The sequence below is a fragment of the Eutrema salsugineum genome, unplaced genomic scaffold, assembly GCF_000478725.1.
Source record: "Eutrema salsugineum unplaced genomic scaffold, Eutsalg1_0 scaffold_3, whole genome shotgun sequence".
In the NCBI taxonomy this organism is placed as follows: domain Eukaryota; kingdom Viridiplantae; phylum Streptophyta; class Magnoliopsida; order Brassicales; family Brassicaceae; genus Eutrema; species Eutrema salsugineum.
The window spans coordinates 837,668-971,224 of NW_006256756.1; the positions used below are offsets into that span (position 1 = coordinate 837,668).

The following is a 133,557-nucleotide window of genomic DNA, read 5'->3' on the forward strand; positions in this document are numbered from 1 at the left end:
TGTTAATTCACTTGTTGTCTCACCCCATCATCAAAAGGTTATTGATATTCTTCTTCGTTCTTTTTCCCATGACATTTTCTCTCTGCGACATATTCTTCATTTCTGAAATAAAATCGTTAGTATAAATTGTTATGATAGAAGTTTATATATCATATATGTACTTACTTACACATGCATATAACTGGAATAATATGATATGGTGACATAACTAGCATAAAACATTATCTGAGTTCAACTTTTTGTCTCTGGGCTCCTTCTGATCAAATGTGGTTGAACTGAAATTTGGTTTGCCTTGAAGTGTCATGAAAGAGAATACCTGTCAATCATATGTTACATAGGGTTTTCCAAGTTGGATGCATTAGATTTTTGTTTCGTAAGCTACCATTACTTCGACGTAGAGTTCTTCTATTTCTCTTGTGGTTTGAATTTGCTTTTGATCTTTTTTGGAGTCTTTGTATTTGAACTAAAATCATTTATAATGAAATTTATACGCAAAAGTAATGATTAAAGTTTAAAAGTTTTCCAATCTGCTTGATAGTTTTATTTCATACTTTTCTAAACAACATTCACATTTAGATCGTAAATTAACATTCAAAGCATCGTAAATTAGAGACCGTAAATTAACTTACAAAGCAAGAAAAAGTATTTTCTTCGGTCACTCTTGATAGAGCAAAGGATAGTAACCGATAAGATTTGTGATTTCGATTGTTTAGTCTGCGAATGCCCAAACGAAATATACGATCTTGAGTTCGTTGAGAACCGATGTTCTAGCCGAAAGCAAGAGGTTTAAGAGAGCAAGGTGCTTCTTAGATTAATAATTCAATAAGTCGTATTCTCACAAGTTGAGATATTGACTATACTTATAGTAAGAGTAAAACCCTAAAGCGATTAAGAAAAGGAATAAATCAAAGTTTATCTAAAGAAAGGAAAAGATTTAAAGAAAATGAATGTAATTAAAAACCAAAGCCAAAACAGAAAAGGAATGACGTAGATACGCTGCATCAGGTCACCCGGGGTAGAGAAAGATTCGTCCCTGAATCTTGAGGGTCATCTTGCGCGACAAATGGAACCAAATGTTTGACATTAAAGACATCAGACGAACGAATATCAGAAGGAAGGCGAAGACGATATGCATTTGCATTAATCCTTTCCAAGACTTCAAGAGGACCAATCTTTCTCGCTTTAAGTTTGTTGTATTCACCGGATGAAAAACGATCTTTTGTTAAAACAGCCCACACAAGATCTCCGACATGAAACTGAACATCACGACGATGGCGATCAGCATCCATTTTGTACTTCGCAGAAGAGACTTGGAGATTATCATGCACCTGCTGATGAACAAAAGAGATGTCTGATACAAAGTCAATGGCGTGACCATGATCTCGTGTACCATCTGGTGCGACACCAAGATCAAGTGGGCCTCGAGGCACAAGACCATAAACCACCCTAAATGGACTGAATTTTGTACTCCGATTAACTGCATGATTGTGAGCAAACTCAGCTTTACACAAAATCGAATCCCATGACTTGATGTTGTTACCAACCAAGCATCGCAACATATCACCCAAAGAACGATTAGTCACCTCTGTCTGGCCATCAGATTGAGGATGGTATGCAGAGCTCATATCCAAACTTGTGCGGAGAAAACGCTACAAAGAGCGCCAAAAATGACTCAAAAACCGAGAATCACGATCGGAGACAATGGACAAAGGAAGCCCATGAATGCGATAGATCTCACGGAAGAAGAGCGTAGCCACCTGAACCGCATCTGTAGTCTTCTTACAAGGAATAAAATGAGCCATCTTGGAGAAACGATCTACGACCACAAATATAGTATCATTACCACGTTGAGTACGAGGCAATCCCAAGACAAAATCCATGCTGACGTCTGTCCACGGCTGCGTAGGAATAGGCAGAGGCATATACAAACCGCTGTTAGACGCATGACCCTTTAACGTTGACAAGTCACACAACGTTCTACATGGTGAGCAACATCTCGACGTAATGTCGGCCAGAAGTAAGAATCCGCCACCAGCTTCAAAGTTCTATCACGCCCCACGTGTCCTTCTTCATGAAGTTCCTTAATAATTTGTAAACGCCAACTACACTCAGGAACGCAGAGACGATTATGGAGAAAAATAAAGCCATCTTGCAAAACATACTCAGACTTGTTCCCGGACGTCAAGTCCAACCAAATACGCCCAAAAAAGGATCCTTAGGATACAGCTCAGTAAATGCCGCAAACCCCACAACAGAGACATGAAGTGTCGCTAATAGGGAATGGCGTCGACTTAAAGCATCGGCAACTTTGTTAGTACAACCCAATTGATGCTTGATGACAAAGGTGAATTGTTGGAGAAAGGCAATCCATGAAGCATGCCTTGCTGAAATCTTTTCTTGACTTCCTAAGTGTTTTAAAGCATCATGGTCTGTATAGAGGATAAACTCTTGATGAAAAAGATAATGACGCCAATGTCGAATGGCCTGAACAATGGCATAAAACTCCACATCATAGGAACTATACCGAGCTCGAGCACCTGCAATTTTCTCACTATAAAAAGCTACAGGTCGACCTTGTTGACTTAAGACAGCGCCGATCCCAAACTTGCAGGCATCGCAGTGTAACTCGAAAACCAAGGAAAAATCGGGTAAAGCAAGAACCTGAGCGGACGTAAGCTTTGCTTTGATCGTCTCAAAGGCTGTATTTGCCTCGGCAGTCCAGACAAACGAAGAACCTTTGATGCAATCAGTAAGCGGTGCAGTGATGTTGCTAAAGTGATGTACGAAGCATCGATAAAAGGAAGCAAGTCCATGAAAACTCTTAACCTCGCTAATTGTCTGAGGAGTTGGCCAAGATTTAATTGCTTCCACCTTGCTTGGATCAACCTCAAGACCTCGAGCAGAGACGATATAGCCCAGAAAAAGGACATGTGACACCCCAAAAACACACTTCTGTCGAGCTGCAAAAAGTTTCTCCTTGCGCAAAACAAGCAGCACAGCTTCAAGATGTTCCAAATGGCTAGAGAGATCATGGCTAAATATCAGAATATCGTCAAAATAAACCACCACGAATTTGCCAATGAAAGGTCGAAGGGCTTGGTTCATCACACGCATGAACGTACTTGGAGCGTTGGACAATCCAAACGGCATAACCATCCACTCAAAGAGACTCTCGCGAGTTTTAAAAGTTGTCTTCCATTCGTCACCAGGCCGTATACGAATTTGATGGTAACCGCTCTTTAAATCCAGTTTGGTAAAGATAGATGCACGCCCAATCTGATCAAGGAGATCATCTAGACGCGGAATCGGAAACCTATACCGAACTGTGATTTTGTTGATAGCTTGACTATCAACACACATACGCCAGCTTCCATCCTTCTTGGGAATGAGCAGGGCAGGAACAGTTGTAGGACTCAGACTTTCGCGAACATGACCCTTGTGGAGAAGCTCCTCAACTTGACGACGCAGCTCGTCATGTTCTTGTGGAACAATGCGGTAATGTGGTCTGTTTGGGAGCACTGCATTAGGCATAAGATCAATATGGTGTTGAATGTCACGTAACGGAGGCAAACTCGAAGGTAACTCCGCAAGAAAAACATCAGCAAATGCTTGTAACAAGTCCGAGAAAGCTGATGGTATCTGAGAGGACGAAGAACACACAGCCGGAGAACTGACAAGCGCAAGCACCATATCAGATCCTACGAGTGCTTCTTCAAAAGCAGCTTTCGGTAAAATCAACAAGGATTTAGAAGAATGTGAGGTGTCTTCTGTGGTTGCTGTGAAGAAGGAACAACAGACTCCGGAAGCTCGCGAGTAGGTACCAACGTAATTGTACGGTCGTTAAAAGCAAAAGTATAGGTGTTACTCTTGCCACGGTGCACCACATCTCGGTCGTATTCCCACGGACGACCCAAAAGGAGGTGACAGGCATCCATGGGGACAATATCACAGCTCACAGAATCTTTGTATAGACCGATGGAAAAAGGAACAAGTTCCTGTTGCGAAACCAAAATTTCCGAACCCGTATTAAGCCACGCGAGTTGATATGGAGCAGGATGTGCTAATGTTTGGATCCCCAATTTTCTTACAGCGTCTTCAGAAATTGCGTTTGTACAACTACCATAATCGATAATGAGCTTACAAATCTTCCCATTAATGGTGCAGGTTGATCGATATAAGGTAGTACGTAGCCAAGATTCTGTTACGACGCGAGGAGCAAAACAATTACGGCGAAGCACGAGAGTTTGCGAGGCATGTCCAGTGTCACATGAAATAACGTCACCGTCTTGATCTTGATCAGAATGATATTCATCATAACGAGGTTCATCGGACTGGTCGTGCTCAAGAGTAACTAAACCGCGGCGAGTTTGATTAGGGCAGGCGGTCTGGCGGTGACCCTGTTCCCCACAAGTGAAACAACGTAAAGCACCAGTTTGCTGAGGACGTGACGCTGCGATCGAATCAGGAGGAACAGCAGATTTGGTGAAGTTTCCGCGAGAAGACGCGGTCTCAAGCTGTGAGGAAGTCGTTGCATCAGACGCTGTCTGCGACTGAAAACGAGGACGCGAATTAGTTGAACCCCAATTCGACGTCCATCGTTTAGAGCCGTCAGATTTGGCGACTTTGATGCCACCGTTGACGTCGAAATCGGAATTCAACGCGATCAGATCACCGTCAGGAGATGATGATGGAAACGATCCGTTTAATCTGAGCAAGCGGAGGGTTTTGATCGGTGACACGATCGATTCCAGGTTCGGAACGGTGGACTCGCCCTGAGTCGACTCGCCTCGGAATCGGTGGTAGCCGAGGAACTCGGAATCAGAAGACACGAAGGGGCTGTAATGGTGGAAACTCGGATTGAGTGGCTCGGTAACCGCCTGAAACGTTTTGCGTTCAATGTCGAAAATCTCGATGTGGCGGTGTTTGACTCCGCGACGACGAGTTGCGACGGCGATTCGTTTCCCGTCGTGGAAAGCTGCAGGAGTGAAGCAATGGAGACCAGGAGGAGTGACTCTGATCGGTTCGATCGGAAAACCGGAATTCACCTCAAAATTTTCTGGTATATCTAACCGGAAAATGCTCCACCAACCATCATCTGCTTTGTGGTGAAAGAAAACGGTGGAATCGCCGGACCAAGTCGGCCATCCGCCGTGTTCGCAAATCACCACTCTCGTCTCCGGCTCAGATGCTTTGAAAACGACGATATCAGTGTTGATCTCGTGAAACTCACCGCCCCAAGAGCGAGATCCGTACGACGCGACGGTCAAAAGCTCTCCCGATTGAGAAACCGCCGGGCTAAAATCGGCGGTGTCTAGTGGAGTGACACGTGTTACTTCTCTCTCTTCGCCGTCGAGCTTCACGGAGTAAAGCGCGGACCAATTCTTGAAATGACGATCAGGCTGCTCGTGAGCGGAGATGAAATAAAGTCTGTTGTTTTGAGTAATGACTGGACGGTCGTGGAAGAAGCTTTGCGGAGCTCCGGGGAGCTGCTCGGGCTTTGAATCTCCGGGTCGGGTTCTAAAAATCCGGGCAGACCCGGCTCGTTCCGAGACGAAGACCACATCGCCGTTATCGTTGGCGAACTGAGCGTTGAAGTTAACGGAAACGCCGTCTGTTAAACGGCGCTCAACGGCGGAGTTGATGTGGAGAGAGAAGACGTCGAAGCCGTAGTGAGTTCGACCAACGGTGGTGAAGATGATGGTGCCACTTGGAGTCTCCATTGCCGTAGATTTTATTGAATCGGTGGTGGTAACCGACTGGAGTATTTATAGAGTGTTGATGACGTGGCGAAAAAGTTTGACTATTTTAAGTATTTGACCGTGTGTGAACGGAACAAAATGATCCGTGCGTGCGTGTGTGATGACGTTGCAGTCTCCATAGGATCTTTTTAACCTTATTGTGAACTGATTTTTGTTTTCTTAAGATTCTTTTTAGATAAGAAGCAAGCACATAAAGTTGTAACAATTTTATGAAATAAATATATAAAAAAGCTGATAAAGTTTATGAATCAAAAGTGATGACTTGCACCATAATTTCTACTGGTCTTCACCTACAAAGTATTGAATTACTAACGACAATACAACATCAAGCAGAGGAAGGAGTGGATTTTCCGGCGATTAGTAAAGTATTTTCCGGTGAGACGCTCGCCGGTATATATTTCACTAGCTTAGAATCTAACCCATGTTTCTTAACCCACCACATCCTCCCCGTATCGATGATCTGTTTACACTTGAACCCTAAAACAGCTCTTTCCATGGGTTTCATTTTCTTCACAACTTCGTCAACGCTCCTCAAAGAATCATCTTCCACTCCTTTTACTTGTTCTTCCTCCTTTGTACTGCTGCATCAGACGACAAACAATCAAGATGAAATAACTTATTTCAAGTAACACCTTTATCATCTTTGAATCCAAGAAATGTTTACTCTGAAGCCTGAAGGTCAATGTCGTCAACACCGGGAATTTTGGAACCGTGATCATCATCTACAGCCCAGCTAGTGAACCAAGTCATGGTATGGAACTCGTCTTTGGACATCCCAAGGCTAATGATATATTCTTTATCTGTGAAACAAAAAAAGAAAAATGACATTTCTTCATTGATGGAGAATTCTATACTACTCTGGTAGACCAAAGAGGAAGTGACTGAGTTTACTTATGTAGCTTTTCCATTGGCAAAGATGATGGCAACAAGTCGCGATGGCGAGACCTCTCAGAACCGGGCTTTCATCATCTTGTCTAGAAAAACAACATCTTAGGCTCAAATCTATGATCACATACAAATGATCATTGATTAGCAACATAGACACTCATATTAAAGTGAAAATCTGAACTGTGTAAGAGTGAAGACATAAACATGTAGTGACCTGTTGCAGGACCACAGAGATGTTTCCCAACAGCCACATAAGGAACACCGTGCAAAGATTCGACCGCGTTAAGGTTCAAATCCTCAACTGAAAACACAAAGAGGTTTTATTTTTCAATCCATTAATACAGGTAAAACAAGAAAATGTATTAGACTCAAAGGAACCTTACTATCGATTCTCATACGCTCTAATACCAAGTTCTCCTTTTGCCTCAGTGACCGATCAGCCTAGAAGTAGCAAAACAACTGCAGCTTGAGAAATAATCTACTGAAAGGAAACGGGATGAACACAAACGAGCAAGCTTAACCAACCTTAAGCTTGTAAGATTTCCTCTCAACTAAATACACTTTTTTGACCCCATAGCAATCTGCTAGCATCTGTGTTAAGTACCCTCTCCCAGCTCCAAATTCAACAACCGCAGACACATTCTCATCTTTATTATCCAGATTGCTTTCGCAACATTCCACATTTTTGTTGCACCTTTTCAATGCACCAATCTTTTCCAAGTTACCAAGAATCGAACCTTGCTGCAAAACATGTTTCTCTTGAAACGGTAGTTTCCTGCCCAATAATCAGAACATATCAGTAATAAAAAGGAACTTCTCCTCTGATTCACCAAACCCCAAGAACAAAAGCTACAAACTTTTGAACCCTTACCTATCTATCTCCTTAGTAAACCATATGTTACAAGCTTCAGGTGACAGATACGAATCTTCGATATCTTTACAAATACCGCCATGAACCGACTCAATTTTCTTAATTAGCTGATGAAACTTAGAAACACTCATACTATAAAGTAGATTCCTCTTCATTTCTGAAGTAACAACAGAATCTGGACAACAAGAGGAGCCCATCTTTTCTTTATCTTCTTCTTCTTCGTTTCCGGCATTAATACCCTTGTGGTAAAATTGTTGACCAGACAATGCTACCGTTTGTTTTAGTAAAGGGCATCTTTTGACATGCCCTTCGAGATTCTCCTGCAACACAGAGCTAGAAAAATTCGAATCAAACCGTTGCTACCAAGAGCAGAGAATGGCAAAATTAACATCTTCGAAAAAAACATAATCTTTTACTTACTGAGAAGGATCAATAGGGCATGGAATCCACTGACCATCTAATCGCTGGCTATGGTTTCCACAAAACCTGTTTGATTACTTAAGAAAATTAGCTCCTGACTAATTTGAAAATAAAATAAAATCGAAAATTTTCACTTCCAAGTATATAGAACTTACAACGAACTCTCGATTCGAGTATTGGCGCATGATCTTTTCTTCTTCGGAAGCCAGAAATTACATCGATTGCTACTTCTCGCCGACATTCTCACCGAGCTTGTTCAGGGAGAGAACGAGCGAGAGAGAAGGGAGGAAGACGGAGGTCTTCAACACTCTCAAATGGGCTTCGTTTTTGGCCCATTAAGCTTTTTCCGGGCCCATTTAAGAATTTTGAATTGAAGAATTTGCAACCTCTTGAAGCAGGACACGTGACATCACCAAAACAAGAAGCAACCTTCTCCTTCTCCTCCTCCTCCTTTCATACTCTTTTAACGCCACGCTCTTTCCATTTCTTTCGCCGGCAAAACAGAAAGTCACACAGAAAACACGACGACGAAGAAAGAAAATGTCTGCGACGGCGATTGTTTCTCTTCCGAACCCAAATGCCTTCGCCGCCGGGTTTGTTAATCGGAAATTCCGATGCCGAAACGCCGTAGCTAAACCCAGTTCGAGATATTTACCTCCTCCTTCTTCTTCTTCTTCTTCTTCTTCTTCTTCTTCTTCTTCTTCTTCTCTGATGAAGCCTTCGCCTCTTGCTTCTAGATTTTCCCCGTTGATTTTACCGAATAGATCTTTTAATTCTTCACTATCCAGGAGATTCGACACTCTCATGGAGTGGCAAGAATGCAAGTAAGCGATTCATATTCCCCTGCTCTTGTCTTGACTCTCTCTCTCTCTGACTTGAATGTTTTGTTGGCTCTTCGAGTAATTTAGCTAGATTTACAAAACGTACACGCATTTGTGAGTTTATTGTTTCTCTGAATCGCAGAAGAGTGAATAAAAAAGATCATTATAAAACACTGTTTCTCTCTGATTTTGATTTGCTTATGACGATCAATGGTTGCTCTGGAGAGGCATGTTGCTTCTTCAAAATGCTGCTTTACTGTACGATATTGAATTTTCCTTGTCTTAATTTGATAAAAACTGGCTTTTTCTTGTCAAGAATGTTCTATGTTAGCAAGTGTTTGAACATTTCTCTCTGAGTCTAAAAATGCTGTGGAGAATTTCAGAGTAAAGATGAAGGTTGAAGTGCCTGTATCAGTTGCTTATGGGCTCTACTCGGATCGAGAATCGATTCCTAGTTGGATGTCATTCATTTCATCCGTGAAGGTAAATGAGTATTTTGTTCGTTTGTCTATTGAACATGGAAACGCCATGGATTTTCTTTTTCTTTTTTTAGGAGGTGTTTGATGTTGTGGCTTAGCTCTGCAGGTACTGAAGGACAAACCCGATTTATCTCGATGGACCTTGAAGTATAAAGCATTTGGTCAGAATCTAGAGTACTCTTGGCTCGCTAAGAATTTGCAGGCAAGTATCGTCAACTGTTTAAAAGTAGATATCTTAAGAAAAATTATTTTGTGACTTTGAATGGTTTTTGATCTCGAGAACGTTTTAAACGGCTTATTTGGATTCTTACATAATAATGTTTTCTAGATTCTGTTTCCTGCAGCCTCTCCTGAACCAGAAAATACACTGGATTTCTCTAGAAGGCCTTCCTAACAGGTAAACAAAATTGAAATGAATCAATGAGTCTGAAACTTCATCTCTTGAATCAAGCTTCATGTGAAGGTCTTGCTTTTTTTTTTGTTTACAGGGGAACTGTTCGGTTTTTCCCACTAGGACCTTCATCATGTGATGTAGAAGTGAGGTTCCATTGTTGATATACATTCATTTTTCTCAACCATAGTTCATTGGTTTACGAGTTCCTGATGATCTACAATATTACCCATTTAGTTTGTTTATACGCGATTTGTTACATAAACAATGGATAAAATTCTACCAATCTTCATTGCTTTGTTTGCAGCTAACCTTTGCATACGAGGTTCCGCTGCTACTTATACCATTTGCAACAGTAAGCATTTTTTATTCAACCTGTAAATTTCATCAATATCTCGATATTTTGAGAGTTAATCAACAAAAATGAATGTTTCAAATCATATCTACTGGTAACATTTAAACCCTTGCACGTCTTGTAATCATTCGTTTTTTGTTTTCTTCAGGCGCTTCAACCGCTAATGCAAGGATTGATCAAGAATAGTTTGGAGCAATTTGCAGAGATAGCAAAAAGCACAAATTCCACTTAGTTAAACAACACAACAGCAAAACTTTAATTATCCACAGCACACATATCATCCTATTCTTCTTACAGGAATTTGCACAGAGAATCATTGTTGTGACGGTTACAATATTGTTTTTTTTTAATACAGTGTTCATGTCAAGAAAGGATTGTTTATATATAATCACAACATTTTAATCTTGGACTACAGACTCTTGAGTTTATCTGATCATATGAATAGTATTGTTGACCAATAAAGGACGTTTAGTTGGCCATTTGGGATTTGGTGGAGATTGAAGAAGATGGCTAAAATGTTTTATAAAACCTCTAACTCTTTTAAGTTGCAAAACGGTATTGTAATGTCTAAATACGAGCATTATTATTCAATAATATCAATATTATACAATTTACTTTATAGCAAATGATTTTCCAACAAATAAGGGGTTTGTCATGAACATGAGATAACACTTATGAGCTTTGAGCTGTCTTATATATACAGATAAGCTTATCAGCATCATGTCAATTAAGGGTAAATCAAAAAAGGAAAAAAAAAACTTTGTCAACTAATAAATTCAAATATCAATAGGTACAAATGGTTGACATGTTAAAGAAAATAAAAATTGAGTATGGAATTGATTATTCCTTTGGATTTCTTAAAAATCAACAATTTATGGTAAATTTGCGTATCTCCAAATTATAATGGACTTCACTTAACAAGTGGAAAATAAGCTTCATTCCACTATAAAATTGTTACTCTAGAAAATAACATTAGAGAAAAAAAAAGTCTAATTCCACTCTTTTTTTTCACTTATCATAATTTTTTATTTCATTCACTCCTCTCACTCACCACCACTAGCACCCTATATTTGTGAAACCAAACATCTCCATTCTGCTGCAATATTATTTCCAAAGAGCCAAAAATAAAGAGAGAAGAATCATCACATTAAAGAAGCTACCAAACTAAACCCTACATCCAAAAAAAAAAAAAAAAAAAAAAAACCCTACATCCAAAAAATTGGCTCGTGATCCGATCCTACGTTTCACTACACTAATAATTTTCATCACAATCTCTAATGAAACCGAAGCAAGGCTATATCATCACAACGACAAACATAATCCCAACCCAAAACCAGAGCCACCTTCTTCGTCCATATCTCAATCTCAGCCTCCTTCTCTCTCTCAAAACCCTAACGACTCGTGGCAGTCTCCATCGCCGTCCCAAGATCCCGACCACGAAGTAGTCTACGACGTGAGAAACTACGGTGCGGTCGGTGACGGTTTAACAGACGACACTGAGTCGTTCAAGAAAGCTTGGGATTCAGCTTGTACCAACGACAACGACAACAACACTGTCTCCGTCTTGCTTGTGCCTTACGGTTTCACTTTCATGATCCATTCCACCATTTTCACCGGTCCTTGTCGCTCTTACCAACACTTCCAAGTATATATATACCAATTTTTATTTTTAATCTCAAAGTTTTTTTCTTAATGTCTACATGATTATATATCAAACGTTAATTAGCTGATATATTCTTTGAATAAATAAGGTCGATGGGACCATCGTGCCACGGGATGGACCAGAGTCGTGGCCAAGGGGTGTTAACAAAAGACAATGGCTCGTCTTTTATAGAATCAATGGAATGGCTCTAGTAGGCGTTGGAGTTATCGATGGTCGTGGACAAAAATGGTGGGATCTTCCCTGCAAACCTCACCGGGTAAACATTTTCAATCTAATTTAGCAAAAAAAAAAAAAAAACATTTTCAATCTAGTTACTACCAACAAAAAAAATTTGATTACAAACATTGATATATAACTGTATCAAATTTTGTATTTTATATCATGTTGATGCAAATTCACTATTTTTATACAACAGCAAAAACACGATCATTAGAATTCGATTGTAAAACACTTAGAAAATGTTAGTGTAAATATGAATAATCTATGAATCTTATAGTATATGTTATGTTCAAACAGAATGTCAACAAAACGACTGCAATTGCTGGTCCATGCGAAAGCCCCGCCGTAAGTAACACATCAAAATATGTAGAAGATATGTTTTTCTAATTAATTTTATAAAATGTTTATGTAATGATTTTGGTGAAGACAGGCTTTGAGGTTCTTCATGAGCTCGAATCTTATTGTGAAAGGTGTGAGTATAAAAAACAGTCCGCAGTTTCATCTTAAATTCGACGGATGTCATGAAGTTCACGTCAACTCCCTTCGAATCACATCTCCGCAGTTAAGTCCCAACACTGACGGCATCCACCTTGAGAACTCCAACTCCGTTGAGATTTACAACTCAGTTATTTCCAACGGTATACATTCAAACATACACATACATGAGAAAAGTGTAAAAAAAAAAAACACTATTTATAGCAACAAACCTAAGTAGACCTGAAAAGTTTGAGATGCTATATAGAACATAAAATATCTTAATACGGTGCATATAAGAAATTCCATTATAAGCTAACGGTTTTAAATCGCAGACAGAAAATAAAATAGTCGTTTTAGCACTTATTTAAAAGACTATGTTGTTTTCATTTTTAGACGGATCATATACACACAAAAACCTATAGAAAGAAAAACATTTAATATTGGCTACAAACTTCATATGTACCTTTTTATCATAGTGTAAACACACTTAAGATTCTTAAAATTCTTCCTCAGGAGATGATTGTGTCTCAATAGGATCCGGATCACACAATATTGATATAAGGAATCTTACTTGTGGACCAGGCGGGCATGGGATTAGGTAAAAGTTAATTGTGATATATTTTAATTCAAGTTTTTAACATTAATACATAATATCGTATTTTGATTTAACGGCATAATTTGTAGCATTGGAAGTCTAGGCAACCAAAACTCACGTGCGTGCGTCTCAAACGTTACGGTTAGAGAGTCAGTTATAAAATTTTCTGACAATGGCGTACGTATCAAGACATGGCAAGGTGGGTCTGGGTCAGTATCTGGTGTAATGTTCGACAATATCCAACTGGATACTGTCCGAAATCCGATAATCATCGATCAATACTATTGCACAGCTAAGAGTTGTGCTAACAAAACATCAGCGGTTTTTGTGTATGATATAAAATATCAAAGTATAAAAGGTACATATGATATTCGTAGTCCTCCTATCCATTTTGGATGCAGCAATAATGTCCCGTGTACAAATTTAACACTTTCGGGTATTGAATTGCTGCCCTCGAAAGGCGAAATCATTGTGGATCCATTCTGTTGGAATGCGTATGGGATGACAGATGAGTTCTCTGTTCCTTCGATCTCATGTCTCAAATCAGATCCTTCGACGTTATTGTTAGGTGGTCTTATAGGAAAATGTGGGATACCGTGATTTGTTTCGCTTGAGAGAGTGATTATTAATTTGGTGTAATAATATAGAGTAGAAAGTGAAACAGACTATTTCAACTTAGATGTTGTTTTGCTCGGTTGAAATTGCAATAATTAATTTTGTTCTATATATGTTGTTTGATAACCACACAAAAAAGGTTCCAAATGAAGACATTCAAATTTGAACAAAAAATGAAGACATTCAAATAGATAGAGCAAAACAACGGATGATGTAGAACAAACATAACAAGAGTGGTTATGTAATTATGTTAATTCACTTGTTGTCTCACCCCATCATCAAAAGGTTATTGATATTCTTCTTCGTTCTTTTTCCCATGATATTTTCTCTCTGCGACATATTCTTCATTTCTGAAATAAAATCGTTAGTATAAATTGTTATGATAGAAGTTTATATATCATATATGTACTTACTTACACATGCATATAACTGGAATAATATGATATGGTGACATAACTAGCATAAAACATTATCTGAGTTCAACTTTTTGTCTCTGGGCTCCTTCTGATCAAATGTGGTTGAAGTGAAATTTGGTTTGCCTTGAAGTGTCATGAAAGAGAATACCTGTCAATCATATGTTACATAGGGTTTTCCAAGTTGGATGCATTAGATTTTTGTTTCGTAAGCTACCATTACTTCGACGTAGAGTTCTTCTATTTCTCTTGTGGTTTGAATTTGCTTTTGATCTTTTTTGGAGTCTTTGTATTTGAACTAAAATCATTTATAATGAAATTTATACGCAAAAGTAATGATTAAAGTTTAAAAGTTTTCCAATCTGCTTGATAGTTTTATTTCATACTTTTCTAAACAACATTCACATTTAGATCGTAAATTAACATTCAAAGCATCGTAAATTAGAGACCGTAAATTAACTTACAAAGCAAGAACAAGTATTTTCTTCGGTCACTCTTGATAGAGCAAAAGATAGTAACCGATAGGATTTGTGATTTCGATTGTTTAGTCTGCGAATGCCCAAACGAAATATACGATCTTGAGTTCGTTGAGAACCGATGTTCTAGCCGAAAGCAAGAGGTTTAAGAGAGCAAGGTGCTTCTTAGATTAATAATTCAATAAGTCGTATTCTCACAAGTTGAGATATCGACTATACTTATAGTAAGAGTAAAACCCTAAAGCGATTAAGAAAAAGAATAAATCAAAGTTTATCTAAAGAAAGGAAAAGATTTAAAGAAAAGGAATGTAATTAAAAACCAAAGCCAAAACAGAAAATGAATGACGTAGATACGCTGCATCAGGTCACCCGGGGTAGAGAAAGATTCGTCCCTGAATCTTGAGGGTCATCTTGCGCGACAAATGGAACCAAATGTTTGACATTGAAGACATCAGACGAACGAATATCAGAAGGAAGGCGAAGACGATATGCATTTGCATTAATCCTTTCCAAGACTTCAAGAGGACCAATCTTTCTCGCTTTAAGTTTGTTGTATTCACCGGATGAAAAACGATCTTTTGTTAAAACAGCCCACACAAGATCTCCGACATGAAACTGAACATCACGACGATGGCGATCAGCATCCATTTTGTACTTCGCAGAAGAGACTTGGAGATTATCATGCACCTGCTGATGAACAAAAGAGATGTCTGATACAAAGTCAATGGCGTGACCATGATCTCGTGTACCATCTGGTGTGACACCAAGATCAAGTGGGCCTCGAGGCACAAGACCATAAACCACCCTAAATGGACTGAATTTTGTACTCCGATTAACTGCATGATTGTGAGCAAACTCAGCTTTACACAAAATTGAATCCCATGACTTGATGTTGTTACCAACCAAGCATCGCAACATATCACCCAAAGAACGATTAGTCACCTCTGTCTGGCCATCAGATAGAGGATGATATGCAGAGCTCATATCCAAACTTGTGCGGAGAAAACGCCACAAAGAGGGCCAAAAATGACTCAAAAACCGAGAATCACGATCGGAGACAATGGACAAAGGAAGCCCATGAATGCGATAGATCTCACGGAAGAAGAGCGTAGCCACCTGAACCCCATCTGTAGTCTTCTTACAAGGAATAAAATGAGCCATCTTGGAGAAACGATCTACGACCACAAATATAGAATCATTACCACGTTGAGTACGAGGCAATCCCAAGACAAAATCCATGCTGACGTCTGTCCACGGCTGCGTAGGAATAGGCAGAGGCATATACAAACCGCTGTTAGACGCATGACCCTTTGAACGTTGACAAGTCACACAACGTTCTACATGGCGAGCAACATCTCGACGTAATTTCGGCCAGAAGTAAGAATCCACCACCAGCTTCAAAGTTCTATCACGCCCCACGTGTCCTTCTTCATGAAGTTCCTTAATAATTTGTAAACGCCAACTACACTCAGGAACGCAGAGACGATTATGGAGAAAAATAAAGCCATCTTGCAAAACATACTCAGACTTGTTCCCGGACGTCAAGTCCAACCAAATACGCCCAAAAAAGGATCCTTAGGATACAGCTCAGTAAATGCCGCAAACCCCACAACAGAGACATGAAGTGTCGCTAACAGGGAATGGCGTCGACTTAAAGCATCGGCAACTTTGTTAGTACGACCCAATTGATGCTTGATGACAAAGGTGAACTGTTGGAGAAAGGCAATCCATGAAGCATGCCTTGCTGAAATCTTTTCTTGACTTCCTAAGTGTTTTAAAGCATCATGGTCTGTATAGAGGATAAACTCTTGATGAAAAAGATAATGACGCCAATGTCGAATGGCCTGAACAATGGCATAAAACTCCACATCATAGGTACTATACCGAGCTCGAGCACCTGCAATTTTCTCACTATAAAAAGCTACAGGTCGACCTTGTTGACTTAAGACAGCGCCGATCCCAAACTTGCAGGCATCGCAGTGTAACTCGAAAACCAAGGAAAAATCGGGTAAAGCAAGAACCTGAGCGGACGTAAGCTTTGCTTTGATCGTCTCAAAGGCTGTATTTGCCTCGACAGTCCAGACAAACGAAGAACCTTTGATGCAATCAGTAAGCGGTGCAGTGATGTTGCTAAAGTGATGTACGAAGCATCGATAAAAGGAAGCAAGTCCATGAAAACTCCTAACCTCGCTAATTGTCTGAGGAGTTGGCCAAGATTTAATTGCTTCCACCTTGCTTGGATCAACCTCAAGACCTCGAGCAGAGACGATATAGCCCAGAAAAAGGACATGTGACACCCCAAAAACACACTTCTGTCGAGCTGCAAAAAGTTTCTCCTTGCGCAAAACAAGCAGCACAGCTTCAAGATGTTCCAAATGGCTAGAGAGATCATGGCTAAATATCAGAATATCGTCAAAATAAACCACCACGAATTTGCCAATGAAAGGTCGAAGGGCTTGGTTCATCACACGCATGAACGTACTTGGAGCATTGGACAATCCAAACGGCATAACCATCCACTTAAAGAGACTCTCGCGAGTTTTAAAAGCCGTCTTCCATTCGTCACCAAGCCGTATACGAATTTGATGGTAACCGCTCTTTAAATCCAGTTTGGTAAAGATAGATGCACGCACAATCTGATCAAGGAGATCATCTAGACGCGGAATCGGAAACCTATACCGAACTGTGGTTTTGTTGATAGCTCGACTATCAACACACATACGCCAGCTTCCATCCTTCTTGGGAATGAGCAGGGCAGGAACAGTTGTAGGACTCAGACTTTCGCGAACATGACCCTTGTGGAGAAGCTCCTCAACTTGACGACGCAGCTCGTCATGTTCTTGTGGACTCATGCGGTAATGTGGTCTGTTTGGGAGCACTGCATTAGGCACAAGATCAATATGGTGTTGAATGTCACGTAACGGAGGCAAACTCGAAGGTAACTCTGCAAGAAAAACATCAGCAAATGCTTGTAACAAGTCCGAGAAAGCTGATGGTATCTGAGAGGACGAAGAACACACAGTCGGAGAACTGACAAGCGCAAGCACCATATCAGATCCTACGAGTGCTTCTTCAAAAGCAGCTTTCGGTAAAATCAACAAGGATTTAGAAGAATGTGGAGGTGTCTTCTGTGGTCGCTGTGAAGAAGGAACAACAGACTCGGGAAGCTCGCGAGTAGGTACCAACGTAATTGTACGGTCGTTAAAAGCAAAAGTATAGGTGTTACTCTTGCCACGGTGCACCACATCTCGGTCGTATTCCCACGGACGACCCAAAAGGAGGTGACAGGCATCCATGGGGTCAACATCACAGCTCACAGAATCTTTGTATACACCGATGGAAAAAGGAACAAGTGCCTGTTGCGAAACCAAAATTTCCGAACCCGTATTAAGCCACGCGAGTTGATATGGAGCAGGATGTGCTAATGTTTGGATCCCCAATTTTCGTACAGCGTCTTCAGAAATTGCGTTTGTACAACTACCAGAATCGATAATGAGCTTACAAATCTTCCCATTAATGGTGCAGGTTGATCGAAATAAGGTAGTACGTAGCCAAGATTCTGTTGCGACGCGAGGAGCAAGACAATTACGGCGAAGCACGAGAGTTTGCGAGGCATGTCCAATGTCACCTGAAATAACGTCACCGTCTTGATCTTGATCAGAATGATATTCATCATAACGAGGTTCATCGGACTGGTCGTGCTCAAGAGTAACTAAACTGCGGCGAGTTTGATTAGGGCAGGCGGTCTGGCGGTGACCCTGTTCCCCACAAGTGAAACAACGTAAAGCACCAGTTCGCTGAGGACGTGACGCTGCGATCGAATCAGGAGGAACAGCAGATTTGGTGAAGTTTCCGCGAGAAGACGAGGTCTCAAGCTGTGAGGAAGTCGTTGCATCAGACGCTGTCTGCGACTGAAAACGAGGACGCGAATTAGCTGAACCCCAATTCGACTTGTACTGAAGTTCCATACCAAGAGCTCTTTGATGTGCTTCAGACACAGAGGCGGGATTAAATTGCTGCAACGGGAGCTGAAGTTGGGAACGCAGACCACCTATAAACCGCGAAACCAGTTGATCCTCTGTCTCAGCTAGAGTAATGCGAGCAGTCATGCTGAAAAAGTTCGTAGCGTATTCATCAACCGAACGAGACCCTTGTCGAAGATTTTGGAGTTTGTTGTACAATGTCCTCTCGTAGTTATAAGGCAGAAAACTTCGTCTCATGTGCTTCTTCAATCGTTCCCAAGAGTCAATGCGATCTTTACCAGCGCGACGACGAGACTCTTTTAATTGAGTCCACCATGCCATAGCACGGATTTTGAAACGAGTTGCTACCAACGGCACACGCATCTCATCAGGAACACTTTTAAACTCCAAAACTTCCTCCACCATGTTTAGCCAGTCGAGAAAGTCTTCTGGGTTTAAAGTACCTGCAAACTCAGGGATTTCTACCTTGAACCCTGTTTCCCAGCGCGAAGGATTAGCACGCGCAAGCTCGAGCCGAGCATCATGTCTCTCATCACGTCGCTCCTCACGGTGGTCATCGTGACGGTTGACGTTGTTCTGACGAGGGTGATTATCACGCATCGGCGAACAAATTTTCCGGTAAGCCGTCATCATCAGAGTCTTCATGCGCCACATCTTGAGGAGGATGACGACGGTCACGAAAACGCTCTTGTTGGTCTTGTAAAACTGTTGTTAAAGCGTTTTCCACCGCTGCTCTGAAAGCATCATGAAGTCCAATAGTGAAGTTCTCCAACGTTTGACGGAACTCGTCTTGTTGTTCTTCAATTGTTGGTTTGCGAGGTGCCATGATATCGAAAAGGACCGAGCTTTAATTGAGAGCAAAGGATAGTAACCGATAGGATATGTGATTTCGATTGTTTAGTCTGCGAATGCCCAAACGAAATACACGATTTTGAGTTTGTTGAGAACCGTGTTCTAGCTGAAAGCAAGAGGTTTAAGAGAGCAAGGTGCTTCTTAGATTAATAATTCAACTATAGTTATTGTAAGAGTAAAACCTTAAAGCGATTAAAAAAAGGAATAAATCAAAGTTTATCTAAAGAAATAAAAAAATTTAAAGAAAAGGAATGTAATTAAAAACCAAAGCCAAAACAGAAAAGGAATGACGTAGATACGCTGCATCAACTCTCTAATCTCTTTCATTAGATTCAAGATTATTTTAAGACTTGGGGTTTGGCCCACATCCAACGGCCAGCAATAGCATATAATTTGATCCATTGGAGCACTCCTACTAGACAAGCTTTGCGAGTTGCGACCCAACGAATAGTAAACACGCATAGGCAGTAATCAAGTTCGATAGTCTTTCTTTAAACCAATAAACAAAAAGACCTGAATATACAGTAAGTATGACGTCAGCGTGACTACTTCAGATATTATATAGTTATATTTTTAGAGGTAAGAAGAATAATATTTTACTTTCCTGTCCCTGGTCACGTTTTCCATGATTAGTCAAAATGAAATAATTACTAATAAGATTTTTTTTTTTTTAAAAAATGAGAAACCATTATTGAATAGTTGATTACCTGTTCTTTAATACAAATGCCAAACTCATGTTTTCAACTTCTTTAATCCATTGACATTATTATCTTTCGTTGATAATGCAATCGCATTGATAATTGATATCATAAAATTATATATAATTGGGTAGATAGAATCCAATTATCTAAATTAAAGATTAGAATATACAAATTTTCGTAATATTATATTGTTGGAGTACAACATTAAAAGTTAGTGATACCGATATTGATCTCGCTATCATGATTTACTATTTTTTATACATACAGTGTAACTAAATTTATTATTTAAAAAAAAAAGGATGTCAGATTTTTTAAAAATCAAAATCTAATAAATTAGAGAGGTAAGAAGGGGCACTTTCGTCTTTTGAATAAAAAAGCTCCATCACCTAATATTATCCTCTCTCACTCACCATAAATGATCTCCTCGAAACCCTAAAAAGACCAAAAAACTTTCTAATTCCCTTTCGTATGGCTATAATGAACAAAGAGAAAAAGACAGAGAGCAACAGAATCAACGAGATCGATGACCCTGAAGAAGACGAAGAATTGGAGGATAAGAAGATGGAGATGTTCTTTAATCTCATAAGAAACTATCAAGAGGCGAGGAAACGAAGACGTCAAGAGTTAACTGAAGATTCCGGCGACGCAGCTTCGAATCCGACGAAGAGATCGGACGGCGGTGAGAAATCCGGCATTGTTCCCGTGCTTCGTGCCGAAGATTTCTCTCACTCTATAGACTTAAACTTAATGCCATCGAATTCGATTATCCCGACCAAGAATCAAGAGGAAGACAAGGAAGAAGAAGAAGAAGAAGAAGAAACAGAGAAGGAGACAAGAGAAGAGAGTGGTTTAGATCTTAATCTTGCATTGTAATAATAGTTCTCTCTGTTTTTGTTTCGTGAATAGACAAAAAAAGAAGCTTTTTTTTTATTACTTGCTCGATTACGAAAAGTAACATTGCAATACATAAACGGGGAATCTATATAATGGAGATTAAGGGATCATCAAGTCAAGAAGCTGCATTTGAAATTGCCATTGATGAATGTTAGCTTCTCAGCTTTGACGACAGAATCTAGAGGAAGAGGAAGAAAAGTTTTGTCTGGACCATAGAAGTGAGGAAAGCTATTCACATCATCCACAGCTTCATAGATCAATCCATCTCCAAGCTGCAATTACACATGAACAAACCATGTTAATCTCTTTTGTTGCTGGCGATTCCATGGACTTAAGAATCTGTATATACTATTGTCTTCTCAGCCCTTAATCTGCTTAAGTACATACAAGGCAACACATACAAGGCTTGTACATATGAATAATTCCGAAACATCATCAAAGCATCATCAAAACATCATCAACACATACAAGGCTTCAGAATTTTCCAACAAAAATTATAAGAAATTTACAACAATGTTCATCCTACGATCATGGTTCTGTTACTTGGATTGTCTTACTCCCTAATGCAGCTAGTAAAGAAAAAGGTTTCATACTCATTTTCTGTGTGTATAGGTTTCAAAGTCTACCCACAAAATAGCACACATAATTAACTCTGGGATCAATCAACATCATAGAGTACACTCACAAGATGACTAGGCAGCCTTAGGAAGTTTTCTTGCTTTGATTTCATATTCCCTTTAGTTAATTTCTCAAATCCTTGAAAACGTGGAGTTAACCACACCAGAAACTAACGTTTTCCAGATCAACCACTCACCAAACTAGACCGATCCTTAATACCAAAAGATCATATTGAATCCACGTTTATGTTTCCATATCAAAGGATAGAGTCAACATCAATGAACAAACCTTCTTAGAGTCGACTTGAAGAAGGTAAAGATCCTCCTTAGCATTCAAGAAAAAGTTCTGCAATGTCATTTGTACCTGAAAATCGGAAAAGCAATTTCATCAAAAGTATTGATTTTTTTCGCAAGCTAACAAGCAAATTGGTCAAAATTTCGAGATTTAGTAAAAACCCAGAAGGAAAAGTCGAGATTTTTCTGAGGAAATCGTAGAAAGATGAAGAGAGACCTGATCGAGTTTGCTGAGATGATAACAACCCGTTGATTTATCGAGCTCTCCACCAGAAGAAGATCCATTCTTCTGAAACTCTTCCCATTCTTGATCCGTACTGATTCTGTAAATGAAATCTTCATTGACCATTTTTTTTTCAACTCACCGGAGAAACTGTATCTTGCTTGCTGCGAATTTGCGAAGAGAGCGAAGGCTTGTAAAAGATGAAACGACAAAAGGGATTCGATCAAAACCAGTTCAATAAACCGGGAATTTTTCTATACCAAACCGAAATCAGCTAAACCGTAATCGTCGTCAACTTCGAAGTTCCATAATTCCTCCGCTTATTTCAGTTTCGATGGACGAAATCAGTTGGTAAGGAGAAAACTCTCAAAGTCTGTAAACTATTACTCTCAACCAACAACCATGGCGGCTTCAATGGCGAAACCCATCTCAATAACCTCTCTCCGTTTCCATTCAGATCGAAAGAACGTTTCTTTCTCTGATTGCATTTCGATTTGCTCTGGATTCCGACATTCCCGACCGTCTTGCATCGATTTGGTCACAAAATCACCGACCAACACTCGTTTTTCCCATCTCGTTAGAGCACAAAGCTCTTTTGGTAAGAACAACAGTTGATGGGTGTCTCTGAGCTTTCTTCGATCAAATTGCTTCTATTTTGGGTGTGTTCTTAGCATTTCCTTTTCGTTTTGTAGATTACACTCCAGACTCAAAATTCTACAAGGTGGAAGCAATTGTCAGGTTAGCTTTTAAATCTTCTGGTTCCATTTTTTCTTTTCTAAACATGAATTTCAAAAGTCTCTGAGAAAGCTCAAAATTGTGTCAATGTTGCTTGTTTTTCTAAGTAAACCTAACTCATTTCTACATTGTCATGTATGAATGTAAAAGGCCATGGAGAATCCAGCATGTTTCTTCGGTAAGAATTTTCCATGTTCTCAACTTTGATATGTGAAAAGTTCTGTACTTTGCTTTAATCACTTGAGGAGGTTTTCATTATTAGTTTGTATCAAAAAAGTGTCAAACTTTGGCATGAGATTGAAGTTTTGTGGTGTTTGCAAAGCTTGAAGAACTCGTAATAACAGAAGTTTGAGGCGATATTTTGGGAAATAAGTAGGAGTAGAAAGTTCTTATCGATGCATGCGAAGATCAAATCATATATGTAACTGAACTCGATAGGACTGGTCAACTCTTATATTTCTAGTGTTTGCTGTGTGAATTTGAATTGAACGTTTTACTAATTGTAGATTCTGGTTACTTGTTTTAACATACAGACGAGTAGTACCAACTTGTGAGAAACTACTACGAAATCTTGACTTTCTCTGTTTCATAAAATTCTAGGCTTTATTGAAAATCGGGATTCGAGGTGTTACTGTATCGGATGTACGAGGGTTTGGTGCACAAGGTGGATCCACCGAGAGACATGGTGGTAAGTTATCGAATTCAAGAACAGGTTCACTGATTCTTCTTACTGTCAAAAATGTCTTCATGGATTTACTTACACACGTTGTTGAATTTTGCAGGGTCTGAGTTCTCCGAAGACAAGTTTGTTGCTAAAGTTAAGATGGAAATCGTTGTTAAGAAAGACCAGGTACGTACATGATTATAGAAACCAAAACTTTTTTTAAGTGAAATGCGACTCCAACCATTAATTACTTTTTTGACTTGTTGCAGGTGGAATCTGTAATCAACACCATAATCGATGGAGCAAGGACAGGAGAGATTGGTGATGGCAAAATTTTCGGTAACCATACTCTTTGCTACTATCAGATTAGATTCATACATCAACATGTAGGATGAAAATTACTCAGATTGTGATTGTTTCTTGTTTGGTTATATAAAGTTTTGCCGGTGTCAGATGTCATAAGGGTTCGGACAGGTAAAAACTTCAGAAACCTTTCCTTTTAGTACAAAAGAAAGACTCGATCTTTGGCTTGCCTTAATTAATATGTTCGATAAAAACCTTTCAGGTGAGCGTGGAGAAAAAGCAGAGAAGATGACTGGTGATATGCTTTCACCATCTTAGGAACAAACAGAGCTCGAGAATAGCATTATCATTTTCGGTCTCAAGATCGAGAATTTATGCTACTAATAATGAATGGAGTCTGTGTTTAGTTTCCTGTTGAATCTATCAAGATGTGTTTTAATTGTACATGAATTATGCAGAAACATATGTCGTGGTTCTCACTCTGTTCCTAATAAAAACATGAAGTCTCTGTTTTTTTTATCCTTTTGCTTCTTCCGTATTTTGAAACCATAATGCTTTGTTGATCTTCAGCTAATTTCTGAGTCACATGGTTTGAATTTGATCTGCAAAACGTGTTCATATTATGATACTATCTTATTCTAACGATATGTAACAAGTACCAAATTCAAGGCAAATTAAGATTAGCCATGTCTAATTTAAATCCCGACATATAAAAACATGTAAATATATTACTCTGTGAATCTTTTGTTTTCTTTACGCAGCCTGAAATTTCAAGGAACAAAAAGAACAAAAGAGAGAGAAAAAGAGAGACGAACAATCATCTCTTCTTTCACGCATTCGAACTTACTCTAATTTTCCCAATGGTGACTCAAGAGCATAGTCATCGACTAGCCATAGACCAAAGTCGTGAAAGCGTTTCATCTTATTGTCGTAACCGATAATGTAGTTGTTGTGGATTATGGCATGTTTCCCCTTTGTCTCTTTAACCCATGTTTCGTTCTTGAAGTACAATCCTCCTGTTGGGAATGCTGCCTGAGAAAGCAAGTAGAGATCCACCTGCAGAAATGAAAGATCACAAAGTATGAGGTTGAAAATGGATTCAAACAAGTGAATAAACAAAAAAGGTTGTTGAGTCTATTTTTAGACATTTTGTTGAAGCCAACAATACCTGATGAGCTGTTTTGTTAAGAGCCCAGTTAAAGGCAGGCTGATCATTTCCTTCATATGCTTTAGACCCAGCTTGAAGCTCATCAATCCATGTCTTCATGAGAAGCTTTGCGCCATTAGTGGGTCGCAAGAAAATGGTGCAGCTACATATATAAGTCACTCCGTTTCGATCTGGAGGTGGTAAATCATGCGAGTGATTCCAAGGCTTAATCTGGAGTCAAGAAAATCAAATTCGATTTAGTATAAGATTTGATATCTAGCAAGTAGCAACCATTCAAAAATGTGAAGGGAATGTGTGAATTCCACATACTGTAGTCCTGTCATCGGTGAAGTATGCATCATGGCTTCCTTCCAAATACTGGAACGGATCTTGCAACCAGACCATGTCAACATCGTTGTACATAACATTGTAACCTAGCTCCAAAATTTGCAAGAGATGTTGCGGCCTCCGAGACGTAAAATTGAAGAAACCCTAAATTGGATAAATGATGACTTAAGTAACAAGGTACGTTTTCATTGAAAATTGAACAACATCTTTGCGATGATCATCATCAAATAAAGAGACATTTTTTTTTTAAACAGATCAAATAAAGAAACATGGGATACAGAATCATTCAAAACTCTATCAAAAAGCAGAAAATATAAATTGGCTGCTACTACCTCCACTAGTTCATAATTTTTTTTGTTTTTATTAATTACTAATAGGATCAGCTCAAAATAAATAAAAGAACCTAAACCTCAGGGACTAGACAGAACTATAATCCGAGTTATTAAAAGTGATATATTAGGAAACAGGTAGAGAATCCAAGATCTAAGTATGATGAAAACTAAGTATACCTTGGAACCGAAATTTTGTGCGGTCTTAGAATCGAGCGCTGGAGGAATGAGAACGGAGTGGCCAGGCCATTTCTCGTTAACCTTGTAGAGAGTAGCGTAATCCTCGGCGATCACGAGCACTTTGTCTTGATGCTTCTGTCTAGAAACACTAATCAACCAGTTGTTGAGAAAAGGCAAGAAGGGATAGCTAACGGCGCAGACGATCACTGTCCCGTCCTTAGCGACGAACTTGGCCGCTTGAGCCAGGGAGTAGTCGTGCCAGTTGGAGGGCAAAGAAGAAGAAGAAGAAGAAGGAGAAGAAGAGCTTCTGTTTGGAAACGGGAATAAGGGAGATCCTGTCCAGGGTATGATGAACACACCAAGGAGAACGAAGAAGGCGAGGAGGAGAAGGAGAACATTGCGGCTGAGTAGAGAGATGGTACGGTTTGAGATTGAAGAATAAGAAGTAGGATTGGGAGAGAAAGAGCCATTGTTCCATTGCGCCATTGCTTTACAAGAAGAGGAACACAAATCGGCGAGAAGATGTTGTGCTAAGTTAACAAGTTCGGATCGGTTTTGAATGTGGGAAAATATACCATAATATTAAGAGTCAACGCACTATTCACTTGATATATATTCTTTGCAAAAGCGGCATTTTTGCGTATCTGAATCAAGAAAATACCATGTGCTGCTTACTAAGATAGATTAATATAACAATAATAAAGTAATACATCTTTCACCTTTGTGTCTTTAACACGTTTTATCAAATTCGCATTTCGATTTCCGTTTTCAAAGGACAAAGGATAACTACGTAAGGGAACTGATAACGGCCACATGATTTGTTGTTTTTATAAAGATTTGGTTTTCTTTTTGTTTTGACATCATCTAATTTGTACACCATAAAGATTTGGTTTTCAAATGATTTTTTTTAAACCATAAAGATTTGGTTTAATAATCTAATTTTTACATATATCATTTGAAAACCAACTCATGTTTTCTAAAATTTTTTATTAAATCATAAGTCAATAATATCTTTATAAAAAGAATTTAAAAATTTTACATTTAAAAAAAAATAATTCTGTTGAAACACTTCTAGAGGTCTCTTTTTTTGGTTATTGAATTAAATATAATTTTTTGTTGATTATATAATGCAATTTCCCTTAGTACCAATATAACTCATTAATTTGAAAACGAGGGTATAATTTCCATGCCATACCAATTAACCTCATCTATAACTCTTCTAATAAAATTATGTAGAAATTCCATGCAGTCAATACCTTTGAATAGTAGTATACCGCAATAGCTTTGAATATTAGTATACCGCAATAGCTTTGAATGGTAGTCTACTGATGAATAGTTTCCCCAATTAACAGTTTGATCAATAAAGTAATTTCGTATGGGGTCCTTAGAGAATTGAAAGGTATATTTCTTTCTCTTTTTTCGTTATACCTTTGGAAAATTATATTTGACCGCTGCGTCAGTCTTGAGTCTCTTGACATATTCACTTACTTAAGTTTTTTCGATATGATTTACCTTGATTGATATTAAAGAATCAACATACCTTTCAATTTCTCTCTTTGGAAATTAGAATCTATTCTGTATTCAAATATTTCAATCGTTTTATTGAAATGAATTCTTGTTTCTATGATTTGCAGAGATATTATTTTGTAGTTGACAATATCAAAATGGTAAGACTAGTTATTTATTTATTTCTTAACCTTTATAAGGCTTCTTGCTGTCTGGAGTTTTAAGCTAAATACATTTTTGTAAACTTGCAGGTGAAGTTCACAGCCAATGAGCTTCGTAGGATTATGGACTACAAAAAAAAGATCCGCGATATGTCCCACGTTGACCATGGTACTATCTTGAGCTCTCTTTCATTATTCTCATCACTTTTTGCATGTAACCAAAAGAATTATCCCCTTATATATTGTAGTTATTTTTTCTTTTGTCTAATGAGTTAATTGGAATTATACTAATGTATATTTATTTCTTGATCAACAGTGAAATCAACCCTCACTGACTACCTGGTGGCTGCTCCTGGTATTATTTACCTGACTGATATCATGGCACAAGAATGTGCTGGTGCTGTGCGGGATGACTGATATCCGTGTTGATGAGGCTGAGCGTGGTTTCACAATCAAAGAAGAAACTAAGATTGAAAACAAAATTTAATATGTAATTTAATATTAGAATAAGGAGCTTTAACTAGTTAATTGTCCAATTGATTTATACTGTTTAATTTGACTCTCTATTCTTTCTTTAGCAGTATGTTGTGTAATTCATTCTCCCCATTTATATTGTTCAAACTATTCTTGTCGAACAGGACCGGTATCTAGCTATTGATTTGTGGGATTTCAGAATTTTCGGTTGTGTAAAAAGTATGTTTGACCATTACCGAAATTATTTAGGTTTGGTTCGGTTTGGCTCTATTAAAAAATTACTGATTTTTTTTTAATGTTCTTTGTAATTTCAATGATCAACTCTGTTAATTTTTGGTTAATTTCAGTTTTTTTAATTAATTAATTATACTCATCTATGTAAATGATGACTATCTGTACTTTTAAGACCATCTCCAACCCTACTCCATTTCCACCTCCAAACTCCATTTTGGAGTAAAATCCTCTTCAACCCTACTCCATTTCCATCTCCAAAATGGAGATATGAACAGTGCGCCTCTATATATGGAGTGACACTATTCATCACCTCCATTTTTAAGTGGATCCTTTTTTATTTATAATTTGATCCCTCTCCTATTATATGTTATCAGATAAGTCTTAAACAAAAACTTTGTTATTTTTTACATATAAATTTTATTATAAATGATAAAACTAATTATTTTAGAATATGAAAACTTTTAAAAAACAACCATAACAAATATATAATAAAAATACAATAACACACAAATTTTAAAATTTAAAATACATAAAAAAAGAAAAATACAATAACAAATTAACTTTAAAATTACAAAAACATTAAAATAGATAAAACACAACAACAAATTAACTTTAAAATTACAAATACATAAAAATAGATAAAACATAACAACATATAATATTCGATTCCAAGAGTTTCTTGCTCGATTTAGAGAAATCAAAGATAAAGAAACTCATTTTTCACTTCAAAATGCATTAATTGATCATTTGTGGGAAAAATATACTAATGATGATAATTAAATTAAATTATGTTATCTTCTTAAGTTATTACTAGATTCTAACCCTGTGCATCCGCACAGGTATATTTTTTATTGTTTAACAAATTTTGTAATATAATTTGTGTTTTTGAGTTTAGATATAATTATTTTTATAAATATATTGTTTAATAAGTGAAAATGTTGATTTTTGTGTTTAGATATATTTTTATAGTATTAAAATTAATTATGATTATAAAAATATAATTTTAACCCGTCCGCTAATATTAATTCAAAATAAACTATTATAAAAACATAATTCTAAATTTTCCGTTCATATTACCGTATAATATAAATATTTGTTAAAAGTTAGAGATGTATTAACAGTTTTATTTAGCATTATAGTTTTCTAAAATTTAATCAACGAAAGAAGTGTACAACTGGTTTTTCAAACCACATTTTAGTGTATGCAATAATTTTTAATTTTTTATGTTTTTATTTTGTATGAAAAATATATTTTCGATATACATGTATAATTCAAAATTAATGATTTTAGTTACCAAAATATTTTCGATATTTTTAGTTCTATGAATTTTTAAAAAATTTATTTTTAATATGTAAATTATACATTTGAATTTTACCTATTATTTTATTATTAATTTGTAAATAAATCATAATCATAAATATATTATATAAACAACATAAATATCATATCATTTACATCATTATAAATATTTTATATTTCAAATATGACCATTATTTTTCATATGTGAATTTTTTATTCAAAAATTCTACACATTTTTGATAAAAATGTTTAATAGTATAAAAATTATTTAAATTAGAATCTTTAAATCAAATCTAAATTAATATTTGATTTATTATTTTTAATCAAATCAAATCAAATCTAAATTACCTATATTTAAGGAACTCTAAAAATATTTAAATTAATAACTAATTTTCGAAATTAAATATAAATAATTATTAAAATTATTTTTAAACACTTAAAAAAATTAGAAGTGTTTGGAAGCAAGTACTAAATGTGCTTTTGTTTTAATAGAATAGATTGTTTTTATTATGTTGTGTAATGTAATATATTTATTTATAAAATTATTCTTAAATTAAAATAACAGTTTTCATTTTATTGAAAATAAATTACTAAAATAAAGTTATTGGGTTCGATTCATAAGTTTGATAAATAAAATGATATATCTGTAAATAATTTATAAATTTAGTGGAAAGAAAATATATTTAAAATATTCTTTATGGAGTAAAAAATGGAGTAGGGTTGGAGAGTAACCAAGTCCATTATCGAGTTAAAAAATGGAGTAATGGGTTGGAGATGCTAGAATACTAGTTTTTTTTTTTGTTTATTCGAGTGCATTTATTTCTGTTTCTTCCTCAAAGTGTTCCTTCAATACTTTGTGTGGACGAGAGTGGAAGATGTTTGTCTTAGCGATATCTTCTCCTTCAACGACTCTCACCAGACTATTAAAACCAAAAGGACCAAACCGGTCACTGGTTCGAAAGTTCCTGTGCGTGAGTCAGAGGCCACAGAGCAAAACCGGTACCGGAAAATCTTGGATCGTCCCAACAAGTCTCTCGCTTTTTGGTTCAGGCTTCTTCTTGGGTCCTCTCCTCGATGGTCTCCACTCACGCGTGGATCTCGTGGTTTACAAAACCGGAGCTTTTCAAATCGGTCCTCTTCATACCAACATCTGGGTAAAATGAAAACTTCTCAAAACCAAGATTTTAAAGATCGTTTGACAAGCATTGCAATCGTGTAATGTGTATTTTCAGGTCCCGTTCTTGCTTGGCTTATTTTACTGCACAGTAGGTCTACTGCAACTACTATTGGATGAAAAAACCTCCATCGAACCTCCACGTGGCCAAATGGGCAAAACCGTAGTTTCCTTGTTGTAAGTAGTACTCTTGTGTTGTATGGTTTACGTATGACAAGTATGGATACTGCCATACTGGATGTGAAAAACTGAAAACTAAAACCTGTGTGTTTGGTGAGTAAAACAGAGCACTTGTGATGTTCTTAGAGCTAAGTGCTGAAATGTACAAAGCTGGAGTTTCAGCCAATATAGAAGCTTACATTCTATTTGCCTTAGCAGAATTTCTTTGGTTCTCTTTGGATAGAACCTGGCTTGGCTTCACCATTGCCTCTCTCCTCGGTATCGCCTGCCCCTTAGCCGAAATCCCCATTATGCAGTAAGTATAACCCCGCGCTTCAATTCCTTAGCCATCTCTTTGTTTCTGAGTAAGAAGTCTAAAGATTGACATAACATGACTTTTAACAGATTCTTTCATCTGTGGTACTATCCAGAAGCAAACATAGAGATCTTTGGCCAGGTAAATACTCTTTATTCACGAATCTTCTTCAGGCAAAAACAACATAAAAGAGTGTTTTTTTTTCTTTTGTTTTCTGGAAAAGGGATTGGTCACTTGGACAACAACTTGCTACTTTGTCTACACACCGTTCTTGATAAACCTTGCAAGATGGCTCAAGACAGTTGCGGAGACTATGACTGAAGTGGACATTAGCCAAAACAAAGAGCTATAGTTTCTTTTTTACATATGTATAAAATATTGGCTTTCTTCATGCTTTCTAGCTTGTAAAGGTTACATTAGAAATGTCCTTGAACTTTTCTTTAATCGCTGCTCGTATTCCCATTCCAATAGATTCTGGTCCAATGTACTTTACAACACAGTCCTCGCCTTCGACTGATAAAACTTCCACACTTCCGCCATAGTTCTTGATCGCTGGTCTCAGTATATCGAGATGAGCATTCACTGACTGCAAAAACCAAAACCAATCCATCAAGAGATTATCAAAGCATAACACTCGAATTTCCTTAGTAGTAGCGTCACTCACCTCCACAGTTATCTGCTTAACTTCATCATCAAAAACTTGTCGAATATCTTTCAAAGCATCTCCAAACTTCTCTTTGAGTACCCTTTCTATTCCCATCGTCATGGTCGTTGAAGAACTCGGACAGCTATTACAAGCTCCTACAATATACAAAAAAAAAACTCAACATAAGCACAATCACATAACATGTGAACATGATTGCTCCTGCAGATGTTCTCTTTGGAATCTAAAAGGGCAAAGCGATTCTAACACGAGGAACTAACCGAATCTACCAATACTGTAACTCTCCTGAAGTATCATACATGTAAACTCACTGACTACACATAATTTGTAACTCTCCTGTAAGTGAAAGTGAACTTTTTTAGCAAGATCTCATTTCAATCATAAGTGAGCATAATCAAAGACCAATAAGCCAAATGTTTCATAGAGTAGTCCTGTCTCAAGCTCGAATCTAGGGTTCTAAAGAGAATTACAAAAATCCAGAAAACCTAAACGCCAATAGATGTACCCAACTCTGATCAGTGATAGATTTCAACAACTCAAATCCAAAAAAAGTTTCAATCTTGTCAAACGAAATCAATAAACTCAAAGGAATAATAAAGAAAAAACTAACCTTGGAGTTTGAGAGAAACCACGCCATCTTCAACGGAAACAACGTCGACGTTCCCACCGTCGGCGATGAGGAACGGCCTAACATCTTCTAGGACCAAATCGACATTCTGAGGAGTCAAATCGAAAGTCTGAGCTGAGTACAGACCCGGTGATGCAACCGAGGCGAAAGGTGAAGCCGTTGTTTCTCCTTGGTTCGAAGCATTTATCGCCAATCGGCGCAAGATCGCCGTTCTAAGGATCGGACGGTGACTGTTAGCAGCAAAGAAGAGGAATCTCGAATTTTCATCGGAGATTACAGGAACCCCAATTCTCGTTGAACATGTTGAAACCAGAAATTTGGAGCTTCCATTTCCGGCGATGGAAGTCGCGAGAGAAGCCATCGTTTTTGTGATTTTTAGAGCGAGTTTATGTTTCTGTGGCCATACAAACTAAAAAAAAAAAAAAAGACAAATCGATAATTTACAGATTGGTCCTTACTCTTTTACGATTTTTAACTAAAGGACCAGATCAGAAAATGAAAACGGTGGACCCAATTGATGGGCCTATCGACTTAAATGACGCTTTTCTTACGACCCAGTCCATTAACGAGAGAGGACACGTGTGAATTGCGTTACCTTTTGTTTAGTTTGACTTTTAGTCGACCAATCAATGTTTTGTTCGACTTTTTTTTTTTGTTTTCCCACTTTCCTCTTACAACACATTTGTGTCACATTTGTGTTAGAAAATGCGACAGTGATGGCCACCACAGACACATCTAAATCTGTAAATTCCATATGGGCTAAGGACAAATGATTTCTGCTGTACAACAGTACAAATTATTGTTTTCTTTAGAGAAAATGAAATATTATAACATATCATTGCCTATCAAGTGGAATTGACTCAGAAGTCGATATATATATATTTTTTTTTGCCTATCAAGTGGAATTGATTCTGAAGTCTATATACTTGTGCAAAACCGGAACTAATAATTTTTTTAACAAATCTGAGTTATATAAAGTTTTAATAATACAACTGTCGATTGACTAGCTTTTTTTTTATCTTTTCACTTCACATGCTCTTGATGCTCACATGGTTTCTAGACCCGTAGGTCCTAGTGAACGTAAAACAATAACTTTACGCTTTAATATGTCGAATATATGCCATAATTATTAAAGGTTTGATTAAATTAATTTTTTTTGGGTTTTAATGTAACCAAGAAACGAAAAAATGGTTTACATTACATCCTTTTTGCTGCGACTTCGCTCTTCTATGAAAACAGAGAAAAGATTGAAAATGCATAAGCTGAAAGTGGGCATGACTTTTTTGAAACGGATTACCTATCTAATTTCGTTCCCATCCTAAATTTTCCAAACTTTTGAAAATGAAAAACTGTGTTACATGTTTACCTAGTAAGAAGTAAAAGACAGCATCAAAGGTTCCGGAACTATATAGTAAAAGACAAGATTAAGACGATCAAACTTTGACTCATATATGCGAAATCAATATCCAAAGTATCCCTGGAAAGAATTTTAATAGTAATTTAGTTTCACGGACTATCGATTCTTATCAGTAAATTTTGTTTTATAATCGAAAAGGACATGCTTATCTGAAATGAAAAAAAAACAAAAAAAGAATAGCATTTAACACAGTACGTCCAGAGGTTGGAACCAAAAAACGAGCATGTCGTTGTAGCTCTAGATGGAAATTAGCTTATCCGAAATCATTTTGTCGATGGAACTGATTATTCCAGTTGACAAAGAAACAATAAACGCTATAGTTACAGTTATACCAACCCTGCATATCTTATATACAAGGCTGTTTATGCCTGTATATGATTGCTATTGCTAACATTATTTGGGCTAGACCGTTATAACATTTATGACGCATGTGCGGACCAATACAACCCACGAATTAAATAACAACTTTTGACGTGTCCCAATTAAATATAAATGATTGCTAAATAATAAAATCATTTGTATAGTTTCTATTTTTTCCTGTTATTTTCGTTGTGGACCATTGTTTTATAAATGTGATAGAATGGCAGAGGCGAAATTATCTAAATAAGATTTTGGATTATATAAACCATAAAGATATATTGTACATTACAAATAAAAATATAGTAACATGTAAGTACATATTATTAATAACTAAAGAAAAATGAATGAAGCATTGGCTATTTAGTACTTACACACAAAAACGAAATATATATAATTAATTATCACTCAATAATCCTAAAAAGAAATTTAGTTTTTCTTAACGACGCCATTATTACCAGCCAAGATCAAATACTTGTCTTTTCTAGTGAGGTTGGTGCACTCGAAATCCAACGCCTTGCCAATCTTGCCCTGAACAAGATTAGCCACTTCAAACTTCAACTTCCCGTCAGGATCTTGACACGTGACACCGGAGACAGAGTCGAGAAATTGGACGGTGTAGGTAGGATTAGGATCCATGAGGAAGAAAAGCGGGTCAAATGCTTTGAGGCCACTTGCCGTAGTACCGTGGAAGAAGGTCACGTGTGTCGTCACAGCCACGGGAATGATGACGTCACTAACCTCTGCGAACAAAGGACTAAATCTAAGCAAGTGAGGTTCTCTACAAGTGGTTCCTTCAGGACAAACCACGAGATCTCCTTCCGTCAACAATTTTTCCATGGCTTGACCATCGCTGACCCTATCACGGGTCAGTCTAACGGTCTTGATCGGGGCCAAGATCTCTGATACTCTACTCAAACTGTACGTTACAGTTGAGATGTTTTTCTTTTTCAGAGCGAATCCAACATAGAGAGGGTCCAATAAAGTTCTGTGGTTACATGCAAAGAGACAACCTTTGCGTGTGCTTGAGTATAACTTTTGAGATGAAACGTCGTCGATATTGACGGTTAGTTTACAACCGGAGAAACTGAGGATCGGGATTGAGAAGGAGTAAGGGATGCAAAGAGAGACAAAGAGTCTGGCTGCTGCGGCTACAACTGCGAATGGACCCCACATGAACAAGACCAGAGTGTTCATTAGTGTTGGTTTGATTGCGAGACGGCTATCGTGGAAAATCAATGGTTTAGAGTATTGGTTTTGTGGTAGGGTTTGCCAGCTTCTCTTGTCGGATTTCTTCACGAAATAAATCTCCTGTTTTTATATAAAAGAGAAAAAGATGTATATATGTTAAGACAGAAAATGACAAGAAATCTATAGCATGAAAACAATGAATGAAAAACACCTAACAAGATCAGTTTTTTTAAAGTGTTAAAAATTCAAAACCACAAGTTGTATATCACTGTCATGCTAATAACTATGCATACAGATTATGTCGTCGTTTCTTTATTCGTATTTAATGTGATATATGCCTTGATCTGTTTTTGTTGCTCTTTCATATTTTATAAATCTCGTGATCGCAAGTTAAAAGGAATATTATATTAATGCAACTAGGTGTGTCTCACCGTCACCACTTTAACTATTCATATATGCTATGTCGCTTTTGCTAATCAGGAGTCGGGACAAGTCATATCATTCGCTTCAAGCACCCAAAAAAGGATATTCTATACGATTACATTTTTTATCTATTAATAGAAATTTTTGTTAATAAATGTTTCTATTCTATCAAATATTCCCTCCTTTTAAAAGATTATGTCACGGTTACATTTGTACTTCTTAGCAAGTGTCATTTTAACATTTTAAAATACCTAATTTAATTTGTATTCAAAACTAACAATTAAACAATATACATATAACATAATAGAATGAAGATCAGTCAACTTATTTGCACACAAAAAAAAAGAGTCAACTTATAATCGAATTTTAGCATGCCTTTTGAAGTTGTGTGAGAAATATCTAAAACGACGCTAATATAAATTAGATAGAATTTCATTTAAATGTAAACGTAATTCCAAACAAAAGAAGATAACCGAAATTACGGACCTGGCAAAACTGAGAGTATAGATATCGGTGAAGAGATGTGTTGAAGGAAGTGATGCCAATAACACGACCAGTGTTTAGTCTCTCTTTACGAACCATCTCATCAAAGACAAGATCGTGTTTGGTCTTATCCTCCATGATTCCTAAGTAATAACCACCAACGACCTTCATTTCTCTCCCGACCACAACTTCAATCTCCAAGTAATCTCTCAAGAATCCTTCGATCATAACTTGAGGAAGATGGTCACTCACACCAATCCTCTTCCCTCCTTTCCTCAACACTTTGAACATATCGAGCCCGACATCTTCTAGAAAGTACTTAGGCAAAACTCCTCTTCCCGCTCTAAAACCATCTTTCTTGACCCCAAAGAAGCTCACCATCACCATCACTTTAACACCCATCTCGCGGCTCATGATCAAACTTATCAATGGATAGAGAATGAAGAGTAGAAATGACCTTATTACCCCTCCGGCCTCGAACGCTACTAGCATGAAGTAAGGGAAGAGAGAGTCGGACTTGAGAAGAGCTCCTTCTACGTTGAAGATCAATGTGTCGCGTGATAGGTCGGATTGGAGGAGAGAAGAAGGGCATTTTTGGTATTTTGGTTTAGGATTCCGGTATCGCCTGAGGATAAACCGGTTAAAAAGAAATGCAAGAGACTGGAAAATTGAAATCTTAACGGGCATTTTTGTGCGAAGCTTTTCTTCTTATCTTTTTTTTTTCTGTGTGTGTGTTTGGTTTTAGACACTTTGCATGTCGGAGAACAGCTGAGGGGGTATTTATATAGCTAGACCATGACGAAGTTACCCATAAACGTGTTGAGTATTTACGAAAAATTGCCATTGATCGTTATCGTTAACGTACAGCTTGCATAATTATACATTCAATGAGATTATCAATCAAGTGTACAAAATGAATAGTATATTTGAAAAGTATACGTACGCGTGTCCGCGTCAACAAAAAATTTAGTCACAAAAGAGTATGAGTCAAAGCTTTTGATTGTTTTCAATTAATTTTTAAGAAGAAGTATTTTTGGGGTTAAATCATATAACACAAGTCAAAGTTTGTGTGTAATCGGAGATTAACACACACAGACATAGGTACGTGATTACATGTCTTGTTCCACTTGTGTGTATTTAAATGTTATCATCAATTTTTTTTACCAAACGAAACCGAAACGTCATTACATATACGTACTTTTACATTTACCGAACAATAAACTATGTGATGGAGATCCGTTTAATATTGCGTATTATACTCTCTTGGAATGGTTATCTATTATTTTTATTTCCAACTACTATAATATCTCCAAGTTGGAATGTTTCATTAAATGATTAGAAGTTCCAAAAAATTAATTTTAGTAAACTAAAACTAATGATGGAGAACTCACACGACGAGTAAGAGTATATACAGATTTTGATTGATGTTTAGTTCGATACTTTATCGGTTGTCTTCGAGAGGAAAATTATAGGGTCCACTTACATACAAACTACTAAAAGTCTAAAACAATGAAATTATCGTCGTCTTTTTTTTTTTAATTATAAACTAGATTATTTTGAAACCAAAATAAGAGAGGAAAAAAACTGTCCTACAAATATTAGCATATCTAAAAAATTAATAGTTGGTCCAAAAATAATTGCTAATCAAACGAATGTGGTCCAAAAAAGTTAAGATCGAATTAATTTTGCACAACTAATTACAAACCAATATACGCACTTCCCAAACTAGCCATCAATATCATATAGTGTATGTTTTTAATCTTGGAAATGACAAGTCTTTTGCGCAATTTCTATGGGGACAAAATACAAATATGAAAGAAAAAAAATAACGGGTAAAAATCGGAAATGGAAGAAACTGTGGGGATGATGATAATAAAGACAGTTAAAACGCATTGAATGCTAATGAGTCGCCGACCACGTTTATAGGGTGTGTGGTGGTGTGTGCGTGGGCGTGGAATGGGGATCCCCTCTTTTTAAAGTAAGTTTATTTTATTCACTATTTTAACTTTGGTCAACTGGTAAAATATTCATATCATTTTTTTGTTGTCGAAATATAATAAAGGTAACTGTCGGTTCTATATTACTAAATTAATTATTATGCACAGCTCGAAGAATATACATATACATTGCGTGTGTTATTATAGCTATTGTATGTTATTGTAGTTTGTGAAGGAAAAGTTGGAAAATCTCCAAATTTCAGTTATAAGCTATATAAAAATTTTAATTCTATATATATATTGTATGAAATATGCCAAGTTACCCACATAGTTGTGGTCTAGTGGTAAGAAGGACTGTCTAGGGGTGTTATACCACTTGAAGATCGGATTTTTCCTAAAAGAATTTTAAAAAAATAATTATGTGGGAAATTTGAGTTTGGGCCAAAAACTTAAACAGTTTATATGGTAATCTAGTATTAGGTGATCTGACTATAACATTTCGATGTGTACAAAAAAACTGATCGGAATAATCAATAAAATTTGCACATATGTATATATATATATATACAAGTTTGGTTCGAAATTCGAAATACGGCATAATAATAAGAAAAAATGTGTGCGTCATATAGTTGTACTACAACTTTACATGCACCTTTACGTTCCTTGCTATATATTGAGCTATCAATAAGATCTTATTAAGTAAATTAGATGTACGACTAATTAAGCTTCATGAACTTGGGCCAAAGCCGGCTCTGCAACTAACTTTTATAAAGAAGCATATATCTACTAACTTATATATAAACCAATCTAATTTTTAATTTTCTGCATAACTCGGAACTTAAACGTACGTTTGTTTTTTTTTTTTGTTAAAGTACATAATTATTTTTTAAAATTTTTTTTAGGAAAAATCCAATCTTGAAGTGGTGTAACGTTAACACCCCTAGACAGTCCTTCTTAACGTACGTTTGTTAGTGTAATTCAAATGCTATGCTATCAAATTGGTTTCACCATTCATTAGCTAACCACATCTACTCTCACAGTCTCACGGTCTTACTTACCTAAGCACCTTCACTTCTTCTTGTCTCGGTAATACTTTTGCAAACAATAAATTTGTTTTTCGAAAACTAAAAATTATTACGAGAAAAAGAAACACTAAAACAGTATAGAAAGAAAATGCAAAAGATGATCACCGATTTTTAGGATCCAAGATTAAAGGGTCAATGCATATAAGTTTTTCAACAGCGCATCACTTGCAATCTTATCTCCTAACGATTAAGACCAATACAAATTACGTACAAAGATCTAAACTTTAGAATTTATTAGGACAGTTTTGTTTGTTTGTGAAACCAATTTAGTAGGACATTAAATTCAAGTATCTTCTGCTTGTTGTAATTGTAAACACACATATACCTACACAAATATTTAGTCTGTACGTAAGTCATCATGAGATGATATTTATTTTTTGTGATGGTCAAAACCCGAACACAGCCATATAGCGGAAGAAAGAAAAACTTAGAATATAAAACAAATAGACGGTTGAACCAAAAACAAAATGGAAAATAAAACGAGAATACAGGAGGAAGAACAAAATAAATAAAATAATAAAAGAGAAATGAAGAAAGAGTTGACTAGAGCAGCATGGACCATGAATAGTGCATGGGATAGCTTGAAGTTGAAGATGAATTTGGCTTAAATTAAGCTTCGACGAGAGTTGATATTTTAATGCATGATCCGCGTAAAGGGGATGTAACATGCAATGTACGTACGATGCCCTTTTCATATAAAATTAAGGTTGTACGTACCTCGAAAAAAGTATGAAAGTTCTCTTATTCAAGTTGTCTTTCTTTCTTTCATGTGTCTTTAGGTCTAATCCATCATCAAACCCAAAAGAGGAACACACTTTTTATGTTGTCAAAAGACAGAAAAATCGAAAAGGACCGATCAATAGGTGATAATTTAAGAGATATAAACGAAGTATCCAATGCGAGGGAGTGATTCGATTTGAGCAAAAACGAATTTTAGTTCGATTTATACTATATAGTTTATTTATCTTTTTCAACCGAAACACTTAATTTTCAATACAAAACAAGTTTGAGTAGGTAGATGAGTTGTCTAGTGGATCAAGATTAAGGATGAAGTTCTACCATATATGAAAAATGCTTGTGCTTTTTATCTTAATATATACGTCTTAAATGGTAAAAGTATCCAGCTTCTATAGGTTCCGAAATTATTTGTGCTTCGGTAAGATATATACTCTGATTATTATTTTTTAAAAAGATAAACAAAAATTTTAAAGGAAAAATATATTTATTTAAAATCAAAATAAAAGAATTTATTCGAATTGCCAGAATAAATTTATTTACTTCTTCTTAACTGAGTTATCCAACCAGAATTCGGATGAAAAACTGAAAAAGTTATGATATACTCCATTATTATTATATTCTTAATCATGTTCGATTGGTAACACAAAGTAGGAAGGGCAATGGGAAAAGAGAACCAATAAGCGATATTAAAATAGTTAGAACTTAAGAGAGATAGCGTTCGTAGAACGTTTTCTATATTATATTTATAAATAAATATTAAATATATGTATTTTTTAAAATGATATTTTTGGAATACTATTTTTTTTTAGAATTTTTAGAAATTAAATGTATATATAAATATATATTTCAAAAAATAAAAATATTTGTTTAAAATTGCCAAATCTTATAAAAATATTAAGAGGACAAGTACTTTAATTTTTGTGTGTTATATTTTCAATTTTCTCTACAATGGATAATTATTAAAGTGGTATATATCTATTACTGCAGCGGTACGAGATGAGTTACTGTATCCCAATCAAACAAAACTATATCATCATATATATTATAAGCGAAGTAAAAATTTCATTTAAAGTTCTCTCAATCATTTTCAGGGTGGCTAATTACCCTTTACCCCTTCTTAAATTTGTTTTAATTTTTTTTAAAAAAAATAGAAAAACAACAAAAAATTGTTTAAATCTAAAATATAAATCAATTAAAATATAAGTTGTAATATTAAAAAAAATCTAAATTCACGATTTTATCTGAATATTTCGTTTAAAGCTCTTTCATTCAATTTCAGGGTGGTTAATTACCTTTTATCCCTTCTTAAATTTGTTTTAATTTTTTCTAGAAAAAAAAATGTTTAAATCAAAAATATAAATCAATTAAAATATAAGTTGTAATATTAAAAAAAAACTAAATTCACGATTTTATCTGAATAATAAAACATAAATAAAATATGTTGTTAATATTTAATATTATTCACGATTTTATTTCTAAACAATATTCTATAACAGAAAATATGTATCTTATCTAACAGAAAATATGTTAGTTTTAATATTTAATATTAATATTTAATATTATTCACGATTTTATTTCTAAACAATATTCTATAACAAAAAATATGTATCTTATCTAATAGAAAAATATGTTGGTTTTAATATTTAATATTATTTGTTACAAAGAAAATTATTTTGTTTCATGGAGTTTTTTACCAACACTGCGAAAGTTAATACTTATTATACAGTCTAATGTACAATTATTAGAATAAGATGAAGACAAATAAGAAAACGAAGATAAACCAGAAGACTTCTTTACAACCTAATGTTTATTTATTCAATAATATAATGTGAAAATAAAGAAATAAAAAGATGAAGATAAGCGAAAGAAAAACTGGAAGAGTAATATAACTAAAAGATGGATACAATGAATAATGAGAGGGAAGAAAATCTGGAAGAAAAAATAAAAAAGAAGTCGGAGGAGACGAACACGATGAAGAAGTACAAGAAAAAACGGAAGAAAGAAAGAAAAATTAAAAAAAAGAAGTAGAAAGAATAAGAGGAAAAAAATCAAAACATAAAGAAAAATACAAAGTTAATGACAAAGAAGTTAAAAAACGAGAAAAAAAACAAACAAAAAGTTGTGATTAAGAAGAAGAAAAGAGACAGTGTTGAAGAAGACAAGAATAAGGTGAATAGGAAAAGAGATGAAGAAAAAAGAGTAGAAGAAGAAGAATGTGGATAAAGAAGTCTAATAAAAACTAAAAGAAGTACAAGAAAAAAAAACTCAAAGAATACAAAATGATGATGAAGAATTCAAAGATGATGAAATAGAAGTAGGAAAGTATGTGGAAGAAAACAAAACAAAAAAAATAAAGAAGAAGAAGAAGAAGACATAAGAGAAGAGGAAAAAGATGTAGAAGTCAAACGCGATGATGACGATGAAAGAAAAATATGGAAGAATAAAAAATAGAAATATAGATTTAAGAAGAGAAATAACACAAAGAAGTAGAAGTCGAAGATGATGAAGAAGAAGAAAGAAAAGATGGGGAAGAAGAAAATCCAAAAGGTGAATAAGAAGAAGAATCAAAAGCTGAAATTCATGAAGAAAGGGAAGAAGGAAATGATAAAGAACAATAAGAAAAAAATTATAAAAAAGTAAAATATATAGGACAATACAGAGATGTTAAAGGATTTTGACAAGAAAAACCGTAAGAAGAAGAACAAGAAGACAAATGACTTAAAATGGGAGAAGAAGAAGAAGAAGAAGAAAACCATAAATAGAAGGCAAAGTGGAAAAAGAAAAATATAGGAAAAAAAAACTAGATGAATACCTTATTGAGGATAATGTAAATGAGGAAACATTTGGAGATTTATGATTTTGGAGGCACTGAAAAAGAAGATGAAAAATTTATAAAAAAAGAAGAATAGTCGAAAGAAAAAGAAAAAAAGAAGTCAAAGAAAAAGAAAAAAACCTATAATATTTATGTATTATTCATGCATATGTGATAATATATTTTTTTATAGTTCATTGCATATATAAACTATAACAGACATATATAATCTGTTTTTTTTTTTAAAAAAAGATAAAAAATACATTTAGTAAAAATAAATATTTTCGAATGATACCGTTTATTCTGTTTTAATTTCAAATATTTCAATAACACAAATGATGCAAGATGACAGTTTGATATTTTCAACACATTCTCGAAATTTACCAAAATATAGTGACAGATTCCATCAATTGGTTATGTTTTAATTAGTAAGACTTTCCACCCGCGCAAGGCGCGGACAAACTACCTAGTTTATATTTATTTCAGTTTTTAGAAACAAAACTTATAAATAAAGTTTTGAATTTAACTCTTAAGCACCGCACATGGAGGAGCCGCCTAGTTTTAGACACTGATTTTAAGGCAAATTTTCATAATAATAACGTCAGTAAAAGTGTAATGGCCGTTAAACGCTGTAGAATCTAATTGGTGGTGATACTGTCTCTTTCAGCATATATGAAGACATTTTGTTGTTGTTGTTAGAGCATGTCCAATGGGGGGATGAGGGGAGTCTCTAATGGCTTTTTTAATTAAAAAGAAAATTTTTAATCATGTTTTTAAGCAGGATCGATCCTAATTTAGTAGTTTTTGGAGACCCATTAATTACTCCGACGTGTCGCATTGTGGTTGGTTAGATGATTTTATTTTATTTTTGATTTTATTTATTCAAACACTCTGTTTTGATTAGAGGGTTTGAAGTTGGGTTGGTTTTTATTTTTTGTCTAACCTTCTTCGTCTTCTTCTTCGGAGGAGACTTCGGTGATATCAGAGAGAGGCGAGAGAGAGGCGATTAAACGGACAACTGATCAGCGATGCTTATTTGATCGGTGGATGGATCAAATAAGATCGGTGGATGCAGATGCGAAGATCGGCGCTGCAGATGCGAAGATCGGTGGATGGATGGATGATGATCGGCGATGCTTATTTGATCGGTCGAGGTACAGACAACTGATCGGCGATGGCTTATTTGATGTAAATCAAAGCACAGTCAAAGCAAATTCAGAGATGGGTATATTACAAGTAAGATTTTTACTCAGTTTATTGATTTCCCGAAAATGTAGTGAGTTAATGAATTAGGAAGGCTTTGATGTGGTTGATGATTGATGGTTTGGATGGATTGGATTACTGATTGAATCAATGCTCTGTAGTGGTTAGGTTTGCATTAGATATTGTAGTCAATGCTTTGTTGAATTAGGATGTGATTTGTAGTTGCTCTATGTCACGGTTGATAAATGTGAGAGTGGAATCAATGCATTTGTGTCACAATGAATGCTTCGGTTAAAACTCTAATAACTAGTTTCTTTTGCTCATGTCTTCAGAAACTACAAACTCTTAACTACAAACTCTAACTTAACTCTAACTTAACTTGAACTTTAAATCTATCTTCAATGCTAACTCCATCTTGAATAAGCTTCTATATATTGAAGCTCACTTTGTTTTTTTTAAAAGACACACACCCAAACTTCTTTCCACACTTTTTAAAAGACACACCGAAATCACACACCCAAACACACACCCTAAACACATTCACTAAACCTTCCAATGGATTCAACTAATCCTTTTTCTGACACATCAGGCTTCATGGACCTGCTAACTAGCCAACAAAGAACCCAAACCCATAGCCTTGAACCCATGGAAACAACCATAGCACTCGGTGATTCACAAGTTCCAGTGTTTGGAACACAATGGAGTGATGCTCCAAGTCCAACTGATGCACAAGAGAAGGAGCGTAAGACCAGGAAGCCATGGACTCCTGCTGAAGATCTTGCGCTTATAAGCGCCTGGCTTAATACCAGCAAGGATCCAATCATCAACAATGGGCAAAGGGCAGATGCATTCTGGAAAAGAATAGCCATCTACTATGCGGCGAGTCCTGACGTGTCTGCTGAAGATAAGAGAGGGCCAACTAACTGTAAGCAGAGATGGGCCAAGATAAATGAGTTTGTCTGCAAGTTTGTTGGGTCGTATGAGGCAGCTTCATCTCAAAAAACATCAGGTCAAAATGAAAATGATGTAATGAAGCTGGCTTTGGAGATATTCCACAATGATTACAAACACAAATTCACCATGGAGCACTGCTGGAGAGAACTGCGTCATGATCAGAAGTGGGCAGGAAATGGAAGCTCAAAAAAAAGAAGAACCGATGGTGCTAGAGTTGAAGGAACCGATGCTCCTTTGAGGCATGGAGATGATGAAGGAATTCCTCGGCCTGCTGGTGTAAAAGCTTCCAAGGGCAAAAAAAAAACAACAAAGACCAATGGTGGTCGTTTGGAAGAAGATGGTAAGGATTTAGTGGACTTTAGAAGCATCTTTGAGCTAAGGGAAAGGGAGTTAGCATTGAAAGATAAGACTAACAAGCAAAAGATACTCGAAAATCTGCTTGCAAAAACCGAACCTCTTACTGAGGTAGAATTCGAGCTTAAGAACAAGCTCATTAAGGAAATGTTGTCAAATATGTGAGAGTTTGTATGAGTGAGTTAAGGATGAGGTCTGTTTTTCTTTGGTATGAGTTAGTTTTTGGGTATGTCATATTGTTAAGTCTTTTGGGTATGTCATATTGTTAAGTCTTTTTGGGTATGTCATATTGTTAAGTCTCGGGTATAACTTCTATGTCTTGTAATGTTTGTTCTATGTATTTTTATAAAGCCTTTCAGTTGTTTGTCTTTTGGTTTAGGTTCTATGTATTGTATTCAAGACTCCATATATATATATGATTCTGTTTCCTTTATCATTTGTATGACTTATATTCACTTGTTCATGATCTCTTTTTTCTTATTGCAGGCAACAAAGTCATGGACAAACGGCTACAAAGGAGGCTTTGAAGAAATGGCTACAATTTGTATATTCATATAGGTTTGGGCCACCATTATTATTTTGGCCGATGTTTTGTGCAATATAAGGTTTGGAACTGGTACTTAGCTATATTTTGGGCCTGCTATTTTGTATTGGCCGTTAAAAACTTTTAGCCGATGTTTTTATGTCCCACTTCTTTTTCTGTCCCAATTTGTTATGTCCCACTTCTTTTTATCCGATGTTTTTGGCCAAGTCTTTAGCAAGTGGTGGTTTTGTATTCATATGTACACACCACACAATTTATTACACAATTTATGGCACAATTTATTACACACCATACAACTCATCCCACCACATATTCAATGAATGGTGTAAACTCAAGCGTATTGTCTATATATTAGAAGATTGCAAATGCTCACAAACAAATCATCTTATTCAACATCATCTTTATTTTTTACAACTCTCTTCTTCCTACATCGTTTTCTAACTCTCTTCATCATCTTTCTTTCTCATAACAAAAAACCATCTTCTATGGCATCTTCATCCAATAATAATTTTGAGAAAATTATTGAAGACAAATTCGAGGAAGCTTTTGAAAATGCATATGAAAATGCATTTGAAAATCTACTTGTTAATCAGAGCAATCGTCAAAGATCAACCAAAAAAAAAAAGAGCATATATTGAGAGAGATCGAGAACAAGGCCATATCCGTTTATGGAACGACTATTTCCGGGAAGATTCAACATATCCACCCTATATGTTTCGTCGTCGTTTCAGAATGAACAAACCTTTGTTCATGCGTATTGTTGATGGCCTCTCTACTCATCTTCCATTCTTTCAACAAAGACGAGATGCTACCGAAAGATCCGGTCTCTCTGCACTACAAAAATCTACGGCAGCCATTCGTATGATGGCATATGGTTGTGCGGCTGATGCGGTTGATGAATACCTCCGGCTTGGTGAAAGCACCGCCCTTTCTTGCTTGGAAAATTTTGTAGAAGGAATCATATATCTTTTTGGAGATGAGTATCTACGAAGACCCACACCAGAAGATCTTCAACGCCTACTAGATAGTGGAGAATCTCGCGGATTTCCCGGGATGATAGGAAGCATCGATTGTATGCATTGGGAGTGGAAAAATTGTCCCACTGCTTGGGCCGGACAATTCACACGAGGATCTGGCAAACCGACAATCGTTTTAGAGGCTGTAGCTTCAGAAGATCTTTGGATATGGCACGCATTTTTTGGCCCGCCAGGTACTTTAAATGATATTAATGTGCTCGATCGTTCTCCGGTATTTGATGATATATTACAAGGTAAAGCTCCGAAAGTGAATTATTTTGTCAACGAACGACAGTATCACTTAGCTTACTATCTCACCGATGGAATTTATCCAAAATGGGCTACATTTATCCAATCTATAAGCCGACCACAAGGTGACAAAGCATGTTTTTTTGCAAAACGTCAAGAAGCTACCCGTAAAGATGTCGAGCGTGCTTTTGGAGTCTTGCAAGCTCGGTTTGCCATTGTCAAAAATCCAGCTCTGATGTGGGATAAGGTGAAGATAGGAAAAATTATGCAAGCTTGTATAATACTTCATAACATGATTGTAGAAGACGAACGAGATGGGTACAGTTTGTCTAATGTTGAAGAATTCACACAAGGAGAATCAAACAGAACTTCACATGTGGATATGACGTATTCTACCAATATGCCTTTAAATCTCACTAATATTATGGCCATCCGGAATTCACTGCATTCTCGAACTACGCATGAACAATTAAAAGAAGATTTAGTTGAGCATTTGTGGAATAACTTTGGTTCAATTCAAGATTACAACTAATCTTATTATTTCCGGTTTATGATTTGCATCTCTCTTTTGTTTTGTTTTTCTGTATTCTATGTCTAAGTTTGTATTAATTAAATATTTGTATTAATAAAATGTGTGTATTAATAAAATATTTGTATTAATATAATGTTTGTATTCATAAAAATGTTTGTATTTGAAAAATTGTAAAAAAAAAAAAAACAATTAGAGCCTCTCTTTAAGAGACTACCATTGAACACTAATCTAATGAAAAAATTATAATGGAGTTCTAGTGCATTAAAAAGAATAAAAAACTATTAAAATTAGGATTAGATCCCCTTCTTTGTATACTATGGATGGAGGTGGTCTTAGAAATTTATGAGGAAAGATGAGTCTGAATCTGATTGGTGATACTGTCTCTTTCAGTATATGTAAAGACATTTTGTTGTTGTTGTTAGAAATTTATGAGGAAAGATAAGTCTTTTGCAATAACTAAAAAACAAAATTTCCATGGGAAAATTTTTCAACTCATCTCGTCACGAGGAAATTCTTCATTTTTTGTTGGGTCATTAATTATCAATTTTCTTTATAAACTTGGTGAAACAGACACCATGAAAAAAAGAAAAAAAAACTAAAAAGATTGATGTTAGTACTTGGCATCATCAATCATCATCATCTATTGCGTAAATTTCTTCAGAGATAATGATGCCTATAAAGCACCGAGATAAACAATGAAAAGCCTAATCATCATCAATCATCATCAGCATCATTGCTTTAGGTCATAACACTCAGGTCGCTGTACAAAGCCTAACCTCAAAAAAAAAGGAACAGATTCATCCACAGGAATATATACAAGCAGAGCAACACAGAGACAAACATGTGAGCACAAGAACAGAGCAAAAGGAACAATAGAGTGATGTCAAGAATTTACGAACAAAACAAAAACATAAGTACTGTTTTTGGTTTACGTTACAAGAATCCGAAGAGAACTCATCTGGTGATTTCTTCATTGTCTGCACCCGAAACTCTCTTATACCTGAAATTTACACAGAGCATCACCAATTGGAAATTAACTCAGTTAAATCTGTATAGAGACTGTTCTCTCTGGTCTGTGTGGCTAAAGAAAAGAGCAAGGAATCTCACCTGAAAGAAGTAGTTGGGCTGGGATCGATTCTCTCGCGAGGAGCAAACTCATTGTAGAACTGAACAGAGACCATACGGTTATTGGCTGAAACAGTTGGTGCAGGAGAATTGTCTGAATTCAAACTTGCATTGCTTGTGAAGAACCCTGCAATAGAGAATTTTATGAGATAACAGAAGCTTTGGTCATTTCACAAGAAGACACACACACACACAGACCCAAAAGATATACCTAACAGAACATTTGACCAAAGATCTCCTAAGCTACAACAAGAAAGATAACACGTGTGTGATTGGTGAAGAACCAACATTACACAAAGATAAGACATAAATAAAAAAGAAGCAACAGAAACCATGCGGAACCAAACCAACATAGCAATTTTGTGTTCTTCAAAACTTGATCAAGGAAACTTAAAAACGGTGTTTTCACCTTGAAAAATTAGGAAGACGAAGAATATAACCGTGACTATCATTGCGAAAACGCTACTGCAGGGAGACGATGACTTTGCTGCTTTCATTCTTCTCAATGTCTTCATACGTTCAATCCTAGCACGCTTTCTCATAGCGAGCTCCGCGATTTCCCTCATCAACTTCTGGTCATTTGCAGTCAGTGACGGACCTTTTGGAGGTCTCGGCGGCTTTGAAGGCTTCCTCGTCTTCTTAAGCTTAACACTATCGAATTTTCTGCCCGAAAGGTCCAAACTTTGACTGCTTCTTTCTCTCCGCTTTCCGTCTCCCATTAACGGGTTTATCAGATCATCAGCAACCTTTTCAGACCCATCATAGCTCAAACGTCCACTCCAAACCTGTTCCAAAACATCATCCTCTGATTTTTCTTCTGATAAAACAAGATCCGAGGTGATCTCTTGTGTCTCGTCGAATCTACCACCTTCAATATCAACATCAAGATCTTCTTCTCCTGAAACAATTTGATCCATCCCGCACAAACACTGATCAAACCCTTACAAAATTAATCTTCTTTAGAGGCTTCCTCAGCTCAAAAGACTTGCTCTTTAAGTCCCTTCGTCCTCCTAATATAGCAAATGACGCAATTCATCAACAAAACTGCAATAGAGCATAATCAAAATGTTAATATGGTTTAGTCAAAACCCTAACATCACCACCCAATCACCTCCGCTTTTGAATCTACCGAAACAACCACTGATACATGTGAATCATAATTTGCAAATCCTTTCATTTCTGGAGCAAACCAAACGACAAAAAAGTTTTGATATTTATTGGAACTTACAGCTTATTAGATTAACCCATTTCTCAAGCACATATTCTAGAGAAAAAACCTCTGATTTTATTTAAGATTTCAATTTGATAAAGAAAAAAACAGAAAAATTCCTTCAGACAACAAAATTAAGAACTCACGGATTCAAGCATAATCGCTGGGAATGTCGAGACCCCTCGATGCTGCGAGGTACGAGGAGAGACAAAAAGGAAGAACTTTGAATCCAATTTTGGGAAAGGAAAGAGAGAGTATTCCAACCCCAAATTAGGGTTCATATGGGTAGAATTTTTTTTTCTTTTTCGATTATATCCGTTTGGTTTTTTTTTTTATATATATATAAATAGAGAAACACAACACACTCGGATGTCTTTTGGATTTTAATGTCGCCGAACAAATTTTAAATTTGGAAAAAACTTTCAAGACGTGCCAGCTTTCTTCAGAATCTTACGGACTTTCGGGTCTTCTTTTTATTGTTTTCTTTTCAATATTATAATTTAAAAATTAGGAAATCAAAATACACAGAAAAATCAAAAGTTGACAAGAAAAAGTTTAGGAAATCAAAACACAAAACTGTATAGAAAAGTCGACAAAAATTTAGTTTTTTTTAAAAAAAATGTCGACTTATTTTTCTGAAAAGTATAAACTGTTGTGAAAACTTAGAAACTTTATTAATCACTAGAATGTATATATAGAGTACATAGGGAATCTAGATTAAGTACAATGTCCTGATGGGCCTAATGGGCCGGTATAAGAGTCCATATATGATATGTGTTATAACACTCCCCCTTGGACGAGTGAACCGGGTCAGCTACTCAATCGGGATCTCGATAATGCGCTGGGGAATGTTGCCTCATTAAAACCTTACCAGGAAAAACCCAGTGGGACAAAACCATGGTGAAGGAAAAAGAGTACAACACGCATTACTCCCCCTGATTGTAGCATCACTGCAGATCTCTAAGTCTATACATTCCTATCTATTTGACGAGCTTCCGGTGTGTTGAAGTAGGCAATGATTTGGTGAAGAGGTCAGCTGAATTCTCACTGGATCGGACCTGCTGAACGCTGAGAGTGCCGTCCTTCTGCCAGTCTGAGGTTGAGAAGAACTTCGGTAGAATGTGCTTCGTCCGATCTCCTTTGATATATCCTTCCTTGAGCTGAGCTATGCATGCCGCGTTGTCTTCATACATCACCGTGGGCTGTGTGTCTTCGTCCATACCACAATCTCTGCGGATGTGCTGAGTCATGGAGCGCAGCCAGACGCATTCCCTACTAGCCTCATGAATGGCTAGGATTTCAGCATGGTTTGATGAAGTGGCAGTGAGTGTCTGCTTTATTAATCTCCAAGAGATGGCTGTTCCTCCATGCGTAAAAACGTAGCCAGTTTGAGACTTGGCAGTGTGCGGATCTGATAGATATCCTGCATCGACGAAGCCGACTAACCCATCTTTATTTTGGTTAGTATAGAAGAGTCCTAAGTCTTGAGTACCTCGAAGGTATCTTAGGAGATGTTTTATACCGTTCCAGTGCCTCTGAGTTGGAGATGAACTATATCGAGCGAGGAGGTTCACGGCAAAACATATGTATGGTCTAGTGTGACTAGCCAGGTACATTAACGCTCCTACAGCACTGAGGTATGGCTTTTCAGGACCAAGGATTTCTTCATCATCCTTTTTGGGACCAAGAGGGTCATCACTTAAGCTTCTAACTACCATTGGGCTGGTCAATGGGTGAGCTTGGTCCATATTAAATCGCTTGAGTACCTTTTCGATATAAGCCGATTGATGCACAAGGATTCCTCCTTTGATGTACTCAAGTTGTAATCCCAAACAGTACTTTGTTTTGCCTAGGTCTTTCATTTCGAATTCTGCTTTTAAGCAGTCGACTGTTTGGGAGATCTCACCAGATGTTCCGAGGATGTTTAGATCATCCACGTATACTGCTATGATTACAAATCCTTTGTTTGAGTACTTCTTGATGAAGATGCATGGACTGATGGGGTCATTTTTGTAGCCTTCTTTGATGAGGTAATCGCTGAGGCGGTTGTACCACATACGCCCACTTTGTTTCAGTCCATACAAGGATTTGTTCAGCCTGATGCAGTATTGATCTCGAGATGCATTTTTGTCTTTTAGTTCAATGCCATCTGGGAGTCTCATATATATTTCGTTGTCCAGGGGCCCATAGAGATATGCGGTTACAACATCCATTAACCGCAGATCAAGATTTTCTCTTATGGCCAGACTTATGAGGAATCGGAATGTTGTTGCATCCACCACTGGAGAATAAGTCTCCTCATAATCGATTCCAGGTCTCTGTGAGAATCCTTGTGCTACAAGCCGTGCTTTGTATCGAACGACTTCACCGAGTTCGTTCCTTTTGCACACAAAGACCCATTTGTGGCCTACTGGCTTGATGTGTGATGGGGTCCGGATGATCAGACCGAACACGTTTCTGAGTTTGAGACTCTTTAACTCCACGTTTATGGCTTCTTTCCATTTTAGCCAATCTGTTCGATGTGTACACTGTGTTATTGACGTGGGTTCTAGATCCTCTTGCGTGAGCGCAACATCAAGTGCTACTTTGTATGCAAAGAGTGCATTTAAGTCGACTTCTTTTCGATTCCATTGTATTCCGGACATATTGTAATTGATGGAGATCTCATTGTTATCTTCTGAACCTGGAGATTCGGCGTCCCGAACTTCCATTGAGGGTTCATTAGATTGAGTCTCAGCCGCGGCTATGTCTGATATTGCAGGAATCCCGGTTTCGGTTATTGCACCTTTCTTTGATTTCCGGGGATTCTTATCTTTGGAACCGAGAGGTCTGCCCCGTTTGAGACGTGGTGCAGACTCTGTAGCAACTTGAGTCTGTCCCGTTGGGACAGCTATTCGTACTGGTGCATTACAAGCTGGGATGTACGATTTGGTTACTTTGGTCGGGTCAGCAAAGGAATCTGGCAATTGATTAGCTAGCTTTTGATAATGAATAATCTTTTGGATCTCTGAATCACATTCTAGAGTCCGAGGATCTTGCCAATTTAATGATGTTTGATTCCATGAAAGATCTTTGACCAGCTTGTTTGTCTCACCACCTAAAGAGGGATATACCGATTCATCGAATTGGCAATCCGCATATCTGGCCTTGAAGAGATCTCCAGTGGTTGGCTCGAGATATCTTATGATGGTGGGAGAGTCAAAACCAACATATATTCCCATCCTTCTTTGAGGTCCCATTTTGGTTCGATGTGGTGGAGCAATGGGTACATATACTGAACACCCAAATGTTTTGAGATGGGAGATGTCTGGCTCATGACCCGAGAGTAGTTGGGATGGGGAATATTTGTATTCACTAGATGGCCGGATGCGTATGAGTTCAGCAGCATGTAATACTGCATGTCCCCATGCTGAGGCCGGGAGCTTTGATCTCATGAGTAATGGTCGGGCTATCCATTGAATGCGTTTAATGAATGATTCAGCCAATCCATTTTGAGTATGGACATGTGCTACAGGATGTTCCACGGTTACCCCCATGGCCATACAGTAGTCATTAAACGCTTGTGAGGTAAATTCACCAGCATTGTCAAGGCGGATAGTCTTTAGTGGGAAGTCAGGGAAATGGGCCCGCAATTTTATGATTTGGGCCAAGAACCTAGCGAAGGCTTGGTTCCGAGAGGACAAGAGACAAACATATGACCAACGGGTCGATGCGTCTATAAGGACCATGAAGTACCGGAATGGTCCGGAAGATGGATGTATAGGTCCACAGATATCGCCCTGGATTCTTTCTAGGAAATGAAGTGTTTGTTTAGAGATTTTAACTGGTGAAGGCCGAGTGATCAATTTGCCTTGAGAACAAGCTGTGCACATGAGGTGTGTTGAGGATAAGCTCGGTTTTCTTTGAGGGTATGCCTTTGAGAGTTTTGAATTAGTTTACGCATCATATTTGCACCGGGATGACCGAGCCGGTCGTGCCAAATAGTATAATCAGTAAACCGGGCTTTGAGAGTGGTATTAGCTTCAATCATACTGACTTTAGCATGGTAAAGTCCAGTAGAGAGCGCGGGTATGGTTTCGAGGATTTGTTTATGGCCGTCTACGGTTTTAGTGACTAGGAGGGATTCTTTGTTCCCTTGACCTTGGGTTTCTATGTGGAAACCATTCTGTCTTATATCCTTGAAGCTCAGAAGATTTCTCTTCGAACTAGGAGAATATAGAGCATCTGGTATTTCAAGTTGTGTGCCATTTGATAGCAACACATAGGCATGGCCATATCCTTCGATAAGGTTTGAGGGACCCGCGATGGTGCTAATATTTGCGGTTTGATAGGTTAGGTTTATGAAGTAACTTTTGTTTCTTAAGATAGTGTGGCTGGATCCACTATCTACGACTATGGTTTCCATTTGCTGGTGTGCTTCATTATGAATAGAAGATAGAATTCAGTATTGAGGAATTCAGAAAATGTGATAAATCATAAAGTAAAGCAGTGTCTGAGAATAAAGGCAAATGAAACAAATCCCAAAATGAAAAAAAAAATAAAGAACAAAATCAAATTGTATCAGAGTTTCAGATGATTGAATTAATCGAGGAGATCAGCTGTTTCATAGTCCATGGGGTCGGTCTGCTCGTTTGTGGTGTTCTCATCATCAAGGAGGTCGTCACCTTCCAGGTTAGCAGCATCGACTGGCTGAGTCATGTTGGCTTCAGCAGGAGCTTTTCCGTACTTCTGGTATAGATCGCAGTGGATCTTGGGGGTGCGACATTGCTTTGTTGGGTGGTTGAACATCCCACATCTGGTACAAGCAGAGTGATCAGGGTTGGTGTGGCGGGTCGGCTTGGTGATGCCTCGACCACGACCAGGACCATAACTGAGGTTAGGTCGGTTGCCACGACCATAACTGAGGTTAGGTCGGTTGCCACGACCATGTCTGCGTCCACGTCTTCCACGTCCATGTCCTCGGCCATTACCACGTCCATTACCACGTCCACGGCGGTGATCTGAGGATCTATCGGGTTGAACATGGTAGGACTCTTGACGAGAAGCTGGGATAGGAGCCGATCCCGGGGGCCTCATAGCGCTGTTCCTCATAAGCAGCTGGTTATTCTTCTCAGCGAGGAGAAGACAGGACAACAAGTCTTCGTACAATGTGTGTTTCATTGCACGGTATTGTTGTTGGAGCACAACATTCTCTGTGCTGAATGTGGATAATGTTTTCTCGAGGAGATCATTATCTGTCACATCCTCGCCACAGAGTTTCCGGATGGCAACAATACGAAAGAGTTCGTTGTTGTAATCATCTACGGATTTGTAGTCCTGGAACCGAAGGTTCTTCCAGTCGAAATCTGCCTGAGGCAACTGGACCATTTTCTGATGGTCATATCGCTTTTTCAGCGCTTGCCACAATTCAAGTGGATTCTCAAGAGTGAGATATTGCTGCTTAAGGCTCGGGGCCAAATGATGGCGTATGTGACATATCGCCTGAGACTGTCCCTTACGGGATGCGGTGTTACCGTCGGTAATACACGCATCGAGTTCTTTCGATGCAAGGAACAAGCGCATGTCTAGGGCCCACTCGAGGTAGTTATCCCCGGAGACGTGAAGGGCCTCGAATTCACATTTCTGAATGTTTGACATCTGAAAACATGAGATTGATTTTGTTAGGGATTGTTTTGAGAAAATTTTGAATGCTGATGATGAAACTTTCTATTTTGAGAATATTTCTATTTTAGGAAAGTTTCTAAATTTGGAAAGTTTCTAATTTGGGTAATTTTCTAAATGAGGAAAGTTTCTATGTCGGGAAAATTTCTATATGAGGAAAGTTTTTATATGAGGAAACTTTCTATTAGAGGGAACTTTCTCGGAAATAGTAAATTTTAAAGGGTATGGTTTTAGTTACCCCGAACATGATGTCGGTTTAATAGCTGTGATTTAATCGGTTAAAGCCGAATATAATTTCGGTTAATGAGAACCAGGTTTAGCCGGTTTTAGGCGGTTTAGGAGGAACCCTAGGGGAGCCGAATATGATTAGGGTTTTATCTAGGGTTTTAACGGTTTGGAAAGCATATTTTGGATGTGATTTCGAGATCTATAGGATCTGTGGTCGATGGTTTTAATAATTTCACAAGGACAACAAAGAAATCACGTGAAAAGGACTAGGGTTTAAGCATTATGACTTACGATTTTGAAGATTACAAAATCGTGAATCAAGCTTAGGATTTAGGGTTGATTTTCTTAGTTTATTCAATCAAGTGTTTCAAGCAAGAGAATCAACAATCAAATAAGCTGCAACAAGCTTATTAAACATGAAGAAAATCGAATAGGTTTATGCCATAAACATGGCCAAAAACGGTTGTTAGGTTTTTGTAGATTAGGGTTTTATAAAACGAGTTTAAAACCTTTGAACATGCATAAACTTGTAATTTAAACAATCAATCAACAAGTTATCAATCAATCATCAGAGTATCAAACACTTTCAATCAATTAGAGATCGATTTTTTTTTTTTTTATAGGGTTTTGAAGTGTTTAAACAACAGGTTCTATGGCTCTCAGTTTTAGAAGATACCTTTTCCACCTTTGGATTTCTGTACTGTAAGTGTGCGTGAGGGCGCGTCCGACGTTGGATCGACAAACGGTTTTCACCAGTAGATTCGTCTCGTCGAGGGCTTCGATTTGATATGTAGATCGTCTTCTGGTTCCTCACGGTTTGGAAGATATGCGTCTTTTAAGTTTCGATTTGCTTTTAGGGTTTTGGTGGTGGCCGGATTTATTAGGGTTTTTCGCTCAGAGAGTCTTATCGTGCTGATAACGTATTGTGAAAACTTAGAAACTTTATTAATCACTGGAATGTATATATAGAGTACATAGGAAATCTAGATTAAGTACAATGCCCTGATGGGCCTAATGGGCCGATATAAGAGTCCATATATGATATGTGTTATAACATAAACCACTAAAAGTGGATAAGCTTCTTTTATTTTTCTAACCTAATTGCTGACATGAATCCATGTTTAATATAACTTCTAAAAGCTAAGTTAATGTTTTATATCTTTCACTGAGCATAGTCCTTTAACAAAAAAAAAAAAAATCTTTTCACTGAGCATTAAAAGCAATATTGGTTAAAAGTCAAGCAATTTGACGACATAAAAAGTCAAGTAATTTTGAATATCTTTACAAAAAAAAGGAGGTCATTCTCAACTTTTTTCATGTAACGTAAGGCAAATTTCTAAAATATATATCATACAATATATGTACTGGTAATACACCGTTTAACATATAAATACATATAGCTGTTTATGTAGATAATATATAATATTTTTTAAAAGAAAATCTATAGAACCATAAAATTTTGTTAGTATATGTATACCTAATATGCTAATATATAAACCGTTTATACGACTGTACACCGTACACACAGTAGTTTTAGCACACTAATGTTACGTAAACCGAATCAGTATCATGATGGGGTTTACGATTCCAACCACATTTGAATTTAATTGTTCTACTATTTCTAAAGAACCATATTTTCAATTTGAATTCGACACCGGATTAGAGAGACCTGGTTCAGAATTTTTTTCAATTTGAATTCGACACCGGATTAGAGAGACATGGTTCAGAGTTTGACACAACCAGGTAGCAACAAAGACAATCTCAATCTACATGTTTCCTAAAATGCATAGGATTTTTTGTTCCTAATAAGATTGAAACTTGAATTTACGCTTTATGCCAAATCCAACTATCAGTAAACTACAAAGCACTAAGGGGTTCTTCTTAATTCTAGACTTGAAATTCTTGACTTTGACTTATAACCTCTTCTTACCCCCTCCCCAAAAAAAAAAAAAACTCACGGGTTATAGCCATTTTTATTAGATAACAAAAAGATATAATCAATCCCAAATTAACTAGTTTCGAACTCAAATTTTACCATATTCCTATTATTTGACATCCATGTGTCTTTTCGATTTAAGGACACACGTATTCATCATTCATGTATGTGTAGACAAAAAATAGCCGTTACGGTCCCATTGTCTTATGACACAGTTGTCTAAAGGTCAACCATCATCGGTCCACCTAATTAAAGGCAGTAATATGGGAGTAATATTGCCAAAATACAAACACAAACGAACACTTCTTTTTTATTTTTTGCAATATATAGTGTGAGTCTCCGATAAACAAAAACATATTACTCTTTCCAGAGGAAATTTTAAAATGTAAAATCACAACAACAACACTGAATCAACTAAGGTCAAAGCGAAAGTGCAAAAAAGGAGGTAAAAGCGGATAAATCGACACAATGTGATATGAAACAGAACCGGAACTCCAAACCAATTCATAAACTCATACAAATTTTGGTTTAATTTTCTTTTTCTAATATCCAGAAATTTTGAACTGAAAAAAGAAAAAACTCAGATCAATTTTTTTTGTTGGGAAAATCAATGATATATTTAATTACAACTGAATTGAATCAATATTGATAGCATGCAAAATCAGACCAAAACGGAAAAAAGGCATACCAAATTCAATAGATATTAAAGTTGCTTAATAACTCTCTAAATTAAAGGATAAATAAAAACCAGCACAAAGAGAAAATTCGGATTTTAACACCCAATTTCTGATAAGACAATGCAAAAAAAAAAAATGCAACCAAATTCTTAGAAGGTGAAAGAGAGACGAGAAATGCCACCAGAATCTTCAACCCAAGGAACATAAAAACCGAGTTTACCAGTTTCTTCTTCCCACTTAAACTCAGCTTCCCTGTCGTTCAAGTGACACATCACTGGAGCTAAACTCGAATACGCCATGAAACTTCCTTCGCCTTTCAAGTCAATCCTAATGCTGTTATCACCAGTAACCTCCATCTCTTGAACTGTTCCAACACAGTTGAACATGTTGATCAACCCGAGAGGTGCAAATCTAACCCCTAAACGTCCTAGTTCCGTGACTGGCACGAAACTGAACAGATCAAACGAAGATGGCTCTAAGGTTATTTCAATCGCGTCTGATTTCGAGTTCATGAAAAGGATTTCTTCCGACTGCTTCTTGTAGACCAAGTAATCTCCGGCGTAGCTCACCTGAGAGCTTGCAGCTTCTGGATTTTGATCCCATTCGATGTCTGAGACATGAACCGTTCCTGAAACTGTCTTGTAACAATCTTTGTATCCTTTGAACCTATGCTCCTTTGGGCTCCACCCAGCTCCTTGACAGTTAAATGCTCCAATCACTCCTCCAAACTGCAACAAATCTTCTGGGTTTTAATAAAGTCTCGATCTTTAAACATTTTGATTGTGGTTCTAAACTGATTTACCTTGTTGAAGTTGAAGATCTTGAGGATTGACTCTTTGTCAAACAAAGGGTTCTTGAAGAGAGAGTCTCTAGTGGGAAGAGCGTAGTGGAGACACCTTGGGATGGTACCATCAAAGAAAGCAAGTTTCTTGATGAGATCAAAGTCATGTGAATCTTTGCCAAGATGGTCACTGAGGTAGATGGGTCCACCAGAGATGGCTCGAGACGCGGCGTGGTACTCGGCACAGACATGATCTGATTGGAACATGTCCCAATCTGGTTGAATCATTTGACCCATCCAAAAACTGTTGTAAGAACAATGAATCATGTGTAGTCCTTGTAGCCAATACACTCCTTGAGGGTCACCATGTGGGTCTTGCCACCAAAAGTCATCACCTGATCAAATATTATTCGCTAGACTATTATTATTCTTAGAAAGTTAGTAGACGTAAAACGCAAAATCATTATATAGATTTTGCTTTTGCATATTCTTACCAACTCTGCCAATAGAGATTTGCTTTGTGGCAAGGAAGAAGAACTCATTGCACTGTTGCATACTAGCAATGATTTCAGTTCCATTGAAATTCTTAATCATGGATTTGGTCAAGCCATCGTAGTAAGCTTTAGCAAGCTCTACTCTTCCTCCATGTTCTTCTGATACTGACTCTAAGGTCTGAAACCAAACACACACACAAAACCAACAGATTGTAAATGTAAAGAAGAAACAGAGAATAGTAAGTAACATAAACTAGAGTACTAATGTAACAACTTACTTGAAAAACATCAATCTTGGCTCCGGTAACCCCAACACTAGCAAGATAAGAGTGCATTGAATCATAGAATTCATGAGCTTTAGAAGGGTGAACGAGACCAATCCCGGCTTCCACAATCCTATCGACAGCGAGATCAGTCATTGTAGCATCTAGACCAGGTGAAAGCTCAAAAGGAACAATCTTGGATTTCAAATGTGTTAACGTTTCAGGCCTAACACCATTCCAAGCACCACACAGAGCGTGCCACACATATATACCATCTAAACCCTTAAACCTTAACCTCAAATCCCTCGTGAAAGCTCCCATACCTGAGCCTGAAACATCCTCAGAACCCGAATGATCTTGTTTCCCATCTTCATCAAACATTGCGTTGAGTTCTTCGCTAAACTTCTTGATCTTTTCATCAACTTGGGGTAGATCTTGTTCCCCAAATTCACGGATCAACTTCTGTTTCTCTATAATCGCTTGAATCCGCTCCGTGGCTTTGTATATGATCATCTTCGGTTTGTGAGGATTGAAGTGAGATGCATCAGATGATAAAAAGGATCCACCTTTATAGTTTCGAAACTTTTTACATTCCTTGAAGCTGTGAAGCCTCGCAGTCATTTGCTCACCACCAAGAACAAGATTCTCTGCGTCTTTTCCTGGCTCATCACCATCAAAGCTTATACTTTGCCACCCATCATCAATGATGATAAACTTGGGACACACCCCTCCTTCTTCAAACTCTTTAACACCGGTCCAAATCGTCGCAGGGTCAACAGTCAAGTAGCAAGCATCCCAAGTGCACCATCCAAACTTATCGACGATTTTAGGAAGCTTCTTCTCCTCCAGAAGCTTGAAAGTGTTCATATGGACACGGATTGCGCTAAAAGCCTCTCTCATGAGGTTATAAGGACTGTCACAGATGTGAATGTAGGCAATGGAATTGAAAGTTGACTCTTTTACTTGTGTAGAGCCACTCTCTGCAGAAATCAAGACATTACCTTTTTCACCAGGGTTTAGTGCAGCTCTGAAGGATCCTTCTATGATTGGTATAATGGCCACATAGGAATCGATCTCAGGAATCTTTAGCATCACCCACTGCGTCTCGGCTTGAAGACCCGACCCGGATTTTCCGATCCAAGCAGTTGACCACCACATTTTGAACCGGAAAACGCTGAGGAAGTCTCTGTTTTCGAATCTCCCCAAGGAGTTTGTGAGAAGATGGGAAGGTGATTCTTTTGAGAATCCGAGAAACACTCCTTTGTGAGCGTTGGCTTGAACGCGTTGGAGGATTGGAAGAGGAGCATCAGTGGATATGGAGTGAGATGAAAATGGTGTGAAAGTTAGGTTTTGAGGGACATCGAAGAGGATCGGAGAGGAATCTTTGGCACGAAGAGTCCCTTGGGAGAGGCTAAAACAGTTTGATTGTTGTGTTATTGGTTTAGTCGGTGAAACACCAAGAGGTTTGGATTCGATGACATTGATGTTTGATGCTAGAGAATCGTTAAGTGGAGCCATGAGAAAACAGAGGAACTTGCAAAAAAGCAGAGAACGAAGAAACAGAGGAAGCTTGAAGATGAAAATGCGATCTTCTGCTCAATATATACACAACACAAATAAAGAAAATGGCTAAGATAGCAAGGAAGATCCTACGAGTTTCCTTATTTATCTAATTCCATGATATTTGTCTATCTACCAGATTTTTACTTGAACAAGGAGAGGATTTGAATGTATTAAAAACGGAGAAATATTTGATTGCTTTATGATTAGGAAAACTGATATTATACGAAATAGAGCGAAGGATCTTCCGTTTTTCTTCTGTGTCGGCTTTCTTTTTGTTTTTTGTCGGCAGCGAAAGATCTTCCGTAATACAAACTTTATATGATAAGTTTTTCAGTCAAGAATTTAAAGGGGGCAATGAAGAAAATTTTCGAGTAAAGGTTATTACAATATTTGTTTTATTTGTTTGTCATATACACACGTGTTTTCTTCATGTCCGCGTGCATGTATGCTACTTGGCAAATTCTGATGTTACAAATAGACAAACCCATGGTACATAATAATAAAATAATAAGAAAAGAATAATATAAAAAAGATATTTATCAGCAGTGATCTTATTAAGTTATTATGATCTATGATTCTTTGGGTATTATTATAGGTTACGGTATATCTTATTACATGTGTAATTAAATAAAGGGTATACTAAAGCTTAAATTGGATAGCATGGATTCATCAAAAATATCATCAACAAAGATAGCGGACTTCTGGTCTTGTATAAGTTTGTAGTGAAAGTGATGATATAAAATAGACAAAGAGTACAATATGTATATGGAAGTATTGATTACATGAATTAGGAAACTAAGATACATGATAATCAAATTAAATCTTCATTAATGTAAATCACTAATATTTTTAATTGGGTCAGTCACATACTTGGACCTTGAATCATATTCTTGGTGCTAAAGTAAAAGATAGGAAGGCAGTATAATAAACTTTTAAAAGATATAAGCCAAACATAAGAAATAGAAGAGAAAGACAACAAGATAAATCCATTTCATCTGTTCCCATATCATCATCATATCTAGAAAACACATTTGATACTTTTGTGCTCTTAAAGGCTTAAAAAAACACAATCAACTTACTATATCACTTGTCAGAAATCCACAAACCAAATCGATCACATGAAAGTTGTATCTAAATACACCACATCTTGATCCTTATCTGCCCGTAAGCCATAACCAAGAAACAGAGTTGAGATAAATCCTAAAAAACCTAAACAGTAACTCTCTAACAATGGTGCCTTTAAAATCCACAACGTGTCCTTTAAGTTGTGGATTTTGAGTTTTCACAAAGCAAGATAGATCAAACGCAAACTATAAAGAGAACATGTGTCTGAAATATTGCTTCAAATTACAGAAGATTGATTGATTTATCAGTACACAGAGTCATTCTTCAAGGGCAAATCTTGCTAAGAAAACCTTCCATCTCTTCATCTATTTCGATCTCTTGTTCCTCCAACCTCTTTCGCATACCGGGACAAGCTTTCTCTGCAGCTATGTAAGTCTTTATAAGAAGAGTGTAAGTATCCGAATCTAGAGGACTCCATATCGTCAAGGTTTTGCAGAATTCTTCTGCTCCATCAACGTCTTTGGATTCCTCGAAGTGGAGAGAGAATGAACGGATCAGCTCTGAGCTCCAAGTCCAATTCTTGTCTTGATTCGAAACAGCTGCTTCGAAATGCTTTAGAGCCAAATCCGCCTGATCATTCTTCAACAAATGCATCATCAGAAGCTGCCTCGCCTTTGAGAATTGACCTTTACACTTCTTCATGGCACCATTGAAAACAGCCTCAGCTTCTTCGTACATGTTCTCTTTCAAGTAGCTGCTAATCATCACATTGGCCATCCTCATATCGTAAGTGTAGCATGTTGATTCCCACTCTGTAAAGATTTTCTTCATTCCATCAATGTCATCGAGTTTACTCAGTGCTTGGAGCATAGTAAGACAGCTTGAATTGTTGACTTTGGGGTGACCCTTCTTTAGCAAGTCCCAAACTCGATAAACCTCGGGAGCATTTGAAATTCCAGCATACAAGCTAATGAGGAAATGATATGAACTACGCTCGTGAGGATTCATCTTCTCCTCCAGAGATTTCAATGCTGCTTCTGCTTTACTGTAGAGACCGGCTTTACTGTAGATTGCTGCCAGATTAGCAAATGTATCCCATGAGGAACGACATTCACCACCGTCTGCTTTCATTTCCTCTATGACTTTCTCTACTCCATCCAAGTCATTTAAGATTCCACAGCTTTGTATCCACATAGAGTAAGTGACATCACAAGGGGAGATATTCTTCTGTTTCATTGCAACAACCAAGGCGGGTACCTTCTCGGGTTGACCAAGCCGCAAGTTCATGGCCATGAGATTATTAAATGGCAAAGAGTTAGTCACAAGATTGAGATCACACATTTTATCAAAATGTGCCTTTGCCTTCTCTTCCTCGCCTTCCACGCAGTAGCAGTTCAAGAGCGAGCCATAACTCGACTGAGTCTTGGTTGAGAGATCTAGACTGTTAAAGTAACTTTCAGCTGCCTTTAAGCCGTTAGTCTTTGCAATAAGATCCAAACGAATTGCGTGATCGCTGCCAGAAAAGGCAATTTCCTTTCTTTCCATCCACTCAAAGACCTACACACACAAAACAGGATGGTGTGACAAGTTGTTGAGAATTTGAAAGGTAAACCAAAACACAACAAGCAGAGACAGAAAAACAAGATAAGAATCTTAGTAACTAAGCAACATTTGTTTTTTGTTTCCTCTATACATGCCAAGAAACTCCATTTCATGTGTCTCCTATCAACATATCCAGAAAAGCACATTTGATGCTCATGTGCTGTTAAAAAACATAATCAACTTACTATTCTTTCTTAAAAAAAACCCACAAGCCAAATTTGGAGAAACGAATCAGTCACATGAAAGTTTCTATCTAGATATAGCATTTGATCCAGAAAGCCTAAAACTTTGAAGACATTAAGCTTTTAACAATAGTGCCTTAAATCCACAAACAGTTCTTTCCATTACTCAAATCAATTTTTTTTTTCTTCTGGGTAAGCTATTTCATCAATTACGAATCCGCTAGGCTCAAGCCACTGATTCCTAACCTCGAGGGCGCGTTGAGGTTGACGATGCTTGCGAAGATCCTTGACGTAGCGAATAAGGTCGTCTTTTTTAACAGGGATACCTTCCATGGTGAACTGATTCAGCGTTTCTTCCATTTTTCCTCCCCTCTTGCCAAGGCTCGAGAGTTTCTTGTACACCGAGCGTTGATTTTTCGCCGTCTTCTTCGGAACAGAAGCAGCAGCAGCCTCGCCGCCAATCGCCGCCGGAGCAGCAGCAGCGAGCGTTGCACAGAACCTTCTCGCGAGGCGTGAAACGGAATACATCATCATCAGATATCGAATTTTCTCAGTGAATCACTGAAATGACAAATTCACACTGTCACTTAGTCGTCGTCTCTCTCAAGGATTTTGCCAGGGTTTTAAAAGGGCTTACAATATAACTATTTGTCGTTTTGGTATATCTAAAACGGCGTGTAGTGTATTTGTCTTTTCTTATTTTTTTGCATTCTCCGGCGCAAACTTCCAAGGCTAGAAAGAAATGGCTCTCCTTCTCCAAGTTCCTCCTCCGACGAATGTCGCCTTCTCCTACTCATCTTCTCCACAGTCCATCCCACGAGCGCGCCGTGTTCGTTGCCGCGTCTCTGATTCCTCAGAGGTCGTTCCGATTTTTGAGCTTCTTTCTCGAATAATTCGTTTTCGACGCGGATACATCGTCTTTATCCAGATCCTTGTGTGATTTTCGCAGGTTAAATTTGATGAAGGTGCTTCGAAATCGGAGTACAAGCCAGGAGTTCTCGACGATTTCTTCATGCATTCGTTCAGGAACAAACTGGTCGAGGTGAGCTGCAAATGCCGATGGGGTTGTTTTGGTTTTCCTCATTATTTTTAGGGTTAGGATTGAAGCCGATTTCGTCTTCTGAAAATACACATTATTAGGCTAATGTTCTTGTTCATGTTCAAGTATGCTCATAACAGGAAGTCGGGTCGGATTCAGAGAAACCCGGTTACGTTGGGCTTATTGAGTTGGTGAAGCTTCTCTTGTTAAAAGGTCGAACTAGGTCGGAGACAAATGATGCAGCGGTATATTTCTCGTCCCTCGAAGCCCTTTTTATACAAAACTTTAGCTGAGTTTTTTTTTTTTTTTTTGGGTTTTCGTTGAAGTTTTGATCGAGTGCTTACCTTTCAGTTCTTTTGGTGGATACAGGTGCGAATCCTGAAATCGTTGTTTCCTCCGCTCATATTAGAGCTTTACAAGCTTCTCATTGCTCCTATAGCACAAGGGAAATTAGCTGCATTGATGGTTGGTATGTTCTGTTTGAATCTTCAATCTCCTTAAACCACACTTCCATGTTAATTGACAAATTATCAAAATATGGGTTACAGTTACATTGTGAATCACAGATACTTATTTGCATCCAGCGAGCTAAACGTTTTTTTTTGTTTTTTTCCCTCACTGTAGCAAGAGTTACTGTACTTACCTGTCAATGGCTCATGGGACCTTGCAAAGTAAATATCATTGATCTTCCAAATGGAGAATCTTGGGATAGTGGGGTAATTATCTTACCTAAGTTTGCATCTGTTCTTATATGATTCGTTCTGTTTTCTTTGTTGCTATCTTTCTTTAACAAAGGGAAGTTGGAACCCAAGTAGGTTTTTGTGGAGAAATGTCAGTATCTAGAAGAGAGCAAATGTGTGGGAGTATGCATCCATACATGTAAACTACCAACTCAGGTATTCTTCTGCAATCCAACTAAACCAATCAACCAATACGTACCGTTCTGAGTTAGTGTCTGTCTTAAACAAGACTTGAATTTGAAGCTTTTGGTAATGTTCTTGATCAATCCCTGAAACTGTGGAATTTTGACTTTTTTCCAGACATTCTTTAAAGACTACATGGGAGTTCCTCTGTTGATGGAACCAAACTTTAAAGATCATAGTTGCCAGGTACTTCTTGCTTGCCCCTTCTCTAACAACAGATATATCAACTCTAAACTATTAGGGAATCTTATTTGACACTGGAAAAAGATGAGACCCCATTGAAGCGACCTAATCAAATATCTGTAAACTTAGTAGTCATTTTGTAATTGGTTAGGAGATGGAACCCCTTTAACCATATACCAGCGCACTATACCCAAACGAGATACTGATCCAACTATAAAGGATTGGTCCCAAATGAGCATTGAAAGTCTGGGATTTAGTTAAATATACAAGTTCGTGGATAAACTTCATGAAACTTCATATAATGTACAATGTTTCTCGTCCAGTCAATAACCCATCTTTGATGTTTCTCTCTGAGTTTTTCTTTCTTTCTTTCTTGTGTGTGTTTTATCTACCAATCACAACAGTTTAAGTTTGGGGTAGCTCCACCGGAGGACGATGGCAATGTTAGTGAACCGTGTCTTGAGACATGCTCAATCGCCGGCCGCCGGAAATTAAATCCCGGGGAATGTCCCATGGCTTAATTCTTTGTTTTTATGAAAAGTAATATGAGTAGATGCACCGACCATATGTTCTGTGGTATAAACTTTAACCATCTCGACCTACGAAATGAAAAATTATAGTTTCCATTTTATTTTGTTGTATATGCTAATCTCTTTCGTAAAGGGAGATTACATACTAGTCTAGTTTTTGTATTTGTTTAAACTCGGTAATGCGTATATGTGAGTTGTTTGATAAACAAAATATAACAAAATCGAAATAATCAATTTTTTTTTTTTGTCAACCGATTACTGATACCTAGAATAGCGAAGTCATATAATAACAAAAAAAATGTAGATAGAATGTTGTAAGAGATTTAAAATCTTAAACCCACAACTAATTGTGATTGCTTATGTGCCACAATCTAATTTAAAATTCGCAAATATGCATCTGTGGATTATAGACGAATAGTCCATGAAATAAGAGAAAAACAAATTATTATATTATTATGCCAATAAAATTTGGTTCCGGGTCTAATAATATAGGGATACTATGCGAGCTCTAACGAGGTGATTAGTTGATAATCACTTGTCTTCAACTAGTTGAAAATTGGAATTCACTGATAAGCTTAGTTTTTGGGGAAATTAAATTACGAATTTTTGGCGTTGAAATGGTCAAACATTCGAAGCATATCTGAAGATCCCCAATGTGAGGTTCGGTTTTAATTAACGGATATTAAAAAAAAAAAAAAAAAGGTTACAGAAGCGTGCCACCGGTGAATGAAGTCGGTTTGTGAATAAATACTGACAGTGACGCTTATTCTTTGATTCTACCGTTAATGTTCGTTTCCGTTAAGGCGCATTTTAGCGTGGACATATACACGCTCAAGTGCGCCGCACGCTTCTCCTCTTTTTGTCGCGCATTCAAAATCCGAAACGATCAGAAAAGAATATTAAATAAACATTTGAGAGTAAAAGAATTAAAAAAAAATTATTTCTGAAAAAAGAAAAGAGAGAGAGAGAAGCTTCTACAGTACTAAAAGCGGAGTGAAGCCGACGAAATCTCCGCCAACGGAAAATTTTCACAGAGCTGAAATCTCGTTGGCGGCGATGGCGGATTCTCTGATTTGGGTTTCGGAAGCTTCGTATATTGTGTTAAATATATCTCCGTTCTCGGATCCACCTTCGAAAACCCGTGTAGATGCTCCTCGGGTTTAAAGGTCTTTTACGTTTCGTCTTCACCCTGTGAGTTGCTGTTCTCGCGGCGAAGGTTCTGTGTAGATTATAGCAGATCTGAGTATTTTCAAGCCAAAGGGAAAGTGTCGGCGATGTCGATTTTCTCACTCGCGAGCTCTGCTGGTAAATTCGCGCCTATCAATCTATCCAACTATAGTTGTTTTCGATTTTGAAGAGTTAGTCTATGTTATAAAATCGGAGGAAAAACAAAAAAAAAAAGTTAGTGATATCTTGGATTTCTATTTTTGTCTGGTACGGGATGGGAAGAAGTTAGCCTATCCAATGGGACCTATTGATGATATCTAGTTACTTTGTTTCTTTATCTGCTTGCTAGGTTACTGATTTTGGTTAAATGTCACGATATGAATTAGGATGTAGTATGGGTCTATACGGATCGTGCTCAAGATTTAGTTTTTTAGTTTCTAAATAAGGTACACACGATATTTGCTTTAAATAAGCAAAGTGAATTCTATTTGATTTTGATCTTACACATCGCATGGACTAGCTTTTAGTTAACTTCTTCTCCTACCTCTAATCTCACCGTCTCTAATGATGCATCAATTACAGGTTCTCAAAGAGATGTCCTTAGGATAATGGTGTTGAAAGCGTTGGTTTCTGTATATTGTGTGGTTTCTCTCCTCAATGTTCACTTAGCTGATGCTCTATATGAAGGACTGCCTATATCACCATCTTTATCACCTTCAACTTCACCTGATCTGCCCTTACCAGCTGAATTTCCGCAGTTTCACAGAAAGCATTTGGCACCAGAACAAGCAGAAGCACCTCGCTATAGTCGATTGGTCGCTTCTGCTCATCCCCCTGCCAGCTCACATTTCTCCAAACCATCAATGAAAAGGAATGCACAATCTCCTGGAGCTGGCTTGGTTGATATTGCTCCAACACAGTCTAGCAATGGTGCCCTTCCTAATGACTTAACTCAGCCACCTTTGTCTCCCTCCATTTCAAGTAAGACAATAACCAATCTCATGTTTGTCTTTTACCATATTCATACTTGTTTTCCCATTTTTTCACTTTTCTTTCTTCGTTTTCCTCTGATTTGCTTTTAAATTAGTTTAATCAACATTAGCCCTTTGAAAAATAATTGAACTGTAAATTCCCTTTAATTTCCCATTTTGATTTGACATTAGACTAGCATAGTAGCAAGTAACATGCGAGTTGAATACTCATGTGTTTACTTCTCGTTCTTTCAGATTGTTGCAAACCAAACATGGTGCTGAAACGAGGAAGTACTGCTTGCCACTGCGTATATCCTATAAAGCTGGATATCCTTCTCTTGAATGTTTCAGATACTCCTAGCTGGAACATCTTCCTGACTGAATTTGCTACCCAGCTTGGTCTCCTACCTCACCAAATCGAGCTGATCAACTTCTATTTTCTAAGCTTATCAAGGATGAACATTTCAATGGATATCACACCTCATTCTGGAATTAGTTTTTCAGCAAGTCAGGCAGCGGCAATAAACTCTTCCCTTATCAGCCACAAAATTCGTTTCAGCACTACTTTGGTGGGAGATTATAAAATTCTAAATTTTACCTGGTTTGAGGCCCCTGCACCATCTCAAGGTAAACTAGTTCTCTACACTTTTATTAGGGAAAGCAATCGCCCCATTTAATTCTGTTATTTCGAGTTCACATCCGTTGTCAAAGTTTCATCACGCATGTGTGTAGCCCATATTTTTTTTTTATAATATGTGAATTTTAGTGTACCATATTTTGTTGCTGAAAGGAAGCTTTAAGCTTCTTATCTTAGACTGATCTAGTTTTCTTTTTAACAAAGTAGCCAATGATAATTTCCACTTCACTATCTTTTTGGAGTATATTTCCATAATTCCTTACATTGCATTAAGATAGGTCTTAATCTGTTGCAGCACCTCTAGTGGCTTCTTCACCTCAAAAAGTAACATCACAAGGATCCTCAGCCACTACATCAGTGAGTTCTCCCGGAAAAAGGAGGCACCCTAATCTTATTCTAATCTTTGCTGTAACCGCTGGTGTGCTTATCGTTGCCATAATCTCTGTGCTTATTATTTGTTCCTGTGCTCTCCGAGAAGAAAAATCTCCTGATCCTCACAAAGAAGCTGGTATGCGTCTCTTCTCTTTACAAGGTTTAAACCCTTTCATGTTTGGTGGATTTCAGTTCGGAATGCATGAATCATGTCAGAAATACGCCGTATGTAAAGCTCACATCTGAAAGTTAGCATGTGTAGAGAATGTATAAAGTTTCCGTAGTTCATGTTTTTTTTTTTTATATTGAGTGTTAGTTGTGTCTTTATTTATCAAGACTAGAACTATCGTTTTGCATTACGTAAAAGCCAACCGACCTTAGGCCTCAGAGGAAGGTAAATGAAGAATGACTGAGTGAGGATGCATAGATAGACAATGATTGCTGCCAACGTCACCAGTGTGATTTATAGTACTTTCTTAATTCTTCGAAATTAATCTGAAATTCTTATCCTTATGTAAACTTGATATCATCGTCCTTCTTTCAGTAAAACCGAGGAACCTGGACCCTGCTTCAGTTGGGGGGTCGCTTCCCCACCCAGCAAGTACACGATTTCTGTCATATGAAGAACTCAAGGAGGCAACTAGCAATTTTGAATCTGCCAGCATTCTAGGGGAAGGTGGGTTTGGCAAAGTGTACAGAGGCATCTTAGCCGATGGTACTGCTGTAGCAATCAAGAAGCTAACAAGTGGAGGACCACAAGGCGATAGAGAATTTCAGGTGGAGATTGATATGCTAAGCCGTCTTCATCATCGTAATCTCGTAAAACTTGTGGGTTACTATAGCAGTCGAGATTCTTCTCAGCACCTACTTTGTTATGAGCTGGTTCCAAATGGCAGCCTCGAGGCTTGGCTCCATGGTAAATATTCTTCACTTCCCTTAGGCACTAGTATCATTCACCGAAAGAAGTTATCGTCACGGAAATATATCTTGCAAGGGTGATTCATTTTCTTAATGCTTCAGGGCCTCTTGGGTTGAACTGTCCACTTGATTGGGACACCAGAATGAAGATTGCACTTGATGCTGCAAGAGGCTTAGCATACCTTCATGAAGACTCGCAACCATCGGTTATACACAGAGATTTTAAAGCCTCTAATATCCTCCTAGAGAACAACTTCAACGCCAAAGTTGCAGATTTTGGTCTAGCCAAACAAGCTCCTGAGGGCAGGGGTAATCACTTATCTACCCGTGTTATGGGCACATTTGGGTGGGTTTTCATCTCTCTGGAAAGTGAAAGTGGTTCTTACACACCAAGAAATTATGATTCGCCTACTAAATCTGGAATCCGCTTTTCTCTTTTCAGATATGTAGCGCCTGAATATGCGATGACCGGACACTTACTCGTCAAAAGTGATGTTTATAGTTACGGCGTGGTCCTTCTCGAGTTATTGACTGGGAGAAAACCTGTGGATATGTCACAACCTTCAGGCCAAGAAAACCTTGTCACTTGGGTAAAAGTTCTTGCCTTGTTTCGCCTCTTGTCTCACGGGTTTTATGCTATCTCTGTCTCAGGTCTTGAATGTAAAAATGTTTATTTTGGATGCAGACAAGGCCAGTTCTTAGAGACAAAGACCGGATAGAGGAACTAGTTGATTCAAGACTGGAAGGAAAATACCCAAAAGAAGATTTCATAAGAGTCTGCACAATAGCTGCAGCTTGTGTTGCACCTGAAGCTAGCCAAAGACCGACGATGGGTGAAGTGGTTCAGTCGCTTAAAATGGTTCAACGGGTCGTTGAGTATCAAGACCCGGTTTTAAACACTTCTAACAAAGCTCGTCCTAACCGGAGACAATCGTCGGCTACGTTCGAGTCAGAAGTAACTTCTTCTATGTTCTCTTCTGGTCCTTATTCTGGTCTAAGTGCCTTTGATCATGAAAATATTACACGAACAACTGTTTTCTCTGAAGATCTTCATGAAGGCCGGTGAAGAAAGAACCATGGCTTTTTTCTCACTTATTTTTTTTGTTTTATTTTTGTTTTCTCCAACTTAAAGGTGAGAAAATTCGAGCAGAGGAGCTTTGAGTTTAAGACATTGTTACAGCTTTTTAGAGTTTGGATATGGAGTTCTCCTTTCTGGAGAATAAAATTTTGTATATATATATATGCCACTTATTTCTTTCTTTCTTTATATTTAACAAATATTTGCCATATCTAATCATAATAAAAAATCATAAATTGAAGATAACTTTTGGTTCAGTCAAAAAAATTTGTTTTGTGATCAAATTGCTCAACTTATGTATACATATATGGGCTACTACTTTAGTAAAGGCCCATTATAAGAAACCTGGTAAAAAGAAGAGGAAAAAAAGAGTAAAATATATTTAATATCCACACGTGTAAGTACTGTTTATTCACTCGTGTGGCTTTCCTTGTATGTATCATTATCATCCCTTCTTCCCTTGTTTAGTCCACACTATTATCGATTCCTTCTTAAGTCCGATTTTGAGAAAGCAGAGAGTTCGAGTGGGAGAGAAGCGGGAAGCTCGAGGAGTCCTCAATGGTGACGGATTATTGCGACTCCTCTGGGAGAATCGGAGTCAGATTTACCTTTCAATCTCCTCGTTTTTTCTTTTTGGTTTTGAATTCATATCTAAATTTGTTCGTATTCGCGTGATCATTCGCACTTTTATTTTCATTTGATTTCATCGTGGAATCCGTTCGATTTTATTTAGCTATAAGCGCTCTCTCGTTTTTCCCTTGTAAATCGAGTAATTATTAATTGTTAGTCCTTTTGTTTAGTGTTGGAGTTGATGGAGCTTATAGGATTAGTTTCCCTTTTTTTCCGTTTTTGATCCTAATGAAATTCTTGGAGAACTTTTGAGGATATTCGAACCATTACTGCTCGGATTATAAGCTTATTGCCCCATGATCCTAAAATTCTCACGAAGGAATTGTTTTTTTTTTTCAGCTGTTTGCCCCTTTTTCACACTCGTTTTGCTAGATAGAGTCTCATATGTTCTGGTTGATAATCTACCTGGAAAAACGTTGCTGTATGAGAGCTGATATTAATCAAACTATGGATTTTTTATTTTTTTTTATTTTGGATTTTCTTCACAATTTGTGTTTTGAATGTTTAACATTTGTTGGACTTCTAAATAGAAGTCTCATGTAGATGACGATGATGCTAATAGTCTAGAGGGTTTGGAGGACAAGTTGAGTCAGCTTAAAAGGAATATTCAAGGTGAAAGAGTTAGGTCTGTTAAAGTAAGGGATTTTTTTTTCTTTCTTTCTTTGGCTTCTTTCCATGATGTTCTTTACTAGTTATATTCATTCCTCAGTGTTCAATCATTTATGGAAATGCAGGAAAAATTTGAGACTAACAGAAAGAAAGTGGATGCTCATGTTTCTCCGCTTTCATCTGCTGCATCAAGCCGTGCTGACGCAGGGAATAATGGAAATAGCAATATGTTTTCTTCGAGAATGGAAAAACCACTATGCAAGTTAAATGGTTTTTCTCATGGAGTGGGAGATAGAGACTATATTCCGACTAAGGATGTTATATCAGCAAGTATCAAGCTTCCGATTGCTGAGAGAATACCGCCATACACTACCTGGATATTTTTGGACAGGCATGCACTTTCTTTTCTCATTCTCGTCTATAACTACCACATAGTTTTGAGTGCATTTGTGGCCGTTTTGTCTGTCTGGACTGTAGGCTCTGGGAGTTTCATTTTGATATCCTCATTCGTATACGTATCTATTAGACACATTTTTGCCTTTTTCTCCACTGATTTGGATACAATAGACTATGTCACTCTTCTCTTCTTTTAGTTTCTGATTCTCTGTCTTGTGCCACAATAATTTAATAGTCCTGAAATTTTCTGCATTTAACGATAGACTAAATCACCCGATATAGTTCTCTTTCTGAAAATATCCCTTGATAATGCAGAAATCAAAGAATGGCTGAAGATCAGTCTGTGGTTGGTCGCAGACAAATCTACTATGATCAACATGGCGGGGAAACACTAATATGTAGCGATAGCGAGGAAGAGCCAGAACCTGAGGAAGAAAGACGTGAATATTCTGAGGGTGAAGACAGCGTCATATGGTTAGTTATGCAGAGAGGGTGACGCATGGACTGTTATATGTTCTAATTGGGGAAAACTGTTATATTGGCAAACTTAACTTGATATTTGAAGGAGGAAAAAAGTACCTGGGTGGAACTTATTTATCAATGAATCGCATTTGTTGATGCTAGAGAGAGATGGCATCTAGCGTGTCGACGTGTTCATATCAAATTTCATTCTGTAAAGACTCTGCATTAGCAGTAGGTTTGAAAATGATCTCACAATATATGAATGTCTTAATTACCGTTTGAGTTGAATTGGCAGGTTGATTGGGCAGGAGTATGGCATGGGTGAGGAAGTGCAGGATGCTCTCTGCCAGATCCTCAGCTTAGATGCTTCAGATATTCTGGTGCAGTTTTAGCCACCTTGCTCTTTTGGTTTATCTAATTATGTGTTTCTGGTCTTCCTATTCTATTTCACGAATGGTTTTAACAGACCTTTCTGCTGCAGGAAAGATTCAATGAGCTCAAGTTGAAGAATGAACAGAATGTTGAGAACTTCTCTGATTCCAGATTCAAGCTGGGAATATTTCTGGAAAAGGGCCTTAGTGCTGCTCTAGATTCTTTTGATAATCTTTTTTGCCGTCGTTGCTTGGTACTTGGATCTTTCTTTTGTGACCGAGAGATTATGTATTACTAATCCGTTGTTAATCATGTTTATCCTTCTTTTGTCATTTTTAACAGGTATTTGACTGTCGTTTGCATGGATGTTCTCAGCCTTTGATTAGTGCTGTAAGCTTGAACCAGTCTTTACTCTGTTTAGTTTTATTGCTCAAGTTTCAGTGAACAACATAACCAGAGAACTTTTGGTTGACAGACTGAAAAACAGCCTTATTGGTCTGATTATGAAGGTGATAGGAACCCCTGCAGCAAAAATTGTTACCTCCAGGTCTATCTCTCAATGTCTCTTTACACGCTCACTGACACTAGCAAAGCATGACATGTTTCGAGTTTAGTGTATCCCCTCAATAAACTATATATATATATATATATATATATTATTTTTTTTGAAGAATACTCAATAAATTATATTTAAACAGTGAGTAAACAGTGAGATCATGGGATTGATGTCATATATATATATATATATATATATATATCCTGAAATAGGTTGTTGTTTGGCATGTATGCGTCTGCTAGAGGAGTGATCTTTCATCATAGTTGTACGAGTGCATAGTCTTGTTTATGTATGAGTTCCTCTTGGAACAAAGTTTAAATTACCATCGTTCTAATGTCAATGGTTATAACTTAAGGCGGTCAGAGAAGTACTCGGAGCAAGCAGTGATGTTGCATCTAAAACAGAAGAGAAAGCTTCAGAAGAGGAATGCAGCAAAGCTGTCTCCTCTGATGACCATCATGATGCTAGTGGTGGTGTCAGTCTGCAAGTTGAAAACACTAGTATTGGTTCCAAGTATTTAGATTTATCCTCTGGTGTAGAACAAGACCACGAAAGTAGGGGAAAGCGTGAGATCCGGAATCTCGAAGACTCCAGTGATCTGCCTAATTTGTCAAACAAGAAACAGAAGACTGCAGCCTCAGATGCAAAAGTGTCATGTGTCAGTCCTATCCCTAGCTTAGATCAGGCATTAGGTAGCACAAAGGGGGATCAAGGTGGAACATCCGATACTAATGAAGTAAATGGAGACTCAGGAGCTGATTTAAAAGAAGTAGCTGAGCCTATTCCAGACAAGTCGGTCAATGATGGTGGTTCATCAGTTTGTCAGCCAGAGCATGGTAGTGGAAACGGAACAATAAATATCGGAGAAATGTCTGAGACAAATCATCCATCTACAGAGTGGAAGCCAGTTGAGAAGGATCTTTACTTGAAGGGAGTAGAAATCTTTGGGAGAAACAGGTAATGGATCTTGGTAAATTATTGTCTTCAAAACACAAACCACGTATTTACGTCTAGTTTCTTTTTCTCCATGCAATTTCAGCTGTCTTATTGCAAGAAACCTGCTTTCTGGCTTAAAGACATGCCTAGATGTGTCCAGTTACATGCGTGAAAACGAAGTTTCAGTTATTCGAAGATCTAGCACCCCAAACTTGCTGTTGGATGATGGCAGGACTGACCCTGGGAATGAGGTAAGCTCTTTGTCTTCTAGGTTATTTTTTCTTTTCAATTTTCAGTAGTATCTACCACTATGGGCATTGGTGTCTAGAAATGTTTTTTTGCCAGACTGATAGGGTTAGAGATCTAATCCACCAAAAAGCTCTAATCTGGAAAAGCCATTTTTCCTTAGTTTTCTCTGAAACAACATTTGGAAAGACAAAACGATAGTTGACTATATAACTTGGCTTAGACACGTGGTTATTTTGTTCACAATGTTCTCGATATTATCATGATACTGCTCTCTTATTAATTATTTACTTGACAGGATGATGAGGTGCCTCCGAGGACAAGATTGTTCCGTAGAAAAGGCAAAACCCGGAAGCTAAAATACTCTACAAAGTCTGCTGGTCATCCATCTGTCTGGAAAAGAATCGCCGGTGGCAAGAACCAGTCCTGTAAGCAGTACACACCATGTGGATGCCAGTCAATGTGCGGAAAGGAATGCCCTTGTCAAACTAATGAAACTTGCTGCGAGAAATATTGCGGGTATATGCAACAAAAAAAAACAAAACATTTACGTGAATGAAGTAATTCAGTACCTTCTTTAACCCATCGGTTGATTTAATTCAGGTGCTCAAAAAGTTGCAAAAATCGTTTCCGAGGATGTCATTGTGCAAAGAGTCAATGCAGAAGCAGGCAGTGTCCCTGCTTTGCTGCTGGCCGAGAATGCGATCCAGATGTTTGCAGAAACTGCTGGGTTAGGTAATCCATTTAAATCTAAATATCTTGATGTGCTCAAAGTCTATTGTTTGATTACTAATTTACAAAGACTTGCTCATATACTCAGTTGTGGAGATGGTTCTCTTGGCGAAGCACCAAGACGCGGAGAAGGCCAATGCGGAAACATGAGACTTCTCCTGAGGCAACAACAGAGGGTATAATGTCGTCATCAAATCGCATATATATACAAACGAATTGCTTTCGTTGCTGAAAGATTTGTTTTCTTGTGTGTTATTTACCAGATTCTTTTGGGGAAGTCCGATATTGCTGGATGGGGTGCTTTTCTAAAGGTAAGCATGTGAATGTCTTCCTATTTAACTGTTGTTTCCATAGGCCCTTCTCTCTATCTGTAAGTAATCTTATCATCATCTGATCATCAGAACTCGGTTAGCAAAAATGAGTATCTCGGAGAATACACTGGCGAATTGATCTCACACCGTGAGGCGGATAAGCGTGGGAAAATATATGACCGGGCAAATTCGTCCTTCCTCTTTGACTTGAATGATCAGGTGACTAGTCTCTCTCTCACCTTCCTCCTGAAGGTTTGCCTGTTGAACTTTGTATGTACAAGTAAGTTTTTTTTTGTAATATTTTGCAGTACGTCCTCGATGCTCAACGTAAAGGAGACAAGCTGAAATTTGCCAATCACTCAGCAAAACCCAATTGCTACGCTAAGGTACTAGAAGCTTCTTTCTCATATCAGTTTTTGTATGACAAAACCACATGATTGTTTTAGTAGTTCTTACCTTCTCTCTCGCCTCTAGTCGCTCAAAATACTCGTTGATGTGCTATGTAGACCCCAAGAAAACTGTGTTTGTGTGTTGTGTAGGTGATGTTTGTGGCAGGAGATCACAGGGTCGGAATTTTTGCAAACGAGCGAATAGAAGCGAGTGAGGAGCTTTTCTATGACTACAGATATGGACCAGACCAAGCACCGGCTTGGGCTCGTAAACCTGAAGGCTCCAAGAAAGATGATTCAGCCATTACTCATCGTAGAGCCAGAAAGCACCAATCTCACTGATGAACGGTGAGAAGAAGATCAAATGAGTTTACCAAAAGAAAAAAAAAATGAGCCTCATTTATTTTAAAATTTTAAATATAGTGAATTGGGACATCGGCTTATCCTTATTGTTTGTATAGTGGTTTAAACAATTAGGAGATAAATTATTAAGGTTAATCAATGTCAAAGTGTTGTTTTTGGTTAATAAGTGTCAAATAGTGTTGTTTTTTTTGGCTAATCAGTAGCAGTTAAACTGGATTATATCTTCAGCTATTGCATCAAATTAATCGGGGATATGATAGATTTATAACAATTACTACTAAATTAAATGCAATAATTCGATTACATCTCTGGATTGAATCCTGTAAAAAGACCAGTATCAGTCGATCTCTAAGTGATCAACTACAAGTACAGTAAGTAATCAGGCGAACGAATTAAGTAAATCCCGAACCACTTAACCGGAAACCGGTTCTCGTAGTCCCCAGGGACGGGTTTAAAACTTTTAAACACAGCTCGGACCAACCTCGACGTAGTTCGAGTCGGATACACGGCTCCGTTTCCAGTGACCCACCACTATCTCCCAAGAGACTCTCACCACAGTGAAACTAACTATGCTGATCAATTTCATCAATTGACTGATCGGATCCGATTTCTTCTTGCATTTTCGAATCTGTGTGTGGTTGAATTTTGAGAAGAAGAAGAAGAAGTAGGAAGAAAAATGGCTACGGAGGCGGCTCCGATGGATGAGAAGGCGAAGAGAATGAGAGATCTATTGTCGAGCTTTTACGCTCCGGATCCTTCCATCTCGACAGGTGGTTCTTCGATCAACGCCTCCTTCGATAACATCAACAGCACTTCATTCGATGCCGATCAGTACATGGATCTCATGGTTAGTCTTCGTTTCTTGTCCTTTTCTGGCCAAAGAATGCGTGAAACTCTTGACACAGACCTCCATAGCTTGTCCATTATTGAGTATTTCTCGACCAAGTTCCAATCGGATTATGCGTACAGGATTTCGTAGCTAGATTCGGCTCCTTTTACTCCATCCAAGCAAGGTGCTTGTAGATGGCTTTTGATTTTGGTTTTACAGAAATGGATCAATGTGGCCTGTCATGAATTTTAAATTTCTCCTAGCCGGTTTTTGTTTATTTCTGTGCTGAGAATTCTGCCAAATTAAATTGTCCCTATTAAAGATCTTCCTGCAATGGTTGATGATAGTTCCTCGCTCCATTGGGTTTATGAGGTTTCCGTTAAGTGTGGTGCGAGCGATTTGATTGACAAATTTGCCACAATCTGGTGGTTTGATTGGCTTGTGCAGATTAAAAAGTCAAATCTGGAGGTGCTTCTGCAAAGACATGTTCAAATGGCTGCTGAGATTAAGAATCTAGACACAGACTTGCAAATGCTAGTCTATGAAAACTACAACAAGTTTATCAGTGCAACAGATACCATCAAAAGGTACTTTAAATAGCTCATGGATCATTTCAGGTGTTGAGTATGTGATCCTCTTAATTATTGTAACAATTTTTCTGTATGATTTTAGTACACCGCTCGGGAATCTGTGTATACTAAGTTCAAAATGTTGCTTTTTTAACCTGGTAGGATGAAGAGTAATATTTTTGGGATGGAAGGCAATATGGACCAGCTTCTTCAGAAGGTGCTTTGGACAAATGGAATAACGTGTAGTTATAGGTTTTCGACTTAATGTTGTATGAACTTCTGATCCGTAGTATGTTCTCTCAACTGACTGCTGCAGATAATGTCGGTGCAATCAAGGAGTGATGGGGTCAACACTTCTCTTTTTGAAAAGAGAGAACATATAGAGAAACTACACCGGACACGTAATCTTCTTCGTAAAGTTCAGGTAGATTATAAACTATTGTTGCTAGCTCCTCGTTTTCTATGCTATATTATATAGTTGCCTCCTGATCATTATAACAGTGGAATGTTGCTTGCTATTGTAAATTTAATTAGAAATTATTTTTGTAAAAAAGAGCAGTTCATCTATGATTTACCTGCAAGACTCCAAAAATGCATCAAGTCAGAAGGCTATGGCGATGCTGTCAGGTTCTATACTGGAGCAATGCCAATTCTCAAGGTTTATATCTGTCCCCGGATAACTTCCCATTTCTTGTTGTATCCTTTTAGTGTTTGTGGGCCGTTTTTCTTTCTTAATATACAAATGAATTTCTAATTCTGTTCAGGTATATGGTGATACATCATTCCAAGACTGCAGACGAGCTTCCGAAGAAGCTATAGAAATCATCATAAAGAACTTGCAGGTGTACCTTTTGGTCATAGTAGTCTATAATAGTCTGAATTTTAATAGAAGTCTTACGGGTTTATTAACCTAATAAACAATTAACTGGTCTTTTCGTTTTTATTTGTTATTCCTTATACTGTAATTCTTTATGCGAGAAACTTGATTTTTCTTTTCCGACAGACGAAATTATTTTCAGATTCAGAATCCATACAGGCCAGAGCTGAAGCTGCAGTACTTCTTAAGCAGTTAGATGTCCCTGTTAGTTCCTTCTCTCAGCTCAATTATCAATTATTTGCGACCTGTTTAGTCTGTTAAAGCATTTACAATGTTCCGGATGTTCATAATCCATTATATGCAGCTGAATTTTTTTCTTTGTTGCATGGACGTATCAACTGATTGCTGTGATATATATTTCGATCGCACGTCCTGCAGGTTGATAGCTTAAAGGCCAAGCTGTTGGAAAAACTGGAACAATCTCTTGATGGTCTTCAAATAAAGCCTGAGGAGGCAAGTAAACTTGCAGAGCACAATGATTCATCCAAGGATGCGGAAAGTAATAACCAAGGTCCAGATAAAATTCATGAGGTAAACATGGACTATGCCACTTCCTTCTGTCTTGTGTTTCTGATAATTGCAAGTTGGAACACAGTAATACTGAGTGTATTTGCGAATCACCTTGGATATCAGCAACTACTTTTCAATGGATTTTTGCTCATTAGCCATCACACTGAAAATTCATTTCTTTTACTCATTTTTGTTCTGTCAGATTTTACGAGTTGTTTCTGCACTTTCGATATTTTATTGTGTGCCCCCCTTTTTCTGATAGGACGCTGTACGTGGATTTTCTGAGGCCATGCGCGCTTACAGAGAAATATTCCCTGACTCGGAAGAAAGACTTTGTAAACTCGCAAGAGCCTTAACAACGATGTAATGTACTTTTTCTTTGATACATTTATCCATAAACCGAGACTTTGTTTGCGTCTGACCCGCGGAATTTCTAACACTTACGGTTGTTAGGCACTTTGAGAACATGGAAGTATATATAAGAAAACGGGTATCTGCAGCAGATTTTCTTGGAATTTTTCGTGAGTGCAGTGGTTTTCCTCGTGCTGTTGTCTCTTACTTGTATCTCTTTCCTTACGTTACTTCCCTTTCCCTCTGAAAAGCTTTGATTTAATCAGTCTAATAATCGTATTCCTTGTCTGATTTCTGTTGGACATAGGAATTATATGGGAAGATGTGGTACTTATGGACGAGGTGCTACCTGAGGCTGCACTCTCTGATTTATCTGCGGAGGTGGCCGTTCAATTGCTCTATGTCACTCTTCTTTTCGTTATGATGAGTAGACCTGTATATGTTAACTCGAACTCATCATTTCAGGCTGCCCAGGTTACTCTTAAGCAATTTGTTGCAAGGACGTTCTCCAATCTTCAACAAGATATATCAGGTTCGCTGTTTTTGAATATCTACTCGATTTCGAATATCTTAGTTAGAGAAATAGAGAGAGAGTGTAGCTAAAATAATTCAAACTACGTCCTATGACATGGCTCCTTTGAATAATTTGATAAAGGGGGCAGCAAGTGACTAAGAGTAGATTAATTTCTTCATGAAGTTTAGTCTTTGAAGAAATCAAAACTTAAGTAAGGTCTCTATACGTGGCAGATACTCTCTTGAAATTCGATATCAACCAAAAGGAAGTTGTTGACGGGGAGATATTGAAGGTTGTCCTTGAAGATAGCAGAAAGGCAGTTCTTCAAGGCACCGCAGATTTATTTCAGGCAGATTCCTTCTTCTGTTATTTATGATAATGTTATATTTTGGAAATCATTTCCTCTGTAAAATATTCCATGCTCAAAAACGTTTTTTTTTTTTTTTTATCGTTTCAGGACTTCCTTCAGCTTCTTGATGAAGATACTGGAATATTTCTCAAGATGAAGGACTTATTCATTGGTTGGATTCAGAAAGGATTTCAAGACTTCTTCAGGTCACTTGAAGCTCACTTTCTAGCGCTCTCAGGCAAAACTAGCTCATCAAACGAGACTGAAGGTTTGATGGAAGGAAAATCGTGTGAGAAAATTCATGCGGGTCTCATCCTTGTATTGGCGCAGCTCTCTGTCTTTATCGAACAAAAGGTCATCCCGAGAATTACTGAGGTAAAAGAGTCTTACTCCTGGTTTGATGTAAGAAAGTTTAAAACACATTGGTAGCGGAATTCAGAAATTCCATATGTTGTTGATTCAGGAAATAGCTGCTTCTTTCTCTGGTGGAAACTCCCAAGCCTATGAGAATGGGCCTGCTTTTATCCCTGGAGAACTTTGCCGGGTCTTCCACGCGGCCAGCGAGAAACTTCTCCAGCATGTATGAATTAAACTCCAAATGTTGAGGTCGTTTACAAAAACTTAACATCAACTAACTGAATCATTTCCAATATTTCAGTACATAGATACAAGAACACAGAAGATATCGATTGTACTAAGAAAGAGGTTCAAGACACCAAACTGGGTTAAGGTAACTGCCTTTGTTGTGTGACTAATCCTCTTACAGAAGCATTCTACCAGTCACTGTTTACTGAAGATTCTAAAAATTCTGCAGCACAAGGAGCCACGAGAGGTTCACATGTTTGTCGATATGTTTCTTCAACAGGTTTGACAAATATTCTCCTTTCAATCTGGAAAATATAACCAAGGAAGATGCGACAGCTGACTTTCTTTTTTTGGAATTCCGCTTTGTAGTTAGAAGAAGTTGGTAAAGAAGTGAAACAAATCTTACCTCAAGGAACTTTCCGTAAGCACAAGAGATCAGACAGCAACGGAAGTAACACTACAACCTCATCACGGAGCAATACACTCCATAACGATAAGATGGCACGGTCGAATTCACAGAGAGCACGAAGCCAGCTTTTCGAGACACATCTAGCAAAACTGTTCAAGCAAAAAGTAGAAATATTCACCAAGGTTGAATTTACCCAGGTAAGAAACAACAAATAAAATAGGAGGTTCCGGCATCAAACACACACGGAGCGTCATCTCCTCGTCTTTTTTTTTATTTACTTTGTTTTAATGCTAAAATACTTGCAGGAATCAGTTGTTACGACAACAGTAAAGCTCTGCCTGAAGAGTTTGCAAGAATATGTTCGGCTCCAAACGTTTAACCGGAGCGGGTTCCAACAGATTCAGCTAGACATTCAGTTCCTAAAAGCTCCATTGAAAGAAACAGTTGAGGACGAAGCTGCAATCGACTTCTTGCTCGACGAGGTGATTGTACACACCAAAAGCTTCTTCCATGGCTTTTCTTCTCTTAACCACTTAGTATTTGGTTATTTTGGATTACTGTGTCTAGCTGCTAATTTTGGATCTGACCATTCATTCTCTGACCGTGTTGTGTGCGCTAACAGGTGATTGTTGCGGCTTCAGAGAGGTGTCTTGATGTGATTCCATTGGAGCCACCGATCTTGGACAAACTCATACAAGCTAAGCTCGCTAAGTCAAAGGAGCACAACAACAACAACAACAACAACACAGTTTCCTCCTCTTGAAAATTATATAACCAATCAACTCAAAACAAAGCGAGTGTGTGTTGTTGTGTCTCATGATTTTTGCCATATTTTTGCTTCATCCGGTAGTGTAAATCAAAACCATCAAACTGTTTACGTATTTCATAAACTATTTGAATTGTTGGCAAAAGCCGACATATTTGATTAGGAATGATGTGGAAACCCTAAACTAAACTAAATTAAAAATTAAAAGTCAAATAGTTCCAGTAAAACCCTAAATTACATTAGAGGTAAGTTTAATAGATATTCCATTATTCCCAGTCGGTCGTGTCACAGGTTGTATATAAAAAGAGTTCCCTTGAGTCCATCTTCTTCAAGTTTATCTTTTTCTAATCAAAAAAGCCTAAAGCGATGGCCACTGCGATTCTCTCTTCTCGAAACTCTTTAAAGAATCGTTTCGATCACGAAACCCTAACCCACCGTCACGCTAACGCGGCTCCTCGACGACGCAAGCGAACCCCTACGGCGTCTCAGTCGAGAAAGTTGGTTGTATCTCCGGCGGCGAATACCAATCTTGTTATGGGACAAGTCAAGATCCTCAAACGCGGCGAGACACTGAGCGCGTTCCGGAGCAAGGAGAATAGTAGTAGTAGCTGCGTCGATCGAGATGGTGATGATAAAAACCGATCTGCTTTGAGGACGACTGATGTTGATCTCGTTGTAGCATCCACTAATAGAATCGGACCCGACCCGGAGACTGTGCAGAAGCAGATCGGAGCTTTTAAAGGATTGGAGATCGTCGCCGGAAAATACGCCGGTACTGGTTGTTCAGTTTCTCCGCCTCCATGCTCTCTTCCTATTCCATGTTTTTTGGGGAAGAACAAGCTCCTTGTTTAGATTTATCGGGAAACCCTAAAATAGCTTGCAAACGCCGTCTCTTTCGAAGCCTATGTTGAAGAATCCTGAAGACAAGAGGAAACAATTGTTTGTTTCACATAAAGAAGAAAGATGGAGAGTGTTGTGATCGCCATCGCCAATTGCAACCAATCTTTGGCTGCTCAAAGTTCCAAACTCTGTATTTGGGGAGGAGAGGGAAACAGTCACCGTGACTCTATATCTATGGCTTTTTTGTTGTGTGTTTTTGGATTCTTCATGTGCTAAATTTTCCGTTTGTAGTTGTCACATGATGATCACAATCTTTGTTTTTTTAATGCTATATAATAATCTTAGTATAACACAAAAGTTTTCATTGTTTTGGATTCTCGAAAAATCAATAATAATGATGACAACAAGTTATAATCTTACAGAATCTGTTCTCTTTAGACAGAGCTATTTGTATTTGTCTCATTGTTTCTCTCAGCTTCAGCTTCATGATTTGTTTCAGGATTTGTTTCAGGTAATATTTTTTTCCAGAACCAATGTTTCTTCCACAAGAGTGTCATCTCTTCAATTGGCACTCCTTTGGTTTCAGGCAGCAAGAAATAGACAAAGATTGTCATCACTGAGACCCAACCAGCAAAGAAGAGGAAGATGCCAAACTTGAATGCACAGAGGAGAGAAAGAAAAGCTTGAGCTATGATGAAAGTGAAGAGGAGATTCACAGCAACAGTGATACTCTGCCCAGCTGAACGAGTCTCCAACGGGAAGATTTCGCTCGGTATGGTCCATCCAAGAGGTCCCCAAGACCATCCAAAAGCTATCACAAAGAGGCAAATGAAGATGACTACAACTATTGAGTACCCTTTTGATAGCTCTTGGTTGTCTCCGAATTTCACTCCCAAGATCACTGCGACTATGACTTGACAGATTATCATTTGTAATCCTCCACTGATGAGAAGAGCTCGTCGTCCAAGTCTGTCCACTAACGCTATAGAAACCAATGTTGAGAGGACAAGAACAGCTCCTGTTAATGCTGATGAGTAGAGAGAAGCGTTTCCTCCGAATCCCATTGTCTGAAACAGAACCGGCGCGTAGAAGAGAATGGAGTTTATCCCTGTTAGGATCTGAAACATTGGCATGCAAATTGCCATAACTAGCTGTGGCCTGTGTCGTTTCTGCAGAATGTTCCTGAATGGATGCTTGATTGAATTCGCAAGCTCGCTCGCATCTACCATGTCTTGTAGCTCTGCATTGACGTTTTTCGTTCCTCTTAGCTTCTCAAGAACTCGTCTTCCTCTCTCCGTTAATCCTCTCTCGACCAAACTGTTGGGAGTCTCGGGTAACAAAAACCCGCCAAGCGTCATAAGCAAAGCTGGAAAAGCAGCCAGACCAAGAGAGAGTCTCCATCCCCAAGGCTTGAGCTTTTGAGTACCGAAATTGACCATATTCGCCGTGAAGATCCCAAGAGTTGTTGCTAACTGAAACATCATGTTTAAACCACCTCGCAGATGTGTTGGTGCCACCTCTGATAAATACAAAGGAACCGCCTGAAAACAAAACCAGAAGCAAGCTACTGTCATAATGATGAGATTGGTTTATCGCCAAAGATTCATAGATTTGGTTCAACAAAGGAAAATTATGTCTACCTGATTTCCAAAGCCAATGCCAATACCGAGCAAGATCCGTCCCGCAAGAAGCATTGCTAGATTCACAGCTCCAGCGTTCAAAGCAGCTCCAAGAAAAAAGCTGATTCCACCACAGACAATACTTGCACGCCTTCCATAGTTCCTAGTGATAGGCGAAGCGACCAGGGTCGAGACCAAACCAGCCAAGTAGAGTGAAGAAGTGAAAGCAGCTAATCCTTGATCATCATATTTGCAGTAGTTACTCTCGTGAGCATGCTTCTTCTTCTCATACACTGAGTGGAAAAACTCTTCAAGGAATTCATCCATTGATGTGACTCCTCCTGTAAACATCACAAGGTTTCAGATTTTTGGATTCCAGAGAGGAGGAAGAAGAAGAAGAAGAAGATAAAGAACCTGAGATTCCAACGTCATATCCAAAGATGGATCCACCAATGGCTGCAACAAGGCAAGCGATTATGACATAGCCAGTGACTTTCCCTTGGTATTGCTCTGCTCTTTCCTTTGCCACACCGGTAGGACCAAACGACCCTCCTGCCATTTTCTTCTTCTTCTTCTTTTTCTCTTTGGTTTGCTTTGCTTCTTAAGAGTTTGCTGCAATGGTTGACTTTTTTTTTTTACTCAAATTTCCAGAATCTGAGAGAAAACGAAACAAAAGGGGTATATTCATTTCACGTGGCTCAGATTCAGTTTTTCCTCTTTGAGATTTGTGATATTTGCATGTGAATTATTAGTGTTTGGTAGATCATTGTTGGGAATTAAAAGCTTAACAATAAAGAGATGTCTTGCAAAAAAAAAAAAAAATTTAAGGGATGCCCTTTACTTGAACTTATCTAAACATTAATTCTGTCAAACAAATCTGCACAACACAAATGTTGACCTTATTTAATGCGGATTTGCATGTCTTAATATGATCTACATTTTCACAAATCTTCTTGTTCGTGGCCGTGGGAATTTAAGCAGAGTAGAAAAAGAAGGATTTTTTGTTTAAAACCTTTTTGCCAAATGTCATGTTGATAAAGTGTTTGTTCTTTATTCTTTTGATTCCTCTCTTATATCCGTTCAACACCTGGAAAAAAAAAACCAAAATTGTTTTTAATCAGTTTCTCTGATTATTGTAAGAGAGTAAAGAATCGTGACATGTGTGATTGGTCATCGTAGGTTGAAGAAAAACAGATTCGGTCCTGATTCCGGAAGAAATTCGGAGAAATTATTAAGAAGACTTACTTACAGAGTTACAGGAGAAAGAAGAGGAAGAAGAAGGAAGATGTGACGATTTTCTGTAGACTCAAATTATTCAGACTCCATTTGCTATTTATTTCATGAATTTTAATCGCCTAATATAAAGGCGATGTTAAAGATGTTTGTTGACCAAGTTTGATGAAAGCCAAAATAAAACTAGAGTCGAATAGAAGACGATTCACAAATCTAATCAAAACCTAAACACTACAAACGGATTCAAATATGGAGAAAAAAAAAGAGAGACTAGAGTCTAGAGAGAATGAATCATTAACAATGGTTTGAGTAGGGGAAAAAAAATGTAAGAAGAAATAACACATACAAAGTAGTTTTCATAATAATGGAGGAAGATGAAGATGACAAAGCCTTTTAACTAAAAATGAAGGTGACAAAGCTTGTCCACATTTGCTATAGGAAAATATCAAAAAAAAACAAAAAATATAATAAATACAAACCATTATTGGTAACGGAATTTTAAACATAGCTAGATATGTTGACAAAAAACAAAAACAAAAAACAAACGTAGCTTGATATAAATAAAACATTGGGTAAATCAACAACAAAGTGGCTGTAGTTTAGTGGTTAGAATTCCACGTTGTGGCCGTGGAGACCTGGGCTCGAATCCCAGCAGCCACACTTTTTCATTTTTTTTTTTAAAAAAAAAATTATCTTCGACATCTGCACATATCACCATATCATTAGATCTGGACCGTCCATTCATACCCCGCCCTTTCTCGTCGTCACTCTCTGTATTTTTCCCGCCTAAATCTCGTCTTAATTTACATCGCTTTGCCGCCTAAATTTTGCAGCAGTCAATCGTCATTCCTTTGTCTCTCACTCTTTCTCTCCGACTCTCTCTCTCTTCTCTCTAGCCTTAGCCTAAGTTTCAACCATGAAAGAGCATGATTACGAAGCCGACAAAGGTAAAATCTCTCCGCTTCTTCCTTTTGTGTGCCCCTCCTCGATAAACTCTTCCTCTTTTGTTCTCATGTGGTTTTGATTCTTTTTTTGCAGCGCTTGCCAAGGAATTTCTCGCGAATTTCTCCGATGTTAATGGCGGATCTAAGTACCTGGAGATTCTCGTGAGTGTCTCCTGATTTTGTTTACCAGATTTTTCTAATTCTAGGGTTTTAGCGGATCTCCCTAAGTTAGGGCTAACTCGATTAATCAACAATCTAATTGAAATTGGTGGATTCATTTATGCCCTCTAGGTCGAATCATCTCTCTATTTTGTAGATTTTTCGTTTTGGTTTCGTCTTCATATTTTATGTATGGCTTTCGCGAAAATATTCTGGGAACCTGCGTATTGTGAATTTTATATCTGGGCTACGACAATAATTCTTATATCTTCCTCCTTTTGTCTGATTTCTGTAGCAAGAAGTTGCGAATCGTAAGATTCGGGCTATTCAGATCGATCTGGAGGACCTATTCAATGTGAGTTTTTTTTGTTGTTAATCTCATGTTGCTCCTTTATGGATATTGTAAAGCTTAGTGAACTTACTCGTCTCTTTGCTGTTGCAGCACAAGAATGATGATGAGGAGTTTTTCAGACGGTTGACTGAAAACACCCGCCGATATGTTTCCATTTTCTCCGCCGCAATTGACGAGTTGCTACCTGAGCCAACGGAGGCATTTCCAGATGATGATCATGATATACTGATGACACAGAGAGCCGAGGATGTAACTGATAATGCAGATGTTCCTGATTCGCGTCAGCAAATTCCTTCGGAGATTAAAAGATTTTAGTAAGTTCTTATGAATCTGTGTAGTCTAATGTGTGTGAGAATCTTCATTTTTTGTGTGGATTGTTACTGATAGCTTAGTTGAGGGACTGTTATTACCCTTACTTGACTGGATCGTTTTGTTGATGACTCAAGTTTTCGGTTGAATATTTCTATCAAAAGTTTGCTAATGAATTCATTTTTGATTCAGCGAGGTTTATTTTAAAGCTCCTTCAAAGGGACGGCCATCTACCATTAGGGAGGTTAAGGCTTCACACATTGGGCAACTTGTCAGGATAGCTGGTATTGTGACTCGCTGTTCCGATGTCAAGCCACTGATGGCGGTTGCTGTGTACACATGCGAAGATTGTGGTCATGAAATTTACCAGGTACTCAACTATGCCTGCCAGATCGTAGTTTTTATAATTATTATTTCTCTAATACTGATTCTGATTATCTTCCTGTTACATGCCAAATCAGGAAGTCACATCAAGAGTTTTCATGCCTTTGTTTAAGTGCCCCTCCAGCCGCTGTCGCCTTAACAACAAATCCGGAAATCCTATTCTTCAGCTCAGAGCATCAAAGTTTCTAAAGTTCCAGGAGGTTCTGTTCTGTTTGGAGAGTGTCATTTATGTGAATGTTTGCACTGATATCAAATTAATGAGTAAAAGAGTTCTTACATTGCAGGCCAAGATGCAAGAGTTGGCTGAGCATGTACCTAAAGGGCATATTCCGAGGTCAATGACTGTTCATCTAAGAGGAGAGTTGACAAGAAAGGTTGTTTTTCTTGACCTTTTATTATAGTGTAGTTGTTTACCTTAAAGAATCAATAGCTAGGTTGCTTAGGAATAGTATTATTCGGCTTAAATACACTGATATGGAATACTCTAGCTTAATGGATTTAAAACAGCTCCTAACAGAACAGTGAACCCTGCCGGGAGTCTAGATATTTTCATTAGATGCGAAGCAAATAACTTTATATAATTTTTTTACTTGCTCTGCATTCAAGAGGAATTTTTTCTTTTGCTGTACCGGAACTCGATCAAAGTTTATTGTTAGTTTGTGTCACTTACCGTAGTAGGATTGTTAATTTCTTACCAGATTCCTTGAAACCCTTGTAGGTAGCACCTGGTGACGTTGTTGAATTCTCAGGGATTTTTCTTCCCATTCCTTACACTGGGTTCAAGGCACTTCGAGCTGGCCTAGTAGCAGACACATATCTGGAAGCAACAGCTGTGACTCATTTCAAGAAGAAATACGAAGAGTAAGCCAATGCTACACCTGAACTCTGAAGAAATATCTGATTTAGTAACGTTTCCATGTTTTTGGCATTTGCTAAAACATCTTGACCTTTTTCTATTAAAATCTACAGATATGAGTTTCAGAAAGATGAGGAAGAACAGATTGCACGTTTGGCCGAGGATGGTGACATTTACAATAAGCTATCACGATCTCTGGCCCCTGAGATTTATGGACATGAAGATATTAAAAAAGCTTTGCTTCTCCTTCTTGTGGGTGCTCCTCACAGGCAGTTAAAGGATGGGATGAAGGTTAAGTTTCCTGTCCTCTAGTTTTATCTTGCAATGTTCCCATGATGTTCCTACCTTTTTATAATGAAAACTATACAAAGTAGTTGTTTGCTTTAGTTCATCTCTAACTTTATCGCCTTGCCTCTTTCCATTCACTTGACGTGTCTGTCGTCGTTGTTCATTGAGTTATGGAGCTTTATGATTTATATTTTGGGTACAGGTGTGCAGCCATTCGAAAGCACATTGCAATTGATTGGAACATATATAATTTGCGTAGAATACTAAAATCAGCCATGTATGAATTATCTTGCAGATCAGAGGAGATGTGCATATATGTCTGATGGGTGATCCTGGAGTTGCCAAAAGTCAGCTTCTGAAGCACATTATAAATGTTGCTCCAAGGGGAGTCTACACAACAGGAAAAGGTAGCAGTGGAGTTGGTCTAACAGCCGCTGTTATGAGAGATCAAGTGACAAATGAGATGGTTTTAGAAGGAGGAGCACTGGTGAGATACAATGATTCTTTGCTTAGGATATTATAGAAAGTATGATGTCTTGCTAAGAGCTATGTGATTTCTAGCATTTGGTACAATTTCTATTTCAGGTCCTGGCTGACATGGGAATCTGTGCAATTGATGAGTTTGATAAGATGGATGAATCCGATCGTACTGCAATTCATGAGGTCATGGAGCAGCAAACTGTAAGCATTGCGAAAGCTGGGATTACCACGTCTTTGAACGCTCGAACAGCTGTTCTTGCTGCAGCCAATCCAGCCTGGTAACTGACCTTTCTAGTATGAATAAAAAATAAAATCTTATGAAAGGTTTGGGACCGTTGCTATAAGTTAATGTATTTTTGTGTTTATGAAGGGGAAGATACGATTTGCGAAGAACCCCCGCTGAAAATATCAATCTTCCACCAGCCCTTCTTTCAAGATTCGATCTTCTGTGGTTGATCTTAGATCGAGCTGATATGGACAGTGACCTTGAATTGGCTAAGCATGTACTTCATGTGCACCAGACAAGAGAATCTCCTGCGCTTGGCTTTGAGCCGCTGGAACCTAATATTCTCCGGTAGGTTAAATCGCTTCTATAAAATTCTTCTTGTTCAGCAGAGTCATAGACTTTAACATGAGCATCTCTGTCTGGTTTCTCTAGTGCATACATTTCAGCTGCGAGGAGATTATCACCACACGTTCCAGCAGAGTTAGAGGAATATATAGCAACAGCTTATTCCAGCATCAGGCAAGAAGAAGCGAAATCAAATACTCCTCATTCTTACACAACCGTGAGAACTCTGCTCAGCATTCTACGCATATCCGCTGTAAGTAGAATCCAAAAACCAAAAAGACTTTGAAGTAGGAAACCTGGGTTGGATTGAGTTGGGGGCACACTTTGTGGAAGTAAATGATTTTGCTTTTGTTCTATAGGCACTAGCAAGGTTGAGATTCTCAGAATCAGTGGCACAAAGTGATGTGGATGAAGCGCTTAGACTAATGCAGATGTCGAAAATATCATTGTATGCGGATGATCGACAAAAAGCAGGACTGGATGCAATATCAGACACATACTCCATCATAAGAGACGAAGCTGCAAGATCGAACAAGACACATGTGACCTACGCAAATGCACTTAACTGGATCTCTAGAAAGGTTTGTTTACTTCTTCTTTCTTTTTCTTTTTCTGATATATGAACGATCACTGAGACCTGAGTGATTTGGATGTAAACAGGGATACAGTGAGGCTCAGCTTAAGGAGTGTTTGGAGGAATATGCAGCTCTGAATGTTTGGCAGATTGATCCTAACACCTTTGACATCCGTTTTATCTAAAATCCTTTTGCTTTTTAAGAAATTCAGTAACACCATTCTCAAAAAAAAAGTGTGTTTTCTTATGTTATGTGTGCTTTCTCTGTTATCTTATTAGATTTCTTAACTTAAAGACTGTAGAAGTGGATTTTGTAGCAGTCATCATTTTTACCTGTTCAATGACTCAAAACCAAAATTTACTTTTGTATAATTCGTGGAAATTTTATAGTTTGTTGTTACTATTGCATTTATTTTCTACTTTCACGGAATTATTACTTTTGAAAAAGTTGTTTAGAAATAAGGCTAATCATGTTGAATCTAATTTACATTGGTTTAAGCTGGTTTTTTTTTTTTGAGACAAGTACAACGTTGTTTAGTTCATCACTACGAGAAAACATCACATATTCTTACCACATATTTCATCAGAAAATTAGGAAACCGGCTTTTCCAATTTTCTACCAAATATTTTTGTAGGTTCTATGCCGTCGAAAATTTTAAAAGGTAGAAAAATCGTAGGAAATTTCCTACAAAAATTTTGGTAGGAAAATTTTCGCGGTAGGATATTCGTAGGAAAGTACCTACCAAATTACTTCTATCTTCCTTCAGTTTCATTCTTTCCAATTTCAAATATTCCTACCATTTTTCTATCATTTGCCAGATTTTGTAAAAAAAAATTATATTTTTAAAATTAAAAATTAAATTAAATTTAAACTAAAAGATGAATTAATTATTAATTCAATTATTACTATATATATAGAGATACTATATATAGAGATACTATATATAGAGATATTATATATAGAAAAAAATTAATTAAAAGGAAGATGAATGTCTTATTTATAGAGCAGCTTCCTCATGCTAATGTAAAATTTTCTTACCAAATTCCTACGATATTCTTACACATAATTTTTCGTCAAAAATTGGTAAGAAATTTCCTACGAAATATTTACTAGCCATTGGCCCTACCACTTTTCTTTCAATTTTTGACCGCGTGATAGGTTATTGGTAGGAAATATCCTATGAAATTTTGACAAAATATTTGGTAGAAAATTTCCTACCAATTTCTCATCACTTTTATTTTTTGTCAAAATTGCATAGAAAATTGGTCATGAAAATTTCCTATCAAATATTTCGTCAAAATTCTGGTAGGAATACAAGATGTTTTCTTGTAGTGCATGGTTTGGGTTCTCGCACATGTATCCGCAATTAGGTGTGTAGTTTCACAATTTAACAATGTTTTATGGGAATAAATTGTTTCAAATTACACTTTGTTTACAATTTTTAAATGTAATTTTTTTAATTGTATTATAGACTTATAGTATTATACAAAGTATCTTAGTTGAATTGCCTTTACATAGTTAAGATAGAATCTTTAGTTTGGAAAAAGAAAATGATTTTAAAATCTGTGACAAAAAATCTTGAACATCTAATATGAAAAAGAGTATGTGTTAGAGATGATATAAATCAGACCCTGCTACTATTTTGGGGACGTGCCCTTTGCCCAACAGAAGAAGAACCATCAAGGAACTTATCCCCCAACACCCGAACTGATGGGCCTTATTGGACAGTTTTAGGCCTTTTACAGCTCTTCACTAAGCTAACGGCATGCTTCTTCATTCGATGATGACACTCGCAGAAACATTTTTATCTTATTACTAGGCGTTGTTTCCCGCCATTTCCCAAGTTTCGCCGGCGTCTTTCCCGGTGAAATTCCCGCGCGCTCTCTCTCTCTCTTCACTCCATTAAGCTCCCGATCTTTCACTTTCCTTCTCTCCATCTCCCTCTTTCCCTCTCCCAACTTTATCTCTTCGCTTCCTCCTCCTACTAATGGCGCCGTCTCGCCGACATATCAGTGGAAGGTCTCCGTTGGTGAATCCGCAGCGTCAGATCACAGCTTTCTTCGGCAAATCTGCCTCATCTTCTTCTCCTTCTCCATCTCCATCTCCACTCTCCAATAAGAAAACCCCCAAATCTAACCCTAACCCTAGTTCTCCGTCTCCGTCACCATCTCCACCGCTTCCCGGTAAGAAAATCCCCAAATCCAACCCTAGCCCTATCTCAGAACCTCCTGCTCGGAGTCCCAGCCCCGGTCCGGCGACTCCTTCTCCTGTACAGTCGAAGCTTAAGAAGCCCCTCCTCGTCATCGGACAGACACCTTCGCCCCCGAAATCGGCAGGAAATACGTACGGGGACGAGGTGGTGGGAAAACAAGTTAGGGTTTATTGGCCGTTGGATAAGAAATGGTATGATGGGATTGTGACATCTTACAACAAGGGCGAGGGGAAGCATGTGGTCGAGTATGACGATGGGGAAGAGGAATCTTTGGATTTGGGGAAGGAGAAGATCGAGTGGAGGGCTGAGGAAAAATCAGGACTGAGGTTTAAGCGATTGAGACGAGACGCTTCGGCTTTCCGAAGAGTTGTGACGGATGATGATGATGATGTGGATGTGGAGATGGGTAATGTGGATGAAGAGAAAGAAAGCAAAAGTGACGGTGATGATTCTAGCGATGAAGACTGGGGAAAGAACGCGGGGAAGGAGGTATTTGAGAGCGAGGAAGACGATGTGGAGTTGGATGATGAGAATGAGATGATGGATGAAGAAGAGCTGGTGGAAGAAGAAGATGAAGAAACACCTAAGGTAAAAAGAGTTTCCAAAACTGACTCTAAAAAGCGGAAGACTAGTGAAGTAGCGAAATCAGGTAGTGAGAAGAAAAGTAGGATTGATAAGGACACTACCTTGAAAGGCTTTAAGGCTTCCGTTGTGGAGCCTGCGAACAAGATTGAACAAGGTATCTTGCTGTAAAGTGCTTATTTTTGCATTTTTTGGTTGGTTCGTGACACTTCAAGGTTGCATCTTGTTAACAGATGAGAATCATGCAAAATGTCTCTTGCACTGACTTTGGCTTAAGATGCTGTTCTTTGTTGGCTGCTAAAGTTTCTCTTGTTTTACTGCAGCTGATAAGGTGGTCAATGGTTTGGATGATAACATATTGGATGGGGATGCTCTGGCTAGATTTGGTGCCCGTGAATCCGAGAAATTTCGCTTCCTGGGAGTGTAAGTCTTTCACTATTTTTTCCCATCTTAGAGGCTATTTGCTATGGTGGCTAGGAGTATAAAAATCTGGAATATATACCTACGAACTTTGAGGTTAATTAGTGTCTTAAACAATAATTGTCTCTACTTGCAGGAACATCTCTAATTTTCTTTTAACTTCATGATGTATTAGTAGGTCGCATGATCCCTATCTTAGCTGAGTTGTAATGTGTTTGTTCTTGTACATAATTCTGGTGAGCAGAGACCGAAGAGATGCAAAAAGGAGACGCCCTACCGATGAGAATTATGATCCGAGGACACTCTACCTTCCTCCTGACTTTGTGAAGAAATTAACAGGAGGCCAGGTAAGGCCACATGGAAATCTGCTTCGGTGTATTTGATGAAGCGACTCAAATTCCTTTTATTTGATTCTGTTGCCCTTTTTTCAGAGACAATGGTGGGAGTTTAAATCAAAACATATGGACAAAGTTGTTTTCTTCAAGGTAGATAATCATAACTTATTTCTTGGTAGGAGATTTGAGGATTTAATGGCTTTCTTTTGATGACAAGCAGATGGGTAAATTCTATGAGCTTTTTGAGATGGATGCGCATGTAGGAGCCAAGGAACTTGATTTACAGTACATGAGGGTAACTGATTTCTTACGACTCATAATTTGTTGATGCTTTTCGATACATCTCTTTAAAATGTCCTAAAAAACCAAAGGATTGACATCACATCGTTTTAAAATGTCCCTTTCATTGTAAAATACACTATGCATTTCTCTTGTACTCTCTTTATCTTATTTTTTTTTTCTTTAAAAGCACCTAATGTAGCTCTTCGTTGTCTAGGGAGAACAACCACATTGTGGATTTCCCGAGAAGAATTTCTCTGTAAACATCGAGAAATTAGTTAAAAAGGTTTGTTTTCAGAAACGTTGTAATTCCAGTCTAAGTATGATTTATTTCTTGTTATGTGTGGGAAAATCACATTCATGGGCAAAAGTTATGCTGTTGGGTAGCTGATTGAATTGAATGGAACAGGGCTATCGAGTTTTAGTCGTGGAGCAAACAGAAACACCTGATCAGCTGGAGCGACGCCGAAAAGAGAAAGGCTCCAAGGATAAAGTAGGTCCCACTATGAATTTAGTTATACTAGGCATCATAACTTTCTAGTCAATTAATTTGATTGCTAATGAATCTAAAACTCAATTATGATTGCTGGTGCTTTGGTTAGAAAGTAATGATAGGAAGGACTCCTAGTGACATTACTCCTGTTCTTGTTCTTGTAGGTTGTGAAGCGTGAAATATGTGCAGTTGTTACAAGAGGCACGCTGACAGATGGGGAGATGCTATTAACTAATCCGGATGCATCTTATCTGATGGCGTTGACTGAAGGAGGAGAGAGTTTAACTGACCAGAGAGCAGAGCACAATTTTGGTGTCTGTTTGGTTGATGTTGCGACAAAGAAGATCATTCTGGGGCAGGTGGGTTCATTGAATTGATCGAAAGAAAAGCGATGCATGTTTAGCATATGTAACATTTCTTGTATAATTCCTCTTAGGAACCGTCTCTGTGGATATTTTTGGCTTTTGACATCTATTCTATCTGACGGCATTGTTTTCAACTCCTAACAGTTCAAGGATGATCAAGATTGCAGTGCATTATCTTGCATGCTTTCTGAGATAAGGCCGGTGGAAATCATTAAACCAGCTAATGTGCTTAGTTCTGCAACGGAGAGAACAATAGTTAGACACACCAGAAATCCCTTGATAAATAATCTGGTTCCACTTTCTGAATTTTGGGATGCAGAGAAGACCATACATGAAGTTGAAATTTTCTACAAGCGAATCAGTTGTCAACCGTCCTCTGCGCATGCTGGTGAGGGAAAAATTCTAGGGGATGGATCCTTTTGCAATGAAAGTGGTTCAAGCTTCCTACCAAAAATGTTGTCTGAATTAGCAACTGGAGATAAGAATGGTAGCCTGGCACTCTCTGCTCTTGGTGGTGCCATTTACTACCTGAGAGAAGCTTTCTTAGATGAGAGTCTTCTTAGATTTGCCAAGTTTGAATCCCTGCCGTGCTGCGATTTCAACAACTTTACTGAGAAACAGCACATGGTTCTTGATGCTGCTGCCCTCGAAAACCTTGAGATATTTGAAAACAGCAGAAATGGAGGCTTTTCGGGGTAAGGTTTCTCTATCTTACTAAATTATCAAACGTAATTGATATGTGTTCTAAATCTAAAGTGAGTGTTGTTTTTTTTTTTTTGAAGAACGCTGTATGCACAATTAAATCAATGTGTCACTGCGTCTGGGAAACGGTTACTGAAAACATGGCTGGCAAGACCCCTATATAATCCGGAACTGATTAAGGAACGTCAAGATGCTGTAGCGATTCTGCGGGTGAGTCTTTGAAAGAATTGCTTGGCTTTATATACTGCCGACATGTGCTGTATAGGTTACAAGCAATGGGTTACATTTCTTTGTTTTTCAAATAGACGATAACCGGTCATCTTGATTTCCATTTTTTTTTTTCATTTTCAGTTTTGCACCATTTAACAGATCTCTTCAGAACTACTCTATTTTCCCATTATGGGTGTTCAAGATCTTGTTATGTCACTGTATCTCAATGACACAGATGATGTTTTTCTATGCTTTCAACTAACCATCTATTTCTGGAAATTATTTCCTTAGTATTATGAAGCTTACTCTACATGCAATGTGAAAACTCCCATATTTGCTATCTGTCTGACAACTCTTTGAATTGTGTACCTTCAGGGGGAAAATCTGCCGTACTCGCTCGAATTCCGGAAGGCATTGTCGAGACTTCCAGACATGGAGCGGTTGATTGCACGTATCTATTCTAGCACGTAAGGGATTTGCTGGATTGAGGAAATGTTATATCTTGCATCGCATGTTCATACCAGAGATCTACTAAACATTTTTATTAAAACAATCGTTGATTTACATGTTACAGTGAAGCTAGTGGAAGAAATGGAGATAAAGTGGTTCTATATGAAGATGTGGCAAAGAAGCAGCTACAAGAGTTCATATCAACTCTACGTGGTTGTGAAACAATGGTGGAAGCATGCTCTTCCCTTCGTGTTATTTTGAAGCATGATAAATCTAGGCGGCTGCTTCACTTGCTTACACCTGGTATCATCAATACTCTCCATGTTACATTCTTAGATTGGTAGATCTACAGCATCTTACATGCTTTTTATGTCAGGTCAAAGTCTTCCAAACACCTCATCCTCCATTAAGTATTTCAAGGATGCTTTTGACTGGGTAGAAGCTCACAATTCTGGACGTGTAGTACCTCATCAAGGGGCTGATGAAGAGTATGATTTTACCTGTAAAACGGTTAAAGAACTGGAATCCAATTTGACAAAACATCTGAAGGAGCAACGAAAATTACTCGGAGATGCATCAGTAAGAATTACTTCCATACATGTTTTTGTCTCTTAAATGCCTAATCAACTGAGTGTAATGATCAGAGCTTTGGGGATCTTGTCCAGATAAATTATGTGACAGTTGGCAAAGACGAATACCTCTTGGAAGTTCCTGAAAGTTTAAGTGGGAGTGTTCCTCAAGATTATGAATTATGCTCATCCAAAAAGGTAAACAATCGACCAAGTGTCGCATTTTAAAGAGAATGCCATTCTCATCTTAACAAGTCGGTCTGATGGTTTTAGTTGAGTCCTTCTGTCTCGCATCTCTGATTGTTTCCATATGGTCTTAACCTCACGGATAGGAAGATATATATTCTTCTCGAAATTGCTGATTTCCTTTCTGTTTTACACACCCATCTTTTCAGGGTGTCTTTCGATACTGGACTCCAACCATCAAGAAATTATTAAAAGAGCTATCACAAGCAAAATCTGACAAAGAGTCAGCCCTAAAGACCATCTCGCAAAGGTTAATTGGACGTTTCTGCAAGCATCAAGAAGAATGGAGACAATTGGTTTCTGTAACAGCTGGTATGATAAAGTTTATGTTTTCTAATTTTTGCTTAGATGCCAACTTTGAGTTCTCTTTTCTTTTAAAAAAATTGTCAGCTTCCTCCTCAAGAAAATGATTTTTTTTTCTAAGTCAATACCTGTTAATTACAGTACTGTCAGCCGGGTGTCGAGGCAGTTAGAATCGAGTTACTTTATAAACTGAGTTAGAAGTAAACATGCAGATGAAAAACGAATCTTAGAGCTCCCTGCAATTTGTTGTGTGAATTAAATCCTGCTGCTGCTGACGTATATTTCAGTCATATTTTAGGAAGAGATAACTTTGGTAGGAGATTGTTTAATAGACTTAGGCATGCGAACAAAGTGTGCGCTTAGATCTTTCTGTGGATGCGTTGTTGACATAAATTCATTCTATTGCAGAGCTGGACGTGTTGATCAGCCTAGCTTTTGCAAGTGATTCTTACGAAGGAGTAAGATGCCGTCCGGTAATATCAGGATCAACATCTGATGATGTTCCGCACTTGTCCGCCACTGGTCTAGGGCATCCAGTTCTGAGGGGTGATTCATTAGGCAGAGGCTCTTTTGTACCAAATAATGTAAAGACTGGTGGTTCGAAGCAGGCCAGTTTCATTCTCCTCACAGGCCCTAATATGGGTGGAAAATCAACACTTCTTCGCCAAGTTTGCTTGGCTGTAATATTGGCTCAGGTAACGCTATCATATTTTGAATTTTGAAGGCGATGGACCTTGACTGATATGTCGTCGATGAAAGAGACTCAAGCTATGATTATTCTTTTCATAGATTGGAGCAGATGTCCCAGCAGAGACCTTTGAGCTTTCGCCTGTTGACAGAATCTTTGTCCGGATGGGTGCAAAAGATCATATTATGGCAGGACAAAGCACGTTTTTAACAGAACTTTCAGAAACTGCTGTAATGTTGGTAAGTAATGTTTATCAACTTGATTACATGAAGCTTTCTAAGTTTCGTGTGATACTAACCATAGCTATTATCTTTTTGAGTTTTGTTCACATGCTTTGTTAAACTATGTGAAATGACAACAAAGATTGATAGAAGGTTATAATATCATAATATGCAGTCATCAGCAACCCGAAATTCACTGGTGGTGCTAGATGAGCTTGGACGAGGAACAGCCACATCAGATGGACAAGCCATTGCGTATGTTGAGCCATTACTGTGTATTCTGTTATTGGGACTTATAGTTGTTGTTCTGATTATCTAAAATTATCTTTAATTTCTGACAGGGAATCCGTACTTGAGCACTTCATAAATAAGGTGCAGTGTAGAGGAATGTTCTCTACTCACTATCATCGTCTCTCTATGGATTATCAAACCAATCCAAAGGTACTGTGATAGTGTCTGGTTCAGATTATGATCAATAGCACGTGATACTGCGTTAGAGAGACTTGAGACTATCAAACATCTGATTGTTTTTTGTGAAACTTATTCGAAAAACTGATGGTTGTTGATATTTTGGGATAGGTCTCGCTTTGCCATATGGCATGTCAAGTTGGAGAAGGAATTGGTGGAGTGGAAGAAGTTACATTTCTCTATAGATTGACGCCTGGTGCATGTCCTAAAAGCTATGGAGTTAACGTTGCTCGCTTAGCTGGTAAGAACATTAGATTCGCTACTCCATCGCCTTCAATCTTTTCCTTCTCTTTTCACTTAAACAAAACCTGATATTCTTCACTCTTATCATTTTTTTCAATCTCCATAGGTCTTCCGGATTATGTACTTGAGAGAGCCGTGATTAAATCCCAAGAATTCGAGGCCTTATATGGTAAAAACCGTACAAAAACCGACCGTAACATCGCAGAAATGATAAAGAAGATCTTCGGTAGTGTTGCATTAGATTCTGATTACTCAACTTCAAAGGACTCACTGTCTGAGCTACACTGCATGGCCAACACATTTCTCCGATTAATTTAGCTGCTCTATGCAAGGACGTGTATATTATGGATATTTGTAAACATTGGTCTAGTGTCAATGTAGTTAATTTTGTTAGCACAACCAATTATCTAACAAAATACAAAGATTGGTTAATACTATAGTGACAAACATACTCCTATTTAGTTTTAATTAATCTAGGTAACCAAGCAAGCAGTGTTAATAATATATCCTGGTTAAAAAAATTATAAATAGGTGTCAATTAGATGATAATCAAACGCGAATTTAAAAGAAAATTTACGTCTTTTATTTCTTTGAGTGTGTGATGAGTGACAATGAGCATCGAATGGATGCTTTTCGTTAATAAAGAAAAAAAAAAGAATTAGAAAGAAAAAAAAAAAATCGTTAATATTAAGCCAAATGATGTTGTTGCTCTTCTTCTTCCAACTCATAGTCGTCTACCTCGTCGTCAGAGCTCAACGTATCTTCTTCAGATTCCTATTCTCAAAAGTCAAACATTACTAAAAAGTCAACATATAGAGAGAGAGAGTTGAAATTTCACACTTGGCATTAAATGATATAACGTTTTGGACTTCGTGATGATATGATTCAAGGTCAAATTTCGTTTTTATGATTTTTCCCATGATCACAAAATCTTTTTCAAACGTGGTACCTACAATACAACCTATTTATCCCCACTCGCATGCGTGAATAATATTCACATCCCACATGCAAATTATTTGGAAATATATATAGTCAAACATAAATGCATATGCAAGTATTTTTTTATTAATTTATGAATATATAAGTGGCCTTTTGGAATCAATAAATTAAAAAAGTTGGGGAACTTACGGTATATTGAATACGACGGAGAGTTTTCTGAATAGCAGCGATTGTTCGAATTATAATGAACATTGGCAATAGAATTCCAATAGCTTTTAATGTTAGTACCTGCATTCATATTTATTCACCCAATTCTTATTTCAGATATATTAAAGAATACAATAACTTTTTTTTGTTCTCTGATTTAGTGATTGGTGTGGAAAAGTAAGATCAATTTATTTTACCGTAAATACAGTGAATGGATACTCTTCGGTTCCACAAATCACATCAAATGTATGTTTCATCAGCAAAAACACTGAAAGCTGCAAAAAATAATGTATCCATTAGTCTTTAACAATATTTTCATCTACTAACATTGATTTTAAGGTTGTAATATGATATAACTTTAACTAATTGGGTCCAACACTTGGCTTCAACAACTATAACATAAAACTCAAGTATAAGATACCAAGCAATCCAAATTTGGTAAAAGGGTAAGATATTTTAGTAGGAGTTGTGGTCTTACTTCTTAGGTGAGACAAATATATATTGAAATGCTATAAAAACTCAAATTTTCTTGGCCAACCAACTACTTACCCAACCTAATGTGCTTTTTTTCTTTCGCTACAAACATTCCAACCATTGAACATAAATTTTTATAATCCCCAAATTTGCAACAAACTCTAAAAATGGTAAAAGACTATGAACGAATAGTGACAAAGCTTTGTAACGGTAACATTGTACATATAATTTTTAAATATATTGAATCATGGTGGGGAAAAGAAAACATTATAAAAACCACATTTATAGGCTTTTGCCACATAGCTACGAAATAGTTTTGGCCAAAAAAGCTAAGAAACAGTAAGTAGTGGTTGCCATATCTATTTCAGAGCCTCCCTAAACTAAGGATTTTTTCCTTCCTCATCATTTGTTTTAACTAATTTATTATTACTATTGATTGATCATCTCTTATTATATTACATTATATTCACTTCCTACCCAAAAAAAAAAAAAGGTTGAGAACTATAATATAAATACTTCCAAAAAAAAAGGAGAGAACTTACAGTGAAAGTTAATGATCTGCAAAAAGTAGCTCCTCTATCAGCAACAGAGTTACACTGAGTAAAATCGGATTCAGCTAATTGTCTTCTTCTTCTTCTTCGTCCATTACTTCTGTTCCATTACAAGAAAAAAATGAAGTTTATTTTCTTGTTAAAATTATTTGTTAAATATGATAATAAAGTACTCATTTGCAAGCTATCTTCCCTACGCGTAAGCAAGGAAGGAATCAGGAAACCACGTCAACGAGTCAATTATTTCCAATTCTTATTTTCAACTTAATCAGTTAATTGTTTTTGTTTATCTATTATCAAATATAATTTACCTGATTGTGACTTCTTCTTCAATCACTTTAAATTGTTTTGAAATTGCTGTATATCCATGTCTATACACCTGCAGGATTTTAATGTTAATAGTTTTTTTTTTCATAACTTTGAAACAAAAACATTCGCACTCTTCCTGCTCCTTTTATTGGGTCTCGTATAAAAATATGAACCCAGTTATCTTTTTATTTTTAAAAATTCACTAAATTTAGAAAGAAAAAAAACGTAAGTTCACAAGTGATTCCGACGGTCAAATTAAATTTATTTTCCGTAAACTATATTATCGGTATGAAATTATTTGACGACAAAAACCAACACGGAAGAAACAGTGATGCAATAATCAATTCAAGAAAAACAGCAAAGCGCACAACACAAAATCAAGAACCCATCTTTTTTTTTTTGCAAAAAGAAAGATCGTAGAAATTGATAATTCGAGTTAATCAAGAAGCATATTAACCTGAAGACAGATTTCACAAGTCGTGTTTCCTTTCTCGTTGCACCAACGTTGTATGCAATCTCTGTGTGCGAACTGATTCGGACAACAAAAAAAAGCTCTGTTTAGTTTCAAATTTAGAAAAACGCAGAAAAGAAAAATCGAAACGATGAGAACTTAAAATTAGATATGAAGTTCTTTACCTTAACGGTTCCTGAGCAAGCACAAGGAACTTCGAAGAAACTTTCTGCCTCTTCCTCATGGCAGATTCTGCAACGCGAGATTCTCAATTTCGAATTCGTCTCATCTATGAACAATACCACATCTCCCATCTCTATAGAGATTCTTTTCTATTTTTGAAGTTTTTTGGAAAGCTCTTCGTTTCGTGGCTCTGTTTTTTTTTTTTTTGTAACTTTGCTCTGTTTTTGTTATCATCTGAAGAAGAGCTTTATGGCAGAGGGACTGCAACTTTATACACACCTTTTTTTTAAGGGGAAAAAAGTATGTGATTTCCCGGTTTTACCCTTATTCACATTAAGAATCATCATTTTCCTTGTCTATAAACAAATACAATGCAACAACTCTAAATGAGTTTTTGACAACAATCTATAAGAACCATCAATGTAACAACATTAATTTTTTTTTCTTAACTCGTTACTTGTTTAAAAAGACGGCTGTATATTCTCTTATTTAGAGTTCATAGAAATTGGATGTTCAAAAAAAAAAAAAGTTCATAGAAATTGAATAAAAATAAGAATTAATCATGTCCTTCGTGAAAACATATCCTAATTGTTTATGATGGATAACATCAAACAAACAATGAAAGATGGATATATATTGCATGGAACAAAGAAGGAAATTTTTTGGCAAAAAAACAAAAAACAAAGGAGGAAATAATTGTGGGGTTTAAATAGTAGTTTCCATAACATACTGTAATGTCCAATCATATTGTTCTGTAAGAAACTGAGAAACGGCCAATAGAAAATAATGAATTATGTAAGTTAATAAAACAAAACGCGGTTCTGTAAAAAGGACGTGTATTTTGTCAACTAATGAGATCACTCACACAAGTCAAAAGTATTTTGCTCTCAGAATTTGTCATTCGGCATATGTTGTGGGAACTCGGGAACTCTTACTTACGAAAATGTAATATGTTTTGGTTGTTCAATTTAAAGTATGTAAAAATAGTGGCAAACCTTCGAATCATTGTGGTTTTTGATACCCTAAAGTTGAATTAATACATTAGATTAGGTTACCTTTCATTTCATAAAAAAACAAATTCTTGTCATTTCTTGCCCTTCTTTTTTTTTAAAAAAATTGCAGATATACACATATATTTAGATTAAATATGTCAAACCATAGGATTGGCTGGTAGAGCAACAAACTAAACACACACATCACAATAAATGCCAAACAAAAATCAATTTCTCATTGGAATTGTCGATTTAATACATTCTGGCGGGAGGAAGTTCATGATTTTGTCAACTAGCATATTAAGAAATTGTATCCTCCAAAATCAACAGTAGGATAAACAAAGGTCGGCTTGGAAAAGTAATGTATGCAGGATGTCTTCCAAAAATATGTTAAGAAAGTAAAACTCTGAGACGATTTTGTCTTTGTGAAGCATCATGTTAGTCGTTTGACATGATGAATGTATTCGGATTTTTAGAATATGTGACAAATTGAAAATTAAAGCCGATATAACAACTAACAATAAGTTTTTCTAGGTAACCTAATAGTCTTCTAATACTCCTTATTAAGGCAGCCTGAGTCACACTGACTACTCGCTATTTATCAGAAAACCAGCGACATTAGTGAATGTAACTTATAGTTCCATTTTTTCGATTTAATTATGTAACTGGAACTCAAACGAATTTTGAAAATGAAGCCTTAAGGCTCACGAATTCTATGATTGCTTTTATCAACGGTCGCCTGGTCAGCTGCGGAGTACACCAGAAATTTAAACTTGTGAGTCCCACTTTATACATTTAGAAATACTATAATGTTTTTTATTTTACATCAATAATCTTATTTTTCTTTTGCCCCATTTGCTATGTTCTGTTAACATATTACTGAATAAATACTGTACCTGAATTTCAATTTTAATTCCTGAAATCAAAGTTAGACAAATGAAAAATTGACCATACCATTAATAGTACGATCTATTATCATTACTTTTTGGTCAAATTTCCATTTTTGATTTAACTTCGTAGATATGAATGTTTTCTATTAAAAACGACAATTGCTTATATATCATCAGCATATCAGGACAATAAACGATTATCCCATTTATTAAAGTAATTGTACTCATTTTTATTATTATTATGTAATTTTTTTGATTACATAATTATTTGCTTATTTTATTTCGGTACACTCAGACGCTGACATTTGTGCTTGTCTCATTTCTGCGATCTTATCTTTCTACGTTGGATTTTTCTTGGCTATATTCAATTCGCCGACTGATCATTTTCTGGTAGATTCTTGTAATTATCATTATGCACATAAGTGATTTGTTCAATTTAATTGGGCCGCCAAAATATATAAATATTGCCGGTACAAAAAAAAAATTAGTTAGAGTTTAGCAAAAGAAAAGAAGTAATTAGAAACATCATTATAAATCTAGTTCAAAAAGTGTCAAGAATGTTCGTCTTTTGATGCGAACAACGAATATAATATGTAGCTTAATAAATTGTGTTAATGTTGTCACATGTCACTACTCGTATTTAAATTCGCATAATGCATACATATTATTATAGAAAGAATTGAAGTAGAATAAAATATTAAATATAGGCATATAGCCATCGTAAAGGAGGTATATGTATAAGTTGATTTCTTTTTAGGATCCGTAAAATCGTTTTCGATAATTTTATGTGCGGTGTGTATTACAAAGAGCACTAAAATATCAAAAATATTTTCTAATAATGATGAACCTTTTACTTAAAAACAATTTAGTGACAGATTAAGCTCTTTGGAGATTATCTAGCATACTTTTCCATGGTGTCTTGAATCCTGAATTCACATTATTTAGATAAAAAAAAAAAAAAAAGATTAAGAACATTGGATCTTCCCTGTAATTGGGCTTAGTTATGTGGACTCAGAGACATCGTTGTGGGTTCATTTGTGATTTTGGAATCCGCACTGTTTGCCGTTTTTTCCTAAATGATTTTCTTATTGAGCCAAGGTCCGTTTGTGATTTCTGAATTCGCACTGCTTGTCGTTTTCCGTTTCTGCTTTTCTTGAGGAATTGAGCGAAACTCGCCTCTTTCGTCTTACTCGTCTTCGAAGCTAATTAGAATCCTGACGATCTCTCTCTCCCTCTCTATCTCTCACTTTGTGTTCTTTGTGTCGCGATCGGATATTTTTGAGTTGTGTGGTTTGAGGATTGAGCAGTCATGTTCTTGGTAGATTGGTTCTATGGCGTTCTCGCTTCGCTAGGGTTATGGCAGAAAGAGGCTAAGATCTTGTTTCTGGGGCTCGATAATGCCGGTAAAACCACCTTGCTTCACATGTTGAAGGACGAGGTTCGCTCTCGAGTCTCGATTCCTTCCCTTTTTTAAATTCCTCCAGTGTCTAATTATTTGCTCGTGTTTCACTTTTCGCCATCTAATCGATCCATTTCGGGTTTTCTTTTTCTTCCCTTGATTGCTCCTTGTGCTCGATAATATTTGATTCGTCTTAGATTGTTCTCGATTGAACTTCCGTGACCTTATCGATCTCCAATTTCGCAAAAACAAAAATTGAAGCTATAGTGTTGTTTCAGTTATGAGAAGTTTCTAAATTTGGAGGAGATGATGAATTCGATTTAGGAATCTTCATTTATAGTGTTGTTTTAGTGTTTTAGTGCTTTTTCTTTCTGCGTTTATGCTCCACCAATTCTTGTATATGTGATATTGTTCTACTATGACACACCAAAAGCTCATCTCTTTCAATCAAATGATCTAGACGATATAATGTGATTTCTACATTGATGCAGTTCAACATTTTTTGTTTTTGGTTTTGGTTCACTAATCGAAACTGGTGAAACAGAGATTGGTACAGCACCAGCCGACGCAGCATCCAACATCTGAAGAACTTAGCATTGGTAAAATCAAGTTCAAGGCTTTTGATTTGGGTGGTCATCAGATTGCTCGCAGGGTCTGGAAGGATTACTACGCTAAGGTGAGTAATCTTGTGTGTTCCAGCTTTTTTCCTTTTCCTGCCACTAAATACCATATAATGGACCATCTTCAAGGTTTTATCGTTGTTTACCTGTTTTCTTCTGCTCATACTTCACCTAATCACTGCCCCATATTAATCCCTATTGAAGATTTTGCTCCTCTGCATTAGATTGGTATTGCACACTTCTACCTAGTGAAAAGCCTGGTTTTTTAGTTTTTTCTCATGCGTGATTCATCATGTTAGATCATTTTCACTCTAGTGTAATTTGTCCAGTTGAGTATAAAGCTTTTTCTATAATCTTTGAAATTACGATAACCATATTATTAACCATTTAGTTTCGATGATTTACTCTGATTCTGCAGGTGGACGCCGTGGTCTACCTAGTGGATGCTTACGACAAAGAGAGATTTGCAGAATCGAAAAAGGAACTCGACGCACTTCTCTCAGACGAATCTCTAGCCACCGTTCCATTCCTGATTCTAGGAAACAAGATAGACATACCATACGCTGCATCAGAGGACGAGCTCCGTTACCACCTCGGCCTCTCCAACTTCACAACGGGAAAGGGTAAAGTGAATCTAGCTGATTCGAATGTAAGACCATTGGAGGTTTTCATGTGCAGCATCGTCAGAAAAATGGGTTATGGCGAAGGCTTCAAATGGCTCTCTCAGTACATCAAGTAACTAAGACACACAAAGAGACTCCAACAGATTGGCGTTATTATTAATACCGTAAGCTTTCTATGAATCCCAGTTTTTTTTTGTATTTTGTCTTTTTGCTTTTCTTCTTTTTTCCATGTGTTGTAAGAAATGTCCTTAAACGTAGCAGCTTCTCGTGTGTCTGATCCTCGCCTGGTTTGTTTCTTGTAGTGATTGTTTTTTCTTTTTACATTGAAAGTTTGGTAATTTATATTATTATTGAAATAAGGGAAAAGTTTGGATTATAATTTAACTTTGTGAAGTCAGTTAACTAATCCCAGTAGAGAGAGAGGTGTGGTTGAGCAGTTTTTTCACTTTGGTTTCACGCATAGTCAATAGATAAATAATACTAGCAGTAAAAGAGTTTCTCGACCGTTGGATTAAACGTTGAAATAAAATCAAACCATCCGTGAGATTACTCAACAAACCCATCAAAATTTTCTCGTTCATGATCCCACCAATATAATATTTGGTTTGTGTATATGAATAAATAATCATTAAAGTAAAGGATGGAACCGTTTAACGAACTCAATACAAACCAAACCATTTCAATTTTCATGTGTTGTGTGTACTTATATACTCGCACACACACACACACACATAGTTAATAGGATCGTTCTGATCTGAGAATGGGTAACGCAATCGGTTCTCGGAAGTTGGAATCGGCGGCAATGGCTGCCGGAAAAGTTGTATTATCCAACGGAAGAGTACAAAACTTAGAGGAAGAGACGACGGTGGCTGAGATTATGCTGGAAAACCCGCAACACGTCGTCGTCGAATTTGATCCGTCGTCGATATCATTCAACGACCGTCATCGTAAAAACAACGACCGTAAAACGGTGAAGAAAAAGCTGACACCTTTACCGGCGGACAAAACACTCGAGCCAGGAAAAATCTATTTGGTGCTCCCGTCCAAAAGAAACGGTGGCGGCGGCGGCGCCAAATCATCATCATCATCGGCGGTGATGACGTCAGAGGAGATACGAAAAATGCTGTTTAGCGCCACGGCGATGGTAAGGTCATCGTTTAGCTACTATGAAGGGATTCTTCCTTGGTTCACTACTAAAAGCTTTAATAATAATAATAATAATAATAATAATACTCTGGCGACCGATGCGGTGGTTGCTGCAACGTCGGTTGGAAGGTTGGAGGCGGAGACGGAGGAGGAAGGGAGGCCGGAGTTTTTGAGCCGGCAACTGTCGGGAAGAGGGTGGAAACCAAGCTTGGACCCAATCAAAGAGAAGAAAGCAAAGAAGAAAATGGTTCAACGGTTGTTGTTCTAAATACGACGTCGTTTTTGTTTTTATATCCTTTTCCGTTTTCTTTGTATTTTGTGCTTTGTGCTAAATTCGTTTCATTACGTGCGTGTGTGTATGTACGCCGATCACGAGAATCTCACGTGAGCCCAAAAACCTTGTGTTTATTTCGGTAATTCTTGTACATTTCTCATCTACTAGTGTACTAGCAAAAACCCTCTGTTTCTTTTAACATTTATCTTGTTTCTGCGATCAAAATATATTTGGTGACATGTAGTATCTTTGCATAAGTTTGAGTTATGGGTCTAATGCATAAATACATCAAAAAATGTTACCAATCATGAATTGATTTGAATTTTTTGAGTTTGAGTTTGAATTACAATGTATTATACTTGAGTTACAATTTTGATGTATGTCCTTTGTTAAATTGCTAACTCAAAAATTATCTCAACATCAACAAAAATCTCATGAGTTAGAAGTTGAGTTAGGATTTTTTTATTTTAAAATTTAAATTTCCTACGTTGTTGTTGTAAAATACAAAAAATCAGCAAATATTTCTCAACTAAAGTCTTAAAAAATTCAGTTAACCGAAAGTCTTAGTCAACAAATTTTCAAAATTTTCTTTTCCATTTAAATTAGTCAACAATCTGTTCCTAAAAATCTTCAATTGTTGATTTTATTTAATATTTTTCTTTTTAAAAAATACTATTTACACAGAATTATGTGTGTATATATACATGTCTTTTGTTCATTGACATATACACATTCCTCACACCTGTTAGATTGTAGCTGCATGCTACGGCACCTCCTCTTGTCTTCAATTTTGACCAGCAAAATACAGAGGTTTTACATTCTTCATTTTATTTATTTTGTTACTCTATCATTGTATATTCTCTTCTTATTTCCATCCGATAGCTAAAAATATACCTTTCAATTTGAATCTTGATTCATTAACGTTACATATTTGTGTGAAAATATTTGTTTATATTTCTTTATCATATTACTAATTTATTATGTTTTTCTTTGATAAAGATGTCTAATGATGGTGGTGTTGATGGTGCTGCTGCCGATGATGTTGGTGGAAGTATACGTCGTAAGGTAATTTTTAAGTGACATGCTAAATTTTAAACATAGGAATATATAGTATTTAATTTTGTTGAAATAAATTATAGAAACAAAAAAAAATAATGTGGAGCGATGAGCAAATTGGGATATACTTGGAGCTTCTCGATATTGAATTGGCCAAAATAAGATACAAGCAAAAGTTGCCTAAAGAAGTTGGAAGAGAACGTATTTGTAAAGAATTTTTGGGAAAACTGGTATAGATCTTCTTTGGGATTCTTTCAAAAGTAAATACGACACCTTGAGAAATATGTATGGGTCGTATAAGAGGTTGGTGAATTTTACCGGAGTGTCAGCAGACCACAACACTGGTTTGATTGATATGGATTCCGAATGGTGGGATGACCGTGAAAAGGTATTATTTTTTATTCTAAAGTTTATAATTAATTTATTGTTATTGATAGTTATTAATGTTTACATTATATATTTTGATTGAATTTTGCAGGAAATACAATATGCAAAACAAATTCGTGAAAATGGAATCCCACATATGGAGCTTATGAGTCGTATATTTGGCCGTCAAGGGAATAAACCAGAAGCTATGTACCCGACTCATATGCAAGATGCAAAGAGTGCTGAACAAGATGAGAGGGTACCAGAAACCCAAGATAAGGATGCAGATGATTCAAACATTATTCTTACAAGTGATGTGCAATTACGGCCACAAACCATCTCACTGGAATCTCCTCAAGCATCGCCTATTGGTCCATCAAAGCGGTCAGCTAGAAAACAATCACGCGTTACTCCATATGAAAGTAATCGAGGAAAAGATGTATCACAAAGTCGGGAGAAAAACTTACCACGAAGAAGAAAGTCGTTTGAAACAGAGATCAATGAGCAATTCAGAGAAATGATGGAATTTCGCCGTGTTCAAGTGGCAGAAGCGAAAGAGCGTAGAGAAAAGAATGAAGCTCTACCATATAAAGATGCTTATGAAATCTTGCAATCAATTCAAGGTCTAACAAGGTGGACAGATTTTTGGTGGTCTTGTATCAGAATATTAAAAGAGGATCCTTTTGCCCGAGAAATGATTGTCTACAATGAAAGTGATCATGATAGGATCACATTTTTGGAGGGTTATACAGGATATGATCGTCATGGAAATTTCATTGGCAATCGTTTCAAGACTTTGCAAGGTGGCAATGGTGATTCTCCAAATGTCAACTTAGAACAACACCTCAGACCAACAGAAATGGAGAGTCAGCGAGAATTTAGTGCTCCATCTCATAGAGAACTAATGTCATTATTCAAAGAATGTGGATATGAACGTGGAGCTGAAAAATATGGTGATAATGGAGAATCTAGCAAGACGAGGATTAATCTTGAAGATTAATAAATAGTTTTATATTTTCTTTTTTTTTTTGTTTAAATGCAATAACATTTTAAAGTTTATGGGTTTTGATATTTTGTTTAGGTTTAGTTCAGAACTAATAAAAAAAATTTTTGGGTAACATGTGTCATAATTTTTTTAAATATCTAATAATTTTTTTATTTTCTTATATTTACAGGCCATGCGACTAAACGAGTTATATTCCTGGGGTTTTGAAAATCTTACAGAAGATGAGTTGCTAGAATTGTACGATCTAGAAGACGAAGAGTATATGGATATGATTATGCAACCTTCAATGGAATATTATCAACGTTACTTTTCTAAGCGACCAATGGCGTTGGAGCGGGGATTGGGTTGGAGAAACCTTGAAAATCAGATTCGTAATAATCCAGCACATTGCATGACTATGCTAAGGATGCATCCAAAAGCATTTCAGAACCTATGCACAATACTGGAGCAACGTTACAACTTAAAGAGTACTGATCATATTAGTATTGATGAGATGGTGGCAATATTTCTCGTTACATGCGCCCAAAATGATACACAACGCTATGTTGGGTTGTCATTTGGTCGTTCCCAAGAGACTATATATCGAAAGTTTCACGAGGTATTGAACGCATTGGAGAGTCTTGCATGTGAGTATTTAAAAACTCCAACAACAGCGTCACTCCAGCATTATCCACGTAAGTTACAAAATAATCCCAATTATTGGCCTTTTTTTAGTGGATTTGTTGGGGCACTTGATGGGACGCATGTCAGAGTAAAAGTTGGAGGTCGCGATTCAGTTGGGTATTGGGATAGACATGGACAAACAAGTCTAAACATAATGGGCATATGTGATATAAACATGCTCTTCAAGTATGCATGGCTAGGCGCATCTGGGTCTACACACGATTCATTGGTGTTACAATATGCAATAGATGGAGACCCAATATTCCCTAAACCTCCAATAGGCAAGTACTATCTTGTTGATTCTGGATATGCAAACAAGCGAGGATTTTTGGCGCCGTATAGAGGAAATAGTAGAGAAACTATCAGATACCATCTTTCAGAATTTAATGAAGGTCCTCCCAGGAACAAAAAAGAATTGTTCAATAGGTGGCACACGTCACTTCGTTCTGTAATCGAACGTACATTTGGAGTTTGAAAGAAAAAATGGAGGATTCTAGACAATTTGCCTTGATACAACGTCAAGACTCAAAATAGAATTGTGCATGCTACTATGGTTCTTCACAATTTTATTAGACGTTACAAAATTCCAGATGCTGATTTTGAAGAAGAAGAAAAGATTACTCGAGATAGTCGTAGACGACAACTTGAAGAAGAAGAGCTTAGAAGACTCGAGGAAAAAGAGGCAACACTTAATGGCCAATATATGAATAACGTACGAGATGAGATTCCAAATATGATTTGGAATATACGTAGTTAACTTTTTAGTTATCAAATTTTTTATTTAATATATTTTTATTTATTTAATATATTTTAAGTTAGTATAACTCTATTTTTTATTAAATTTCGTAATAAATATAATTGTTATTAATAATTAGAAGTTTATTTTATTTTAAATAATGTATACTGCATTTTATACAGCAAAAAAGTTACCAGTCAACTATTTTGACAAAAACTTGATTTATATTTTTACAGCAAATTTACCACATAAATCTACAGTTTCTACTACATAATTTTTACTACAAGATAAATCGAATTACAACATCAACTTCAACTCAAATCTAACACTACATGTCACCAATCATAGCACTGAAAAATATAGTTAATATGTTGACGAAGATAGCATTTACAATGGAATAAATATAGCTAAACACATTTCTACATTTTCAAACATATATGTAGAATTTCAGATTATGTTCAAATTCATGCACTTTTTTATTGTAAAATGTTAAATTTTATATCATTTTCGTTTTTGACTGAAGATTACAAATAAACAGGTAGCAGAAAATCGAATCAAAACTACTAAAAACACAACAAGCGAATAACTAAATTCTTCTAAAACCGTCATAAAAAATAAACCAGCAAATTCATGCACTTACTACATAGGTATAATAATCATCGTTTGGTTAGTGACATGTTATATAAATTAGCCCACCCCTAAAATTCTAATATTTTGTTTGCACCAATCGTTAGATATGTCTTTGTATTTATACATCCATTGTTTGCATCCATTGTCGACCGATATTCATGAATGTTTGGATCGAAAGAGTTTTCTAACTGGATTTTTTCCCTTGAATTATGAGGGAGTATCCCGTCGGCGCAATCTGTGACTAATAGCATGTTTTTTTTCTTCTTGTAATTAACGACATCCGTTTCATGCATTTATTCATCTTCTTGATTTCTTTCTTATTTATTTGTTTTTTTTTTTTGTTTCAGAAAAGTTTTAGCATGAAAAGAATTTCTAAGGAAAAGAAGTGAGATGTTGCATGACTTCTTGTCGTAAAAATCTATAGGTTTTTTTCGAACGTGCGTGTAGATTTACTTTGCATAAGGCAATATATATGAACAGGGCAAAGTATCAGTAAAAGAAGGTTCCAAAGTATCACTTAAAGAGGAATTCTTGCATGTTAAAAAAGTCGAAAAAAGCTTAATTGACAAAAAAGGTAATAAATCGCTTCAGTTCCATCCGAAACCAAAGAAACCAACACTAAAAAAAAAAAAAAAAAAAAAAAAAAAAAAGACGATGACGGTCTCATTCTATGGTTTGCTACTCGATCGCATCCCATAATCTCCTTTCCATAATGATCGAGAACACCATTTCTCAATCTTCAAAAAATCTAAACTTGTTTCAGCTGTGATGCAACATTCATTGTAAAACAGTTTCTTTAACGAAAAAAAAATTACATTCAATATAACAAAGAGTCAGGAAAAACAAAAATAGAATAAATCAAGTGAATGCAAGTTACGTTTTTCTTTTATATGTGAGAACTCTCTTTTTCGTATGATCTGATGAAACTGTAGAAGACAAGTTTTATATAAGAAAAGAAAAACTATCATCAAATTATTTTGGTATGATTAAAATTTATATGTAATCTTTAAAGCTAATTTTCTAAATAACGTTAAGTAGTAGTGGACCAAATAATCGGTCAGTACCTTTTCTCTTAACAACAAACAGCTTGATTACTTATTAAATCTTTTACACAAGGTCGGGTGAGAAATTGCGTAAAGCCTATTTTACAATCGCATCAGCAAACATACAACCGCTATACATAACCACTAAGGCACTAACCCACTTTCATTCGATGGTAACACGATATATTTTTACATTGTTTTTATATTTTGTTTCTGATTATCTGTGTAACATACTAACATATACTGATTAGAGTCTTAAATATCTAAAAAAAGGTAAACCACTTATTGGATGATATATACATACTACATACAATTTGTTAATTTTATTTTAAACAGTAAACATTAATTATAATATCTTTTAAAAGTTGATGTAAACTAATTATCGAACCAAAAAAAATTTACCGATGGAAAGCTTAACTAATTAAATGTATAATTTAAAGATTACTTAATACTTAAGCTAAAAAAACAAATCAATCAAAAATTTGTTTTTGTTAAAGTCTGATTTTAAAAGGTATCGATCAGATATTAACTAGGTTAGTATAAAAAAGAATTCGAAATTAAATACAGCTACATTTGATTCGACGTATATGTCTGAAAAATGTTTAATCAGATAGAATCATTAAAAAGTTAACTAATTATTAATTATAAGAAAATCCTTACAAATAAAGGGTTTGTATGAAGAACAAAATGGTTTGCATGTGACACGTGATATCTCGTCTTCAGGCACGTGCATGGCACGTCGTCCTCCCTCTCGAAGATTTTTTTTTATTCTTCATATTTTGTATAATGAAAACATGACGTCACATCAGCTGATGAACACGGACATATGATTGGTCATGTTGCAAATCAATTTTTTTTTTTAAAAAAAAACTGTATTTGTTGTTAGGTGATATTGTGTCGTTTGAAAGCTGCTTCAAGGATCCAACGAATACGTCTAGAGTCTAGATGCAGTAGACAGAAGTTAACTAGTTAGCTATATATAAATTTCAAAACGGAATTTCTTACTAAGATGCATATTATCGACGAAATCGTGTTATACATTAAATTTCTGAAAATGAAATAGAATTAAATAAACTTATAATCCAACAAACGATTTGTAATCATATAGATGCAGTAGACAGAAGTTAACTAGTTAGCTATATATAAATTTCAAAACGGAATTTCTTACTAAGATGCATGTTATCGACGAAATCGTGTTATACATTAAATTTCTGAAAATGAAATAGAATTAAATAAACTTATAATCCAACAAACGATTTGTAATCATATAGATGCAGTAGACCGAAGTTAACTAGTTAGCTATATATAAATTTCAAAACGGAATTTCTTACTAAGATGCATGTTATCGACGAAATCGTGTTACGTTAAATTTCTGAAAATGAAATAGAATTAAATAAACTTATAATCCAACAAACGATTTGTAATCATATACTTAGGTCTCAACTACAAGATTAAATGTAGCCTAGTGATCAAACAGTGATTATTAAAATACATTATCATGAAAATGTGGGTGAAATTTTTGGATAAGGGAATCTTTAGCTTCACAACAAGCTTTGCCTCATTGGACACCAACACGTATTGAGAATTGAAGAGCTTATGTTAGATAACCTTTTTTTTGTTGGTTTAATTTATTTTAGATAACTAGATAGCTTAAAAAGCAAGTAATCATTAGATGCGATCTCATCGGAAGGGTAACTATCTCCATACTTTACATTTTAATTAATTACACAATCGATCGCTGATGGTCAAATCAATGTGTAGCTGTGTTCAATTAATGAATGAAATAGAAATTTGTGGCAACTAACGGACCACTCACGAGATCGCGTTCGCATTTTGTTGTAAGGAAATTAAATGTTGTTAATGACGCAATTTTATAAAAAGTACTTATACGACATATGTATATAATATTCAACTTTAAATTAAATTGAGTTCAGATTTTGTGTTCTTGATATATAAATGCACATACAGTGATCACAATTTAAACCTCTTTTCAGTTTTGAAAATTAATATAGCAGATTTTTCAGTTTGTTTTAATGAAAAACGTTATTTATTGTGTAATTAGTAAGTTCCCACCAAACAACGACTACTCGGCAGCAGTTCCTGCAGAAATATATGAAGGGATCCAATGAGGGGGTTCAATTCACTCATTTTTTTCTTTTCAATTTCATTTACCCTCGTTTTATACTTATATTGACATGTGTCGCATAACAAAAATACAAATCCAACTGCTGATTTATAATTAAAATGAATAATGCATATGGACTAGAAAACATGTAGATTTGGATTTTTCTTATTCCCTTTCCTTATTACTAATTAAACATATACTCGAATTTCTCAAAGGTCAAACCTTTAAACTAGTATACTCCACAGTTTTCCTTCAAAACGAAAAGTATTTACTTACATCTTCGTTTATGGAACAAAAAAAAAGAGAGCAAATGTTTATATTACAAAACACAACATGTGTTTGCCCACTTGAACCATTAATGACTTGCTCTCGTCTAACTCGCCAGTTTGTACCCTCATGAAAATTTTATTTGATGTAAAACTTTTTATAATAATTTTAGAAACCCACCATTATGTTTCATGTTCTTAAATTCATTTCCTTATGGATATTCTATACCTGTACATACAACACTAACTAGCAGCCTTAGCTGTATATCCATAAGACAACTATATTATGGCAGAGTTGCATATTTATAAACAAAATATTAATTAAATAACTATAAGGAGAAAATGATTACTATTAATATATATGGAGTACTACTATAAATACGAGATGCACAACACCAATATTAATTAAAGTAATAAGTTACATTTGTCTTCAAATAAAATGAATATCGGTTTTACCTCACTATGGTTAAACTCGGACTGGTAGTTAATACAATTTTTTTTTTTGGTCGAAAATGTTAAGAAAATTAATGAACCATAGTTAAAACACATCAAAGGTACAAATTTTTTTTTTTAAAAAAGGGTACAAACTAACATAACCATTTTTTTTTAACATCTACATAACCATTTTGTTATTATATAATTTCATTAATTACACAATTAGACAAAAATCACGGTTTGGACCAGCTAATTTTTCAACTTTAATGAGAACTAAAAATAATTTCACGTAGGAATTAAGTTTTTTCGTAAAATGATATAGATTATATGGTTAATTTGTTTGTCACTCATATCACAATTCCGTATATACGTTTATTCCCACTGATTATCTCAATTTCACAATATGGTTACCATTCAAATAAAACCACAAAGCATTAAACAAAAAATCACCGAATTTGCAACCACGCATATCATGTGGATGGTGTAATTGTCTAGTGTGTGCATCAAAGTATAACCAATTTCTAACCTCGAACGACTTTGAAAAGTGAAAAGCATCAGATCACAACATACGCAGATACATCAAATACAGCAAACTAAATAATAAAATACATAGTAGTAAAAACAAAGAGTTAAGAGCTGGAGACATGAGCTGTGAAGACATGTCTGTTATAGAAAGAATCCAAACCAGACTCTTTGATGCAAAGAGAACTTGTCATGTTATTTTGCAATTATGTGATTCTTTGCTGGCCCTTTTATATACTGGAGCCCAATTCAAGACTTCATTATAGAAACTCACACATAATCATTTATTATTCCTAGGATAAGACATATACATACATATATAATATGATTCTGTGAATACTACCATTATCAGCCATGGTTAATTATCTCTCCAAAGCATATCCCAAAAAGAATTGATGGTGTATATATGTAAGGGAATCGAATCATAGACCTAGAGTATTTTTTATATGGATGACCAATAATTATATGGTTAGCTCATAAGATTGTACTTTTCCAACATTATGGCACAACTAACTAGTGTATCAAAATAATAACAGTATATAATTAACAATATCTAACACTCCTACTAATTGTTTTATTTTGGAGTTTAGGAATTAGGAGCATGCATCATTTTATTGTCTCGTGGTGTCTATAATTAACATACTTTTTTCCATGGAGCACTCTACAAAAAAAGGTTTACGTCTAAAATCGTTATAATATGCAAAATAATTTTAGATTAATAAATGGGTTTCGATCACTAGGTCAAATTATTCCTTGAAGTGACTCCATATGCTTATACTAGTTTCATTTATTATTGTAGTTACACCCAACGCAGCATAAAAAGTCTTTGAAAACAAAAAGAGGGGTATAAATTTAACTATAAGCACAAATCAATATTGATAGAAATCACTAGCTAGTATGATTATAATTTATATTAAAGACTTAAGAGCAATAAGCAATGACGGATTCCATGACATTTGTCATTGTGATAGTAAATATATTACCCTCGAGTCCTTTTTCTATTTTTTTGTTCGCTTTATTCCCTTCAACTTTTTAAATGTGACATTTTTATTGATTTCATTGTGATGAAATAGTTAATTTATATTAGGCATTAATTTATCTTTATAAATTATTTTATGATGTCGTGTATGAGAATGCCACGTTGAAGGGTATAGAAAGCTATATTCTTGGCGTTAACGCAACCATTTCCTTCAAATTATTTAAATACTTTTTTTTCTGTCACCAAAAGTATTATGTTGTTAATTTATTTCCATTTCCTCTAAGAAATTCTTCCAATTACCATCTGATTTTCTTTGTAATGGCATCTTATTTCCATTTATTTTCTTTGTATTCTCTGTAATTTTGTCAAAAACTCGAAAATCGTATTAAAATCTTAACATTTTTACCAAAAAGAAAAAAATGCCATTACCATATGTTTCTTTCTCGTTTTAAGAGGTTCATAAATTCATTACGGGAAAATAATTTCTGTACATTTTTTGGTGTAAGATTATCGGTTTCTATATATATATATATATATAATACTATATATATAAATAATAAATCGAACAGTCATTTAAATTTTTCATTTTAACTTTCTTAAAAAAAAATTGAAAAATTTATTGCGTCTAACCTCGAGCGGTATAATTGTTGCGTGCATGAGATATCAGCAGCAACTGCAAAAAGCAAACCTGTTAGTTGGAGAACATTTACTTTTGTACCTTTATAAATTTATTGTATTTATATACACTATATTTGTTGAATACATCATTGAGTACTCTACATCATTTGGTTTTTTGATTCCATGTTTTTAATGGAATCACATCAATATATACACATAAGTGAATTGTTACTAGTTATCTAATAATTAATCACTTTTCATCTTATATCTTAAATCTCCAATCTCCACAACTAAAATTGTCACGTTCTAAAAAATAATAAAATAAAACTTACTTTATTTTTTTTTCACGTTCTAAAAAATAATAAAATAAAACTTACTTTCTTTTATTTTAGTGAAGAGACTTTAAAGCCAACCAAAGCAGGCCATCTTTTGATCTATCTTGTATCCATATATATATATACATGTGCATTCATTGAAAAGTTAAAAATAGTTATATAATATTCAATACTAGCAATTAAATAAAGCCGAAAGTTTTCCCCCAATTAAGAAAACATTAAACGAATAAAAAATCTAACACAATAATAAATCTCCTAAGCCACCAGACTCATGCGAATTTAAGATGGGTCGTGTTACTTGTTTTATTGTAGCAGTTGTTTAACTTGGTCATTTTAGCAATCAATTGGTCACTGAATTTACCACATAAGTTTGGATATCAATAGTAAGTTTATGCAAGTTAAAATTCACAAACATGATAATTTTTGTTTTCTAAGCGAATATTTTGGTTTTGAATGAGACTTGTGGTCATTAGTAAATACTCTCTCTGTTTCATTATAGTTGATTTTCTAGATTTTCTAGATTTTTTTTCTTGTTTCATAATATTTGATTTCCTACATGTAATTAATGCATGACTCTTCTTTAAATTGAATGAATAATATTAATGCATGTTGCTTTACTCCATTAATGCACAATTAGAAAAGAAAAAGTAATAATAAAAATAATAAAATCAGTTGTAAAAGTAATTTAATTAACAAAATAAATATTAAATAATTGAGCATTTATAACTTTCTTAATCTGTGTGTAAATATTCAGAAAATCAACTATAATGAAACAGAGGGACTACACCGGAAAATATAAACACTATTTTGATTCTTGCAACTATTTACAAATTCTAGACTATTTATTTATGAAAACAAAATCGTGAAGTTAGCATTCTAAAAAGATAACATGAAATAATGAATACTAATAAGTATTTTAGGAAATAATGAATGAAGGTGGATTGGAGGAATCATGATAGGCTGATGCTAAGCAATAGTGTGGTTTTGTGTTGCCAGCTAGGAGCCTCAAAGGATCCAAAGAGCTTCGTCCAGGGGTATATCCGTCATTTCAACATTCATCTTCTATTCCACAACTCTCTTCCATATTTAAGACACTTCAATTCTTCACATGATTTTTCAAAATCTCTCTCTCTCTCTTCTCTCGTGTTCCCACTTTTGCTCTCTCTCTCTCTCTCTCTATCTCTTACACTTTTTATTTTGCTGTGTGTGTATATATTAAATATTCATTTAATTTTTCCGGATCGAGAAGAGAGAAAAGTTCTCCATGTTCTGATTGTTTCACGAAGACCAGAAAGTTACGGCAATGGCGGTTTATGGCGAGAAGAAGCATTGGTGGCTTCGCAACAAGAAGGTCTGTCTTCTTCATTTTCCCTTAATCGGATCTGTTTTCCCCAGAGAGATTCCAAATCTATATCTCATGCATTGTTGTTCTTTTTCGAAATCGATCTGATCCGCTCTTCTCAAATTGTTTTTCAGATCGTGGACAAGTACATGAAGGAAGCAAGGAATTTGATCGCGAGCCAAGATCCCAACGACGTCAAATCGGCTCTGAGTCTAATCGAATCTGCTCTCTCTGTCTCTCCTCGTTACGAACTCGCTCTCGAACTCAAAGCCAGATCGCTCCTCTACCTTCGTCGATTCAAAGACGTCGCCGATATGCTTCAGGATTACATTCCGAGCCTTAAATTAGCCGGCGAAGACTCCGGCTCCGGCATCGGTTCATCGGAGCTTTCTTCCACGCATTCGTCTCGAGAATCGGTCAAACTTCTCAACGATTTGCCGACTCATGATGATTCCTCCTTCAAATGCTTCTCTGTCTCCGATTTGAAGAAGAAAGTCATGGCAGGTCTCAGTAAAAACTGCAACGAACAAGGGCAGTGGAGGTAATAATTTATTAATTTTTCTTTTTTTTGAGGTAAAAATAACCCGACCCGGTTTTGATTCGGATCCTCTCTTTCTTCCCTGTTACAGATATTTGGTTCTGGGTCAAGCTTGTTGCCATCTAGGTCTAATGGAGGACGCAATGGTCCTTCTCCAAACCGGTAAACGCCTAGCCACCGCCGCGTTCCGCCGTCAGAGCATCTGCTGGCCCGACGACAGCTTTATCCTTTTCTCCTCCGTCGACGGCGGATCCTCTCCTCCCTCCTCCGTCGTCGTCTCTTCTGCCTCTCAACCTCGATCTCTCACCGAATCCGAAAGCGTCGCTCACGTGTTATCTCACATTAAGCTCCTCTTACGACGGCGCGCCGCCGCACTCGCCGCTCTCGACGCCGGACTCTACTCCGAATCAATCCGCCATTTCTCCAAAATCTTAGATAGCCGCCGTGGAGCGCCGCAGGGATTCCTCGCCGGTTGCTTTATGCACCGCGCCTCCGCCTACAGATCCGCCGGCAGAATCGCGGAATCCATCGCCGATTGCAACAAAACCTTAGCCTTAGATCCGTCCTGCCTCCAAGCCTTGGAAACCAGATCCGCATTGCTCGAATCCGTTCGGTGTTTCCCGGATTCGCTTCACGATTTAGAACACTTGAAACTCCTCTACAACTCAATCTTACGTGACCGGAAACTTCCCGGTCCGGTTTGGAAACGGCACAACGTCCGGTATAGAGAAATACCGGGGAAACTATGCGTTTTGACCTCGAAAATCCAGCAGTTAAAGCAGAAAATCGCAAACGGAGAGATCGGAAACGTGGATTACTACGCTCTGATGGGAATCAGACGCGATTGCTCGAGATCAGAGCTGGATCGAGCTTACTTATTACTCAATTTAAAGCATAAACCGGAGAGATCAATGTCATTTATTGACCGGTTAGAGTTAACCGATGACGAAGAAGAATTAGACTCGGTTAAGGACCGAGCCAGAATGTCAACTCTGTTACTGTACAGATTGATCCAGAAAGGTTACTCCGTCGTGACAAGTAACATCGCGGCGGAACAAGCGGCGGAGAAGCAACGGAAAGCAGCCGCCGCCGCCGTTACGGAAAATCATCGTAGTAATAACATCGAAACGCCGATTAGAGCGGCTGCGGTTGCTGCGAACAGTAACAACAGTAATACGAATGTGGTGAAAGGAGTGTTTTGTAGAGATTTGACGGTGGTTGGGAGTTTGATTGCACGGGCCGGGTTTAATCAACCAATTCCGGTTAAATACGAAGCGCTTAGTTGCTGAATCTTCTTCTTCATTTTCTTCTTCTTGATTCTGCAGTTTGTACAAAAGAAAAGACAGATCACATTGGATGAAATTATGGATAATAAGAATATTGTCTGCCCGAGAATTTTGGAGCTTTCTCTCTTGTTTGTTTCTTCTTTATTCTTCTCTCTGCCTAAACGACAAAAAAACCCCCCAAAAAAAGTGATACGTAAGCTTAGGAAAATTTTATATCACTATTCACATTTGTGTTTCTGTTTTCGGTGAGATACTTTATTTGGTCGATATCAAATAGTTTGTAAAAAACATCTAATTTGAGTTTCTTTCTTTTTAACATTTAAACCGAATACACAAGTACATTATACAAACGATAAAAGCAAATGCCAAACGTGGCTGCTTTTTTAAGGAAAAAAAATTAAATGAGGAAGATTGTGAGCTTATTTGGAATAAGAATATACAGTAAATAAATGCGAATGATCAGTGGAAACCTCATATGTTTACCAAATAACAATCGCTATAATCATTTGGAATTTGTGCATTTCTGATATTTTTGTTAGTTGAACAGCTAGTATTATTATGAAACAGTAATGACAGGATGCAACCCATGAGTTATGAGGAAAAATACACCAGATCATGGAAATTTTAAATATGGTTTTCACATGATCTTTGTTGATACCATTTAAATAATTATGTAGATCTAATGTAGTTTTCCTTGTAGGAAAAAATATCTTTAAAGGTAGTACTTTTGGTTACAAGTGGAATACTTTATTAAATGATGCAAGATATATATAATTGGCAAGAAGTGTGAGTCATGAAGAGGTTGAAAAGATCACAATATGTTTGATTTTTTAACCCTTTTTAAAAAATTTAAAACAACATGTTTGATTGTTTCTTCTCTTTTCTCAGTAGAGATCTCGTATGAGTTGTTGTAGATTAGTTTGTTGCATTTCCTTATAAAAATATGATAATTAGATTTTAGACGAACCATGCTGTTCATAAAAAAAGTTAAAAATATTAATTAAAAAACCATTTTCCCCCCACTAAATTCAAACCTAGACCAGTACACCATAGTCTTCATGGACTCGTAAACAACATTGAAAGAGCAAACTTGCATTTTTATCATTTATAATTCTAGTTGCTATCACTCAACTAAAGAATGATAAATCTACTAAATTTAAAACAATATATAATACTTCATTTATCTGAATTTTTCAACCGAAAATGTAATCTCTTTCTAATAAACTAGTCTAAGATTTCGTCGGGTAGTGGAAATCTTCCCCTGCCTAGTTTATTTTTATATTTTTGGAAGAAGATCGAAAATTGAGTTACCTTCACGATGACGTTAGATTCAAGTCATATGAGCTTTGATTCAAAAGTTGTTAACTGTTATTAGGCAATATGTTGATAGAAGATGAGGAATATTGAAAAAAATACATTAAAATCTTTTTTTCTTATTAGACATAAACATATAGATGAAAGAAACATATATATATATATATAAAAATATATATAAAACAAAATATCAATTTTGATAAATTTATATTTTAAAGTTACATGTGTACATATATATATATATATATTTCCCCTTTCTTATTCCCCATTTTTCGAATGAAACGCTATGATAATTTGTACACATGTAACTTTAAAATATAAATTTATCAAAATTGATATTTTGTTTTAGTTCTGTTATATGATTCAAGAGAGATATATCATCTATGCATTTTAGATAATATCATTCAATACTATCCCTATCAGTATCTAACTAGAATTACTCAATTTTTTGGGATAAAAACTAACTGAAAAGTACTCGATCGCATGAAATCACAAATATCCGACCACATATAATTATTCGATCTATTGTGAATTAAGATAGTAAGTTTTTGATATTCGAACTAATTTTCAAATATTCGAACCATTACCACCAGATCAATAACCTGCATAATTCAATCTATGTTTTAACATACATTTTAAATATATTTTTTAATAGTTAAATAATTAGTATACGATTCATATCCGGTGGTTCCAACAAGTTAATTAAAAACATGTTTAATTAAGATAATAAGAACATTATAGTAAGCGAAATCTTCTAAAGCTTCATCCTCTAGCTTTTTTTTCGTCTCAATATCTATTATATATTATTATATTGATCACAGAAATGTTACAACATCCAAAATGATACAAAACCAATGTAGTTCCACCATGGGCAACAAAAACTTCTTTAAACCAACTCGGATAACCCTTGACTCCTAATCTGTATATGATTGCCATCAATCCTCTCTCGTAACACTTTGAGCAATACGATTTGCTCAATTATTCGCTTCGTCCTGGAGCTAAAAAATTATTTTCGCAAAAAGAATAAAAGAAAAGAGCTACAAAAATGATGTGATGGGAATACGTAATGAATTCGTCTCTCTGGTTAGAGAAGTTCAGAAAAGAGAAAATATCTAATTGTACACGTAGTGATGTCAAAAGGGTTAGTGGTTATGCTTTTTTTGGTTGTGTCAATAGAAAATGTAGAAGAGATTGTGTTGTTGTCCAAAATAAAAAAGATTGTGTAACTAAATTTTCTGGCGAATGAAAAGAAAATGAGAAGAAAAGGTTAAAAAAATTTGAAAGAAAGAATTGACAGAGGTCCAATCAAATGCACTCAAAACGAAGAAACTTAGGATAGGACAAAACTTTCTTCTCTTTCAGACATGACATTTCGAAAGGTACATGAATGTATAAATTATATAGTTTATTATTGCTGCCCATAACTTTTGTTCTGCTTTTTTCATTCACTTTCTCATTGGGATTTTTGTCTTTACTTTTAAATCACTGTGAAACTTTCTTTGGGTCTTTGCATGCCACAATTCAGACAGCACATCGGTAAATGAGTGTTTCTCGAATTTACCAAGGTAAAACTATAGAACAGCTTAGATTAAATCCGACCAGGATAATTCAGATGAGACCAAAATTAAATTGTAATAACAAATTACAGTTCGAGTTCATTTGGTTTTATTTAAAAATAAAATTACCCCAAGGAGATTTTTATATGCTCTTAAATATCATAAAATTCAATTGTAGTATCTATTTTGGGTTTCCTCATTATCTAAACTTTTGGTTGTAAATTATGTAAATGCTTTGCTAATACAAAACATTTTGTTTAGTAACAATTTTGGTAGTAAATTCTGTAAGCATTTTCCTTGCAATTATTTCATGCTTGAATCTAACACTGCTTTCTCTTTTCTCTTGATTAGGCTCTACACCACAAGGCTTTATCTGTTAATATAAACAAACGTATTTGGGATATTTACTTTAAAGAGTTGCTTCCTTTGTTTGTCAAACCTGGTGATGATTGCAACTACCCATCAATTGCTGCTAGTGATCTCGCGTGTTTACAAGTAAGGATATCATATATATACTCACAAAACTTTATCATTAATTGGAAAAGAATGTACATCGTTCATATATATACACATCTGATTTAGTTAAAGGAGACTAACCAGAGTGGTCTAATCCTACTATATACATCAGACCGATAATAACCGGTATACATATATCTAATACACCCCCCTCAAGCCTCTGAAATCAAAACCAGAGTTGTTGCAGGTTCTGAAGTCAAAACCGGAGCTGTTGCAGGATGAAAGAAGCTTGAAATGCACATCTTCTGAAGAATAGAAAGGACCTGGATGAAGAGCCTTAGTAAGGATGTCAGCATGTTGGTTAGCACTGGAAACATGAAAGAGTTTCATGAAACCACTTTTCACTTGATCCCTTACAGTGTGACAATCCACTTCGATGTGTTTGGTCCTCTCATGAAAAACTGGGTTTGTTGCGATGTGCATTGCAGACTTATTATCGCAGAAAAGCTTCGCAGAGTTGCAGACGTTCACCTTGAGATCTTTTAACAGTTGTGATAACCATAAAAGTTCACAAGTAGCCAGAGCCATACTTCTATATTCAGCTTCAGTGCTACTTCGACTAACCGTCTGTTGCTTCTTAGACTTCCAAGTGATTAAAGACCTGCCAAGATAGACACAGAATCCAGTGATAGAACGCCGTGAATCAGGGCAAGTAGCATAATCTGCATCTGCAAATGCATTGAGACAAAGCTCTAAATCTGCAGCATAGAAAAGACCCTGACCTGGGTTAGTCTTCAAGTATCTGACAATCCGATGAGCCGCTTGCATATGAACATCGGTTGGACAAGATAGAAACTGACTCAGGTAATTCACAGCAAAGGTGATGTCAGGCCGTGTAATTGTGAGGTAGAGAAGCCGACCGATAAGCTCTCTATAAGGCAATGGACTTTCCAGTAATGTACCCGAGTCTTTACTAAGATGCACACTCGGATCCATAGGAACATCACTCGGTTTGCAGGCAAGCATTCCTGTGGAAGCAAGAATGTCCAATGCATATTTGCATTGACAAACAGAGATACCTGAAGAATTTCGAGCTATCTCCAAGCCCAAGAAGAAACGCGGTGCTCCTATATCTTTTATTTCAAAAGCTTGATGAAGAGCATCCTTTAATAACTGTAACTCAGAGGCACTGTTAGAAGCTATTAGTATATCGTCTACATATACTAATAAGACAATGAGAGCTGTAGCTGTTTGCTTAACGAACAATGTATTATCAGCAGAAGACTGAACAAACCCCGAATCCAATACAACCTTGGAGAAGCAGTGGTACCATTGTCGGGAAGCTTGCTTTAAACCGTATAAAGATTTCTTCAATCGACAGACTGCATTAGGTGGGAGAGGACTAGACTGAGCAGGCGTATAACCTTGAGGTAAGCTCATGAATATTTCCTCATCTAAATCACCATGTAAGAATGCATTGGTGACATCCATTTGCGTCAAAGTCCAGTTATAACAAGCAGCTAATCCCAAGACGAGTTTAACACTACCCAACTTCGCAACAGGAGAAAAAGTATCGATGTAATCAATTCCCTCTTGCTGTGTGTAACCTTTGGCCACCAAACGTGCCTTGTATCTTGCCACAGAGCCATCAGGGTTATAATTGATTGTATAGACCCACTTACAATCTATTACATGTTTACCCGGTGGAAGAGATTCAACAATCCAAGTACCTTTTGATTCAAGTGCCAACAGCTCCACGTCCATAGCTTTAGGAAAATGAGGATGAGCCATGACTTGCTTAAAAGTTTGAGGTTCCGATTCACTTGTGCAAGAGAGGATAATGGATTGGTAAGACGGGTTGAGTTTTGAGTAGGTAAGAACTGATGAAAGAGGGTATAAAACTTTGGGAGAAGTGGATGTGGATATCTGAGTGAAGTTGCAATGATAGTTCGATAAGTAACTAGGGGCTTTTACCTGTCGTTTTGGTCTACCAACGGGTAATGCTATATCTCCTGTTCCAGTAGCCACAGTCTCTTGTGTTATAGGTGTGGCACTAGAATGTGATGCAGATGATGAAGATGCAACAGTCATGGATGGAATAGATGTATGTTCAGGAATGTGCAAAGGAACATGATTATCTAATGCAGATGAATCATCAAGAGCTACAGGAATCGGTAAAGGCAATATGGATTTTCCAAAAATATCCGAATCATGAACAGATGGTGAAGATTTCTTATAAGGAAATGTATGCTCATGAAAAATGACATTACGAGAGATGCTCGCTGTATTAGATTCCAAGTCTAACACCTTATAACCTTTGTAACCTGGAGGATATCCTAAGAATACACAAGGTCGTGCACGAGGTGTAAATTTATGCCTATCTTTATTTAACGTGGACACATAACACAAACAACCAAAAGACCGTAGAAAAGAATAGTCAGGTTTCTTTTTAAACAACTTTTCATACGGTGAAACCTTTTGTAAAACAAGAGAAGGTGTTCTATTGATCAGAAAAACGGCTGTTTGAACACAATCTGACCAGTAAACTAAAGGCATATTAGATTGGAACAATAAAGCTCTAGCCACATTCAACAAATGTTGATGTTTACGTTCAACTACCGAGTTCTGCTGAGGTGTATATGCACATGAGAAATGATGTATGATGCCATGATCTTCGAGGAGTTTAGTAAATGCAAGCTCAGGAGCATTATCACTACGTATCACCTTGATGACAGCTTGAAATTGAGTTTTAACATGAGCAATAAAAGTAGGAAAGATAGTAGCAACATCACTTTTATTCCTCATCATATAAAGCCAAGTGACACGAGTACAATCATCTACTATAGTAAGAAAGTATTTGAAACCATCTACAGACTCAATACTAAACGGACCCCATATATCTATATGAATGAGATCAAATGGTGAATCCAAAAGATGATTATGAGACACAAATGGAAGACGTTTCTGTTTAGCTAAAGGACAGACGTCACAAGAACTAATGCTACACTTAGACAAAGGCCATGAACCTGTAATATGTTGTAACTTGGCAGGAGATGGATGCCCAAGGCGTTGATGCCATAGAGTTCCATCTTCTAACAAGGATCCACAGAAGTTGGTAGAGGTAGATGTGACACTTGTCTCCAGAATGTAGAGATTGTGTATAAGATTGCCTCTACCAATCGTCAAGTCCTGAGAATGGTCCTGGATATAACATGAATCGGTGTAAAAATGAGCTGATGCATTATTACGTTTTAAAAGAGTACTGACACTTAACAAGTTAAACCGAAATGCAGACACATAAAGTACATCATATAAGACTAGAAATTTTGAGATATGCACTGTGCCTGTGTGACTAATCGGTACCCTAGTGCCATTAGGAAGGGAGACTGTAACTCCTGTAACAGGAAATACTTCACTAAACATTGTTAGATCAGAACAAACATGTGTGGTTGCCCCACTATCAATTATCCAACTACCATTGGGAAGGATAGAGTATAAAGCGGACAAACATTGGTGTTGAAATGTGAAAGTATTATGTTCAAAACGAAGACTAGTTGAGGGAAACACAAGTGAAATCATACCAGAGGAAGATGTAGCTGCCATAGCTCCTTGTTCTGTTATTGTAGCTGAAGGAGTAGAAGCTGCAGGCTCTTGGTAACGATTCTGTGTACTGTGTTGTTGAAGTAGAGATTGAACTTGATCTTGAGTAAACATGCTCAGGTCAATATTCTGTGAAGCTGGAGATACTGCTGTAACCGAATTAGCAGAATTAGAGAACTGTGCTTGCGGAGGAAAAGAAGGTCGAGGACCATTCTGATATTGACCACGAGGCTGAAACTGAGGCTGTTGAGGTTGAGTAGAAGCTCCTTTAGACATCTTGTGACCAGGAGGATATCCATGCAACTTGTAACATTTCTGGATTGTATGTCCTGTTCGACCACAGTGAGTACACATTGGCCGAGGTGGTCTATATGCAGCAGCACATGCAGTATTCTCATTCGAACCAGTATAATAACCAGTGTTCTGATTGTTATTATAACTAGCAGGAGCAGTAGTTCGAAAAGCCACATTCTCGACATTAGCAGACGGTTTAATAGACTTCTGACGCTCATCTTGTTCAACCATGTTGAAAACATCCTCAATAGAAGGAATTGGCTTAAGCATCAATATATGTCTGCGAGTCGGCTCATAAGCTTCATTCAAACCCATTAAAATTTTAGTAACACGGCTCCTTTGCTGAAGTTGTTCCCACAAACCAGCTGCATTACACTCACATTTCCCACATGTGCAGATAGAAAGTTCAACATAGTTTCGATATTCTTCCCATAGTGTAAGTAACTCTGTGTAGTAAGCACTAACATCCATTGAACCTTGCTGGTTCGAACCTAATCGTTGCTCAATTTCATAAACTCTAGGTGCATCATTCTGTTTAAAACGAGAGCATAGGTCCTTCCAGATTGCTTCAGCCGTAGACATAAAAAGCAAACTCGGGCCTATTTTCTTGGATATCGAATTCATGAGCCATGTTGCTACCATATCATTACATCTAGACCATGAAGCAGCATCGCGATGAGAATCAGGAGGTTTTGGAATAGTACCGTCAATGAAGCCAAGCTTGTTCCGAACATTTAACGCCATACGAACATAACGGCGCCAAGAATGAAAGTCAGATCCAGATGAAAGACGATCGGAAACAAGAACCAGGCCAACATGATCGGACGTGTGTAAGAAGTATGGATTCTGATATTGATCTGTCGAAGATCGAGAAGTATCCATCGAGGAACCTTGATTTGCCGTATTTGATGGAACCGATGCCATTTCAGAGATTGAAATTGAAATCGATGAAGAAGATTCGAGTCGGTTTTAGAGTAATCGAAGAGAAACGACACGAAATCTAGGTCAAAGAAGGAACGAAAAACGGAAAAAGATGAAGAAAGAAAGATGCGAAAGAAAATCAAATACAGCAAAGAAGAATCTGACGAGGAAATCAAATCGCAGCTGAGAAATCGATAAGCTCATAACTGGATTGAGGCTCGCGATTCGAATTTCATGAGAAAGATGAAGTAACAAAGCTCGAGGTATGAACAACAATGGCGGCAACGAAGATTCTCTAATTAGCCGTTAGAGAAGCTCTGATACCATATTGAGGAAATGTTCACTTTATCATTAATTGGAAAAAAATGTACATCGTTCATATATATACACATCTGGTTTAGCTAAAGGAGACTAACCAGAGTGGTCTAATCCTACTATATACATCAGACGGATAATAACCGGTATACATATATCTAATAAAACCAAGTCTACATGATGTGATGTATGTCTGATTTGCTCTTTCGAGAATGATTCACTACGGAAAATTTGTTGCTGAGGTCAAGTTTAGAGATGTTCCACTCTAGATTACATGCAGTTAGGTTTTATTCGAAATGATCAGACCATACAAAGGCTTAGATGAAGCTTTTGACGTTTGCGAACGTAGAAGAAACGGTTAAGAAGAGAGTCGAGAAAAAAAGCAGAAACGTTCGAACAAGAAGTAAAGTGCATGCATGATGCATCTCTGGTGATGAGAAGAATTTCAAAGTGGATCCACGTTAACGTAGCTTTGGTAGGAAAAAAAAAAGAGGGCTGTGGTTTTGACTTTCTTTTCGATATTGGGCCGGGCTAATAAAGCCCATTAATTTCACGTCGGCAATTTGCTTCTCCCGCCGAACCGTTTCAGCATCACCAAAAAGAACAAAATTAGTAAAAATTGAACAAAAAGTTTTCAATTTCCCCCGCTTACTACATTTCCCACAAAACTAAATCTTCCCCAAGACGCTCTCTCTCTCTCACTCGCTCTGCAA

General features: G+C 36.8%; 28 protein-coding genes and 1 non-coding gene across 38 annotated transcripts in view; 18 read left to right on the forward strand and 11 right to left on the reverse strand.

The window, feature by feature from the left end:
- Window positions 1-3,703: 3,703 nt before the first annotated feature.
- LOC18015174 lies at window positions 3,704-5,783 on the reverse strand. The gene has a single exon (XM_006396318.2). It carries the CDS (start codon window positions 5,718-5,720, stop codon window positions 3,735-3,737), a length of 1,986 nt encoding a protein of 661 aa, XP_006396381.2. The 5' UTR covers window positions 5,721-5,783; the 3' UTR covers window positions 3,704-3,734.
- A 222-nt stretch (window positions 5,784-6,005) lies between these two features.
- Window positions 6,006-8,236, reverse strand: LOC18015290 (tRNA:m(4)X modification enzyme TRM13 homolog). 2 transcript variants are annotated; one of them, XM_024154105.1, is made up of 9 exons: window positions 8,094-8,236; window positions 7,939-8,004; window positions 7,519-7,851; window positions 7,173-7,422; window positions 7,031-7,088; window positions 6,862-6,948; window positions 6,651-6,761; window positions 6,424-6,559; window positions 6,006-6,337 (listed from the first exon to the last, which is right to left on the reverse strand). In XM_024154105.1, the coding sequence occupies exons 1-9, from the start codon at window positions 8,177-8,179 to the stop codon at window positions 6,085-6,087; spliced, it is 1,380 nt and encodes a 459-aa protein (XP_024009873.1). In that variant the 5' UTR covers window positions 8,180-8,236; the 3' UTR covers window positions 6,006-6,084. The 2 variants fall into 2 exon arrangements, with proteins under 2 accessions (XP_024009873.1, XP_006396383.1); XM_006396320.2 differs by having other exon boundaries at window positions 6,006-6,340.
- Window positions 8,237-8,382: 146 nt separating this feature from the next.
- Window positions 8,383-10,389, forward strand: LOC18015291. The gene is made up of 7 exons (XM_006396321.2): window positions 8,383-8,762; window positions 9,143-9,242; window positions 9,345-9,440; window positions 9,583-9,635; window positions 9,727-9,775; window positions 9,937-9,984; window positions 10,133-10,389. Exons 1-7 carry the CDS (start codon window positions 8,479-8,481, stop codon window positions 10,214-10,216), a joined length of 714 nt encoding a protein of 237 aa, XP_006396384.1. The 5' UTR covers window positions 8,383-8,478; the 3' UTR covers window positions 10,217-10,389.
- Window positions 10,390-11,203: 814 nt separating this feature from the next.
- LOC112085126 (polygalacturonase At1g48100-like) lies at window positions 11,204-13,538 on the forward strand (the record flags this gene model as incomplete). The annotated part of the gene is made up of 6 exons (XM_024154147.1): window positions 11,204-11,629; window positions 11,736-11,903; window positions 12,164-12,211; window positions 12,297-12,504; window positions 12,857-12,941; window positions 13,028-13,538. Coding segments are annotated over 6 exons (1,446 nt in total), but the record flags the coding sequence as incomplete, so codon positions are not given.
- A 6,867-nt stretch (window positions 13,539-20,405) lies between these two features.
- On the forward strand, window positions 20,406-20,906 carry LOC18015013 (protein NIM1-INTERACTING 1). Its single transcript, XM_006396323.2, has one exon. It carries the CDS (start codon window positions 20,447-20,449, stop codon window positions 20,849-20,851), a length of 405 nt encoding a protein of 134 aa, XP_006396386.2. The 5' UTR covers window positions 20,406-20,446; the 3' UTR covers window positions 20,852-20,906.
- Window positions 20,834-22,265, reverse strand: LOC18015012. The gene is made up of 3 exons (XM_006396322.2): window positions 22,001-22,265; window positions 21,779-21,853; window positions 20,834-21,144 (listed from the first exon to the last, which is right to left on the reverse strand). The coding sequence occupies exons 1-3, from the start codon at window positions 22,130-22,132 to the stop codon at window positions 20,983-20,985; spliced, it is 369 nt and encodes a 122-aa protein (XP_006396385.1). The 5' UTR covers window positions 22,133-22,265; the 3' UTR covers window positions 20,834-20,982.
- A 49-nt stretch (window positions 22,266-22,314) lies between these two features.
- LOC18015079 (nitrogen regulatory protein P-II homolog) lies at window positions 22,315-24,229 on the forward strand. The gene is made up of 8 exons (XM_006396324.2): window positions 22,315-22,604; window positions 22,699-22,744; window positions 22,892-22,919; window positions 23,342-23,429; window positions 23,524-23,591; window positions 23,675-23,744; window positions 23,844-23,879; window positions 23,971-24,229. Exons 1-8 carry the CDS (start codon window positions 22,409-22,411, stop codon window positions 24,024-24,026), a joined length of 588 nt encoding a protein of 195 aa, XP_006396387.1. The 5' UTR covers window positions 22,315-22,408; the 3' UTR covers window positions 24,027-24,229.
- Window positions 24,230-24,551: 322 nt separating this feature from the next.
- LOC18015080 (UDP-D-xylose:L-fucose alpha-1,3-D-xylosyltransferase 1) lies at window positions 24,552-26,198 on the reverse strand. Its single transcript, XM_006396325.1, has 4 exons — window positions 25,713-26,198; window positions 25,186-25,347; window positions 24,877-25,086; window positions 24,552-24,764 (listed from the first exon to the last, which is right to left on the reverse strand). Exons 1-4 carry the CDS (start codon window positions 26,196-26,198, stop codon window positions 24,552-24,554), a joined length of 1,071 nt encoding a protein of 356 aa, XP_006396388.1.
- A 4,002-nt stretch (window positions 26,199-30,200) lies between these two features.
- Window positions 30,201-31,503, forward strand: LOC18015081. Of its 3 annotated transcripts, none has more exons than XM_024154307.1 (5): window positions 30,201-30,540; window positions 30,619-30,737; window positions 30,847-31,035; window positions 31,125-31,176; window positions 31,259-31,503. In XM_024154307.1, exons 1-5 carry the CDS (start codon window positions 30,262-30,264, stop codon window positions 31,385-31,387), a joined length of 768 nt encoding a protein of 255 aa, XP_024010075.1. In that variant the 5' UTR covers window positions 30,201-30,261; the 3' UTR covers window positions 31,388-31,503. The 3 variants fall into 3 exon arrangements, with proteins under 3 accessions (XP_024010075.1, XP_024010076.1, XP_024010074.1); XM_024154308.1 differs by having other exon boundaries at window positions 31,227-31,496; XM_024154306.1 differs by having other exon boundaries at window positions 31,125-31,435.
- LOC18014248 (nifU-like protein 1, chloroplastic) lies at window positions 31,231-32,719 on the reverse strand. The gene is made up of 3 exons (XM_024154309.1): window positions 32,310-32,719; window positions 31,700-31,836; window positions 31,231-31,621 (listed from the first exon to the last, which is right to left on the reverse strand). The coding sequence occupies exons 1-3, from the start codon at window positions 32,686-32,688 to the stop codon at window positions 31,433-31,435; spliced, it is 705 nt and encodes a 234-aa protein (XP_024010077.1). The 5' UTR covers window positions 32,689-32,719; the 3' UTR covers window positions 31,231-31,432.
- A 1,619-nt stretch (window positions 32,720-34,338) lies between these two features.
- On the reverse strand, window positions 34,339-36,885 carry LOC18014247 (probable glycerol-3-phosphate acyltransferase 3). The gene is made up of 2 exons (XM_006396329.2): window positions 36,202-36,885; window positions 34,339-35,412 (listed from the first exon to the last, which is right to left on the reverse strand). Exons 1-2 carry the CDS (start codon window positions 36,883-36,885, stop codon window positions 34,531-34,533), a joined length of 1,566 nt encoding a protein of 521 aa, XP_006396392.1. The 3' UTR covers window positions 34,339-34,530.
- An 11,430-nt stretch (window positions 36,886-48,315) lies between these two features.
- On the reverse strand, window positions 48,316-50,312 carry LOC18015135. Of its 2 annotated transcripts, none has more exons than XM_006396330.2 (4): window positions 50,104-50,312; window positions 49,157-49,791; window positions 48,730-48,874; window positions 48,316-48,622 (listed from the first exon to the last, which is right to left on the reverse strand). In XM_006396330.2, the coding sequence occupies exons 2-4, from the start codon at window positions 49,662-49,664 to the stop codon at window positions 48,577-48,579; spliced, it is 699 nt and encodes a 232-aa protein (XP_006396393.1). In that variant the 5' UTR covers window positions 49,665-49,791; window positions 50,104-50,312; the 3' UTR covers window positions 48,316-48,576. The 2 variants fall into 2 exon arrangements, with proteins under 2 accessions (XP_006396393.1, XP_006396394.1); XM_006396331.2 differs by having other exon boundaries at window positions 49,157-49,757; window positions 50,104-50,260.
- An 8,185-nt stretch (window positions 50,313-58,497) lies between these two features.
- On the reverse strand, window positions 58,498-61,515 carry LOC18015136 (probable galactinol--sucrose galactosyltransferase 4). The gene is made up of 4 exons (XM_006396332.2): window positions 60,013-61,515; window positions 59,735-59,912; window positions 59,262-59,635; window positions 58,498-59,187 (listed from the first exon to the last, which is right to left on the reverse strand). The coding sequence occupies exons 1-4, from the start codon at window positions 61,513-61,515 to the stop codon at window positions 58,609-58,611; spliced, it is 2,634 nt and encodes an 877-aa protein (XP_006396395.1). The 3' UTR covers window positions 58,498-58,608.
- A 1,227-nt stretch (window positions 61,516-62,742) lies between these two features.
- LOC18015061 (pentatricopeptide repeat-containing protein At4g01990, mitochondrial) lies at window positions 62,743-64,940 on the reverse strand. The gene is made up of 2 exons (XM_006396333.2): window positions 64,656-64,940; window positions 62,743-64,182 (listed from the first exon to the last, which is right to left on the reverse strand). The coding sequence occupies exons 1-2, from the start codon at window positions 64,938-64,940 to the stop codon at window positions 62,950-62,952; spliced, it is 1,518 nt and encodes a 505-aa protein (XP_006396396.1). The 3' UTR covers window positions 62,743-62,949.
- A 184-nt stretch (window positions 64,941-65,124) lies between these two features.
- On the forward strand, window positions 65,125-67,283 carry LOC18015062 (beta-carotene isomerase D27, chloroplastic). Of its 2 annotated transcripts, none has more exons than XM_006396334.2 (8): window positions 65,125-65,268; window positions 65,359-65,451; window positions 65,589-65,693; window positions 65,818-65,917; window positions 66,073-66,164; window positions 66,264-66,344; window positions 66,489-66,557; window positions 66,959-67,283. In XM_006396334.2, exons 1-8 carry the CDS (start codon window positions 65,152-65,154, stop codon window positions 67,073-67,075), a joined length of 774 nt encoding a protein of 257 aa, XP_006396397.1. In that variant the 5' UTR covers window positions 65,125-65,151; the 3' UTR covers window positions 67,076-67,283. The 2 variants fall into 2 exon arrangements, with proteins under 2 accessions (XP_006396397.1, XP_024010033.1); XM_024154265.1 differs by having other exon boundaries at window positions 65,127-65,268; window positions 65,800-65,917.
- A 726-nt stretch (window positions 67,284-68,009) lies between these two features.
- Window positions 68,010-72,412, forward strand: LOC18015063 (receptor-like cytoplasmic kinase 185). Of its 2 annotated transcripts, none has more exons than XM_006396335.2 (8): window positions 68,010-68,389; window positions 68,834-69,232; window positions 69,478-69,849; window positions 70,155-70,367; window positions 70,776-71,147; window positions 71,252-71,495; window positions 71,592-71,739; window positions 71,835-72,411. In XM_006396335.2, the coding sequence occupies exons 1-8, from the start codon at window positions 68,359-68,361 to the stop codon at window positions 72,213-72,215; spliced, it is 2,160 nt and encodes a 719-aa protein (XP_006396398.1). In that variant the 5' UTR covers window positions 68,010-68,358; the 3' UTR covers window positions 72,216-72,411. The 2 variants fall into 2 exon arrangements, with proteins under 2 accessions (XP_006396398.1, XP_024010025.1); XM_024154257.1 differs by lacking the exon at window positions 68,010-68,389 and adding an exon at window positions 68,638-68,697 and having other exon boundaries at window positions 71,835-72,412.
- Window positions 72,413-72,655: 243 nt separating this feature from the next.
- On the forward strand, window positions 72,656-78,395 carry LOC18015021 (histone-lysine N-methyltransferase EZA1). Of its 3 annotated transcripts, none has more exons than XM_006396337.2 (17): window positions 72,656-72,824; window positions 73,388-73,492; window positions 73,592-73,857; window positions 74,178-74,336; window positions 74,620-74,704; window positions 74,806-74,949; window positions 75,039-75,086; window positions 75,172-75,243; window positions 75,608-76,209; window positions 76,292-76,439; window positions 76,733-76,953; window positions 77,038-77,169; window positions 77,255-77,342; window positions 77,430-77,477; window positions 77,568-77,696; window positions 77,786-77,863; window positions 78,017-78,395. In XM_006396337.2, exons 1-17 carry the CDS (start codon window positions 72,786-72,788, stop codon window positions 78,206-78,208), a joined length of 2,556 nt encoding a protein of 851 aa, XP_006396400.1. In that variant the 5' UTR covers window positions 72,656-72,785; the 3' UTR covers window positions 78,209-78,395. The 3 variants fall into 3 exon arrangements, with proteins under 3 accessions (XP_006396400.1, XP_024009868.1, XP_024009869.1); XM_024154100.1 differs by having other exon boundaries at window positions 72,702-72,824; window positions 73,391-73,492; XM_024154101.1 differs by having other exon boundaries at window positions 72,710-73,482.
- Window positions 78,396-78,731: 336 nt separating this feature from the next.
- Window positions 78,732-84,172, forward strand: LOC18015022 (vacuolar protein sorting-associated protein 51 homolog). Its single transcript, XM_006396338.2, has 20 exons — window positions 78,732-79,076; window positions 79,506-79,645; window positions 79,790-79,844; window positions 79,944-80,051; window positions 80,187-80,285; window positions 80,392-80,469; window positions 80,631-80,708; window positions 80,883-81,035; window positions 81,277-81,377; window positions 81,468-81,535; window positions 81,673-81,746; window positions 81,831-81,897; window positions 82,113-82,228; window positions 82,337-82,603; window positions 82,692-82,808; window positions 82,887-82,958; window positions 83,043-83,093; window positions 83,183-83,419; window positions 83,528-83,704; window positions 83,845-84,172. Exons 1-20 carry the CDS (start codon window positions 78,906-78,908, stop codon window positions 83,983-83,985), a joined length of 2,370 nt encoding a protein of 789 aa, XP_006396401.1. The 5' UTR covers window positions 78,732-78,905; the 3' UTR covers window positions 83,986-84,172.
- A 152-nt stretch (window positions 84,173-84,324) lies between these two features.
- Window positions 84,325-85,245, forward strand: LOC18015202. Its single transcript, XM_006396340.2, has one exon. It carries the CDS (start codon window positions 84,355-84,357, stop codon window positions 84,838-84,840), a length of 486 nt encoding a protein of 161 aa, XP_006396403.1. The 5' UTR covers window positions 84,325-84,354; the 3' UTR covers window positions 84,841-85,245.
- LOC18015201 (sugar transport protein 7) lies at window positions 85,157-88,008 on the reverse strand. Of its 2 annotated transcripts, none has more exons than XM_024154092.1 (5): window positions 87,697-88,008; window positions 87,460-87,534; window positions 86,862-87,059; window positions 86,469-86,788; window positions 85,157-86,369 (listed from the first exon to the last, which is right to left on the reverse strand). In XM_024154092.1, exons 3-5 carry the CDS (start codon window positions 87,004-87,006, stop codon window positions 85,263-85,265), a joined length of 1,572 nt encoding a protein of 523 aa, XP_024009860.1. In that variant the 5' UTR covers window positions 87,007-87,059; window positions 87,460-87,534; window positions 87,697-88,008; the 3' UTR covers window positions 85,157-85,262. The 2 variants fall into 2 exon arrangements, with proteins under 2 accessions (XP_024009860.1, XP_006396402.1); XM_006396339.2 differs by having other exon boundaries at window positions 86,862-87,101.
- A 260-nt stretch (window positions 88,009-88,268) lies between these two features.
- On the forward strand, window positions 88,269-88,340 carry TRNAH-GUG. The gene has a single exon. It is a non-coding gene; the product is annotated as a tRNA-His (tRNA).
- Window positions 88,341-88,520: 180 nt separating this feature from the next.
- Window positions 88,521-92,969, forward strand: LOC18015262 (DNA replication licensing factor MCM7). Its single transcript, XM_006396341.2, has 15 exons — window positions 88,521-88,627; window positions 88,719-88,786; window positions 89,079-89,138; window positions 89,226-89,449; window positions 89,637-89,814; window positions 89,906-90,028; window positions 90,113-90,202; window positions 90,547-90,689; window positions 90,798-90,975; window positions 91,268-91,459; window positions 91,558-91,730; window positions 91,823-92,026; window positions 92,111-92,276; window positions 92,383-92,604; window positions 92,684-92,969. Exons 1-15 carry the CDS (start codon window positions 88,597-88,599, stop codon window positions 92,780-92,782), a joined length of 2,151 nt encoding a protein of 716 aa, XP_006396404.1. The 5' UTR covers window positions 88,521-88,596; the 3' UTR covers window positions 92,783-92,969.
- A 1,504-nt stretch (window positions 92,970-94,473) lies between these two features.
- On the forward strand, window positions 94,474-101,820 carry LOC18015263 (DNA mismatch repair protein MSH6). The gene is made up of 21 exons (XM_006396342.2): window positions 94,474-95,549; window positions 95,716-95,815; window positions 96,057-96,159; window positions 96,244-96,297; window positions 96,368-96,442; window positions 96,644-96,712; window positions 96,836-96,919; window positions 97,084-97,278; window positions 97,429-97,979; window positions 98,067-98,196; window positions 98,572-98,663; window positions 98,771-98,949; window positions 99,023-99,225; window positions 99,312-99,413; window positions 99,611-99,773; window positions 100,173-100,459; window positions 100,554-100,691; window positions 100,849-100,928; window positions 101,015-101,114; window positions 101,253-101,382; window positions 101,491-101,820. Exons 1-21 carry the CDS (start codon window positions 94,586-94,588, stop codon window positions 101,700-101,702), a joined length of 4,011 nt encoding a protein of 1,336 aa, XP_006396405.1. The 5' UTR covers window positions 94,474-94,585; the 3' UTR covers window positions 101,703-101,820.
- Window positions 101,821-101,961: 141 nt separating this feature from the next.
- On the reverse strand, window positions 101,962-104,711 carry LOC18015180 (E3 ubiquitin-protein ligase MARCH8). The gene is made up of 7 exons (XM_006396343.2): window positions 104,501-104,711; window positions 104,322-104,393; window positions 103,867-103,934; window positions 103,547-103,655; window positions 102,728-102,805; window positions 102,513-102,611; window positions 101,962-102,158 (listed from the first exon to the last, which is right to left on the reverse strand). The coding sequence occupies exons 1-7, from the start codon at window positions 104,627-104,629 to the stop codon at window positions 102,072-102,074; spliced, it is 642 nt and encodes a 213-aa protein (XP_006396406.2). The 5' UTR covers window positions 104,630-104,711; the 3' UTR covers window positions 101,962-102,071.
- Window positions 104,712-107,541: 2,830 nt separating this feature from the next.
- Window positions 107,542-109,401, forward strand: LOC18015181 (GTP-binding protein SAR1A). Its single transcript, XM_006396344.2, has 3 exons — window positions 107,542-107,818; window positions 108,324-108,455; window positions 108,818-109,401. The coding sequence occupies exons 1-3, from the start codon at window positions 107,690-107,692 to the stop codon at window positions 109,136-109,138; spliced, it is 582 nt and encodes a 193-aa protein (XP_006396407.1). The 5' UTR covers window positions 107,542-107,689; the 3' UTR covers window positions 109,139-109,401.
- A 381-nt stretch (window positions 109,402-109,782) lies between these two features.
- Window positions 109,783-110,436, forward strand: LOC18015278. The gene has a single exon (XM_006396345.1). It carries the CDS (start codon window positions 109,783-109,785, stop codon window positions 110,434-110,436), a length of 654 nt encoding a protein of 217 aa, XP_006396408.1.
- Window positions 110,437-113,042: 2,606 nt separating this feature from the next.
- LOC112085127 (putative nuclease HARBI1) lies at window positions 113,043-114,008 on the forward strand. The gene has a single exon (XM_024154148.1). It carries the CDS (start codon window positions 113,043-113,045, stop codon window positions 114,006-114,008), a length of 966 nt encoding a protein of 321 aa, XP_024009916.1.
- Window positions 114,009-122,376: 8,368 nt separating this feature from the next.
- LOC18015279 lies at window positions 122,377-124,499 on the forward strand. The gene is made up of 3 exons (XM_006396346.2): window positions 122,377-122,573; window positions 122,699-123,105; window positions 123,194-124,499. Exons 1-3 carry the CDS (start codon window positions 122,526-122,528, stop codon window positions 124,389-124,391), a joined length of 1,653 nt encoding a protein of 550 aa, XP_006396409.1. The 5' UTR covers window positions 122,377-122,525; the 3' UTR covers window positions 124,392-124,499.
- Window positions 124,500-133,554: 9,055 nt separating this feature from the next.
- The window catches only part of LOC18015280 (BRCT domain-containing protein At4g02110), a 5,679-nt gene continuing 5,676 nt past the window's right edge, over window positions 133,555-133,557 (forward strand). Inside the window, exon 1 of the mRNA XM_006396347.2 lies at window positions 133,555-133,557. This exon is cut by the window's right edge and continues 189 nt beyond it. The gene's annotated coding sequence lies outside the window, so the exon portion shown is untranslated.

Bases quoted from the DNA above. Each gene is read 5' to 3' on its own strand.
- LOC18015080 (XM_006396325.1), bottom strand. From the start codon at position 26,198: ATGGCGCAATGGAACAATGGCTCTTTCTCTCCCAATCCTACTTCTTAT. The intron at 25,348-25,712 runs GTATACTTAGTT...TATCCAATTTAG, and splicing joins CACAAAATTTCGGTTCCAAG to GGTTTCTTCAATTTTACGTC. The intron at 24,765-24,876 runs GTATTGTTGGCT...TCATTTCTGCAG, and splicing joins TTAACAAAACAGCTCATCAG to GTGGATCTCTACTTGCTTTC.
- LOC18015278 (XM_006396345.1), top strand. From the start codon at position 109,783: ATGGGTAACGCAATCGGTTCTCGGAAGTTGGAATCGGCGGCAATGGCT.
- LOC18015062 (XM_024154265.1), top strand. From the start codon at position 65,152: ATGGCTCTCCTTCTCCAAGTTCCTCCTCCGACGAATGTCGCCTTCTCC. The intron at 65,269-65,358 runs GTCGTTCCGATT...TGATTTTCGCAG, and splicing joins GCGTCTCTGATTCCTCAGAG to GTTAAATTTGATGAAGGTGC. The intron at 65,694-65,799 runs GTATATTTCTCG...CTTACCTTTCAG, and splicing joins CGGAGACAAATGATGCAGCG to TTCTTTTGGTGGATACAGGT.
- LOC18015136 (XM_006396332.2), bottom strand. From the start codon at position 61,515: ATGGCTCCACTTAACGATTCTCTAGCATCAAACATCAATGTCATCGAA. The intron at 59,913-60,012 runs GTAAGTTGTTAC...GTTTGGTTTCAG, and splicing joins CCAAGATTGATGTTTTTCAA to ACCTTAGAGTCAGTATCAGA. The intron at 59,188-59,261 runs GTAAATCAGTTT...GATTTGTTGCAG, and splicing joins AGATCTTCAACTTCAACAAG to TTTGGAGGAGTGATTGGAGC.
- LOC18015291 (XM_006396321.2), top strand. From the start codon at position 8,479: ATGTCTGCGACGGCGATTGTTTCTCTTCCGAACCCAAATGCCTTCGCC. The intron at 8,763-9,142 runs GTAAGCGATTCA...GGAGAATTTCAG, and splicing joins ATGGAGTGGCAAGAATGCAA to AGTAAAGATGAAGGTTGAAG. The intron at 9,441-9,582 runs GCAAGTATCGTC...TGTTTCCTGCAG, and splicing joins GGCTCGCTAAGAATTTGCAG to CCTCTCCTGAACCAGAAAAT.
- LOC18015279 (XM_006396346.2), top strand. From the start codon at position 122,526: ATGGCGGTTTATGGCGAGAAGAAGCATTGGTGGCTTCGCAACAAGAAG. The intron at 122,574-122,698 runs GTCTGTCTTCTT...ATTGTTTTTCAG, and splicing joins GGTGGCTTCGCAACAAGAAG to ATCGTGGACAAGTACATGAA. The intron at 123,106-123,193 runs GTAATAATTTAT...TCCCTGTTACAG, and splicing joins AACGAACAAGGGCAGTGGAG to ATATTTGGTTCTGGGTCAAG.
- LOC112085127 (XM_024154148.1), top strand. From the start codon at position 113,043: ATGCGACTAAACGAGTTATATTCCTGGGGTTTTGAAAATCTTACAGAA.
- LOC18014248 (XM_024154309.1), bottom strand. From the start codon at position 32,688: ATGGCTTCTCTCGCGACTTCCATCGCCGGAAATGGAAGCTCCAAATTT. The intron at 31,837-32,309 runs GTTAGTTTTTTC...TGTATATTGTAG, and splicing joins GGTTTCTCTCAAACTCCAAG to GAGCTTGTAATAGCTGTCCG. The intron at 31,622-31,699 runs GTGAGTGACGCT...TGGTTTTTGCAG, and splicing joins TTAAGCAGATAACTGTGGAG to TCAGTGAATGCTCATCTCGA.
- LOC18015180 (XM_006396343.2), bottom strand. From the start codon at position 104,629: ATGGGAGATGTGGTATTGTTCATAGATGAGACGAATTCGAAATTGAGA. The intron at 102,806-103,546 runs GTAAGTTCTCTC...TATTTTTTGCAG, and splicing joins GCAGATCATTAACTTTCACT to CTTTCAGTGTTTTTGCTGAT. The intron at 102,612-102,727 runs GTAAAATAAATT...ATATGAATGCAG, and splicing joins ATCCATTCACTGTATTTACG to GTACTAACATTAAAAGCTAT.
- LOC18015021 (XM_006396337.2), top strand. From the start codon at position 72,786: ATGGTGACGGATTATTGCGACTCCTCTGGGAGAATCGGA. The intron at 75,087-75,171 runs GTAAGCTTGAAC...TTTGGTTGACAG, and splicing joins CTCAGCCTTTGATTAGTGCT to ACTGAAAAACAGCCTTATTG. The intron at 77,478-77,567 runs GTAAGCATGTGA...TCTGATCATCAG, and splicing joins GATGGGGTGCTTTTCTAAAG to AACTCGGTTAGCAAAAATGA.
- LOC18015081 (XM_024154306.1), top strand. From the start codon at position 30,262: ATGTTTGTCTTAGCGATATCTTCTCCTTCAACGACTCTCACCAGACTA. The intron at 30,541-30,618 runs GTAAAATGAAAA...GTGTATTTTCAG, and splicing joins CTCTTCATACCAACATCTGG to GTCCCGTTCTTGCTTGGCTT. The intron at 30,738-30,846 runs GTAAGTAGTACT...TGAGTAAAACAG, and splicing joins AAAACCGTAGTTTCCTTGTT to AGCACTTGTGATGTTCTTAG.
- LOC18015174 (XM_006396318.2), bottom strand. From the start codon at position 5,720: ATGGAGACTCCAAGTGGCACCATCATCTTCACCACCGTTGGTCGAACT.
- LOC18015079 (XM_006396324.2), top strand. From the start codon at position 22,409: ATGGCGGCTTCAATGGCGAAACCCATCTCAATAACCTCTCTCCGTTTC. The intron at 23,430-23,523 runs GTAAGTTATCGA...TGAATTTTGCAG, and splicing joins ATCCACCGAGAGACATGGTG to GGTCTGAGTTCTCCGAAGAC. The intron at 23,880-23,970 runs GTAAAAACTTCA...AAAACCTTTCAG, and splicing joins TGTCATAAGGGTTCGGACAG to GTGAGCGTGGAGAAAAAGCA.
- LOC18015263 (XM_006396342.2), top strand. From the start codon at position 94,586: ATGGCGCCGTCTCGCCGACATATCAGTGGAAGGTCTCCGTTGGTGAAT. The intron at 96,443-96,643 runs GTAACTGATTTC...TTCGTTGTCTAG, and splicing joins TTGATTTACAGTACATGAGG to GGAGAACAACCACATTGTGG. The intron at 98,664-98,770 runs GTAAGGGATTTG...TACATGTTACAG, and splicing joins GCACGTATCTATTCTAGCAC to TGAAGCTAGTGGAAGAAATG.
- LOC18015022 (XM_006396338.2), top strand. From the start codon at position 78,906: ATGGCTACGGAGGCGGCTCCGATGGATGAGAAGGCGAAGAGAATGAGA. The intron at 81,036-81,276 runs GTAAACATGGAC...TTTTTCTGATAG, and splicing joins GTCCAGATAAAATTCATGAG to GACGCTGTACGTGGATTTTC. The intron at 81,898-82,112 runs GTTCGCTGTTTT...TATACGTGGCAG, and splicing joins TCTTCAACAAGATATATCAG to ATACTCTCTTGAAATTCGAT.
- LOC18015135 (XM_006396330.2), bottom strand. From the start codon at position 49,664: ATGGATCAAATTGTTTCAGGAGAAGAAGATCTTGATGTTGATATTGAA. The intron at 48,875-49,156 runs GTGAAAACACCG...TCTCTATTGCAG, and splicing joins CGTCTTCCTAATTTTTCAAG to GGTTCTTCACAAGCAATGCA. The intron at 48,623-48,729 runs GTGAGATTCCTT...TGTAAATTTCAG, and splicing joins AGCCCAACTACTTCTTTCAG to GTATAAGAGAGTTTCGGGTG.
- LOC18015290 (XM_006396320.2), bottom strand. From the start codon at position 8,179: ATGTCGGCGAGAAGTAGCAATCGATGTAATTTCTGGCTTCCGAAGAAG. The intron at 7,423-7,518 runs GTAAGGGTTCAA...ATTATTGGGCAG, and splicing joins TTTACTAAGGAGATAGATAG to GAAACTACCGTTTCAAGAGA. The intron at 6,560-6,650 runs GTAAACTCAGTC...TTTGTTTCACAG, and splicing joins CCAATGGAAAAGCTACATAA to ATAAAGAATATATCATTAGC.
- LOC18015181 (XM_006396344.2), top strand. From the start codon at position 107,690: ATGTTCTTGGTAGATTGGTTCTATGGCGTTCTCGCTTCGCTAGGGTTA. The intron at 107,819-108,323 runs GTTCGCTCTCGA...CTGGTGAAACAG, and splicing joins TTCACATGTTGAAGGACGAG to AGATTGGTACAGCACCAGCC. The intron at 108,456-108,817 runs GTGAGTAATCTT...CTGATTCTGCAG, and splicing joins GGAAGGATTACTACGCTAAG to GTGGACGCCGTGGTCTACCT.
- LOC18015013 (XM_006396323.2), top strand. From the start codon at position 20,447: ATGGCTATAATGAACAAAGAGAAAAAGACAGAGAGCAACAGAATCAAC.
- LOC18015012 (XM_006396322.2), bottom strand. From the start codon at position 22,132: ATGGTCAATGAAGATTTCATTTACAGAATCAGTACGGATCAAGAATGG. The intron at 21,854-22,000 runs GTCTCTCTTCAT...TCCGATTTTCAG, and splicing joins ATCTCAGCAAACTCGATCAG to GTACAAATGACATTGCAGAA. The intron at 21,145-21,778 runs GTTTGTTCATTG...GTGTAATTGCAG, and splicing joins TTCAAGTCGACTCTAAGAAG to CTTGGAGATGGATTGATCTA.
- LOC18014247 (XM_006396329.2), bottom strand. From the start codon at position 36,885: ATGCCCGTTAAGATTTCAATTTTCCAGTCTCTTGCATTTCTTTTTAAC. The intron at 35,413-36,201 runs GTCCGTAATTTC...ATATAAAAACAG, and splicing joins TATACTCTCAGTTTTGCCAG to GAGATTTATTTCGTGAAGAA.
- LOC18015262 (XM_006396341.2), top strand. From the start codon at position 88,597: ATGAAAGAGCATGATTACGAAGCCGACAAAG. The intron at 91,460-91,557 runs GTGAGATACAAT...TTTCTATTTCAG, and splicing joins TTTTAGAAGGAGGAGCACTG to GTCCTGGCTGACATGGGAAT. The intron at 92,277-92,382 runs GTAAGTAGAATC...TTTGTTCTATAG, and splicing joins GCATTCTACGCATATCCGCT to GCACTAGCAAGGTTGAGATT.
- LOC18015063 (XM_006396335.2), top strand. From the start codon at position 68,359: ATGTCGATTTTCTCACTCGCGAGCTCTGCTG. The intron at 69,233-69,477 runs GTAAGACAATAA...TCGTTCTTTCAG, and splicing joins TTTGTCTCCCTCCATTTCAA to ATTGTTGCAAACCAAACATG. The intron at 71,740-71,834 runs GTAAAAGTTCTT...TTTTGGATGCAG, and splicing joins AAGAAAACCTTGTCACTTGG to ACAAGGCCAGTTCTTAGAGA.
- LOC18015202 (XM_006396340.2), top strand. From the start codon at position 84,355: ATGGCCACTGCGATTCTCTCTTCTCGAAACTCTTTAAAGAATCGTTTC.
- LOC18015201 (XM_024154092.1), bottom strand. From the start codon at position 87,006: ATGGCAGGAGGGTCGTTTGGTCCTACCGGTGTGGCAAAGGAAAGAGCA. The intron at 86,789-86,861 runs GTTCTTTATCTT...TGATGTTTACAG, and splicing joins ATATGACGTTGGAATCTCAG to GAGGAGTCACATCAATGGAT. The intron at 86,370-86,468 runs GTAGACATAATT...TTTTGTTTTCAG, and splicing joins GCATTGGCTTTGGAAATCAG to GCGGTTCCTTTGTATTTATC.
- LOC18015061 (XM_006396333.2), bottom strand. From the start codon at position 64,940: ATGATGTATTCCGTTTCACGCCTCGCGAGAAGGTTCTGTGCAACGCTC. The intron at 64,183-64,655 runs GTTAGGAATCAG...TTGTGTGTGTAG, and splicing joins AACCTCAACGCGCCCTCGAG to GTCTTTGAGTGGATGGAAAG.